The sequence below is a fragment of the Mustela lutreola genome, chromosome 9, assembly GCF_030435805.1.
Source record: "Mustela lutreola isolate mMusLut2 chromosome 9, mMusLut2.pri, whole genome shotgun sequence".
Taxonomy (NCBI): Eukaryota; Metazoa; Chordata; class Mammalia; order Carnivora; family Mustelidae; genus Mustela; species Mustela lutreola.
The window spans coordinates 91,387,329-91,531,507 of NC_081298.1; the positions used below are offsets into that span (position 1 = coordinate 91,387,329).

The following is a 144,179-nucleotide window of genomic DNA, read 5'->3' on the forward strand; positions in this document are numbered from 1 at the left end:
TATATTTCCCAACTGGACTGGAACAAAGCCTGTGGTTGCTTTGTGCCTTCTGCTCTGTGTCCACTCCCTGGGGGCCTGAGCCCGTCATCAGAGTAGGAGCAGAGGAAGAATGAGACTGCCAGGAGCAGGCCATGGATTCAATGGAATAACATAATAGATGCCCTGAAGCCTTGTACGTCTTCAGTGTTTGTGAGCTCCTAGTACCATTGCAGTATCATCATGAAGCAAGTCCTTGGCTCAAAGGTGTTGTTGAGTGCTCTGTATATATCATGCCAGCTCTTTCTGGCCTGCCAGGTCTCTGTGGATAAGTCTGCTGCCAATCTAATATTTTTACTATTTTATGTTACAGACTTCTTGTCCCAGGCTGCTTTCAGGATTTTCTCTTTGTCACTTAGATTGTAAGTTTTACTATTAGATGATGGGATGTGGATCTATTCCTATTGATTTTGAGGTGGTGGTTCAAAAATATTGTAATGCCTTATAACTATTAACCAAGTTATTGGTTACTGAGTTATTTTTTAGTCTGTACTTTTAAGATCTGAGTATGACATTTTAATTTCAGATATTTGATAATTTTTTAAAAGATTTTATTTATTTATTAGAGAGAGAGAGAAAGCACAAGCAGTGGCATTGGTAGGGAGGGGAGAAGCAGGCTCCCCACTGAACAGAGTGCCTGATTTGGGACTTGATCCCAGGACCCCAGGATCATGACCTGAACTGAAGGCAAACACTTACCCAACTGAGCCACCTAGACATCCCAATCATTTGTAGGAATGTTCTAGGGGTAGAACCTTCTGGAATTGACATTAAAATGATTAAAATGAAAAGGCCCTTGTGCTCACACATCCTAACACATAGTAATTACAAACTAAGGTCAGTCAGTAAGACATATTTCTCAACCTCTGATAGAATACAAGTAGGGGGCGCCTGGGTGGCTCAGTGGGTTAAACCTCTGCCTTTGGCTCAGGTCATGATCTCAGGGTCCTGGGATCGAGCCCTGCATCGGGCAGGCTCTCTGCTCGGCAGGGAGCCTGCCTCCCTCTCTCACTCTGCTTGTGATCTCATTCTCTCTCTGTCAAATAAATAAATAAAATCTTAAAAAATAATAATATATAAAAAACTATCTGGTATAGTATTAAAAAAAAAAAGAATACTAGTAGGTATTCACAGGGACCTATGTTGTTCCCAACACATCTGACCTGGACTGGGCTCTGCTATTCAGGTAAAGAAAGTTCCATTCACTGTACCGAGACCCCCCCCTGGGGTAGAATATTTGGGGAGAGAAGCCAGTTCTGCAATGTCGCTGAGTTTGGGGAAGGTCGCTAATTGATTCAGGTGCTTAGCTGAGAACAAAGTTTTCCAGAAAGTGATGTTCTCTCTGCCTAGCCTGTGAGCACTTAGCCAGGGTTTAACCAGCAGGAATGAACTAGTGAGCCAGATTCCCTGTCAACAGCTGGGGCAGAAGGGTCTCGTCCTCATTTATCCTGAGGAGCTGGCCTGGAAAATATTTCTCTAGGTGGAGATGGTAGCTCTGGACAATTGAATAAATATATTATTGAAATATGAGGGACAAAGAGCAAATAACAGAGGTGACCAGACATTTGCTGGGTCATTGGTTTGTGTGGCTTAGGCTGCTCAAGGTCTCTGGGACTCCTTGCTCAGTGATTTTACTTCAGTCCTTACAATTTCAAGAATTCTCATGCTCTAGGTTAAGGCTTTTGTTGCTGTGTCCCCTTCCGTTATTTTTCAACAAAATACCTTACCCAGATATAAAAGAAGCGGAGGGGTATTTCCTCCCTCCCATTTTCCTTGTACAATATAGATGAAATCAAATAACACACAGCACTCATGACCTCCGATCGCTTCTGTGATCCTCCTCTTGCCCATAAGGAACATTCTGGAAATTCTAGCATCGTTGACTTAATATTTTTTCCTTTGACCACACTCCTCCTACTCTCCTTCTCCTCCCTTTATTCTTGCTCCTTCCTCTCCTCTCCATGGTCATTTTTATTATTATGAGGATCTAGTTTCTTAGAGAACAGAAGAAGGCTTATAATGGAAATGAAAGAAAAAAAGCCAATATGTCTAAGAACAAGGTGAAGTCCTAGAGGAGCCCAGCAGGGTCGATATCCGACTTTTAAATTGGGAGCTGAGTATGGATAGCAAAACATTCTCAGGAAGTATCTCCCATGTACGTGGGAGATATTGAGGATGGAAGAGCTAAACAGAGAGGTTGCTTAAGATGTTTGAGTCTGGGGGCGCCTGGGTGGCTCAGTCAGTTAAACATCTGCTTTTAGCTCAGGTCATGATCCCAGTGTCCTGGGATCGAGCCCCACATCAGGCTCCCTGCTCAGTGGGAAGCTTGCTCCTCCTTCTCCCATTCCCCCTGCTTGTGTTCCCTCTCTCCCTGTGTCTCTCTCTGTCAAATAAATAAATAAAGTCTTTTAAAAAAAAAGATATTTGAGTCTGGATTAAGAAGGTGGCTCCCCGAGAGAGCCACATTGCTTTCAATGACTATTTAGTTGTCTTTCTTTGAATTAAATAGTATTTCTGGAGTTTGGTCCACAGCTTGGGAGAAAGTATATTAATGTTCTCCAAAAAAGAAAAACATAGCGAACTCATCTTTGCATCAAGTACAGAAACTCTGTCTGAAGAGAGAAAGGACACATCTTTCAGTGACCCATCAGAAGGCCAGGGTCCTTGTGTCCGGACCTCTCCTCATGTCCCTGGGCCCCTTGTCTTCGGGAGGTGGGAAAACTGCCTTTGTGCATTGCTCTCTCTGTGGCAGGGACACTGTCCTTCACAGCTGCTGATGACACTTTGCCGACCATGCAGAGGCACAGCCCCAGGCCAAGAACCAGCTCACACCATCGTCAGAATGTCCCTCCTCATCCAGCTCCACTCCTGATGGTGCCCCAGCGACTGTAGGAAATAAAGTCTTCACTGAACCCAAAGAGTCAATTAATCTGATAGAATGCAGGGAAAGAAAAATATCGAAGAACCTGAAATAAAAATTTCAAGATATGTTTTTAAAAACCCGGTTTAGCCGAAAAAGAGACATAAGGAAACGCATAGCTACCACTGAATATTTCAATACTTCATCCTTAGGAATCGATGGAACAAGTAAGTAAGGATAAAGAATATTTGAATGAAGGCATCGCCTAATTTTACCTAGTTAATAATTATAGAAAAATCCCTCACAAAAACAGAATTCGTGTTCAGGTGCACATTGATCATTCATCAGAATAAGCAGTATTCACAAGAAATTTAGAAGAATTTTAATTATATAAAGTGTACTCTCTAAACAAGTTGAACTTAAACTAGAAATTTAAAAAGTGGAAACATACCCGGAACATCCTCAGATAACCGAAAATTGAGCAATACAATTTAAATAACCCATGGATAAAAGAAGAAGTCACAGAGGAAACTGGAAAATATTTTTGCATTGAAAATAAAAACACAGCAGTAAAAGCGATGTTTAGAGGGAAACGTATAGCATTAAATGCTTATTTTGGAAAAAGGATGTAAAGTCTGTAATAGATCAGTTAAGCCTCCTTCTTCAGAGACTAGAAAAATAAGAGTAAATATGATAATAGGAAATAATAAAAAGTAGGAATTAATAAAAATAAGAGCAGAAGTTAATAAAACAGAAAACAAAAATACAACAGAGAAAAATCAATGAAAAGCAATATAACAGGGGCACCTGGGTGGCTCAGTGGGTTAAGCCTCTGCCTTCAGCTCGGGTCATGATCTCAGGGTCCTGGGATCGAGCCCCACATCGGGCTCTCTGCTCAGCAGGGAGCCTGCTTCCTCCTCTCTCTCTGCCTACCTCTCTGCCTGCTTGTGATCTCTGTCTGTCAAATAAATAAATAAATAAAATCTTAAAAAAAAAAAAAAGCAATACAACAGTATCTTGTTGTTCTGAAAAGGCATAAAAGTCACCCTGACATTCTCAACTGGACTCTGATTGCCACATATCCACCATAAGCAGACCCTGACAAATGTTTAATTTTGTTATTATTCCTCTTTCAGATTCTATTCCTAGGGGAAACACCACACCCAGGGCAGTTAATTTAGTTGTTGGAAGGTTATACCTTCCTTCTGTGTGCCAGTCAGTTCAGGATCAGTGACCCTGCACAATACTGGCCAAGAGGAAGCAGACACCGACAATCTTAACCCCTTTATTGACCTGAGAGATGGCCCTGGATGGTCGTATTTAGTGACCAGCTTTAGAAGTCACCAAATACCCAAAGTTAGTTTTCAAAGACTTCTTTTAAAGGGATGATGTATAAAACTTGCCTATTTTATGATCTATTAATAGCCTCGCAGACATTCCAAACTTCTAATGTCCAGAACAGACCTTTGCATCTCCTCTTCCCTCCTCCCCAATTCGTTTTGGCTCCCAGTCTTCACCACCTCAGTAAGGGACAATCAGTAAACACTTACTGCCCACTATAAGAAAGAGGACACAAGCTTGCTTTCTCCTTCTTCATCTCCTTCTTTGAATCCAGCAGCAAGACCTGTGTCTCCCATTTCCAGATCTGTCTCTCCATTTCCACTGCCCTCGCTGTGGTCCAAGCCACCGTGACCTCTCCCCTGAGCAAGGGCAATAGCCCGATGGCTTCCTCTGTGGACTTTTCACATCCCTCTTTGTCTTCTTCCAGTCTGTTTCCTTCACAGCATCCAGAGTGGTCTTTTAAACATACAAATCAGGTCAAGATACTCTGCTTAAATCCCCACATGCACTAAAAACACCTGAAACTCTGACTCAGGATCAACAAAGTCCAGAATGGTCTGATATTTACTCATATTTCCAAACTGATCTCAATCTGCTGTGCTCGAGCCAACTGTGTGCTACTATCATTGCCCTTTTCTTCTTGGAGTGTGTCAAGTGACCATCCAGGGACTTTGGCAATCCCCTCCTCAGCCAGGAACATGATTTTGGCCACCATACCAGCTGTCTAGATATTATCTTCTGACTGAGTGGCAGCACTTCTGAGGAACATTCCTGACCATTTTAAGTAAGTTAGTTTCCCTCCCATCCTCACCACCACCCTTCCATTTCACCCCGTGGGTCACCTCCTCACAGGGTTTTTAGGCACCATGACAGTGGAAGTTCACACCCATTTTGCCTGCCGTCATATTTGCAGCATCTAGCCAAGTATCTGGAAAACAGCAGTTGTTCAATAGATGTCAGGGCCTTTATGTCTGTTGTTTCCTGTTTTGAAGAGCTCTTCCCCCCTCTTCACAAGTCCTGCTCCTTCAGGGCTATCCCCTGGGCTCTGCTCACCAGTCTTCTCCTCAGAGAGGCTTGCCACGACCACCCTATAAGCCTTCTCACCATACCCACCAACCGCTCTCTCTTCCTTAGTTAAGCCTTCATTATCTTTATTCTTACCACCTGGTGTTCGGTTACTTCTGCTTTGATTGTCCATCATCTCCTAGGGAATCTGACAACACAAAGGCAGTGACTTTGTTAAGTGCTGTATCCCCAGCCCTGAAAATAGTGCCTAGAACATAATAGACTTTTCATAGATGTTTATTGAGCGAATGATGCAGAAAGCCAAGCAAGGTCATGTTAAATTCCATAATGAAATGGTTGTGAAGATTAGGAAATGAGTTGACATGGAGGCCCAATTAAACTTTAAGCATTTGGGGATTTAAATGCTTGCCTAATTCCCTTGCCTCCTGGTTCCATCCCTGTGCCGTAAGATGAGCAAAGGAAATGATCCGTAGTGTTGATCTCCTTAATTCTTTCTAACACCCAGTGTATTTTCACTTCATTTGGCAGCTTTGTGTGAGCTTTGCATTCATTTTTTTAGCGGTTAAGAAGAAACGATAAAGTGAATAAAATAAAGAACATTGCAGTGAGTGAATAGGCGCTTTTTCAGTGGATGCTTGAAGGTGTATGTCAGTCTTCCCCTTGGGGGGTCAAAAATGGCTTGCAAAGCATTGCCAACATGATAAACAAGAGCCTCCCAAATCTGGTGCATGGCAGAGACATAGTATATCTGTAAGAAAAACACATCTTTTTAAAAAGATATGTCTGAAAAACCCAGAGAGCTTTATCTATATTTATCTTAGGACTCCTTCTCCCATTCATAGAACCTAGATCATTTCAATGTACTGGTATTGGCATTTTTCAGAAGGGCACTCACTCAAGGGATTAAATTAGAGTGCTTGTGCATTGTGCCATTAAATGATATTAACAGCACAATGTTACAGATATTTATAGATATTACAGATATTTTGGGTTAATATTTGTTAAAACTGAAAGATTATCTTCAATAATCAAGGAGTGTATCTTAAAGAAGTTAACCTATTTTTTCAAAAAATTTTCTGATTTAAAAATTACAGGTTTAGGGGCACCTGGGTGGTTCAGTGGGTTAAAGCCTCTGCTTTCAGCTCAGGTCGTGATCCCAGGGTCCTGGGATCAAGCCCCGCATCAGGCTCTCTGTTCAGAAGGGAGCCTGCTTCCTCCTCTCTCTCTCTGTCTGCCTCTCTGCCTGCTTGTGATCTCTGTCTGTCAAATAAATAAATAAAATCTTTAAAAAAATTATAGGTTTATGTGGAAACATATAAAATATGTGTATAAGAATATATAGATACTTAAATATATATGCATATATATACATATGTACACATATACACACAGAGAGACACACACAAATCAATTGTGAAAGACTATTGTAATAAGGCAACACATTTGTGGTTATAAAACTTGATTGTAAAACACCCATTAACCTGCTTTGTAAAGAACGAAGGGTTATAGGAAAGTATTACATTGTGTTTGTATAATATTTTCTTAGAACAAACTTGTGTTTTGTTCTGTTGTCTTGCATGTACTTCGACTGACCCAGGATTATTTGGTACAAATTCCGAGTTATCTCCTTTGGTAGGAAATAGCCAAGACCACACATAAGGTGTCTGGCTAAGGTCATGGCTGTAGCCTAGAACCTGAAACCATTTTTCTTGGAGCAGCTCTTACTGGGGTATATAGAATTTGAGTGTTGCCCTGGCCAGTGAGAAGCAATCCCTTAGTCAACCAGCTGGTGTGCCATGACCTCTTCTCTTGCCAGGGGTAGGTTTGATGTGTAGACCCGAGGAATATGGGGTCATACGGGGTCAGTATGCTGTGTGTGTCATTCAGCACCCTGCCCCATCTTCCCTGTCCTCATGTGCAACAAATAGCATGAACATTGTGGGAGGTTTGACCCTCCTGTCAGTGAGTAGCTGTCACCAGCTTCATAAGGAATGCACTGACATTAGCCAAACACTTAAGAAGAAGAAATGAGGAAACCAAAGATGAGAAAGTAACAAGGCTTGGAAACATGAGTGCATGCAATGCTGAAGGCCTCTCTGAATTGCTATATCTGTTCCTGAGAATCTTCCAAGAGGATAAAAACTTAAAAAAAAAAAAAAAAAAAAAAAAAAAAAAAAGCAGACTTTAGTATTTATTTATTTATTTATTCATTCATTCACTCATTCATTTACCCTGAGGAAGCAAGGCTGTAGGTGCCATTTAAATAACCAAGCATATTGGGTGGGGTTAATATGCTGATTCTTCCCTACTCCTAAAGCCTGTACAACAGATACCAATTTGAACTGTAGGAGCCAGAATATACACATTAAATATAAAACAGAACTTTTAGGACTTGTGGTTCCTAACTAGGAGGTGCCACAGAATCACCTCTTTGAGAGATCTTTCAGGGATTCTCTTTCAGAATAAACAGAACTGGGCTCCCTCTGTGGCTTACTTCTTTGTAAGGCGGGCTGGAGAATCAGCATTTTTTAAATTAAATTAAATTAAATTAGATTTTATGATTTTATTTTATTATATATATATATTTTAAAGATTTTATTCATTTGACAGAGAGACACAGAGAGAGAGGGAACATAAACAGGGTGAGGGAGAGAGGGAGAAGCAGGCTTCCTGCGGGGATCCATCAGGACCAGACGCCCAGCAACTTGAGCCACCTAAGCGCCCCGAGAATCAGCATTTTAGTTTGGACTCGCCACTGGGTCGGTTCCTCTCCTGTCTTCATCGCTCGGAGCACCGGGTTCCTTGAAGAGATTTTCCCAGTCCACCCGGCCGGAACTTCCCTATCGCTGGAGACTCTGGTTGGCCGGAAGTCGGGCCATTAGGTCCACACCGCGCAGGATCTGGTAGTGAGGGGACGGATCGTTTTCTGAGAGGCCAGCAGAGGGAGCCGAGAAGCAAGCTTTCCTCACGCCTCGCATTCCCGTGGATATGGGATGTAGACAAACAGGTACTTTTCTCTCAGATGATAATCTGGAGCAAATTAAACCAGGATCCTAAAATCCTGCAATTTGGCAAGCGAGTGTGCCTGGCATTTCAGCCCCGCTTTGTCTGCCAGAGCCAGCCGCGCTGTCCTTGTCCTTGAGGGCTAAAAGCACACACGTAACCCCCTGTGGGCCAGTGTGGACGTCCTTATGATCTTTATGATCCTCTTCGGGAGGGAGACAAAGACAGCGGAATCACACTGGGCTCTGGGTTACAGGACAAAAAGACCAATACATTTCTCTTCAGATTTTTTTTTTCTAGTAAGTTAAAGAATCGCTTTCCTTAGGGTAATCGTGTTACTGTTTTTGAAAGAGGCCTTATGGAGACGACGAGCGCCTCCATTTGCACCATAAAGGAAACAGCTAATGACTGGAGACAGAGAGCTTGAGGTCGATTTTCTGCTAGTCTGCAGGTGAGTCAAAGAGATAATACGGAAATGAAAAGGAGACTCAGCCACAGAAAGGGAGGGAAAAACAATAATTCGACCTAGCTTTACAACTGCAAAGAGAAATGGAGATACTTAAGAAAAAAAAATTTTTCAAAACCCATGAAACCCCAATTGTAAAAGAAATGTGCTGACGAATGGAATCCTTTCCGTTCCTGAGCAAATGGAATAATAACAATACGTTTGCACTAGTGGCAGAACTTCGGATTGTTTCCTGGGTATTAGTGGGAAATGATGTCCAGAACGAAATGGAACATAAGTATTATTTGAATCACAGCCCCTATTCTTTGGAGAATGAGTGAAATAATGATTTTAGAGTGAATCAGGCTAAAAACAGCTATAGAGCTTTTATTTCTTCATTCATTCACTCAGAAAGATGTCTGCGATGGGTCAGATTTGGCTTTTCTGGTTTCTGTGTCAATTAATGGTGGCCTAGGAGCTCTGAGTTGTTCTGTCTGAAGGACACATTCAGTTTTTGGTCTATAGCCCTCTGCCCAGGTGACTCTGGACACTGCTAGACCGCCGCTTCTCCCAGGAAGATATCTCTGAGTGACAGCTCCTTCTCGGGAGCTCTGAGCCTCCCAGGTATCTGGAAGCTTCCCAAGGTTGAAATATTTGCTCCCTGACATGAGTTTAATGGTCTTTTCTAGTTCTTTCCCCTCCTCTTGCACCTGCTTCCCTGAGATAGCCACTTGTGACCATTTTTGCTTTTAGTTCTTCTGATGGTTATAATCATAACTTCCCTGAATAAGAGGGATGACTAAGCTTTGAGCATGAGGGCGGGCTGCATGCACCAGAAGGCTTAGCCTGAAACATGTGGGCAGGAAGTCACGTTAGAACCACTCAAAATGCCAAAACAGGATGGATCCTTTCACTGTTGGTTGTCTCCCCAAATCTAGTGATTCTTAAACCAACATCATCAGCATCACATGTAGGAGCTCGGCAAAAATGCAAAATCCCCAGTCTACCCTGAGACTCACTGAATCAGATCCTTTGGTGGCCAGAAATCTGTTCTTTCACCAGTTCCCCAGGCCACTCTGATGCCCACTCAAGTTTAAGAAACACAGAAATTCCATTCCTCTTGCTAGTGACTGGTTTAGGGTTGGGCATGTGACCCTGTTCTGGCTAGTAAGAAGTGGTAGGAGATTGGTTCAAAGGGCTTCTGGGAAAAGAGCTCTTGTTCTTAGAAAAGAGGTATGGAAGAGTGGGAGCCATCCCCAGTCCTTGCGTCAGATGTTGTTCCATCTTGGGGGGAGGATGGAAGGTGCTGCAGGCATCTTGTAGTCATGGGTGAGTTGACTCACTGAGCAGGGCACCTGAGAGCTGGAAAGAATCTGCAGGCCTCCTGAAGTCCCAGAGCTCCAAAATGAACCATCTTGGAATCATCCTACCCTGGACTTTTTGTGGGAACAGGAGGGGGCCGGGGGAGGTGGGGACAGGAAAATGTGCCTACGCCACCATTTCTTCCACAGGCATCTATTCATTTTCATACTTTCCATACTCAAGTCCCCTGTTCTTTGCAACTTTATCTTGGTCATGTTCTGAGCTGATGTCCCTTTTGCCCAGGGTTTATTCCTCAGTAGCCTTCTACCCAATGACTGCCTTCCAGAGATTCATGAAAACCCTTGGCCTGCTGATTGTCTTCTATGCTCTTCATTCTTCTTTGTCCAACCACATTGTCATGTGGATGGGATTTGGGGAGGACAGAGAGAAAGAGAGAAGAATATGCTGAGTTTGCCTACTTCCCTCAGAAGCCCCAGTTTGTTTTATTGAGATGTGGCACCCATTTCAGTAGAAGGAAAGATGAAGTATATAGAGAAAGAGAAGAGCTCTTCAGTGAGTTCTCCCCTAGAATGTCCGTGTGATCCTTGTGGTCCATATACCGATGCCATGGAAATGATTCTTAACTCTAATATGCCGTGGCTTCTCCCAAAATGTGGATCCTTGAGGATAGAAAGGAATAGTGCAGTGAGGCAGCATGGCCATGAAGAAGGCCAGCAGGGCTCCTGAGCTTGCCTGCTGCTGTTGCTTCCTTCTCCAGGAGCTTGGGCCAACATCCTTCCCTCCCAAAAAGTAACTCAGAAGCTATAGAATATAGGTCCTTTTCTCTTCATAATTCTATAAAACTGAAGTTTGGATTGTCCAGAACAGGACATTTAAGAATGTATATATAGTTTTATTCCAAACCTCAACCACGTGATGTAATCTTGAGGTAGCACTTACATTGGTGAGAAACCACCATGGGGTCTCCAGGGCCATCTCAGATAGGCACATGTATTCTATTATAGGCTTTTCTGACCTGAACTTCCTTCAGCCTAATGTGGTTTTGCCACAGTTGCTATTTCACTTTACTCTTTGACCCTAGTTTATCAAACGATATGTGCGATTCTCCCTCTTGAAATGTCAGAATGTGACATTCTGTTTGTTTACAAGCAGTTGCCTTATGTGTATTTCTGACCACTTATCTTACAGTTAAATATATGTTATGCTCTTTCTAACTCCACTCCCATGAAAGGGTACGGCTTGGCAGAGGCACCATGATCTGGCCTGAGTGAGGTTTCCCCTGGTTCCAGAACGAAGTCAATTCACTCTTTTCTTTTTGACCTTCAGTGTCTTCCTCTGCAAAAGTCAGAGATTAATCACAGCCTCTGACAGGTTTGTGGTGCTGAGGCTTGACAGGGCTGGTAGGTAACAACTGCGGCGTTGTGTAAATAAAACCAAAGGTCTGAAGCATAAGCACATACATCGTCACCACCTCCGAGAGTGGTAGCAGCTACTTGACCTTCAACTTTTCACCTAAAAACCAGATGCATATCCTTATAGTGTTTCTCATCTATGTGTTTGTTATGTATAATGCACTCACAGGACAAATTTTTTTTCTTTAAAATGGGAGTGAAGATTTGAAGGCATATTTTAAGGCGTTCTAAGTTCAGAGAGTTTCAGGATTCCCCCTTCCACTTACCCACATGTGATTTGACATATTTTATAGTGATATACATTTTCTCTTGCCAAATCCATTTACTGAATTTTCATAGAAAGGGATCTGTGTTTTTTCTCAGCACTCATGTTTCACTGGTTTAAGTAATCAGCTTCGTCATATAATTTAAGTAGTGAGTACAGCTTGTATTACCCTGGGATGCATTTGCTTGGGAAGAGATCCAACCGAGATAATATGTGCAGTTCACGTGGTGGGAGTGAAAGTAAATGATGTACCACCAGTCATACCACCAGTCAGCCCATGTAGACCCTGGGCACCCATCAAGGAATTTTACAAAGGACTGGTTAGACTTGGGAAATTGGTTAAAGTCAGGTCCATTAATGGAGGTTCTTGGTGCCATTCAAATGTATTTCCTTCAAAGTCATCCTCTAGAGCCTGGCTACTCAGACTTTTGAACATGCTATGAAATAGGTATGTCATAAATATGTGATACTCCTGTTCTGGAAAAAAGTGAGAAAAGTTGTTCTTTTGGAAATAGCCTCCGGAGCCAGCTTATGGGCTTGTCCAAGAAAATAAGTTTTATAACCTTTGTATGAGTTTCTACTTGCTATTGTAATAAATTACCACAATCTCAGTGGCTTAAAATAACATGGATTGAGTCTTAGTACTGGAGGTCAGAACTCCAGCATTGGTCTCACTGGGCTGGAGTCAAGGCGTCAACAGGATGAGTTCCCTCTGAAGACGCTGAGGGGAAATCTGTCACCTTACCTTTTCAAGTTTCTAGAGGTCATCTGCTTTCCTTGGCACATGGTCCCTTTCTTTCTTTCTTTTTTAAGATTTTATTTATTTATTTATGAGAGAGAGAGAGAGCAGGGGGAGGGGCAGAGGGAGAGAGACAAGCAAGCTCCTCGCTGAGCATGGAGACTGACATGGGTCTCCATCCCAGGACCCCGAGATCATGACCTGAGCCAACACCGAGAGTCAGCTGCTCCGTTAACTCTGTTAACTGAGCCACACAGACGTCCTTCGTGGCCCATTTCTTACCTTATTCCATACTTGCATTATTCTCCCCCTGCTTTCTTCTTAATAAGGCCCCTGTGGTTACACTGGACCCACCTGGACAATTTAAGATAGTGTCCACATCTTAAGATCTTTGACTTAAGCTGTGAACATCTTTAGGGGGTCATTATTCAGTCTTTTCCAATCTTGTTGTCAAATCTTGTTTAAAGGAAATTTATCATTATTGTCATTACTATTTAACAATGCCTGCTATGTGCCAGGAGCTTTCCATACAGGGAGCCTAATCTTCACACATATAGCTCACAGTAGATATCATCAACCTGTCCTTGTAGATGAGGAGCCTGGGATTCAGAAATCATAATGGGATGGAGCAAGGATGGCTCTCATGCATCCAGGTTTACTGAGCGCCTCTTGGCTCCTGGCTCATGTTGCCAACATAATCACCTGACTTATTTCCAAACTTAACATGCATGGTGTCAGACAGCCCATGGTTGTCCAGTTACCTGTTAATGTCCATTGATCTAAAGCCCATGGGTATTTGGAGAAGGAATCTTTAAATAGAACGCAGAGACCAAAATGATAGTTTTGGTGGAAAGCCTTCCACCAAAAGCCTTCCACCAAAAAGGTGGAAAGCAACTGCCTACAACTATCTGCTGACTGATCAGGGCTCATTTCTAGAAATCACACACCCAGACAGAGAGGGTCACCATCTTTAAAATCACAGGAGCCAGCAGAAATGCTGCCTCTTGGCAGGAGGTGGTTTGAGAGATGCCACCTTGATGAGCATCTATGATAAATTGTGGCTCAGACTTTTGGTGGAACAGAGGAATGAAACTGGGTCAGAAGAGAGATCACAGACATGGAAATACTTCTAATGGCTTTTAAAAAAATATTAATAACTCTTCTGCTTGCCTTGGAAGCTTGGATATGGACAGAGACCAAATTCCCCTCAATGATGTGGCCATAATTACTTTGTTGTTGGACTTACCCAAACAACATGTTGTTGGCACAGAAGGGCCACAGTGTTCTTTCAGTATTTTCCCACCTCCCAGATTCAAATGATCTTTAGCAAGGCGGGCAAAATCTATGTAGATTTAAAATGTGTAGGCTATTTTCTGATACACCAGTCCCCCAACCCCCACCAGATAATTTAGAATATTTGAAGGTGATCTTGATAGACACTTTTGCTTGACCAGTATTATCTTTCTGGAAGGAAATACACTTTTATAGAAATCCAGCAGTGGTCACAGATGTGATTGAATACAGAAATGTTTGAGACACCCTCAGATCCAAAGTCTTGTTCTTTTTCTCCTCAATCTTTTTTCCTTCTCCATGGTCATGAAACTTCTTGGTAACAACTTTAACTAATACCAACTTTACATTAACATTGCATATTCTCATGTTTCAAATGAAAATGTATGCAAGTCTTAATTATAGTGGCTTACTTAAAATTTCATAAACAAAGCTTTTTTTGAACAACAGGTTCAACACCACGTGGTGATTCCTTTTATGAAACTGACCAAAACCTATTTCCTCTTTTTGCCATAAGAACTAACAATCAGAATTTAATTCATTGCTTTATTTTGAGTCTTATACTTTATTCAAGGGTTATACTGTACACTCTATAACAACCATTAAGATTTGCAACAACGCAGTGCCCTTGGCTGGCTCACTCAGTTAGCCATCTGCCTTTGGCTCAGGTTGTAATCTCAGGGTCCTGGGATTGAGGCTGCCTCAGGCTCCTTGCTGAGCAAAGAGCCTGCTTCTCCCTCTCCTGCTCCCCCTATTTGTGCTCTCTCTCTCAATTTCTGTCAAATAAATAAATAAAATCTAAAAAAAAAATTTGTAACAACTCTTGGACAAAATACAGATTTCTGACTTGGTTCTTAAGCAAATTGCCTTGCCGGTTCATGCCTCGGTTTTCCTATCCATAAAATTGATAAACAATATTTGCCCCATTTACATGAAGGGCAAATGGATTTGCCATGGGTATGGAAGTCAAAGTGTTCTCTTTGCCAGTGCATGGAATTATTTTCAAGTGAAGTTACACGCTCGCACTGTCTCTTCTCTTGTCCCAGCGGGGTCTGGCTTTCATGAAGTCACATGAAATGCAGCTTCAAGGGCTCTGTGTGATTATTCAATGTGAACTGTGGGTTTCTTATCTTTGGTGAAATCAGCTGCCTTTGTCACTTCCTGTTCTGGCAGCACCCTGCTGAGCATCTCGTGATCTCAGGAGCATAGAAGCAGGGCTGGCAGAGCCTTCCAGGCGTGGCTTAAAAATAGTTTCCAGACTGTTGGCTCAGATTTCCTCCCAGTGAATCCCTAGGTGGACGGAAGATGGCACGTTTGCCTGTCTGCAGCTTAGATCCCATTCCCTGTTCTGGATGTGCAGATTGGAACTCTCGCTTCCTACCTACCTCTCTCCACAACACCACTTCCTTCCTCCCAGTTTGTCCAAGCTGATAAAACTGGGTGTGTCATTGTGTGCGCAGGTGCAGGTTTTTGGGCGGGCGGGAAGGACTCTTTAAACCAAACCACAAACCTGTGGTCCAGGATTGGTCTCCGTCCTCAGCATCTCAGCACCACAGAGCTCTGTGGACAGATGGCGGCCTCCCTCACGACTTTCTATGCCCCTCCCCAACTGGCCCAAGTTGGCTTTGCAGCCTAACGAGCCTTTGAAACAGGAAAGGGCAGGTCCCTCCTGTACTCCGGATTGAAGCAGATGTAGCATATTTTAAGTTGTTAGCTATCAGCTTACTTTCTTCTGAAGTCACATGAAATGCAGCTTCAAGGGACATGTAATCTCACCAGTGGAAAAGACTTTCTTTTCGAATATTTACTAAGAGCCTCACTACATGCTCGATACCATGTTGAGTGTTTTCCATGTGTTAGTCTTCTCTGATCCTCTCGTCAATTCTATGGGAGAGATATAATTCCCTTCATTTAGCCTATGAGAAGAGGAAAGCCCAAAGAGGTTAGTCAGCATACGTACTGTCACACAGGTGGAGTGGAGGAGGTAGGATTCAAACCCAGGAGGCTGGCTCTGGGATCCCTGCTCCCTGGAATGCTTGTCAGCCCAGTTCAGGCTCCTGAGCTCCCTGACGCTTCCATATTGCTGTGGGCACATGAGCCTTCGGGGACAGCTTTGTCAAGCACTGTGAAGGACTCAGGGCAAACACGAGCACGTTTCACTAGGTGCCGACGCCCTCAGGGAGGCGGTCAACAGGCACAGGTTTTCCCCGCTCCCCAGACTGAGGAGGTGAGCTTGGTCTGGGTTCCACTGGGTGCACGTGGGCTTGTACCCCAACAAAGGGGTTCTCCCTCCTCTTTGTTCTCTCTTCTTATGGGGCAACTGTGACAGTGGCTATGCTTTGCTCTCGGGCTGGCCATTCTGGGCTCATTTAGATGCTTTGGCTGTGGTTGATAAGGAGTGGGGAGCAGCCAGCAAATTCCACGATATTGGGCCCACTGATAGGCAGTGGTCATAAGTGGGGTTCCTGTAGTCAGAGATTCCCAGCAGATGACAAAGGAGGTCAAATATAATCTAACAGTCTGTGGCTACCCACTTGCGAGAGGTGGCAACTTCCTGCCCCAAGAACGTGTTCAAGAAAATGAAGCCCTCTCTTGGGGAGCAGGGAGCTTATAGAGTTAATCTGCTAGTTGTGGGCCAGGCTAGCGCATCAGAGAATTAATCCCCATTCACATAGCTGGCAAGCAGTGCTTCTCAGTGTCTGATAGAGTCCTTGTGGCTCTTTCCCTGGTGTCTGTCTCCTCACTGTGAGCAGGGGTCCTGTAGGACTCTGTGGCCTGGGGGGCTACACCGTGATGGCTGTGGCATCTGAAGCCTCTGCGGGGTTTTTCACTCCAGATGCTTTTTTCAGAAATGGTCTCTCCTGGAGCATAGCCCTACACTTGTAGCCGAGTGGAGGGGTCTGTGGGTACCAACTGACCCCCCAACCCGTGGTCTAGTCTGCACCAGTGATGACACCAGGGCCTTCTATGGTGGAGTGTGCTGATGTGGAATGAGTGTTCCCCAATTAGCCGTGTATCAGGGATCCTTCCCACTCCCACCTTCATGTTGGGCTGGACTCCCAGTGATCAAGTCTGCATATCTGTGTGGAGTAAATAACTTCCCAGAGACCCCGGATGTGAAGTTGAACATCCCTTTTAAGACCATAGGGACCATGAAGGCTCAGCCTTACATACTGTAAGATCCCAGACAGGATGGGTACAACTGCCAGGTCTCCACCTGGGAAAGAGTTAGGAGATGAAGTGTAGAGGAAGCTCCAGAAAGGGGAAGTGCGTGTCTGCCATGACACCCCTCACCAAAAGCAAGATGGCTACCAGCATTTTTGATAAATGAGAAATGGAGGAATATCTAATTCTTAAACCAGGGGACAATATGGAAAGTCTAAAAGGGAAAGCCAGGCTCAGCAGGAGCTGAGGAGACCTGAGGCAAATGCACATGAGTGCTGTCCCTCTGGGCACTAGGCTTGGTTGGACTGCACAGGGCAATGGGCTTATGTTCAAGGCTAGGAGGACAAATCTGGGCTTGAGAGCCTGTAGGCAGCCAGCTCAGGGTCTGCACTGTGGCTGCTGGTTAGTGGTAAAAGAGGCTCGGTGAAGCCAAGGTGAGGAAGGGGGATTTGGTCATTCAGGGTGACAGGTATTTGGTGGACTGACCACACTGGGCCTTTTGGGCAGCTGCTCAGGTCTGTCACTACTGCAGGACCAGCTTAAAACAGATAGCCAGTGGGCTATCTCAAATCTTGGAGGGGCCTTTGGAAAATTATAGGAATGAACTACATTTATTGGGAACCTGCTTGTGGCGGTTTGCAATCATTAGGAGGGAGTACAAAGGGGTAGATGGAAACCTAGAGCAATTATTATAAGGAGTATGACCATCCAGAACATGGTCAAGGAGGAAGATGGGCAACAAGGGCTTTCTTTCTTTCTTTCTTTCTTTTTTTTAAGATTTTATTTATTTATTTGACAGAGATCACAAGTAAGCAGAGGCAGACAGAGAGAGAGAGAGGAGGAGGTAGGCTCCCTGCTGAGCAGAGAGCATGATTCGGGGCTCCATCCCAGGACCCTGGGATCATGACCTGAGCCGAAGGCAGAGGCTTTAACCCATTGAGCCACCCAGGCACCCCAAGGGCTCCCTTCTTGTTCTGGGGTTCCCTCTAGACATCAGGGGGCAATCCCCCTTTCTCTCGTAGGTTCCAAGGGCTTGGAGGGAAAGAAAGGGGACCTGAATATTGGCATCTTGACCATGCCAATCTATTTTTGGGATCTGTTGTGAGCTGAGTGCTTCAGAAAGCAGGTACAGGGGCTTGCTGAGGGGGCAGTCAGAAGGCCTAGACTCTTCTGCCATAAGGAGACTCCTAGACCCGTGAGCATGGAGATCTGAGGGATGGCAGGTGGGAGAAGCTGTGCGTCCACGCCCCTGCTCACCTGGCCTTCTTGGCCCAGGTCATCGCACAGGTTGCTCTCACCTCCCCTGGTGGAGGTCGGTGTCCAATGTGCCTGAGCATGGGGGCGGGGGAGGAGAGAGACACCCTACTGACTACGGTCTGGGATGGACTGAACTGAACATACCGATGTGCTTTGGGTGATTTTTACTAACACACTCTCTGGTCCCTGGAGTCATCTGCAGTGGCAGGATGGGGACTCCCAGATCCCCACAGAGCTTATTGCTCCGAAGAGATTAAGAATCTGGCTCATTTTGGCAGAAGTGAAAGACCCCAGTTGGTTGGGGGGGGACACTTCCAGCACTGGCAAGTGGGTGGGGTGGGGTCAATAATCTCCCTCTTCTTAATCCAGATACAAAAGAGCTTTGCCTCTGATGGATGAGCTTCTGGGGTCAAAGAGCCAGATGGTGAGCGGGCAGGACTGTCCAATGAGTGACTGGGGAACCCTCTGCACAGACCGGGGGGGTGACTTCCTTCTTCCAGTGGGGAAGGTTGAGATTCTCCGGGCCTCAACTTCCCACCATATTGGGGCCTCCCATGTGCCAGCTGTTAGGTTGCTGACATTCCTCCCAAGTTTCCTAAACACCTGGCCTGCAATTCAGACGGCTTGACACCTGAGCCTATCATGTTGGTCTTTCCTGGGTAAAACCTCTCTCTTACTAGCCCCATGAAAAAGGAGAGTGTCATTAGGCAGCCACCCAGCTGTCTCTTGGTCATACTGGGCTTGCTCCCACCTCTGGCAAGGCCCTTACACTCACTCTTCCTTGTGCTGGAAGATTCTTCCACAGATATTTACCTGGATCAATCCTCACTCCCCTTAGATCTTTACTCAAATGTTGCCTACCTAATGAAGGCTTTACTTACTGGCTATTTCAATCTGCAGACACCCCTCCTGAAATCTATTTCTTCTCTCAATTCCCATGACATGTTTACTTTTCTCCACAGCACTCACCACCAACTAGCTTGTTATACTTACTTCATTTATTTGTTTATTGTGTGCATGGGTGTCTCTTCTCATATAAGCTTCACCAAACCAGATATTTTTGTCTCTCTTGCTTTTGGCTACATTCTCTGCACCCAGGACAGTGCCTGGTACATAACAGGTGTACAATTCATTTGCTATTTGTTGAGTGAATGCGTGGCAGGAAACAGAGTGGGCCTCTGAACCCTATGAAACTGTTGTGTTTTCAGGTCAAAAGTGGTCAAATATAGTGACTTCATGTGGTTCAACCAAATATGTAACCCTTAACTGGCCCGAAGGAGGTGTTATGTAGGGGGAGCATTTTCTCCTGATTTGTTTTGTGTGCTCTGGTTCAAAAAATTCTGGTTCCATTTATAATCTTGTGGTTAAAACTTTCCCGTTTAAATAGACATTTCTCTCTCTTATGCCATGACCCAGGGAACAGTCTTCCTCTAGTTAGAGCGTTGGCAGTAACAATGGCAGTCTCGGCCTTCAGAGTTAGAAAGATTTTTTTCTTTTCTTTTTTTTTTCCCCTTTCTTTCTTCAGCTATGATGGGACAAAGTAAAGGTTAATAGACTATCAAACTGTGACCAGACATCAGAACCAACACCAGGGACCTTGGCAGAGATGAGAACAGTAATAAGGCACGTCCACCTCATTGCTCAGGCCCCAGAGAAGCAAGGCTCTGAGCCAAGACTCCTGTACCTGGTCCCTGAACTCAAACAGAGTGCGCAGAGCACAGAAGTCTCTTCCTCTGCCAGAGTTTTTTGTTTTTGCCTTTGTTGTCTGTTTTCCCCCCATACAGCCAAGGGAATGGGAATCAAACTTTAAACTTGTGCCTTCTAAATTCAGCTTTCTTAGAGATATAGACTACTCAAATCTATATGAAAAACACATTTCTTTTTGGTGTCTGCAAATATCACCCTCCAGGACACATATGCTGGTGAATCAGCCACGAGTACAAGCGGGTAGGAGTGAGTTGCTAAGCGGGGCCCCAACTCCAGCCGCTGCGGGAGCCATGTGGGGGATAGAAGCAAGCGAAACTGGCTGGCTCACATCCACAGAGAAACATGTTTTCTCCCAACTTCTGTGACTTCAGAGTAGTATTTTTCCTCCCCCCTTTTGAATGAGACCCAGTTGGGTACCATGGCTTACATTTTTTTCTTCTTTAGTCTGTTCGAAGGAAAACAACAGTACACATGTGCCTCCCAATGATACCTGTCCCTGCCTCCGGGGAGTGGAAGTGTTCTGGCTAGCTGGACCATGGCCAGACAAAGCTCCGCCGAGGCTGAAGACAGTGAGCCTCGGCGGAGCTTCCGCTGGCCATGATCTTATGGGGGCACAAGTACCCTGTCACTGATTGTTTCAAGAAGCCAGAAACCTGCATTCTCTCCTATTTAAAACCAAACAATTAATTCTAATGAAGAAAAACAACCTGAGTAAACAGACAGGGAGAGGGGTATCTAAAAAGTAGGTGCTCCAAGCAGGGGAATTTCAGGGCAGTAAAACTCTTCTGTACAACACTTTCTGTTCAACACTTTCATGATGAGGGACACATGTCATTACATATTGCATCAAACCCATAAAGTATACACCACCACAAGTGAGTCCTAATGTGAACTCTGAACTTTAGTTAGGAATAATGCATTCATACTGGCTCATCGATTATAACAAATGTACTACACTAAAGCAAGATGTTGATAAGAGGGGAAGTGCAGAGCATGTAGCAGGCTGGGGGGAGGTGATATACGGAGACTCTGTTTTTCTTTAAATTTTTCTGTAAACCTAAATGTGCCTAAAAAATGAAGTCTATTAATTAAAAAAAATGGGTGCTCCACTTCAATAGTCAGGATAAGCTCATTAAGATGCAGTCTTAAGGCATTTATTCATTTATTTTTTAAAAAAGATTTTGTTTATTTATCTGATAGAAAGTAGTGAGCACAAGTAGGCAGAGCAGCAGGCAGAGGGAGAGGGAGAACCAGGCTCTCCACTGAGCTGGGAGCCCGATGCGGGGCTCGATCCCAGGACCCTGGAATCACAACCTGATCTGAAGGCAGGTGCTTAACTGATTGAGCTACCCAGGTGCCCCTAAGACATTTATTTTTATTTTCATTTTTAAAAAAATTTCTATTTAAGTTCCAGTTGGTTAGCATACAGTGTAATGTCAGTATCAGACGTACAATTCAGTTGTTCAACACTTTCATACGATACCTGGAATTATCACAAGTGCATTTCTTTTTAGCATAGCGTCCTGCAGACTTTCTGACCAAGCCATCTAATTCAGATTCAAGGCTCATGGGAAAGCTCACAGGAAGAGGGGATTTCTTAGACCACCAAAGGGGAAAGTGGGGTAGGGGCTGGGATAGGAGTTCAAATACTTAAGAAGCTGGGGTGGGAAGGAGTAGGCATGGTGTGCACGTTGCAGGTGGGTAATATAATCAATCAAAGTGCACAACACTAGCAGGTTCCATGACAAGGAGAGAATTCCCCATGGAGGAGGTAGGTTGTGGGGACCTACCGTGGGGGTAGGGATGGGAACTAGTCAACTAAGGGGAGGAGTGTTTAGTACAGACATTATTTAGAAGTACTGTGCACGGTGATGATTTTTTTAAGTAGGTGGCTTTTAGTTTTGTTATACTTTTAAAATTCTCTGCAGACAATGCACTCAGCGGCCTGATCAGGGCAGGCCCTTCCCATTGCTTTCCCTTCTTCCCCCACTGCACACTTGCCACTGACAAACAAAGACACTGGATTCAAGGAACTGCCGCCATGGTCAGGGACTTCAGATTTAACCAAGCGACCCTTCAAGGACTGTGGGAGAAAGATGTGATGGGACCCAAACTTCAGCTGCCTCTCTGTATTTCAAGAGTTTTCTTGGTTAAATAGTAAAACGGAAAGTCCTTTCTGTTTAAGCTCCAACACGGGTAAGCTCAAGATTCTTCTTTGCTTGTGCCCCTCCTCCAATATACAGTTAGTTCTATTAAAAACAGCACCAGCAACATCACTTGGGTGGCACCAGCAACAGTTGTCCTCTTTGTTCTTGGTAAGGACAAATTTACCGATTACAGGGAATCGTCCTACCGCACCAGGACATCAGCCCAGAGAAACCTCCCTGGCTTTGTCTCATGAACAGAGACCTCCTGACAAAGGTGGGTACTCAAGTTGTGACTCCCTTGGAGTCTACTCAGATGCTCAGATAATGGAGAATCCAGAAAACTGAACTCTGCTTCTCTGCCACCCAATTCTCTGATGCTGATCCTTGAGGCAGCTAGTGTGTTGTTCTTCTGTCCCCTCTGGGATCCTTACGAATCCTTGCAAAACAGCAGCTCAAACCAAAATGGTGATGAGGATGTTGGTAACAACTACAATGGGGAGACAAAGGGAGAGATGTGATGGCCAGTGGGTCTCTCCAACAAATCTAATCACTGCTGCCCGGAAGGTGTGACTGCTTTTTTTATGCAGAGCATCGCTTAAAAATTCTGGAGATCCAGGCAGGGGGTAGGGGAACATAACACTTCAGTTGGAACAGAAGCACAGAGGAAAATGACAGCTGGAAATTTGGGATGATATTTAGCACAGTGTGCGTGGGCTTTCCCTAAGGAAGTATTTAAAGGAAACAAAACAATGTAGAATGTAAGTAAAAATTGGAGGCTTGAGTGTTAGCCGAATTCAGTCCTTGTAGAAATGCAGATTTTCTGTGGCTACATCTTTGGATAGTCCAAGAAGCAGAATTTAGGTTCTGGAAAACCAAACCAGCCAATAAGAACACAAAAAGATGCTCAACACCATTAGATATCTGAGAAATGCAAATCAAATCCACAATGAGATGCCACTTGATACCCTCTAGAATGGCTAACATGAGAAGGACAGATGATAACAAGAGTTGGAGGATATGGAAGAAATGGAACCCTCATTGCTGAAGGGAATGTAAACTGGTGTAACCACTTTGGAAAATGTTCCAGCAGTTTCTCAAAGGTTTAAAAGGGAGTCACCATATGACCCAGCAATGTCGTTTCTAGGTACCTATCCAAGAGAAACAAAAGCATACACTCACCAAAAAAAAAAAAAAAAAAACCTTGTACACAAATGTTTAAAACAGAATTATTCATAACAGCCAAATAGTGGAAACAGTCTAAGTGTCCATCAACTAGTGAGTACAGTGTGCTATATGTATACAACGGAATATTATTTAACCATCAAAAGAAATAAATTTCTGACACCTGCTATAATATGGATGAACCTTGAAGACATTATGTGAAGAAAAAGAAGGCTAAGTGCCACATATTACAGGATTCCATTTACATGAAATGCCTAGAATAGGCAAATATATAGAAACAGAAAGTAGACCAGGATTTTCCCAGGACTGAGCTGTGGGGGAATGGGAAGGGGCTGCTCATGAGTATGGGGTTTCTTGGTTGGGGGGGATTAAGTGATAAAAAGTTTCTAAAACTGATTGTGGTCATGGTTGCACAACTCTGTGAATATGCTAAAAATCATTGAATTATACATTGTGGATGTGTGCACTGTATGTTATGTAAATCATATTTCAATAAAGCTATGAAAACACAAAACCAGTGAAGTGAGGTACAAACATGAGAAATTATCTCAAAACGCAGAGGGTTAGTAAGCCGGGTGACAAAATGAAAGACGAGGAGGCAACAAAGTGGATGGCTAGCATGCAGATACCTAGAGGTTCTGAAGGAGATGCCGAAGCCAGGAGCCTGAAGGTCACAAATAAAGGTTTAGGACTCCCCGGCCCCCCATCTGTTGATTCCTTGCAGAATCATTCAGACACACAGATACCTAGATGTATCTGACCCCTACAAATGGCCCATAAGCACGTTCAAAAATAACTTGAGTCGCACTTAGAGTTGTTTGCTTGAATAGTTGGCAATGGTTTGGTTTGGTTTGTGTACAAAATAAAAATGCCAGCTCTTAGTGAGGCCAGGCGGGAGTTCGCCTCTCGTGGATTCAAGTAGAACCTTCTGGAGAACAGTTTAGACATATCAAGTTTGAACATTTCTCATCCATTTTCCCAGCATTTCCACTTCCAAGAATCCACCTGGGGGTGGAGGGGTTCTGGAGAGGAAATGGCTTTCCCCAGACATTGAGCTGCAAGAATATTATGAAAATTTGTACACATCTCACACGCTCAGTGATACAGAGATTTGTTGAATAAATTTTGCTATCTCTATGTAATTGTAGACTATGAGGCCATGAATGATGTCTTGAGAAACACTTAATAAGATAACTATTTATGTGTTTTGCCTTATTTCATTTTTGTCACAGGAGCATAACAGCTTATAAAATAGCATATATACTAATTTTTAAATTTAAAATATATACACACATTACATATACACATAAATAGAAAAAGAGTGATGGAGATCAAGGTGGGAAAATTCCCCTTACACATTAACTGGTTAACAGTAATTTTTGAGTTCTTTTTAAAAAAAAAATTTTTTTTTTAATTTATTTGTCAGAGAGAGAGAGGAAGAGCGAGCACATGCAGGGGGAGAGGCAGGCAGAAGGAGAAGCAGGCTCCCCACTGAGTAGGGAGCCAGACAGGGCTCCATCTCAGGACCCTGGGACCATGACCTGAGCCGTAGGCAGATGCTTAACTGACTGAGCCACCCAGGGGTCCTGATGTTTATGTTCTTTATGCTTATTGAAATCTCTGAAGATTATGCATGGACGACTGTAATGGTAAAAGTAACAATAAAAAGGATGTTTAAAAAATCTCTCCAAAGATCGTCCCCTCAGAGTGAAGGCCAATCCCTCAGGCTGCACATCAGGCCTGGGTCCAGCAGGCCCGACCGGTCCGCCTGTCTTCCCCTCAGCCTTGTTCCGGTGCACCATTCCCAAACTTCCCTGAGAATGGCTCTGTGTTCTAGCAGCCATCTGCTGTTTCATCTGCCTGGACGTCCTCCTCCCGCTCCCCCGCCTTCCTTCGCATCTGGCTGCTCTCCCCTGAGTCACCTCTCCTGGGAAGCCATCCCTGGCTACCCAAGCTGAGCCCACCATTTCTTGCTGTCACCCTACCCTGTGCATGCACTCTTTTTAATAACTCAAGCAGCACTGCCGTTATGTTTACACTTCTCTCTTTCACTGAGTCATTTGGGAATTAGGCTAGGATCTTAATCATCCTTGTTTACTCAGAGTCCAGCCCAGTTCTGGATAAGTGTTTATGGAGTGGATGAGTGAATGAATGAATGAATTTCACTGCTGAGCTCTAGGTTCAGGACAGCTGTGCTCCAGGGTTTCACAGCTGCCTCCAACGGAGCCCACTGGCTTCTCCCTCTGGCAACTGACTCCTCGCTAGTCTTTCGTCCTTAGCAACCTCGTCAGCAACCCTCACTCTTTTGGTGCAGGCTCTGACCTTGTGATGGGAGCCCATCCACCTCCAGGGACTGGAGCCAGGACCATGCACATCTCTTTTCTTCCTACAGAAATTCCCTTGGGCAGTCAATCCCACCGCCAGAATGGCTCACCTCGTCTTCCCTTCTTTGCCTGCACACTGCCACTGACCTTTCCCTCTCCCTGGCTCTCACCTGGCCGTCTGCCATCGCCCCTCATCCGGACCCCAATAATAATGTCTACATGGCTTCTCTTTCCTCTAGGGTAAAGTCACTACTCTTACAGACGCTTACCAGGGGTCCATCCCCAATCCAACCATCTCTCCATCTCTCCTCCCTCCTACCCCTTACACCCTTTCCCAGAGCAACCTGATGAGTTCTTTCCTTCCTCTGTGCCTCTTGCATGCCCTTTGTTTGTCTGGAAGCATTTCCCAACCCTCCCGCCTCCCTAAGTCCTTCACCAAGCCTTAACGTAAAAGACATTTTCCCCAGGAACCTTCCTTTACTCCCCAGGTCCCTGGGAGGCACCTCAGATATAAACTTCCATAACTCCCAACATAACTCTTCTCTCTCAGCAAACCGTTGAGAGCAGAAACATGAAAGCAGAAACAAAATTCTTGGACATTCCTCCAAAGTCTAGCAAAAATGAAGTCCTTACTCAAGAAATGGTTAATACTCAGTCAGCAAATAGATGAATGGATTTTTGCTTTTGTTTTTGCTTCTGCAAATGCTGATTTAAACTTTGGGGCCAGACAAGACATCCAGTTCTTCCTTCCCTGAAGGTCAGGAAGAAGGGGAGAAGCCCCAGCACAGACAGCTGCTCTCTAACCCTGTCCAGCCGCTGGCTGACCCCAAGTGGGCTCCTCAGAGGGAAGGCTGCTGGGTTGGGCCTTTCCAGGGGTGCTTTTCATCTGATTGCCTTTCCAAGCATTCATACCCAACTTCCCCATCAGTCATGAGTTTTTCCAAGACTTACAGGAACCTACCCTAAAGAGCAAAGGAAGTTCTCTGTATGTTTCTAAGTGCTACCTTCAAAATATTTTCAGAGTTCCTGAGTTAAAGGTCCCAGTACTAGAACTTCGGATCATGTCAACTTCCCTATGGGGATGCTGCTGGGCTAGGGCTCAGGATGGTTAACCACTGCTCCTCCCCTCCAAGCCAAGACAGAAAAAAAGAGCAATGGTGTTTGGCCAAAATGCAGAGTTGGGGCTCCAAAATCTCTGGTAGGCTGAGTCAGCTGCAAAGCACCCCAGTATCCCTGGGGAAGTTGGAAAGTAGCTAGGTGCACTGGGTTAGTGTGATGGATTGGAGATTTGATCAGCAAATAATCACTCCATTCTCCCCTCCCCCACCACCTCAGGGCTGTGTGTACTTCCTATATCCCTGCCTTTGAACTTGGCCATGTGATATGTGTTGGCTCCTGGAATATGAGCAGACATGATGCAAGCAGAGGCTTGAAGAATGTGTATATGGTTCTTCCTTCTTACATTCCTTTCATTCACAATGAGAATATACCTCAGGTCACCATTGCTCCTTCAGCTTGGTCCCCTGAATATAAGTTTTAGACATGATTGGTTTGAGATGGTTATGTGATATCTAAGCAGAGATGTGTATGATTTGGAGTTTGGGGTGGTCTGGGCTAAAGATCTACACTGGCCCTATCAGCAGATGCATAGCAATCAAAGCCTTGAGATAGGTGAGTTCACCCAAGTGTGGGTACCGATGGAAAAGAAATCCACTGTGTGAGTCTTGGTTTCCTCCAATATTCGGTAGTCAGAGAGATGAGAAGGAACCAGCAATGAACCAGAGAAGGAGCAGCTGGAAAGGCAGGCAGACGACCAGAACAGTGAGACATTATGGGAGCCAAGCAGAGAGAGAGCTCAGAGTTGGAGAGAGTGATCAGCGTGTCCAAAGCTGCCAGTAGGTCACTGGGTTGACATGTAGCCCAGTCTATCACTGGTCCATCATTGGCAGTGATTTAGTGACAGGGATGCCGTCAATGTCCTGATAAAAACGTATTCCGTAAAGTCCTGAGGGCAGAAATATCAACAGAAAGGTTTTAGGAGGGAATAATAGGACAAGCATTTGCAAAGCATTGCTCCAAAATGAAGAAAAGAAATAGGGCTGTATGTAGCAGGAGGAGGAAGTAGAATGTAGAGTTTTTTGTTTTTGTTTTTAAAACAAGCTTGAATGCTGATCCTAGAGAAAGAGAGAGAGAGAGAGAAATAATTCAGATGGAGGAATGATAAGGGAGCCTGGGGGGTTAAGTTTGTCCGACTCTTGGTTTCGGCTGAGGTATGATCCCAGGGTGGTGAGATCGAGCCCTTATGTCAGGCTCTGTGCTCAGCGTAGTGTCTGCTTGGGATTATCTCTCTCTCCCTCTGGTCCTCTCCCTGCTCATGCTCTCTAAATAAACAAACAAACAAAGAAATAAATAAATATTTTTCAAAGATAAAAAAAAGATGGAGGAGTGATAATAGGTTCATCAGCTATGACTGGGAGTAGGCTGAGTGTACAGACTTACATGTAGGACTTAGACATAGTAGTAGGATACAGATATTCTCTTCTAGACATTCTCTGGTACTCTTCTAGTACCAACTTTTCTCAATAAAACAGGAAGTAAGGTCGTCAACAGAGAATGAGCATATGTGAGATGATGAAGATAGTATGACCAAGTCATCCAAGAGGGTTGAAGACTGAATGGACCAAGGATGTGTAGCTTGCATGCTGGCTAACAGTGACTCCTGTGAGCACTTTTACCTACTAATAAAGCCTCACAACACACATACGAAGTAGGGCCTATTTTTTGCCTCATTAACGGATAAAGAAATTGAAACACAGAGTGGTCAAGAAACTTGTCCAAAGTCACACAGCAAAAAAGTGATGGAACCAGGATTTGAACTCAAGCAGTCTGGCTCTGGACTCAAATATTTAATCACTAGATTAAGCTGAGCCAGTTAAATATATGAAAGCCTGTCACAGAGCTGATGTAAATGAGATAAAGTTTGAATTAGCGTCAGTGGTACAACCACCGCGTGCTAAGCTCTGTACAAGATGCCTCATGACTCTCTCCAGTCATGGTTTTTATCGACCTCATTTTACTGCCTGAGAACATTGAGGTCCAGAGAGATTTAGTTGTTTGTGAAAAGCTTCAGAGCTAAGAAGTTAAGGATCTGCATTCTGAACCCAGGTGAGTCTGATTCTTAAACCCACACCCTGTACATAATGCCAAAGAACCATAATATCACGCAAGTGAGTCTACCCAGCTAAAATCAGCTTAGTAGCTAAGTACCTCAGAGCCCTCCCCACATGAGGCTTTATCCCAAGCAGGAGGAGAACTTACTCTCTGGTCCTAACAGCAGGGAGAATTTAAAAGAAGAAAACTTTGTGGGGTGGGAGAATGCAGATTGTCTCACTGACATTTTTGGATGCTTGATCCACTCAGTTGGGAGGAAGCCTTAGAGGTACATGGTGGGACGCTTGAAATTTTGTATTTCTTTTTCTTTTGATTGAAGCTATAGCCTTAGATCACAAGAACACTCATTCTACTTATACGAGCATTTCCAAAAACCGTTTTCTCAAGAAAGAGTGCTCATAATGCATCATCTACACCGACCAGCCACCCACTTCCTCAAATGCAAGGAAGCAGACAGTTAAAAAAAAAAAGCCGAGAGGCAGCAGTTGTTGATCACGACCTCGCCTCCGTGAGGCCTGAGATTCTTTCGAACTGGAGCTCTGCTTCTCATGACGCAGAGTGAAGTATCAACTGGGATATTTCTGGTAAAACCGAAAGCAAGAAAAAGCAAGGTGCACACTTCAGGAAGCACCAGCCCCTGTGGGACTGTTGGAGGCTTTGGGGGGATTCGGGTGCCATCCCCAAAGTGACAAACAGATGTATGGACCTTTCTTCTGAAAGAAAGGAGGACTCATGCTGGCAAATCAACTCCAAACCCAGGATTGCTTGTGAAGAACTCACAAAGGGGAACACACACACAAAACCTAGAGGGAAACATCGAGAAAGCGAGAAGGGCGGGAATCGTGACAGACCTGTTGCTTCAGCAGCTACTCACCCAAAGAGGGAGCAAAATGTCCCTGAAGTTACCAAGAAACTGGGACTTCAACCTGAAAGTGGAGGCTGGGAAAATAGGTATGGTCAATGTCTTTTTGCTACCCTTGGGTTCTTATACTTGAACACCCGCATTTGCATGTTGGTCTACAGGGAGCTTAATCTACTTAAAAATGGATCTCTCAGAAAATCTGAGTTTGGGGGAAATTTGCATTCAAATTGATATGTTGGCTCAAAGTTCCCAAACCGGGAGAGGGGGGTTCTTTTCTGTTTGGAGCTGGTGTCGAAATAGAGTTTGTTTGCGTTGTGATGGGCTGAGGCCACAACGGGGCACTTCGGATGGGCTAAGTCTGCAGTTCACACACGAAACTGAGGGTTTTTCTCTTATTTTTCACGAAGGATAATATCCCTCCTGTTTGGACATTTGTCCGTATTTTGAGTGGTCTTTCCTAGGATCACAGAGAGTAGAGTCTTTCTGAAGTGCTTGATTGGTGAAGAAACTCAGAGGGTCCTGTTTGTGAGGCAAAAAGTAAACAAGACCAGATAGGAACCTAGAGACAGCTGAAGGTATAATACACTTAGTTGAAGGGACAGAATGGGAGGAAATTCCTAGCGAAGCTGAAAAAGAGAAATGCATTGTAGATTAATTAAAAGATGGTAGCATGTTGTCTGAGATATTCTGGCCTTTAATCTTTGCTTCTTATTAATGATCATCGTGACACATCGATTTTATTTATTTATTTATTTTTCTTAAGATTTTATTTATTTATTTGAGAGAGAGACAGTGAGAGAGAGCATGAGCGAGGAGAAGGTTAGAGGGAGAAGCCGACTCCCCGTGGAGCTGGGAGCCTGATGCGGGACTCGATCCAGGGACTCCGGGATCATGACCTGAGCCGAAGGCAGTTGTCCAATCAACTGAGCCACTCAGGCGTCCCGACACATCGATTTTAATCTGTTATATAACTGTTATCACAAGTTTCTTTATATGGGTTTCTTCTATTATGTAATCGATCACAGTAATTTGGGGGAGAGAAGTTGGGCTGAAAGTAGTTTCCCTGTGTTTTACAATCACACCTGCATAGTGACCTAACTTCCTTGACATTAGATAAGTTGGGGCGGGGGGAGGGTTTCTCATGGCTTGGAAAAGTTTTGCTTTGAATGAGGTTTAGATGAGGTCTTTTACTGGTGGTTAATATGTTCCTAAAATAAGTGGTCCACTGCAAAGCCACATAACAGAGGGTAAATGATGTAGATCTGAGAAGAGATTTGAAAAACAATCGAGAGTAATCAGAGAAGCCATTAATCTTGGTATCCAGGGAGGATTCATGGTCCCTAATCAAGCTAGGAATCATTGCATGCTGAGGCTGGTTCCAAGAATAGGTAGTGTGCACACCTCTTACATAAGCAAGAGATTTTTTCTCCTAATTACTGTTGATACCAGTGTAGTTGGTGAATGCTCATTTTATTATATGTCATAAAAATTAGTTTTTAAAAGTAAAACTTCTATGGTTTTGTTCCTTTTTAAGTGTTTGGCTTCTCTCTACCTGGGGTCATTCTAATCTCTCACCATCGGTGTTTGAACAGGTCTTACTCTCCTGCTTAAAAATAAGAAATGTGAGGGGCGCCTGGGTGGCTCAGTGGTTGGGCCGCTGCCTTCGGCTCAGGTCATGATCTCAGGGACCTGGGATTGAGCCCCACATCAGGCTCTCTGCTCAGCGGGGAGCCTGCTTCCTCCTCTCTCTCTGCCTGCCTCTCTGCCTGCTTGTGATCGCTCTCTGTCAAATAAATAAATAAAATCTTTAAAAAAAAAAAGAAACGTGAGATTAGTGATTAAATGATTAATAGATTAAATGGTTACATGATGTTTTCCCCCCCAGCTATATAGGAAATGACCACATTAGAGCTCAGTTCTGCATGTTCTCAGACCTGGGATTAGGTTGGGTAAATTTCATAATTTTACCAATGTTTATTAAATCACGGTCCCATGGATAGCCTCTATGAGAGTCACCTCAAGCACTTGCTAAAAATGCAGGTTTCTGGGCATGATCCTGACTTATGAAATCAGAATATCTGGAGGGGGGGCTCATGCACCTACAAATTCGCAAGCACCCCTTGCTCCAACCCATCTGATGAAGGAATTCTGCTGTAGGATGTATGCTCTACAGGAGTGGACTTGAAGAACTACCATTCAGCCAGCATACAACACAGTGTCTGGTCCTGGTGGGCACACAATAAACATTTGTTGACTAAATGAATGATGGACTATAAGCTGATGAATAATGAAGAAAATAATAACTACATCATGAAATATAAAGAAGCCCTTCTCACTATCCATGTCATTTACAAGTTTGTCACCCCCCAAGAGACTGGACCCAGCCAGAATATCTTTCATGAGTGTCACACTGATGATAATTCAGATCACAAGCTGAGTTCTCCTAGGAGAGAGAGTCACTGACTCAGCCACAGGATCCCTGGTCCCTTCTCCAGCATCTGGTGTCCAGGTCGACTATAATAACTGGCTTAATGGTCTATCAGAGAATCCCACAGCTGTTAAGAAGGTGTGTGGGATGGGGAGTCATGTCAGGGAAGTCAATGGCCATTCTGTATAGTGAGGAGGGGTAGGTCAGGGTTTCTCAACCTGCACACTATGGATATTTGGGGGCGGGATGAGTCTTAGTGATGGGGGCCTCTCCTGTGCTTTAGCGGATGTTAGCAGCATCCTTGGCCTCTACCCATTCGATGATGGCAGCACTCTCCTACTCCCACCAGCTATGACAACCAAAAATGTCTCCAGACATTGCCAGATGTCTGGGGAGAGACACCTGCCCTAGTTGAGAACCACTGGAGAAGAAGATCATCCCAAAGAGTGGAACCCAAGTATTACCTTACGATTCACTGCCTGGGTCAATTTTCAAGAGACCCTTCATAAGCTGTGACTTCAGGGGGCTGAGCGGTGGCCTAGGGCAGATACCAGAACCAGCACTTGCTTATGGAAACAGCAAGGCTCTGACACATGATGTGACACAGGGGGGGATCCCAGCTATTTCTCTTTGCCAGCTGTGCTTCCAGTTTCCCCTAAACCTTGTGAGTGCGGAGTCTGGGCTGGAGTGAAAGTGAAAGTCTGTGAGAGTGGGGGAAAGTATCCCTCTCAGAGGGCTGACAGTGGGGTGTGGGGGTGTATGGGGACTGACTGGCAGGGCTGACCCAGAGACCACCAGTATGGGCCCAACAGTGCTGGGAGGATGTGACCCAGGCCAGCCTACCTCTGCCTGGTGATCCTAGTGGACCACCCTGGAGGAAAGGGGAATGGAGAGCAAACATATTTGACTTCAGGTGGAGCCCAGAGCACACATTTCTCTGATCCTTTACCATCTTCTGTTTAGTTCAACAATGAAAACCACGGAACCATTCCACTGGTTTCTTGCTCTGTGAGTGAAATCTCCTTTTCCACCTGTTTGTCCTTCTCACTGAATCGTAAGCTTCAGAGGGCAGGTTCCAGGGCTCAGCATCTTCTCCTGCACACAGTCCAGGGGTCTGGCACCCCCAGCGCCCAGCATGCAGAGGGCATTGACCATCCAGGGAAAGCCCCCTTTTTGCCCCGTGGGTTGGGAGCACTCAGTGGGAAGATTACCTGTCAATTTCCATACTGCCTGTATTGCCTTTTGTCTCAGGTCCTTCTTATTTTGTGCTCGGTTCCCCCAAGTTAAAATGGGAAGCAGACCCTAGAGAGCATATGGGCTCTGAGATCCATAGTGAAAGGTACTGCGGACAAGGTGTTTCAATTTTTCTTCTCCCCTCTGAAATTTAATGTCGAAATCAGAAACAATTGAGAAACAAAATTTCATTATTCTAGTCTCCCAAGTAGTAAAAGGTATAATGACAACGGTGGGGCTTCTTTTCCCTAATTAATTTTTTCTTCTGTTTGATAAATCATTATTTGTCTGATATAGTTTGTCTAGTTTGGCCCTTTAGAAAATTTGAGTAGAGGGAATGAAAACGTTTTGTTCCTTCAGATTGTTGTAACTAAACCCAATTTATAAAACCCAAGGTTTTATGCAATGGAGGTCATTATTTCTGTTAAAAGAAATCTTATTTGAAAGTATAGTGTTTTATTTTAAAAGATTTTATTTATTTATTTGACAGACAGAGACACAGTGAGAGAGAGAACACAAGCAGGGGGAGTGGGAGAGGGAGAAGCAGGCTTCCCACTGAGGAGGGAGCCTAAAGAGGGGCTGGATCCCAGATCCCTGGGATGATGACGTGAGCTGATGGCAGACGCTTAAGGACTGAGCCATCCAGGCGCCCCTGAAAATATAGTTTTAGATAAATAGATGCATCAACAGATCCACAGATACACAGAGATAGAATTCATATATAAAGCAGTACTATGAATCAATAAAAAAGATAAAAGAAAATACACAACATGAAGAGGAATTTTACAGAAGAGGAATGATAACACCAGTAAACATATGGAAATAGGCTTAATCACGATAATCAGGAAACGTAAGATAAAAGCACAACAAACTTGTCACCCAGCAAATTGGCTAAAATGAAAGTCTGACAATACCAAGTGCTCTTGAGGACATGCAACAAAAGAAACTCTCCTATGCTGAAGACACAACCATTTTTGGAAAAGCAATTTAACATGGCTTAGTGAAACTGATGACGCACCAGCCCTCCGAAGTGGCCATTTCATTGCTCGGAGACAGTCCTTTGGAGAAGGTCCCATGAGTGGGAATCAGAATAGAGGCGGGGACGTTCCCGAGTAGCATTGCTCATAATAAGAGGGGGCAGGAAGTAAGCCACAGCGACAGGTGGAAAAGGAAACTGCAGTATTTTTATTAAATGGAATGCTGCTTAAGACCAGAAAGAAATTATAGTTACCTGTGCAAAAACGAAACTTCGGCAGAAAAGGAGAGGCGCAGTAGAGCAGTATATTCAGGTTAAAAACCATGTCTGTCCTTGGATTCACTGTAAGGAGCAGCAAGGAGCTAACTCATATAAAACTCAGGTGATGGTTACTTCCAGAGGGAAAACAAGGGAAAATGCATCTGAGAAGCTTCAAAGGTATAACCTCAGTGGAAGGTACCTGAGAGTTTATTTGATTATTGTAAGTAAAATGAACAAAGAAATGAACACCTGCTTAAACCCTCAAAAATCTGGAAGGATGTACAGTTTGTTAATAGTAGTTAACTAGTGAAGGATTTATAGGTGAGACATACACACACATATGTATTTTTATTATTAATTATTATTATTTACTCCTTAATCCCCATCACTATTCCCTCCACACTCTTCCCTTCTGGTAACCATTAGTTTGTTCTCTATAGTGAAGAGTCTGTTTTTTGATTTGTATCTCTTTCTCTCTCTTATTTTTTCCCTTCGCTCATTTGTTTTGTTTCTTAACTTCCACATATGAGTGAAATCATATGGTATTTGTCTTTCTCTGACTGACCTATTTCATTTAGCATTATACTCTTTAGCTCCATCCATGTTGTTACAAATGGTGAGGTTTCATTCTGTTTTATGGCTGAATAATATATTCCATTGAGTGTGTGTGTGTGTGTGTGTGTGTGTGTGTGTGTGTGTGTTCTTCTTTATCTGTTCATCAATTGACAGACATTTGGGCTACTTCCATATCTTGGCTATAAACATTAGGGTGCATGCATCCCTTTGAATGACTGTTCTTGTATTCTTGGGGTAAATACCCAGAAGTGTGATCACTGGATCGTAGAGTAGTTCTATTTTGAGCTTTCTGAGGCATCTCCATACTTTTTTCCATAGTGGCTATCCCAGTGTGCATTCCCACCAACAGTGCAAGAAGGCTCCTCTTTTTCCATATCCTCGCTAATACCTATTGTTTCTTCTGTCATTGATGTTAGCCGTTGTGACAGGTGTGAGGCGATATCTCATTGCAGATTTGATATGCATTTCCCTGATGATGAGGTACGGTGAGCATCATTCATGTGTCTGTTGGCCATTCTGTAGGTCTTCTCGGAGAAATGTCTGTTCATGTTTTCCCATTTTTAACTGGATTATATTTTTTGGATGTTGACTTTTATCAGTTCTTTATATATTTTGGGCACTAGACCTTGTTTATTTATTTATTTATTTAAGAATTTCTATATTTTATTTGTCAGAGAGAGAGCACAAGCAGGTAGAGCGGCAGGGTAGGCAGAGGGAGAAGCAAAGCAGGCTCCCTGCTGAGCAAGGAGCCCAATGTGGGACTCGATCCCAGGACCCTGTGATCATGACCTGAGCCGAAGGCCGCCGCTTAACCAACTGAGCCAGCCACCCAGGCACCCCTAGCCCTTTTTTAGATATATCATTTGTAAATATCTTCTCCCATTCCATGGGTTGCCTTTCAGTTTTGCTGATTGTTTCCTTCACTGGGCAGATTTTTATTTTGATGAAGTTCCAATAGTTAATTTTTGCTTTTGTTTCCTTGCCTCAGGAGACATATCTAGAAAGAGGTTGCTATGGCCGATGTCAAAGAGGTTACTGACTATGTTCTCCTCCAGGATTTTTATGGTTTCAGGTCCCACAATTAGGTCTTTAACCCATTTTGAACTTGTTTTTGTGTATGGTGTAAGAAAGTGGTCCAGTTTCATTTTTTTGCACATGGCTTCCTGTTTTCTAAAACCATCTGCTGAAGAGACTATTTCCCATTGGATATTCTTTCCTGCTTTGTCAAAGATTAATTGGCCATGTAATTGCGGGTTTATTTCTGGGTGTCCTAATCTGTTTCATTGATCTATGTGTCTATTTTTGTGCCAGTCCCATGCTGGTTTGATTACTACAGCTTTGTAATATAACATGAAGTCTGGAATTGCGATGCCTTTACTTTTCTTTTTCAAGAGTGCTTTGGCTATTCAGGGACTTTTGTGGTTCCAAATAAATTTTTACGATTTTTTGTTCTTGTTCTGTGAAAAATGCTGTTTGTATTTTTATAGGGATTGTATTATTATTTTATAAATGTTTTGTAAATGTTTTATAAATAAGTCGGGCTCCCTGCTCATCAAAGGAATCTGCTTCTCCCTCTCCCTCTGTCCCTGCTCATGCTCTCTTGTTCACTCACTCTCTCTTAGATAAATAAAAAAAAATCTTTAGAAAAATGATGAAAGCTAAAACAAATTCCAGAGTGCTTGGTCAAGCATGTTGGCAGAAGGTATTACAGGCAACAAGTGCTCTTTGGTGATCCGCTGGCAGCTGCAAAGCCTCCATCTGACTGCAGAGGTTGGAACAAGCCAGGACCCACAGCTGGTTGTCTGTAGACTTTCTGCACCTCTAGACGCAGGATAGAGGGTTTTCTTGGAAGAGCTACAAGGTCCCAAAGTCACCAGGCCTCCCTATTTGAGCATATTTCTCATTTTGAATGAACAGAGATATATCGGATCCCCAGGTTGGGAATGCTAAGACCATGAAGCCCATGGTGAGCTGGTCTGTTTTTTTCGCATTCAGCTTTGGTGGATGCTTGTTTTCTTTCTTTCTTTCTTTCTTTCTTTCTTTCTTTCTTTCTTTCTTTCTTTCTTTCTTTCGTTCTTTCTTCTTTCTTTATTTTTTATCATTTTATTTATTTGAGAGAGCGAGACAGAGAGAGCATGAGCAGGGGGAGGGGCAAATGGAGAGGGACAAGCAGGCTCCTTCCTGAGTGGGGAGCTTGACATGGGACTCAATCCCAGGACCCTGGGATCATGACCTGAGCCGAAGGCAGATGCTTAACTGATTTAGCCACCCAGGTGCCCAGGTTGATTCCTTGTTCAAGTAAAAAAGCCTGCCCTATGTTGTCATCGACTTACCTTTAGTCATCAAATTCTTTCCACAAGGTGCACATTTCCTGCTGCCCAGGCCGAGAGCCTCCTGGCCGTTTGGGGAAGAGAGACTGATGCTCTTCTAAACAGCAGTGGAGTGAGGCTCAACTTGAGTGGTGACGGGGAGTCAAAATCTTGTTTTCTGTTCACTCACTGACAAAGTCCTCCCTGCAGAGGCCAGACAAGGTCGATTTAGATTTTGGATGCTGTGTTAGATCAGGAACTAAAGTATGCTTGGATTGGCAGAGGTGAGCTCGAATCTCAGAAAATGGGACTTGAGTGAGATACCCCGTGGTCCTCGCATGGTATACACGGCCACAAGTGTCTTCCAGTCGTGGGACTACTGTTGTCTCTGGCTTGCAATTTACAAAGCCTCTGCACAGTGTCCAGTGGGGAACCATGTGGAGACTCGGCGTGTCCGCTTCAGAGCTGGAGTGTGGTACCTTGGGTAAGGAATGCACATTATGGGGTTTTGGAAAGATCCTGGGAATGGTTGAGAAGAAGAAGCTGGTGATGATGACCCTTCACGTACCAGATGTTTGGAAGGAAAATAGTAAAACCTCTCATGGAGCAGCCCCACGGCTGGCTAACTGGATACAAGAGAAGGGAGTGTGTGAAGAGCCGATGTGCAACCCTGGCTATGGCCACAGTGACTGGCAAGACCCGCTGACAACAGTGATGAACCGGGGGCAACACCAGGGGACATCCCTGGGGCAGCACAGACCAACTGAGGGATCCTTTCCAGGGGACGGCATGTAAATTTTGTAGAGTTCCCAGACAGGAACTGAGATATGGAAGTTACAAAAAGAGAAAATAATTTACATTTCTTGTTCTATCCTTTACTTTTCACCATGTTGCTCCTTGAAAATTTTTTCCCTTTGATCATTTTCTAAAAAACCAAGTATCACTTAAACAAAATTATACCCATAGATCTGGTAGCCAAATACAAAGACAGTCTTGCCCTCTGCTCCTGTGGGCTTATAGGCTAGTGGGGCACAGACAAGGAGACAATATTAAGACAAGTCCTGTGGTGAGAATAGCCATGGGAGCCAGAGGAGGGTGCCTATGGAGAGGAATTCTGGTCTAGCCCCCCCACCCCCACCCCACTGCCCCGCTGCCATTCTTTTCTCTAAGATACGGATGTGTGCTATCTATAGCAAGTTGCAGCCTTTGCCATCTTTCTCAGGCTGGTTTTTCTGTACTACTTTCTGTTTCTTTGGAGAAGAAAAAAGCTTTGTAATTTTGGGTAGCTTCTCCTGGCGAAGGGATTAAACTCAAAGTCCTTAGGATCTGGCCCGCCCTGCTCACCTGCCCGTGTGTCCCCTGCCTTCCTGCCTCCCAGGCACACACACAGACTCATACTCCAGACCTCAGCTGTATCTGACCTTTCTCATCTGCTTGGAGCCCCTCCCTACTCAGGGCTGCCTTTGTAGAACCCAATTCCTACCATGCTTTGGTCATAACATAGACATCTTGCCTTCTCAGAGACTCTAAGTTGGCAAATTACTGGAAGGAGAGTAAAAGAATCCTTTCTCAAGCTTTTCAAACAGAAAGGCTTGTAGCTTAGAGACTGTGGACTTCCTCTGAGGTGAATGTTCCTGAACTTGCCTACATGCGTCAACTCCACCCACCTAGGGTTTTTGAACCACAGAAATCTGTCCTACTCTGAAATACACAACGCCAGTGCTCTAGGCCCTCCCTGGAGAGAACAAACTCGAATTGCCTGTAAAAATTGTCTAAGGGACGAATTGCTCATTGGCTTTTCTTGATTAGAGTGTGTGATAGGAGGTGGGTAGGAGGGTGTATGGTAGAAAAAAGAATTCATGTGCTTAAGATCCTTCTGCTAATTTGCTGTGAATCCCAAGGCAAGTTACTTAATTATCAAATAGGATAATGATATGTACGTTGAGAGGAAAAAAATATGTCGTGCCCGTAGCACATGTTTAGGTGTTCAGCAAACACCTGTTTCCTTTCTTTATAGATAATCTCATTTCCAATTCAGATCAAACTAGGGGCTGAACTTGGACTACGTGGACTTGGTTCCCGCACAGAATGAGCTCACTGAGTTATGCTTCATTATTGCACGCTCAGTTTTTATCTTTACTGCAAGTAATGACTTCATGAAATTTGCCCCAGGTTTGTGTTGTAAAATGAGAACGAGGAATGGACAATGCCATTGACACCTATGTGAAACTCTGTGTCAGAAAATTCACTGAGAAGGGGTGCCTGGGTGGCTCAATGGGTTAAAGCCTCTGCCTTCGGCTCGGGTCATGATCCCAGGTCCTGGCATCAAGCCCCACATGGGCTCTCTGCTCAGCAGGGAGCCTGCTTCCTTCTCTCTCTCTCTGTCTGCTTGTGATCTCTGTTTGTCAAATAAATAAATAAAATCTTAAAAAAAAAAAAAAAGAAAACCCACTGAGAATTCAGTGCTCGGAAATACTTTGTCTCATTGGAGGGATTGGTGCTCTTTCTCCATTCTGCATAGTTGTGCAAATTATTGTTTCTCTTTTTGTCTTGGCTGCCAGGAAGCTCAGAGCTAAACTGAAGCTCAATCACAACTTTTACCTATTCACTTCACACACGTATATTTTCCTTTGTCTTTGATATAAATTTACGTGTTCATTGTAAATGAGCTTTCTGTTCGAACATGAGAAGACAATTAAGCCTTTGAGGAAAGGAGGGTGATCATAGGTGATGTATTAGCACACAATTCCTCAAATATGCTGTGGCTAGGTTTTCCACTTATCAGTAGCAACTGGGCATGACAATTTTTTAAAGAACGGTGTTCAAAGAGTATCAGTGCTGAGAATGAGGTTTGTTTGTTTGTTTTAGTTTATAAGTGAAAATGCAACTCTATGGCTGCTGATATTCTTCCCCTGGAGTTGTGGGAAATGGTGATGTCCTCAGTACGTTGGGTCCGGTCATGTCTCTCATTTATTCATAAAACATTTATTTGCTGACTTCAATATGATAGGTCCTTTGCAAAGAGCATTCTCAATGTTGTGCTCCTCACACTGATAACACACGCTCACCCACACCTTCATCTTTCTAAAAGAAGTGTTTTCAAACATTGGTGCCACCACATTTTCTCCATAAGCTGTGAGGTGTCAGTCACCAGGACTGTGACTGACTCAGGTGACAGCTGCTTCACTTCTTTGCTTCCTCCTTGTGCTACCCACCCCCACCCCCAAATGCGTACACACAGATCTTAGTTCCAGACGGGGCTGGTGATTCTCTACTGCTGGAACCCTGGCCTGTGGCTTCTTAACCAGTCGTGCGCTTCCTTGTTGGTTTGGGAATTTCAAAGTGAAAGAGGAAGTGCTTTAGTATAAAGATTTTAGGCTATGTAGAATTCTTTTAATATTTTAAAAGGAGCCAGCTGTAGATGTGGTGTGGTAATTCAAAAGCTAGCTTGGAGTCAGACTGCCTAAATTTGATCCCACCATTACTAATTGCTAGCTAGGGGATTTTGATCCTCAGTTTCTTCATCTGTAAAATGGGCACAATCATAGGGCTAACCAATATGGTTATTGTGAGGATTAAAGGACATGATCTTTGCAAAACCTGTAACATAATAGCAGGCATTGGTGTGTGTTGCATAAATATCACTTGTCACCATCACTGCACAGGCATTATGACACTGTAGGTACAATACCAACTCCTAACAAATCAGCACTGAGAGGTCCGGCCAGCACTGCTAGCGTTTTGTTTGTCTTGATCCAGTTTAATTCTTCTCTCTTTCGTTTCCTTTTCTTTTTAAAAGATTTTATTCATTTATTTGACAGAGAGAGAGACACAGCAAAAGAGGGACACAAGCAGGGGGAGGAGTGGGAGAGGAAGAAGCAGGCTCCCTTCTGAACAGGGAGTCCACAGTGGGGCTTGATCCCAGGATCCCGGGATCATGACCTAAGCCGAAGGCAGACGCTTAACCAGCTGAGCCACCCAGGCCCCCTTGTCTGTCTTTTCTTTAGATAAGCAGTCTTTGTAACCTCTGCTGATCTACTTTCCTGCTCAGTGTTGGTCCCAGTCCCAAGGCAACCAAGCTGGGCTATTGCTGACTAGCTGTCTTTCGTTTCTTAACTCCTTTTATCTCCAATCTTTGAAAATAGAGCCCTTCCTTATGTTTACATAGCTTCTTTTTTCTGTTTTCTTTCTTTCTTTTTTCAAGATTTTACTTATTTATTTTAGAGAGAGAGAGAGAGAGTGCAGGTGGGGAAAGGGGTAGAGGGAGAGAGAGAATCTCAAGCAGAATCCAAGCCGAGCAAGGAGGCTGACTTGGGTCACGTCCCAGGACCCTGAGATCAGGACGTGAGCCAAAATCAAGAGCTGGCTGCTTAATCAACTGAGCTACCCAGGTGCTTCTCTTCTTGCTTTTCTTTCCTTTTTATTTTTTTCATCTATTTCCTAAACCTGTAAAGTACCTGAGTGATAACTTTCCAGGAAGCCTAATGGGGAGTTTGTGCTAAGTCACTGTCCCAGGGCTGTTGTGAAGGGAGATGTTCCTCAGACTCCCTTTACTTTGGGAAGGAAAAGAGTGACTCTGAGCTGTGCCAGGCTTGGTAGACCCTCCCCCATTACTGAGGCACCACTTCCTCCAAAGCTGCTAACCTCTGCTGCTGTCATAAGTGCCCCTGGCCACAAAAGTGAGGTTGAAAGTTGTTTGTTTGGGCCTCTCTGGAGTCCGTGTTTAGTGCTGGTGATCACTTCCATGGGGTTTACAGCAGCAGCAGCAGGCAAGTTTTTCGTTTACTGTAAGAATCTTGCTATTGTGGCCTACCATTCATTTTCAGATTATTTTATTTAGGTGTGCTTATGAGGAAACAGCAGGACCTTCAAAATGAGGCTTCCATTTTCCTTTGGCCTCAATTCTACTGTTGCAACCCAAGGGTTTTTGTGTGTATTCCTCCCCTCTGATATCCTTCTGCATTGTATTCTGTGTGCTCGGTGAGTTAGGGCTCAGAAGCCTATTTTGCTGGTGGGTGAAAAATGTCACCATGCACACCACCCAGAGTTATGATGATAACAGGGACAGGGTAGAGTGGTCCCCTTCTCAGCCAAGGCCCTTTGCGCTATGTCCTGCCACCAACCTGCCTCCTCTTCACTCAGCACTGACCTCCTTGTGAACCATCCTGCTTTTTCACGCTCAGCTAGGATGACCAGCTGTCCTGATTTGTCTGGAACTCAGGGTTCCTCAGCTGTAAGACTCTCAGTATGAAAACCAGGAAAGGCACCCTGATCCTAGTGCTCAGTCTGAGAAAATAAGGTATTGGGGGACCATTGTGAAAGGAGCTCTGTATAGCTATCGAATTGAATTTTTGTGCTGTCACACAGTTTAGGGTAAAAATGAAATTATAGGAAAATTTTTTTAAACCTTGAATTGTTCTTTTTTTTTTTTTTTTAGTGCCCATAGTCAGAAATCCTTCCAAATTCTTTCTTTAGTCTACCTGCAACTGCTATACTAGCTTCTTTTACCTATTTTTATGAAACTTAAAATTCTTGCTCATACTTTCTCTGGAATGATTGGGAACCTCACCTGTCAGCCATATGGCAAGGTACTTCCTTTCAGAATCACACACACACAAAAATCTCTGTCCTGTGGGTCTCTGTATCTGGCCCCCTAGATTTGTCATTCTGCTTTCTGGATTTTCTTTTTGACTCTACTTCCCTCACCCCCATCACTATAGCCACCACCCGTCTCCTCCTGGAAGTCTTCCTGAATTGCCCAAGTGGAATAGTCCCTCACGTTCTGTGAAATTGCAACACTTTGTCCACTTTCCTCTGTTCTGGTTGATACATATTTATTGGATGCCTACAATGTGCTGGACACTTTACTAGGCTCATGATGTAAGAATATGAAAAAGACTAAGGTCTTGACCTCAAGTAGCTTGCAATCTCAATGGGGAGACACTCAGAGGGAAGCAGGGGTCTCCCACTAAAGAGAATCAGAAGTTCTTTTTTCCCCCCCATGCATAATTTTTAAAAATTATTTTTATTAACATATAATGTATTATTTGCCCCAGGGGTACAGGTCCTGTGAATCACCAGATTTACACACTTCACAGCACTCACCATAGCACATACCCTTCCCAGGGAGAATCAGAAGTTCTTAAGTGAAATAACAGCGATTGTGAAATTTTAAAGATTTCGTTTATTTATTTATTTATTTGAGAGCTAGAGAGAGAGCATGAGCAGGGGGAGGGGCAGTGGCAGGCAGAGGGAGAAGCAAACTTCCCGCTGAGCTGGGAGACTGATGCGGAACTCCATCCCAGGACCCTGGGATCATGACCTGAGCCTAAGGCAAAAGATGAACCGGCTGAGCCACCCGGGCGCCCTCGATTGTGAAATTTCAAAAGTTTCTGTAACTAAAGCTTCCTTGCCCCACTTGAACCACAGCCCCAAAATATCTACAAGGGGTAAGTTTTCACTTGGTAATTCAAGTCTACTGTCTTCCAAGAAGAGACAAATAAAGTTTCTAATCCCAGGCTGCTTTCTCATTGGCCGCCAGTAGAGGGCATTCGCAGACAGTGTAGTTGCATTTCTACCCCTAAACTTGGTTTCTACTGCTTCTCTCCAGAAAGCCTTGGAACATTTAACCAGTCTCTGGGCAGCACAGTGTTGTCTTTATATTTTATCCTTCAGTGACCTGAAATGCCCAGCATTAGAATGAAAGTAAATGGTAATTTAGCCCCGTTTGTGTCTTTACAGATAAAAAGTGAGGTTCCAGGTAAAAACTGTCTCTTGAAAGAAAAAAAAAGAAAAAACCCACAAACCAACTCAGTATAACTAAGAAGCCAGATCTGAGTGTAGTCAGAGGCTGGAGCAGGGGGCTGTAGGGGCTTTTTTTTTTTAAAAGAACACAGCCTTTGAAGTCAAATAAGCCTGGATTTGATGTCCAAGTCAGTCTTTGGGCAAGTAGCTTTAATCTCGCTGTGTCTCAGTTTTTTCATCTGAAAAATGGGGGTAGTCATCCTGCTCACTTTATAGACCCGTTTTAAGAATCAAATAATGTGTGTACATGTTACTTGGCAATGAACTGGTGTTTTTATTATTGGTAGTATCTCTCTTTTGATGGTCTCATCTCTAATAATACTTTCTCCACCCAGCTCAGCTGCTCCTAGTCATAAGTAAACCATCTCATCCCCTACAACTGTACCACCCCTGAAAGCCTACTTTCAGGCTTCCAGTGCTGTGGTGCCCAATTCACCCTTCAGTAATTCTCTGACCTCAATGAGCTACTGTTCCATTGGTTCTACCACTTTTTCACTGCTGAACAGATGTCCTTGAGCCCCCCGTCTCTCTCCCACTGTCATTGCCACAGGGAATATCCCCTAACCCTGTTTAAACCCAATGATCCCCTTTTTGGGTGCCTGTACCTAGGCAGCTGAACGTGGCTGAGGAGAAAGAGACCACTGAGCCAACTGTAGATGTGGTGTGGTAAATTCAAAAGCTAGCTTGGAGTCAGACTGCCTAAATTTGATCCCACCATTACTAATTGCTAGCTAGGGGATTTTGATCCTCAGCTTGAGGATCAAACTGTGCTGCGTAGATTTACTTCAGTTTGTGACCAGTCATATCTGGTGGATAGTCAATAGAGCCAGCCAGGCCTACCTACCATGCCTACCTAGTAGATTTACTTCCCTTTTCCCAAAATCTTTTTTCCCTCTCTTTAAGACTTTATCACCTCCTCCTGCCTTCACCCTCACTTCTGTAGTGAGAAAATAGTTTTTCTTATAGTTTTCTATAAAAATAGTTTTCTATAGTTTTTCTTCATAGAGAAAAAACATGGGCAGCAGTGTGAAAACCCCCTCCTTTTCCCACCACTCAGTGCTTTCACCTCTAGCAATAACCGCTAGGGTTGGGCCTCGGGGCTCCCATCTGGAGGCCCAATTCTTGGAGGGCCCTGCTCTGGCCCCGCTGCAGCTGTGTTCTTCCTGGGGCAAGGCGCCTGGCCAAGGGGACATGCCCTGTTTGCTTTGGGTCCACGTGGGACCATAAAATTCCCTACACCATTGGCCAGAGCTGTCTCCAGACACTCAGGAATGTTTTCCTGGGACCACCCCCACCCCGGGTGGTTGATTGTAGGGAGGCCCACAGCACAGCCAGCATGTCCGGCTGACATGTCCCCAGGCACGTGTATGAGGCCCCTCCCTGTGAGAAACAGAGTCTGGTGCAGAGAGAAGGGGCGTGGACTACACGACGAGGCCTCCATTTGTGTTCTCAGCGGTGGATCCGGTCACGTCTTGTTCTGCAGTAAGCCAGTTAAGCATCAGAGCACACCACTCCACCAAGAAGGTCGTCATTGAAATCACTCATCTCTGTACCTTGTCTCGACAAGGGTGAACTCTCTGTCCTTGTCTCACTTGGCTGCCCTGCAACATTTGACATGCTCAGCCGTTTTCCCCCAGAGATACCGGCACGGCTTCCTGGACAGCACATTCCCCGGCTTCCTTTTGCCTCGTTAGCCACTCTTTCTGGGTCTTTGTGATGGAGTCTTCCACTCCCCCGAACTCTTAACTCGGAAGTGTCCCGGGCAGATCCAGCCACATCCTTTGAGGAGCCCAGAGCAATATGAAGATGTGGACTCTCTTGTGTCAAATTAGTAAGACTTTCAAGAGGGTGACGGCGGAGCATTAAACCAAGCGCAGGGACGGGGTGAGCGTGGGGCCCAGGAGGGCTGCTGCACAGGCTGTGTGACCAAGAAGGTGGCCCTGCTCCCAGGGCTCAGTTCCCTTGCCCTGACTCTCCCCTCACTAGCTGCGTAACCCCATCCCTTCCATGGCTTTACCTTCCTTCTGCACTGTTTCACGAGAGCCCCACCTCTCCACTGGGCTCTAGACCGCTCACTACTCCCGTGGAGGTCACGTGGGCTTCTCTCTCCCAGTGAGTCTCTCTGTTCCTGCCCCTCCCCACCCGGTACACTGACCTCAATAAAGGCTCCAGGTGGCAGAGACTCCAGACCTACAGACCTCTTCAGTCCACCTTCCTCTCTCCTACCTTGCATCTAATCCACTACAGAAAACTTTTGGATTCATTCCCATGTAAGCCCCCCTATCTGATTATTTCTATCTCTTGGGTATTAGAAATACATGTCTCTCTGAGTCTACTGAGATCATTTTCTAGCCGGTCTTCCTGCTGCCACTCTTGTCCCATATCATCTATTCTCTGCACCGCGGCCAGACTCAATATCTTCAACAGAGAAATCAGGTTATGCTATGTCTTCTATGAAACCTTCCAAACATGTAGAATGAACTTTAATCTAAGGATCCCTGCCTATGGTATCTGAACCCCACCCCTCTCTCCCCACCCATCTGTCATTCCTTGGCTCTTCTCACACTTCCCATCAGCCAAGCCCACCTTCTAGTTCCTTCCACGCTGTTGCTCAAGGCTCTCGAGTGGCCTGTCTGCTGCTTTGTCTGAAACACGCGTCCCCAGATCTCACCATGGTCTTTCCTCTACCCCATTCAGTTTCAGTTCAAATATTGGCTCTCCGAAGAGCTCTTTCCTGACCACAGTATCTAACACGGCCCTCCTGCTCCAGTCTGTCATAATCCCAATATCTGATTTTATTTTCTTCTTAACACTTTTTATACCTGAAATGGTATTTACTTGTTTGTGCGTCTGTGGCCTCCAACCCCCTCTAGACTGTAAGCTTCCTGAAGGCAGAGCTTCGCCTGTTTTGTTCCCTTTGATGTTACCACTGCCAACAACAGTGCCTGACACACAGCTGCTGATCAAGGGATTTTTGTGGGCTAGCCAGGAACTGGTTTGTGGCCTGTTGGCTTTCTTCTATCCCAGTGAGATGAAGAAAGTCAAAATAAGACCAATGCATGTTTTTTTGCCTCCCTTTTGATTGCTGAGGAACAGTTTGAAGAGAGGCAGACCGGAGTTTCTTGTGGAGAAAGAGGTAGGACTCTTGGTTTCTGAAGCTCATTTGGACAGCATGTAGAGGACAGAGCATTCACCTATTCTCGAGAGAGATCACAGGGCTCAGCCTGCTGGGTGAGTTCACAAGGGATACTTCTTGCCCCTTTAATCAATCTTCTTGATGACTGAGTGTGGTCAACGAATTCTTTCATTTCAGACTCCAGGGTCTGACTTCACTGAAGAGCTCAGACTCCAGGGGCTGGGAGCCACGTTCATAGGCCTGCTTCCTTCCCTCTTCTCTTTAACTGGACACCAGTTCTCCTCTTTAGCATCCAAGGAGCTCCTAACTCACACGCAAGGTAGTTTACTCAGGAAATGCAAATATTAAAGTTGTATATTAAAGTTGTACAACTAGTTAGTACAATGGATGGCTGATCTAAGGGTTAAAATGAGCAAGGGAGAGGAAGAAAGGAAGGAAGATGGAGAGTAGGAGAAAGATTCTAGTCTCCTCTAATACCCCCAGCTAGCACTTCAGTGACTCTTTCCAAGGGACAAAATCATCAGTCCAGTGGTCTTCCATTCTGGTCTTTTCTCTCCATGTACCCCCCTCCTCCAGCCTCCCTGCTCTACAAGTGGCCAAGATTCCCTCTTCAGGGCTGGCTGTGTGGACACGTGAACTGTGTGTTTGCACGCGGCCCCATGCTCACAGAATCCTGAGTGTGTTTTAGGGCTCTGCTCTTGCCATCTTGAAGGTCAATAATTTTTTTAAAGATTTATTTATTTATTTGAGAGAGAGAGAGTGAGCGAGGGAGGAAAGGGACAGAGGGAGAGGGAGAGAATCCCCAAGCAGCTCTCTGCTGAGCACAGAGCCCGACACGGGGCTCAGTCTCATGACCCTGAGATCATGATCTGAACCAAAATTAAGAGTCAGATGCTTAACCGACTGGGCCGCCCACGCGCCCCGAATGTCAGTCATTTTCGGATGAGGAGCTGCACATTTTCATTCTGCACTGGACCCTGCAAATTATATAGTTGATGTTCTTTCACTTCATAATCTGAAAACTGGGTCATCTTTGAGCCCACCCCTGACCTTGACCTCTCCAGGTCATGCCCATCAGTCTATTGGGCTGTCTGTCTTTATCACAGATACAGACTGTCTGTATCACAGATCTACCCTCTTGTCTTCTCTCCATTTGAGGCCCAGATGACAAGGCAAACCTCCTAAGCCTGGTCCAGCCTCTGGTTTTCATGATCTTTAATTCATTCCCTTGAGCTCCCAGTGCCTGCCTGTGTCCCTAGTTTCAGTGATCACAGTAAGCACCACCATAGCTCACGGAAACCACGTGCAGGGGGCATCCAGCCTGGGGGGGCTCCCCTTCTCCTCCTCTAAGTCACTGCTCTGCAAACATGGCTGTCGGTTGGAATTGCCTGGGGAGATCTTAAAAAATTTGGCTGCCTAGGTTCCCCTTCAGAGGTACTGATTTAAGTGTCAGAGGTGTGGTCTGGGATTGGATTATTTATTATAAGCTCCTATGGGACTAGCTACACAGCAAAGATCTATTGTCACAAGTGCTTCCAAAGGGCAGGCCCAGGGACGTTGCACCTACTCAAAGAATGCATGGCCCGTAGAGTGTTCTGGGAGGACTTGCTTTTGTAAGACTATGGCAGACTCAGAAATTGCAGGCTGCTTCTCATTCCATGATTTCTACTTGTCCACAGTGTCTCTTTTATCCCCAAAGGCATTAAGGAATGCTTGTCCTCAGTCAGAGCCCAGAGAGGGTGGGGGACTCGCTCACACCCACTTGGGTGAGTTGGGGTGCTGGCCTCACCCAGCCAGGAACTCTGGACAGAAACCAGAGGGAATGGGGAAAGCCAGGAGAAACCCAGATAAGTAAACAGAGACCCATTGTTAAGGATGACGGGGGAAGGTGGAGGAGACACAGCATAGGTAAATATGGCTTGAGAGTCATATGGGCAGTTGACACATTCTACAAGACAGAAAGGGCCTTCAGATCCTTCCACGAGCATAAATTTACCCCTGATATCTTTTTCCTTTCTGTTTCAAATGACTTCAGAGTGGCTTGTGATTATACATTTAATAGTTAACTAACATCTTTCTCAGGCCCGTGTTTGGTGCCTTTCCCTTTGTGAAGAAGACACTTCTCTCTTTGAGAGAAGACAATGGATTGGCTTCAGTAAGCTCACAACATTCCCAAAGTTGTAAATGTATATATATGTACATGCAGATTTTCTTTGTTTCTTTCTTTCTTTCTTTCTTTCTTTCTTTCTTCCTTTCTTCCTTCCTTCCTTTCTTTCTTTCTTTCTTTTTTTTTAAGATTTTATTTATTTGACAGGGAGAGATCACAAGTAGGCAGAGAGGCAGGCAGAGAGAGGAGGAAGCAGGCTCCCTTCTGAACAGAGAGCCCGTGTGGGGCTCTATCCCAGGAACCTGAGATCATGATCTGAACCAAAGGCAGAGGCTTAACCAACTGAGCCACCTAGGCGCCCCTGTGCATGCAGATTTTCAAAGATATCTGCAATCTTAAAAGACTAAAGCCACTGCTTTCTGTTTTCCAAGCACAGGAAAGCATCTCAGAGAGGAACTCAGGGATCATGAGGTGTACTGTGATGGACACTTGACTCCTGTCCTCTGCCTGGCCCCTCCTGCCCAAAAGTATTTTCTGGGTGTTGCGTATAGAGAGATGTGGAGAAACAGAAAAGGTTGACTGGGGAAACAGCACACGGTTTTCCCGGTCCACGGTCTTTTCCTGACCCATTCTTCCTGGCCTGGCCCAACATGAGGGTGACTACAATCAGGGAAATTCCTAGAATTGCTTGCTTCTTGTTGCCGAACGGCAGGTCCTGGGCAGCCAAGGAGCCGCATCCCGCCTGTCGCCCTGTAAACTGAAGCTGACCGTGGCCACAAGGGGGCAACACGCACTGCCCCGACTGGGATGGCTCTGAGGGCGCCGCCAGACCCCGGCAGCTGTCGCCGGTAAAAGGAGCCGGTTCCTGGCGGCCATTTCATTAGCTTCAAAATAATGTGACCCTGTGGAGCCCATAACTGACTTTCGGACCCCACGTATTGTATTGAGCAGGGGTTTATCGTCCTCCTATCAAAAGGGGTAGGTAGCAAAATGACCCTCCACAATCTGGTAGCTCTAAGGTGGAACTTGGAACAGCCTGAAATATGCAGAACTTATTACAGCTCATGCAATCAGCCGTGCAAACTGGCAAACATCCGTTCTGTGGCGGCTTAAAAATTGCAAACTATTCTTCAAGACAGAACAGAAGGAGAGACCATTTGAAGGAGAGACCTACCATTTCCGCTTTCAAGTGACCTGAGGCCCCCAGTCATTTATTTAACTGAAGGCTTCTGGAGGCTAGGTGGCATTATTATCACTTTCCTGATAAATATAATAGGCCTCCTTGGGGCTGTTTCCCGGCTCCCCCCTCTCGGAGGGCTTCCAACAAGATCTCCATGGGTGGCACAGGCTTGGCCTTTGTAACCCTGCCCCCTTGAACAGAACTGACAGGAACAGGATGAATAGCTGAGTTAAGCTGCGTCTGTCTGGTTTTCTCTCTGTCTGAGGCTGATGGAGAATGGGCATATGGAACTGAACCCTGCAAGTCACAGGGCACTAAGAGGAAAGTCCTTGAGCTCTGCGAAGAGCTCAAAACTCACAAAATCTACCTTGATTTCTACCCTTCCTGAGGGATGAATTTTTTTCCTGAAATTTCCTTAAGTTTTTGTTTCAAAATAAAATTATCCTTTAAAAATTATATACACATCCATACACACGCTTTATTTAAGGATGCGCTTGTGTGTCTGTATTAATTTTTTTTTTAAGATTTTATTTATTTCTTTGGCAGAGACAGATCACAAGTAGGCAGAGAGGCAGGCAGAGAGAGAGGAAGAAGCAGGCTCCCTGCTGAGCAGAGAGCCCAATGTGGGGCTCAATTCCAGGACCCTGGGATCGCGACCTGAGCCGAAGGCAGAGGCGTAACCCACTGAGCCACCCAGGCGCCCCGTGTGTCTGTATTTATATCACCTTGGCCCTCTTGCCATTTTGGGCCAGACAGTTCCTTGTTGTGGGGCTGTCCTGCCCATCGTAGAGTATTTCGCAGCATCCCTGGCCAATATCCACTTGATGTTAGTAGTACCCTTCCCCATTGTGACAGCCAGAATATCTCTAGACATTGCCAAATATCCCCTCTAGACATTGCCAAAACCAAGAACCACTGATGGAATGATCTGTTCATCTATCTATGTATCTATCTAACTTAAACCTATTTGATTCAGAATCTGATTCTTATAGCCAAAACATTATTGACTAAGACAGTGAGGAAACATGTGGACTGCCCAAATCTGAACATAACAAGTTAGCAGCAAAACCAGGACTAAATATGAGGTCTCCTGAACATGACCTGAACATCACCCACCTACTGCTCTCCTCAAGAGGACTTCTTTGCAGGGTCTCTGATCCCACCAGCTTGCCTACCATTGTGCCCTCCCTTACACTAAACACCTAGTACCATCAGAATTAAGAGATTATATATATATGGAAGAAAACACGCTGGCTTATTTCTTATTTGTTTGGGACACCAAAATGAAGAATCTGAATGAGGGTCCTGTGCAAGCTTTCCTCAGAGGAGTGTGGGTTTGTTGCTAGAAATGGCATGTCATGATCTTCCTTAGCACCCACGACAGAGACAAGCTTAATGACGGGCATTGTCGCCAAACCGGGAACCTAATCCTATCTGGAGAGATTTAGCTTGACGTGTTGATCTTCCCCACATTCCCATGTTTTCTGAGGCCACTCACCTCACCCAAGCCACTGTGGATGGTAGAAATAACTGGTTTTTTCCATTCAGAGCTCACATTAGTATTGGAAACTTTTGAAGGTCAGAAGGAGGTGAGAATGCCAAATAGTACTGTGTAACAAGCATGCAACAAAGTTGAGCAGATGAAAAGGATTATTTTGAAATTGACATCTAGTAAAATTTATTCATTGTGGTCTGCAATTATATGAGTTTTGGCAAATGCTTGGAGTCCTGTGACAACCACCGTAATCAGGATAAAAAGAGCTCCATCATAAAAAAGAATGTCGTTCCACTGTCTCTTCTTGTCAACTCTTCTTCACCAACCCTAGGTCTGGGCAACCACTCATCTGTTCTGTGTCCCTATAGTTCTGCTTTCTCCAAAATGTCTTATAAATAGAATCATGATGTATGGAACCGTTGGAGTCTGATTTCTTTTACCAGCAGAATGCATTTGAGAGTCATTCATGCTATTGCTTGTCTCAGTAGTTTTGTTTTTATTGCCTAGAGGTATTCCATTGTATGGATGTGGCCATTTGTCAAGTGAAAGACATTAGGGTTGCTTCTAGTTTTTGGAGATAATAAATAAGCTGTTTTAAATATGTGCCTGTGGGTTTTGGCTTGAACATAAGATCTCATATCTCTTGGGTAAACTTCAAGTAGTGGGACTGCCGAGTTATATGACAAATGTATGTTTAATGTTGTAAGAAATTTCCAAATTGTTTTCTGAAGTAACTGAACAATTTTGTGTTCCCATCAGCCATGAATGAAGATTCTAGTTGCTTCTCATCCTTACCAGTTCTTGATATTGTTCATTTGTTTTAAAATTTTATTTTAGGCCTTCTTATATGTTTGTAGTGGCATCTCATTGTGGTTTTATTTTATGTTCATCTAATGACTAAGGATGTTTAGCCTCAAGTGTCTGCCCAAATATTTTGCTCACTTTAAAAATCAGTTTGTTTTTATATTGTTGAGATTTGAGTGTTCTTTGTATCTTCGAGATACAACTCCTTTGTCAGGTATGTGATTTGCAAATTTCTCCCAATCTGTGGCTTGCTTTTGATTCTTAGTGCCTTTCACAGAGAAAAAGGTTTTAATTTTGTTGAAGTCCAATGTCAAATTGTTCTTCTACAGATTGTGTTTTTGATGTCGAGTTGTTTTTGATAGTCTCAACCCAGGATATTCTGTGGACATCAAATATGTTTTATAAATGTTATGGACTCTCTGAGTCTCTCATTCAGCTCTTGTCTGCAAAAGGTTTTTTTCATTTTTCTTCTCCAGCACTGCCCACATGAACACACCCACACACTTAAGCATTACAAACAGATTTCCTGTGTCATGCGGAACCCTCAGCCCACCCTTTCCAGGCTTCCTCCCAAAGATCACAAAAGTCACATTTTCCAAAGTAATTTTTTTTTAATCAAGCAGGGGAAAGTGCTGGAAGGTTGGAATGGTCCATGCTATTTTTTGTGGCCAAACACTCCAGAATGTCATTCTGGATCCCCTTTCTCAAAATCATGCAAATAGAAATGGTATTCTGGAAACTCATTTCCCACCCCACTCCCCAAAAATACATCCAACCCTGGTGTAACAAAGTCATGCTACAGATCAATGGACTTTAATCTTCAATCAATAGATTAGCTATGCTTATCTATTTTTTTTTTTTTAAACTTCCCATATGTTCAAAGGAACAGATGCTTTCAGGGGCTGCTCTTAAGTCTGAGTACAGTGTCCTCCCACTTCCGTCCAATGCGAAGCCGGCCATTTCTCAGTTGCTCCAATAAGGGAATGCAGGAAGGTGGGGGGGGGGGGCAGGGTGGAGTTAAAGCACAGAAGAGGAAAAGGATGATTCATTCCTGAGCACATGAAGTAAGTCCTTTCTTCCATTTTTAAATTGTACATTAAAATCTTTACCACTTCTTTTCGAAATGCGCCCCATGCCAGTTTATTATAAGACAATTCGGTTATTTTATATTCAATGACTCTCCATGTAGTGCCTACCTTGAGTTTAGTGAAATTGTCTTAAACCCAACCCAAACATTTCAAGTTACTTTTCATCCTGAAAAGGTCTCTTAGGCTATAAGATGCGCCAGGCCAGGGGACCTCAGAATTGGGAGTGAGTTCTGCCTGTCATGGTGTCAGTCACCAAGTCACCCATTCATGGTTCCCCTTCCTCCACTTCCTGTTTGTCCATTGGTGCTTCCTGCTTTTTCGGCTTCTGCACCCAGAACCTTAAATCTTAGTTTTTCCTTCAGTGACCAAATTGGCTAAAAGCAAACAAATGGATAAAGGAGGAAGAATGATGTTCTTCTAGTTCTTCTGTGGGCAACAAGAGACGTGTTACAGAGGCTGTGAGAAGCATCAAGTGTGGCCAACCACAAAGGGATGTATTAGGGCAAAGGTCTGCGTCTGACCACCAAGAAAGCTCAGTTCAGACAGACGTACTATGGCTGCTCACAGATGCATACAAAATAAATCCTAGTATTTTTGTGAGGACCTTGAGCGATGAAAGAGAAACCCACGCAAAGCATTTTGTTTTCAGACAGCTGATAACATTTGACAGCTTTGAAGCGGAAACAGAACTGCAGGATGTCGGTGGCAGTATCACAGGGGAAATTCTGCCTTCTGCCTCACTTGACTACTGTGAAGCAGCCTGAAATGGATAGAAATGCTGGTAAAGGACATCATTTTAGGAAAAAGTGAAATCCCAATCATTCCTCACAAGTTGGCAGCTCCAAGCAAGACATTGACATCGATGTTTTTATGGAATTTTTTGTGTGTGTTTCATGAATTTTAGAATGATTTCTTCTGTCAAACCCTGAAATTTTTTTTTTTTGCCAGCATTGCACAATATCATGGCAATGGAAATTTTCATCCATTCGACAGCCCTCAATTATACGACACAGTAGAAGTGTGGAAATGTTCTGCTATGTCATTTTCTGTTTCTTTGATGTGCCTCACCTGCATGATATCGTTTGTCCTTAGACAGCCCAAACAGCAAACACTTGATCTGATTCCCAACAATGTATGCGTCTTCCAATCTTCAGTAGCTGACTTTTCAGCAACACAGAGTATTCTCTCAGTCCCCTGTATGTATACGCATTCTTTACCACCTAAGAAATAGTCTTCCATTCTTGACATATGACTCAGTATTGAACGTTACCAAGTGCAAGTTCACAGTCTTTTGAGAACATATGGCTTTTTAGGTCCTGGTCCTCTTGATGTTATGAACCATTGTGAAACTATTGGAGTAGTTTTTCTAATGTTGAAGTATTATTACATTCCTGGAGTACTCTAGATCCTTGGGATACACGAGTGACAAAACAGACAACCCTCTAACTTTGTGGAGCTTGTGGTTGATTTAAAATGATTTTTATAAAATGATTTAGGAATGATTCCTTATTTTTCTATGCAGAGACTTTTCTGCCATCAGTACTTCCGTGTGTGTGTGTATGTGTGTGTGTGTGTGTGTGGCAATTAAATATTTACGGTTCTTGATCTTTTCTTTCGTAGCTTTACTTTTCTTTCGTAGTTTTTATGGTACAATGCTGTAACATTTTTTTCATTGTAAGTTTAGAATTCAGTGATTTGGGAGAAATTTATAGAGCTGTGCAGCAATTAGCGCAACTGTTATAAAACACTTTCATCACTCCAGAAAGTTTCCTCCTGTCCATTTACAGCCGTTTCCTGCCCTCACCTCAGCCCCCAACAACCATGATCTGCATCTGTCTCCATGTCATTTCCATTTCTGGGTATTTCTCATATATGGAGTTGGAACATGCCATCTGGTGCATTCCATCTCCGTCACTGAGCACAATATTTCTGAGGTCTGCCACATTGGAACATGTGTCTTTGCTTCATTCATTTCTGTTTACTTTTGAGTAATGTTGCATTCCGTGGATGGCTGTTTTGTGTTCCTTGTGTTTATCCATCCCCCAGTTGGTGGACTCTGGATTGTTTCCAGCTCAACCGTGAAGAATAATGCTGCCGGGAACATTTGCATACAAGAATGTTGGCGCTTTCACTTCTCATGCTTTGATCCTTAGAAGTGGAATTGCTGGGCATTAGGGTAAGCTTAGGTGTACCTTTTTAAAAACCATCCAGTTTAGGACGAGTAGCTCTTCTTCTGAAGAGTTTCCTTTTTAAAAATTTTCCCCCCTCTTTATGGTAGCCCTGGAGGAGTTGGAAAAGTGTCCCATCCCCTCACTGGTCCCATGACCCTGTTTGAGGGCCAGTAGGACAGGGCCATCAATTTTCTCTGGCCAGACTTTGAGCAGCTGGGATAAGCTGAAGATGACATGGTCCAGCCAGGCTCCTGTTCTCTGAGCACTTGCAGAAGTGGCTCTTGGGGGGTCTCCATTTTTCCCCATCTCTGGCACTACTGCTCTGCCCTTCGGAGCTGGTGCAGATTCTTCCTGGGACCTTCCCCTCTGGGCGGGTGGCTCTCCCTCCACCAACACTGCATTGCAGCTTGGTCCGCCCTGCCTTCCTCCATTGTACAGAAATCCTCCTCCCCGCAAATAGCATGCTGGTAGCGTTTTTCTTTACTTTTACTTTCATTTCACATTTTCCCAGATTCTTACCAAAGTAATTTTTTGTCAATGCAGTGGAAATTTGGAAATGAGGTTAAATCATCTGAAATTCTAGGTGGTTCTTCTTTCCTGAGCTCCTTCAGAGCATCCCCTTGTGCTCTCTCCAGCATTCCCACTGCCCTTTCTCTCTTCCCAAGGACTGCCTCTGTTTAAGCCCCAGAGACCCTGTCCAGGTTCTATGGTTTTGATGACGTCTTGGCTGGCAGCTTCAAGTTATACTGATGCGCTTTCTCCTTTTTTAATTTCCCAAATAATGAAACCCTCATTCTTGCTGCCTTTCTTTCTAATCATGAATTCTGCATACATTATGGTCTTAGTAGAAACTGCCAGTGAACAGAGAATAGAAGAATTTGGGGGCCAAGGAGGACCTTAGCAAGCATCTTGTTAAACCACTTCATTTTATATATGGAGCAGCTAAACTCTGCAGAAGTTCTTCTTGTTAGTGATAATAATAATAAAGCAAATCTATACTCACTTTGCTTTTCAGAAGTGATCGTTTATATATTGTATCCTGCGGGCAAATAATCCCATGAGGCAGGGCAGGGTAAGGTACCTAAGATACATAGCTAGCTCCTGAAATGCTCTCTTTTAAAACTTTTGGAATTTTCAAGGGTTTAGTTTATGGAAATTCTTTCTACAAATGGGACAGATTCTCCTTACTGATATCTCTTTCTTGACTCACTTTAGTCTTAAAACTTATATTTTGGGAGACTCACTGAAGAGGGAGGTCCCTGAAGAGAAAGCTAAAACAGAGCTGTTAAAATAAACTTTGTTGTTATTGTTGTTTTTAATTTAAAAAAAAAATGACCACAAAGAGAAGACGTAAGGACTACCCACACACCCACCTCTCAGGAAAATAATCTTAAACCCCACATCAGTCTGGTGTGACTCTTGCTATCATGTTTTTCTGTGTTATACCACATTTGTATTTACGATTTTCCAGTGGAACACTGTGCCTAGATGGGTGTCAATGTGTATTTCTTTTTTTTAACAAAATGGAGTTGCTTTGCCTGTACTATTTTGGAATAAGTAATATTTGATTCGTCTACATAAATTCAACATTTTCCCACATCATTATCATCCAATAAAGCATCATCTTTAAGTCTACTTAGTATTTTATGTCATAGGCATCCCATACCTCATTCAACCAATTCCATGTTTTTGAACATTTAGTGGTCTACATTTTTTAAACAGTAGTACTGCAGTGAATATCCTTATAAATAAACCTAATAGACAAACGTTGTTATCTCCTTAACTAAATTACTAGACATTTTCATTGGTTGAAAGAGCATGGATGTGTTTGCAGTTTTTGATATATTAGGTCTGGTTTCGAGTTGGAGAGATACGTGAAGATGATGGGTCCATAATGTTTGGGAGCTAAGATAATACTCCAGAAGAGATCGACCACACAGCTTGTCGTGCTGTCAGCCCTTGAGCAATAGTCATGGGGGCTTTTGTCGTTGCACCTCCCACTGTGTATTGTCACTGGGACTCCTCAGGGGATCTTCTGTAGCCTAATGGTGAAATTCACGAACACTCTAACCAGAAGCATGCCAGACCATCTGTGTTTAATTAAAGCCGCCCAGAATATGTCTTTTGCCAAATCCATTTTTTTCAATCAGTTAAATAAGTGCATTGCTAGAGGCCCATGTTCTTGATATAGAGCTGGAGTCCTGCCTGAGTTGGCAAATTTAGACCTGTCGCACGTAAAATAGGATTACAACACAACTTAAGCAGTTGAAAGATGCTCTGTAGGTTAATCGGAAAAAAATTTAGAGCTGAAAAATGCATTCAAGATGGTTCGTTTCCATCCTTTGATTTTATAAATGAGGAAACAAAGACTCAGAAAGGCCCAGAGAATTACACCGCTGGTTTGTGTCTGAGCTAGAACTTGAACCCAGGTCTTGTGAAGCCAGTCAGATATACCTTCCGCTACACTGTGCTACCTGTCTCTCTGCCACAGGGCCAGGGGAGCTAAGATCGAGTCGGCCATCTACCATGCTGCAGGGAAAGCCCATGGGCTATCACCTTCCCTAACTTCTGTCGTTGTAAACACTGATAATCAGTCACTCCATTTTTCCCATTGAGCCTGTGGTACGTCTCAGATGTTGTGCACAGTCCCCATTAGAAGGAATCGTCACATAAGATGAAGTCACCTTGTCATCCTTGCCACAGCTGCTTTTCAAAGGGGGGCTGTCCATTCTTCCTTTCCCTACGCTGGGAAAGTTTGTGTGTGTGCGTGCGCGTGTGCGCTCACACACATATACTGTGTGAAGATGCACACACACACACCAACACCACCACTAACAGTTTGGGGAAAAGTTGACGTTACAGGAAATACTATCCATAACTTGGAGCATCAGGAGTCCCTCAGTTTTTCGCCTTCATTAAGTGATAAAATGACAGCGCAGGGGGACGGAGGGGCAGGATCTGTCCGGGAAGAATGTGTCCGTGTGTGGTAGGACATCTGTGTAGGATCATCCTGCTGTGCTCAGAGGAATAACTAACAGGTCTGGAAATGCATGCCTGGGAAAATGAGCAAGTTGAAGTTCAGGGCAATAGTTGATGCGTGAAAGAAAAAAATAAGCCTCATAGAATGTATTTATAAACACTTTATAGAATCCTGAAAAAGATTTTTTATTATATACACATTTCAAACACCAATATGGAGGGCGAGTGTAATGAGCCCCATGTATATCCGTTACTGAAATTACACAGTTTTGAGATTTTGTCACATTTGCTTTAGCCATCCCTTGTTTTTTCTTTTTTTCTTTGCTTTGCTGAGATCTTTTAAAGCAGCAAATCCCTGATGCTATGGACCTTTATTCCTCATCCTTCAGTATGCATCTCTAAAACACAGACATTTTGCTTCCTTCTTTTTTTTTTTTTTAAGATTTTATTTATTTATTTGTCAGAGAGAAAGACACAGCGAGAGGGAACACGAGCAGGGGGAGTGGGAGAGGGAGAAGCCGAATTTCTGTTGAGTTGGGAGCCCGGTGCAGTGCTCGATCCCAGGCCCTGAGCTGAAGGCAGCTGCTTAATGACTGAGCCACCCAGGTGCCCCAACATTTTGCTTCCTAACCGTGCTGACTGATCACACCTAGCAAAACTAGGTATTGGTATCATTTCTCCCCTGCCCATAATCTAATCACCTCAATTTTTTAAAAAGATTTTATTTAATTATTTGACAGAGATCACAGGTAGGCAGAGAAGCAGGCAGAGAGAGGGGAGGAAGCAGGCTCCCTGATGAGCAGAGAGCCCGATGCGGGGCTCCATCCCAGGACCCTGGGACCATGATCTGAGCCGAAGGCAGAGGCTTCAACCCACTGAGCCACCCAGGAGCCCCTCACTTCAACTTTGAATAGAGTCTTTTTATCAGGTTGTAGAATAAGGGAAATACATCGTGACTTGTATACCAGGTCCATCCTACTGCAAGAATTGTTTGTTGTTCACAGTAGGATTGTAAGGTTAAATATCACTACTCCTGAAGGCTGGGGGAAGAAGGCTGTGGGAACAGAATGGAACAGACTGTGGGGTGGGTAGCCTTGTGCTTGGTCCTGGGGGCCAGTCTTGAGCATTGCCCCTGCTGGATTGCTGCGTTGAAACACTGGGAGCCCCGGATTCATCTGGGTTCATAAAATGCAAATACATCAAGCATTTGAATGAGTTATTTATTTATGAATGCCAGTGACTAAGCAAAACCTCTTTACTAGAAAAAATGACTAGTAGTGAGAATGGAAGGGTCACTACTTCTCCCAAGGCCCTTCTTGCTTCAGCACACCATGTGAGCACCCAGCAGAGACTCCTTTGCTAGCTGTCCCACAGTCCTACATGATGCAAAGTCCTTCCTTGCGCTGATGTCTGGGAAGGCAATTAGCGTCCATCCACAAACAACCCAAGATACTTTTACCACCCAGTTGCCAAATCTCCACTTCGCCTTGTGCTGAGGAAGAGGCAGCCCGAGCAGTGCTGAGTAGGAAGCATTCACAATTCTGCAAGCTTCTTGTTATTACGCTTGGCTTCCTGTTATGCAAAGATAGAAGTGGGGGGGGGGGAGCTTGAAGTGTTGAAACAGATAGAGACATGCACCCCCAGGAGGCAACTGGGCTCTCAATTCCTAAGAAATGCCAAGCTCCAAAATGTGTACACCAGAGCAGTGGCCCTGAAAAGGTGGCCTTGGCCGAGAGAATCTGGAGGCGCAGAAGACCTTGCAAGCCCAAGAAACAGGAAGCTGATTCTCTCCCTCCCTTGCCCTGTCTCCACCCTCCTTCTCTCTCTCTCTCTCTTTCTCTCTCCCTCTCACTGACACCCCCACCTTGCTCTTGTCTAACTCTCTCTCTCCTTTATATTGCTAGTGAGACCACATTTTAAACCTCTTCCTGCAAAGGACAGTGATCTGGGCTAAGTGTCTTTCCAAAACAGAATTTGTTCTTCTAGGGCAAAATCTTTACTTGTCAACCAGTGAAGGGCATTTCTACAGGCTATGGGACATAGGAAGAGTCAACCTGTTCAGTTCCTGGGTTTGGAGACAGGTGTTCAGAAGATGACTTTAAGATCGCCCTTTGAATGAGGTTTTATAAATTTGTCTCATGAGTGAGTGTCCTGGGGAAGCCCGTGTGACTTACTTTCAAGTGCACAGAGCAATCCCCTTGGCTGCCCTCAGTCTTAGGTCTTGTTGGTTTTTGCAGGTGGCCCGGTTTTTCATACTAAAATTAGAAATGAAACTTAGAATTCAAAGAAAAATCCAGGAGAGTAATCACAGGATACATTTTTCCTAAAGTTTAAATGTCAGGTTTTGAAAGTGAAAAGATTTTAAAAGTTCCCCAGGTCCCTGAATAGTGAATGCTTTAAAATGGAGAGCAGTGGGGCACCTGGGTGGCTCAGTGGGTTAAGCCGCTGCCTTCGGCTCAAGTCATGATCTCAGGGTCCTGGGATCGAGTCCCGCATTGGGCTCTCTGCTCAGCAGGGAGTCTGCTTCCCTCTCTCTCTCTCTCTGCCTGCCTCTCCATCTACTTGTGATCTCTCTCTATCAAATAAATAAATAAAATCTTTAAAAAAAAATGGAGAGCAGTTTGCCTTGGAGAGGAAAAAGAGAAAAGGAATAAAGAAAGTGAGTCTGGAGGTTCTGTAGTTAGAAGACCTAACTATTTTCTAGTGGGGGCCATGTTCCCATGGTCTGGCAATGGGACAGGCAAGTCTGTGTTCGCATGTGTGCATGCATGTGCGCATGCATGTGCGCTGGGACTAAGGAAGGCTGTACAGATCCCTCTTCATCAGGGAGTTAGTGATGATGGGAGGCTGGTGTTTTGCCCAGCTCCCCAGCAGCTGCATCCTCAGCCTGGTTGGGCTGCCAGCCACAGGTTGTGGTGTGGGCCTGAGTGCTGGGCTGGCGTGGGTTAGCTCCTCCCTTCCACACCTTGGCCACATTGGCCTTTGGTCAAGAATCCTTAGGTCTCCTGTAGTGAGCATGGGTGGCGCACTGGTAAGACATGGCAGAACTACCTAATATGTTCATTTTCCTGTCAGAGTGTCAGCACAGCCTCAGTGATGGGCTGGAGGTTTCAGTACCATTTTTTGTCACTGTGTTTTTTTTTTCCCCCAAGACCTATTGAGGCTTGCAGAGCCTACCGTGTACAGGAAAAGTAGCACAACACTGTTTATGCATAATATGGAGGCAAAATGGGTAGAGACTAAAGCAGGTATCGCATGTGATGGGTTGGGAATAGTGGCCTTGGTCCCTTACCCAGAGGCAAAGGTCCTTTGCCCATTTCCCACTTACCCATCTGAACCTGGCAACTACTACATGTTGATTCCCAGTTTAGGTGCCTCGCTTTACCCCTAGAATACATGCTTCTCTGTGGGCGCTGTAGCCTAGGGAGTGGTATTGGGCTTTGAAATCAGACTTCTAGCAGTAAAACTGGGGCAAATCATTTCACTTTTGTGAACTTCAGTTCCTTGTCTGAAAGATGGAGATGACCTTGTCTGTAAGACAGATGGTGTTTCCCACACAAAGTTCACATGAGATTTTTTTTTTAAAGATTTTATTCATTTATTTGACAGACAGAGATCACAAGTCAGCTGGGAGAGAGGCAGGCAGGAGGAAGCAGGCTCCCCGTTGAGCAGAGAACCCGATGTGGGGCTCGATCCCAGGACCCTGAGATCATGACCCGAGCTGAAGTCAGTGGGTTACACTGAGCCACCCAGGCGCCCTCCCATGAGATTTAAATGAAGTTAGATTTATGAAGTGTTTGTACTGTGGCTGGCACATGATAAATATTTAATGAATCTATCACTATTGATGTGCATCATTATTAGATCAGGGTTTAAATCTTTTATTGGTCACTCTGCTTGAGTGGACACATGCGAACACATCTAGAAATCCCATGAATAGGTAGACTGGCCAATATTTGTTGCATATATGCCTGATAGAGGCTTGCAATTCATTCTAAAATGTTGATTTTATTCACTTAATAGATATTTATTAGGAAACTTCAATTGGCCAGATGCTCTTCTAGGAGGTGTGTTTAGGTTGGTGAAGAAGTTGGTTGAACTCCCTGCCCCTGGAACCCTACTTTTTGATAGCTGAGCTTCCATTCCAATTTGCTTATCAGTGTTACTCTTTTCTCATTCTGATCTTACCAGAAAGAAAGCCTCAACTAAATGCTCCTTTAATAATTTGTGATTCATGACTGATTAGGAATCCCCCTATTTTTATACATGGGGAGTATGACAGGGCTGAAATCATCAAGAAATGGGACTGGATTTGGGGAAACAGGGGGTGGTAGAATGCATTTTTGTATGCCGGGGTGCACAATAAATACTCGAAACCCCACAAATCTCAAGTTCATTAATCTAGAGAGTTTCTTCTATTTTTTTAAACCCTGCCCATTATCCAGCACTGTCCCCTGCACATAAGAAATGCCCAATTAATTTTTCTGATTGGTTAATAAATGAGATAAGAGAGAAAGAGTAGGTTTTTGGTTAAGAATCCATGTTATGAATATTTTATTTGAGCATTATACAATATTATTTTCTCTCCATAACACACACACACACACACACACACACACACACACACACACGCTCAGACACACATGCACACATACACCCCTCTCATTTCTTCATTCCTCGCAGTTAACTTTTCTGAGTCAGACACTGTTAGGGTGCTCAGGATACTCAAATGAATAAGACATGGTACTTCTTGCTCTCAAAAACCTCTTTGTAGCTCTAGCAACTTATCACCTGCCAACATGCAATAAAAGCTCAAAGATGTTTATCCTTGAGGCTATGGGGCTTTCAGCCCACCTTTGGAGTCAAGTATACCTTTCTGAGAGAGAAAACTGAGATCAGAGACTCAAACACTCCTTTAAAAGAACGTCTTGCTTTTGAATGGTACCTTATATATTTAAGTAACCTCTTGCCGTACGTGGAAGGTTGTATAAGAGCGCACTGTACAAGGGCCTTGGCAGAAAGCCTGAGTAGGACTGAAACCCACTGGTGCTTCTCTCATCAAACTCTTACCCTGCTGTGTGGCTGCATCTACCCATACCAGAGGCAGAGGAACCTATTTCTTCACTCAATGGTCCCATGTGTTCCCCAAGGACAGTTCCTGGCCCAGGGATGTGAAATGGGCCTGAACTGACCCTGGATCTTTGCTTACCACAGGATGACAACCTCTGTTCTCTGATTTTGCTCTTCCAGGTAGCAGCCCCTGGTCCATCCCCAAACTCTTGGTGATAATGGATTTTCTTGCTTCCTCTTCCCCATATTTAGATCTGCCGCAAGCTCTCTTTAAGGGCCCAAGGAAAATAGCAACGTCTTCCATCTCATATATAAGTTTATCTCCATAGCCTCAAGTTAAAAATGCTTCTCTCTGTGCTGGTGTCCTGTGTGCCCAGCCTTCTCTTTGGTTTCTGAACCTCTGTTGCGTTACTTTTCAGATCTGAGATTTTCACATAACTCCCATCTCCCAGTTTTCACTTGCACCTTTCCCTCTGATCTCTTTCTTAATCTCCAGGCCTCACCTGTCAACACCAGAACTCTGGTGAAGTCCACAGCTCTTGGTCCAGCTTTATATCTAATCAGGCCCAGAAGGGGATTCCCCTGCCTGCTCAAATCCATTTTGTCTTCTGATCGCCTTCTCTGCCTCTATGGACAGGTCTCCCAGACCCATGAGCTATTTGAGGACAGGATTACATCAGTTGATCTTATATTCCAGAACCTGACATGGTTCCTGGTACACATGTGTGCTCAGCCAATGTACGGCAAACAAACGGATGGAGAAGGCTGCCTTACCTGAGGTCACCCCAAGTCTCACATGAGTCTTTGCTTCCCACTCCTCCTTGTCTGAGGGTTCCTTCACAATTGTCTACCCTAGTCTGTCCTTCTGCCCTGTCACCGTCCAAACTAGACATCTGGACTTGCACGTGGAACGTTGTATAATGTCCAGCTCGTCTTCTCTTTTTCCTTTTCTTTCTCTCTCTCTCCATCCTTTGATCCCTTCTCTTTTTCATCTCTTCTGTCTTTTCTCTCATTTATGTCCATTTTATGGCCTCGATATAGCCTCCCTTTAATGCTCATGTTCTAAGAAGCAGACAGTAGCTTAGGCCTCTCCACCTACCATTATTCATAGTGATTCTTATAGACTAGCCACCCACAAGGTACATATCATTATCACAGCTTCACGGAGGAGGAAACCAACCCCCAGAGATAGAACATGACTCACCTAACGCTACACACATAGAAGCCTGTGCCCTCTGCCACTTCAGCCTACCTTCTCTTCCAGGCACTGTGTTAGCTGCTGGGGGTACAAGAATGAGCAAGGCCAAAGGCAGAGCCCCTTTATCTCCTTAGAGCATATGTGGGGAGGGGAGGCAGAGAAAGGACCAAGCAGGATGAGAAGAGCTTTGATAGACATGTCCTCAGTCAGGAGGGAACAGAGCCCAGGGAGCGAGACTGGCTAGGCTAGGAAAGCCTCTCATGGGAGATGTGGCCTGCAGAAAGTCTTGAAGGATGAGAAAAGGCTTTCCAAGAGATCAAACTGGGGAGAGAGAATATTCCAACAGAGAGAAAAGTGTGTTGTCATGAAGGAAGGGCAGTATGTGTGTGGAGAAGGAGCAGGAAATGCAGGAGGAAAACTGAAGGACTAGCTTGTATCTTTTAGCGATGAGGGAGCTGGAGGATTATCAGAGTCTTTAGGCAAGAGAATAACATGATCAGATTTGTGTTTTAGAGGGACCATGTCATAGACAATGTCACCAATGGACTGGAAGTGAGACTGGTAGAAGAGACATATAAGGGAACTCTTGTGGAAATCTAGGGGGAGAATAGAAGGGCCCACAAAAGCAGGGAGGTGGGTGGGTAGAGAGGAAGGCTGGATCTGAGAGTTGTTGACTGTGGTGACTGTGAAATGGGGCAACTTTCCACTTTGTTTGGCTGGCTGGGAAGACATCCCTCACAGCACATCATGGAGATCTGTGGAGGTAAAGCAGGTTAGGTTTGGGTGTGTTTGTGGGTGTAAGGTGAAGGGAACGGTGGAGGGAACAGGGGAAGGTAGTACTTTTCACTAGAAACATGGTGACCTTGAGATTCCCATTGAAGTATATGTAGGCAGTTGGACAGATCTGCAGCTCAGGTTTCTGGGGGGTAAAGCATGTATTATCTACTCCCTTTTCAAAGCCATGTAACATGGTTCCCAGACTAATGCTTTGCTCGTATGAACATTGAGAAAATACCCACCTTTGGATGAACTATCAGCATCTCACCCATACATTTGGACCCATCTAAATGGAATCTAAACTGCAGTGGAGCTGAGAGCAGATAGAAGAAATATCTCAAAAGTAGACCATGGAAGATTTTGTGATTGATTACTTTGGGGATTAGGGGTCAGAAGATGGAAGATGAAGAAAGGAAGCGACAATGCTTCCCAAGCTGACTTCTCTGTTTATACTTCTCTCTTGAATTTTCTCTTGTTCTAATTTGGGGCAGAGAGTAGCTAACTTCTACTACAGAAACAGAATCCTCTGGGCATGTGGTACTTCTCCCATTTCTCTTTTCTTTCTGGTGCCCTCCCAGACTACAGACTAAAATTCAGTATACACAGAACTATTCTAGAACTCGTCTATATTTTCTTCTGGGCCTCCCTTGCCAAGGTACGTCAAGTGGCTTCATATTACCTCTCAGATCAAGGCTGGCTGCTCGTTCTGCCACCCGAAACCGTGTTTTCTCGGGGATCTCTAGCTTGATTTTCTATTTGATGAAATGCTGCCCCACCATTTATAACCATTTTTGTCTCATGCTAAGTAACGATAACACTCCGATTTCAGGAAGTGCTGACCAATAGAACTTTCTGTGATGATGGAAATCTTCTCTATCTGTGGTGTCCAGTCCTGTGGCCATGAGCCACATGGGGTTATTGAGCACTTGAAATGTAGCTGATGTGACTGAGGAAGTAAATGGAACATATTTTAATTCTACATGTATATAGCCACTCATAGCAAGTGGCTACTGTTTTGGATAGCACAGTCTGAGGAGCTTCTTTTTTCTCTCTCTCCTTAAGTCAGGGTGGGTTTCTGACTTTATTGAGGCCCTCACTTCCCACTTCCCCAGAGTGTTCTGTAAATGCTTAGCAACTGCCTTCTGACTTCCTGCCTTCTCTGGTCAGCCTGCAGCCTCCTCTCCAGCCCCCTCTCCAGCCCACAGCCTGGCTCAGATCTCCTTCCCACGGGGCTGGGATCGTGCACTCGTGCAGTGACTGGCTCACAAGTGAAGCTTATCTCAGTTATTATTTTCATTATGAGAAACAGCTCCATTAATAGTAACAGATTTCTTTGTTTACTTTATCTGGGAACAAGTCACACCCACAAAGAGGAGACTGTTCAAAGGCACTAACAAGGAAACTTAGCCAAAAACAAGTCAAACACAAAGCCCACCAGGCTTCTTTCCCTGATACTTGAATCATCTCAGGGTAGGTCTGACTGATGAGCAATGCTGAAGGCTAAGGTGGGAGACGGGTCTGATGTGGGACAGAAAGCTTCCCTGCTTAGTCACTGGCTCACTGGAGGCCCAAATGTCACCTTACCAGTGACATTGGGGCTACTTCTGGCAGTGTGGAGGCTTATACGAGGCCATCCACACTCCAACTTGTAAGCATGACCCAGTGAGTATAGTCAAACTACCCACAATGAGGATGATAATAGGTACTCAAGAAACTGGGTGGATGTAGGGGTGAATGGAATAATTTCTGGAGCATGAACGATGTTAGATAAAGCCTTGACCATATGTAGGCAGAAAAGGTGGTTGCCTACCAGTCCAGTCCCCTAACAGGGACATCCAAGCCCCTGTTGGCCAGGTCCAAGAATAAAAGACCCTCAGGCCTCCTCTTGCCTTTGCCAGGCCATTCTACAATGCACAGATGTTTCTAGAGGAGGTTTTGATTTTGTGTATTTGTTTTTGTCATCATTTTTGCCACAACAAAGCATAAAAACTTCGCAGAATTGACCACAGAAAAATATCCCAGCAACCAAGTTCCATGCTTGAGTTAATTCTACAGTGTCTTTTTGGCTTCTGTCTCCCCCATCCCCCTTTAGTTTCTCCCACCATGGTTCCCCCACCAACAATTTCTTTGGGTCTCTGGGGGTGGCTCAGGAGGCCCGAGTCCTCATAATCATCATGTGGCATCCGCCTGTTTCTTGTTCCTTGTTTCTCTCCTTTCCTCGGCTGGCTTCGTTTGGTGGCATCAGCCTGGAAGCCAAGGGATGCTTCTTCATTATGGCCCTGTTAGAATGGTAAGTCTCCCTCTCAAGTGTGGTGCAACTTCAGGCGAATGGCCTGGCTATGCTGAGTCTACTGAGGTGAAGGAGAGAACCCCCGAATTTGCCAGAATGCCTCCCTCCTCCACTTTCTTTAAAGATTGTGGGTGTGAACCATTCTTTGTCATCTACTATCTGCCCTCTTTCTAGGACAGACAGGAGTCTTCACAACTTACAGTCTCGACCCAGAGAGACACAGAGCTGTACCTGGTTCTTCAAATGCTTTTTTCCCAGTGTATTCCGGCCGAGAAACTCCTATTATCCCCTTAGATCATGTACACTGCCTTAGAGTACGTGACTAGCCTCAGTGTGGCTGTTGTTTGAGCTATAGGTGGAAGATCATGAAGATGGTGGTTAACTGAGGAACAAGATCTAAGATAAAATTCTTAACTGGGGTGCCAGAAGACAGTGATATAAAGCAAACCCTTTGCAAGCATTCTGCCAAATTGCCATCAAAATGTCAAACTACCTCTTACTACAATCGAGTTTATGCACTGTTACAATGATGTCTGCCCAAGAGGAGGTTGAACCAACTGCCTTGTCCCAGTGTCCAACCTAGTATGACCTCTCCAGTCCTTGGTGGGAGGTGACGGTGACTACAAGCTACAGGGATGTGACAGGAACGTAAGTTCCTTGTGAGGATCAAAGGAGCATAGTTGTCTTCAGACAGCCATGTAGAACTCAAGGGTAAAACACATAAATAGAGTGATCACTCTGAATACGATTAGTCTGAGATGCCATATAAAATTCTGGTACTTAAAAGTATGGCATGAACAGAAATAAAGTTTGAAAATCAAAAGCAAAGGGAAAAGTTATCAATTCAATACAGTAAAGATAGAAGTGAAGGACTAGAGGAAGCTTGAGGAAGGAGTGACCTTTTGAAATGCACAGGGAAGTTTTAGGAAGCTCTCAGAGATGATCTCCAGCTTTGTAGTGGAAGCAAAGTCACCTGTTGATAAAATGAACAAGTAATTGGCTTATCTTGGACCACTTACATATGTCCAAGTTCTATGTGTTTATATATGTTAGCTTGTTTAATCTCCACTGTGATTCCACAGAGCAGGTAGGGACTGTTACTGCCCTAGTTTAACAAGTGAAGAAACTGAGAGGCTCAGAGAAGTAGTATACTGGCCCACGAACCAGGAAAGGAATGACTGGTCTCCAGCCAGCCTGGGAGAAACTGGTCAGAGTGAGGTTGGCTGCGTTCTGCGGCATCATGAATGGGGACCCACAAAGGCTGAAGAAAGGGGCTGTAAGACAGAGACTTCTTCCAGCAAGAACGCAGTGTGGGTGCTAGGGGTGGGGGGTGTCCCATCATCAGGGTCTGGTGTTCGATGTGGTGGACCTCTGTAGAAGGGCGTTGTAGACTTGGCAGGGAAAGAAAGCAGGTGAGGATCAGAGGATATATCCAGCCGCACCACAGGCCTGCAGACCTGTTGCTGTGGAGGGAAGGAGAGGGGACAGTTATCCTGGTTGGGAGTTGCCCTGGAGACGAGCTGTGGACACCTGGACCTCATCCAGACACGGCAGTGCTCTGGTGTGAAAACATGGGGGTCTGGATTCAAATTCCCGTTCTGTGTTCTGCTGGCGGGTATGGTTTCCTTTGGTACCTGTGTGTCGTCAGCGCAGGGAACAGCCCACCCGACTGATCCCGTGGTCGGAAGGCAGCTATGGCATGGCGCCTGGTATATAGCAAAAGGGCTGTAAACACTCTCAGAGGGCCGGGGACAGAGTGGCAATGGGTGACACTGGGCAGGAGCCTTCCGGAGGTGCCCGCCTCCTGCACGGTGGGGGCGTGGAGCGGGCGCGGGGCTCGGGTTCCGCGGGAGAGGGACGTCAGGCGGCCCCAGCTCCTGCTCTAGGGCCAGTGCCCGGTCAGCTTCCGGCTGCCTCTGCAGCCGCATAGGACTCCCCGAGCCCTCCGAGCGCGCACTGTTTTCTCTTTCTCTTGTCAGATACCGACTCCCACGCAGGAAAAAGGAAGCACCTTTTGTCAGATGCTGCGGCCACTTCCTCTTCAGAAGGCTCCAGCCAGCCTTTCTCTTTGCAGAATGACGGGGCCGGCGCCGGGCGCCGGACTGCGTGTGCATCGGGCCTCTGGCTGTCACCGGCTTCCCGGTCTCTGGCCGACCCGTGCCCGGAGCAGGCTGCTCGGCTGCCTCTCGGCCGCTCGGGGCTTCGTCCCTCCTGCAGGCCTGGCCCCCTGAGCCCGGCTCGCCTGGGGTGCATGCAGCGAGCCTCTTGGCCCCCTGGGGCTTCCTCCGTGGCCCCGGCGCCACCCCCCCCCCCATTCCTCCCACGCACACAGCTTCATGTCCCTGAGCCAGCCTGCCTGTCTGTTCCTCTCCATAGCTCGGTCCAGGAGTGTGATGACCGGCGAGCAGATGGCTGCCCTCCACCAGCTGTCTGCCCCCAACCCGCTGGAGAGGCCCATCAAGATGGGCTGGCTGAAGAAGCAGAGGTCCATCGTGAAGAACTGGCAGCAGAGGTACTTCGTGCTGAGGGCGCAGCAACTCTTCTTCTACAAGGATGAAGAGGACACGAAGCCGCAGGTACCAGCCAGGCTGTTGGTCCCCACCGGCAGGGCTGTCAGCCTGCGCTCAGGTGAAGGAAACACCTGCAGGCCTTCTCCTTAGGCTAGATGTGCACCCATCCCAGAGGCATCCCCTCTCTCCTTCCCACCGGGTTTTAGATCCATAAACTGAGTGGCAGAGAGGACAGAGGGCTCCTCCTCTGGGAAGCCCTGAGGGGAGCTCTGAGGAGCTTCCTAAACTCAGCCTTGAGGTGAAGGCTGGTGATCATGTCTTGATGGTGACGCTGAGCACGAAGGCTCCGAGACAGCGGGTTTGCCTTCAGGCAAATTGGTTTGTTTGTTTGGCCAACATTTATTGGGCATCTAATATGTACTAGACATTGTTTGGGGTACTTGAAATCAACCAGAAGGTAAAACAGATAAAAGTCTCTGTGTGTGGAACTTAGAAAATAAGGGGGCAGACAGAAAATAATAAATAAGGAGAGTATGTGGTTTGTTAAAAAAAAATAACTAGTTCCATGAGATTTAAAAACAAACAAACAAACAAAAAGAATGGTTTAAGGGGAGATCCAGCATCTGGGAGTTGATATGATTTTACAAAGGGTGGGCAGTATGATTAAGGAGAGGCAGTTAGCCAGGAAGGATCTCTGGTGAAGGAGCACTTCAGGCAGAGAGGAAAGCCAGTGCAAAGGCCCGATGGGGGAGCATGTCTGGGGAGCGCTGAGAATACCAAGGAGGCCAGTGTGGGAGCACCAGAGCTAGAGAAGGAGGGGATCAGAGGGGATGGGGTCAGTAAGGGGAAAGCAGGGTCTAGGATCACAGTGAAGATAGCAAAGAAGAAGACCACTGAAGGACTTGAGGGTTTATGCCGAGGACTATGGGGAAGCATTGCAGGGTTCTTAGCAGAAAGGGGACATTTCTTTGGCTTATGCTTAAAAAGATGGCTCTGGCTACAATGTTCAAAATAGATTTAGGGCCAGAGGAAGAAGGCACGAGGGTAACCTAGGGGAGAGGTTATATTGTTTAGAATGTCAGTGGGGGGTTGTGGGCTAGAGGAAAGTGATCAGGTTCCTGGTATACTTTGAAAGTACAGCAAACAGGATTTCCAAATGGAGTGGATGGGGCCTGAGAAGACTTTGGTCTTTAATCTTGGAACTGGTGAATCCTCCCGGCCATCATGGTACATGAAGGTGAAAAGGCGTGCTATTAACAATTACCCTGGGACCCCAGGTGTAAACTCCATGTCTTGGAGCATCCAAGACGGCTGGCCACCCATCCAGATTCACGTCTGTGATGGTGGAAGAACAGGCTTTGCCAGAAGGAACTTATTAGGGAAGATAGACCCTAAAACCTTCTGGATCTAGAAAAAAAAGCCTCAAGGAGAGTAAGAATATTGAGGGTGGATGGCTGGGAATGTAAAGAAACAAGACAGTAATTTTGGAAGAGGACAGATCTCTTTAAGAATAAGCTTGGGGATCTGTGACACATTAGCAGCACCTGGTTAACCAGGCCCTTCCCTCAAGTTGTCTGTCACTGCAAAGGCTAAAGATGGGCCAGAGACCCCACCACAGACTGTGTTCTTGCTCAGTGACCCATGCATGGTAACCAGAATTCTTTTTACTTTATGAACAACCCAGACCCTATCAGAGCCAAGCAGTTATAGGCCAAGATGGTGGCGACTGGTGCGTGAGGAGCAGACGCAACAAGTCTTCCCATCCACGAATGAGGGAGGTGGCACCAAGGCATTAGCCTTCCCCCATCAGCAGGAAGGACAGCTCAGTGGGGTTTACTTCCCCAAGGTATAGACGGTGAGAGGTACAACATGTCCAAGCTTGTATTCTTTCCCTGGCTCTTCTCCCAGGAGACTGGCCAGGTAACTATTTAATTATTCTGGGCTCCTCTTTCTTCTTTTGTAGAATAAGACAATCATATCTGGCCTGCACTTATCACAGGCTCCAACGATATGAAGCATATGTAAAAAAAAAAAACGTTTTGTGAAGGCATAAACTTGATGCCAATGATTAAATAAATTATTAGAGGTCCTAGCTTCTCTCCTTTGCTTCTGAAGGAGGTAACTCAAAATCCTTCCAGGGATAAAGTAGCCTGAGATAATTAGGCAAAGCTTCTAGGATGAAAGTACTTTGTGTTTTTTTTTTTTTTTTAAAAGGAAATCTATTAATATAATACATCAGATCAGTAGGTTGAGATCAATAAGTCAAGTAAGGAAAAACTGCACAACCCCTAAATTGTGGTTTCAACCACAATTATCAGCATTTGATAAAATCCAATACTCATTTCAGATATAAAAAGGCTTTTGAAAAGCTTTTAGGGATGAAATGATAATGTATTAGAAAGAAGATTTTAATGTATATAGATATGGATACTTTGATTACAAAAGATGCATGGTAGGAAATTTGGAAGATGTGGAAGAGAACAAAGCAGAAAATGAAAATGTTCCCATTAGCAAGAAATAGGCACCTAAATTCTCACTTTTTCCAGTTCTTTCTATACATATACCTTTAGGAACTCAGCTAGTCTAAATGCAAATTAATATAATAATATTCTTTAATTTAAAAATTAACAATTTATGAATTGTTATTATGATGATCAAATATTCTTTTACAATGTTATTCTTTTTTTTTTTTAAAAAGATTTTATTTATTTATTTGACAGAAATCACAAGTAGACAGAGAGGCAGGCAGAGAGAGAGAGGGAAGCAGGCTCCCTGCTGAGCAGAGAGCCCGATGTGGGACTCGATCCCAGGACCCTGAGATCATGACCTGAGCCGAAGGCAGCGGCTTAACCCACTGAGCCACCCAGGCGCCCTACAATGTTATTCTTAATGGTGGCAGAATAGTCTACCGTATGGACATTCTGTAATTTATTTAACTAATTTTCTAATGAAAATAAGTTGAGAATTTGGGCTGATATTTTTATACTATTATTACAAATAAGAGTTAAGTGGACATCTTTGTAGACTTTTTATATATCTGTAATTATTTCATTAAGATAAAGGAAATTGTTAAAAATAAAGCACTTTCTTATGCTATCATTAAACATTGTTTTGGGATTCGTAGATATTGCAAACATCTAGACATGACATGAGGGTGTCTGGGTGGCTCAGTTGATTAAGTATCTGCCTTTGGCTTGGGTCATGATCCTGGAGCCCAGGGATCAAGTCCCGCATGGGGTTCCCTGCTCAGTGGGGAGTCTGCTTCTCCCTCTGACCCTACCCCCTCTTGTGCTCTCTCACTCTCACTCTCTCAAATAAATAAATACAATTTTTAAAAAAGAAAGGAAAATATGATTATTAAAAAAAAAAGAAATGGGGGCGCCTGGGTGGCTCAGTGGGTTAAAGCCTCTGCCTTTGGCTCAGGTCATGATCCCAGTGTCCTGGGATCGAGCCCCACATCGGGCTCTCTGCTCAGCAGGGAGCCTGCTTCCTCCTCTCTCTGCCTGCCTCTCTGTCTTATTTATTTATTTGATCTCAGTCAAATAAATAAATAAAATCTTAAAAAAAAAAAAGAAATGACATGAAAGTTACCGACATGAGCTAAATTCTTGGGAAAAAATAAAGGCATATTTCTATGCTATGCTTCACACCATTCATGGTTCTGGATGGACTAAAGACTTAAATGTAAAAAAAAAAAAAAAAAAAAACAAAAACAAAAAACTGAGTTCATAAAAGTCCGAGAAGAAAATGTAGCTATCTGCATAATCTTTGGAAGGCACGTGTTTTTCAAGCATAGTATAAGCAACAAAGACAGTACGAGGGAAAGGCTAATTTAATTACATAAATAAAACTACTTGTACCTTAAAAGCCAACATCATAAAGTGAAAAAGCAAACAACAAGAAGAAAATTATTGTATATGTGTAAATGGTAAACAGATATTCTTAATATTCAAGGTATTTTTTCAAACCTATTAAAAAAATCCAAATAGCTCAATAGAAAAGTGAGCAAGTGATGCAAACCAACAACTTACCAAAGAAATGTAATCCCCAGTATGTGTATAAATATTTCAGTCTCAGTAACAATTAAGGCGGTGCGATGTAATATAATGAGACATCACCATCCCTAGCAGTGCTTTTCTAGAAATTTTGATGTTGGTAAGGACAGGGAATAGGAATTATTATAATGCAGAGCTGATGGAAATGAAAATCTGTGCCACCTTTCTGGAGGGTAATACATGCTTTTTTTTTAAAATACAAACTCTTTGACCCTGTATTTCTAATTCTAGGAATTTAACCAAAGTGACTGCTTAAGACTGGTGTAGATAAAATTTTTTAAATATTTTGTTTATTTATTTGAGAGAGAGAGAGAAAGAGAGCATAAATGGGGTGGGAGATTGGGGAGATAAAGGGCGAAGCAGACTCCCCGCTGAGCAGAGCCCACGATGCAGGCTGGACCCCAGGACCCTGAGATCATGCCAGAGCCAAAGACAACTGCTTAATTGACTGAGCCACCAAGGTGGCCCAAGACCGATGTAGATAATTAAATTTACCTGTATATGTTTTCACTACAGTATTGTTTATAATAGCGATGTTGAAAATAATGCCCAGTGGTGAGGCTAAGTTATATCAAGGAACTTTTGTACATTAAACAACAGAATACAAGTCTGCTGTAATGCCCTAAATTAATACTTTTGGAAATGGAAAACTATCCATAATATTGCTTTGAAAAACAAAAGCAAAAAAGGGCCTGTTTACAATGGAGGGTGATGTATCTAACTAACCCCATTGTTGAAGGAAAAACGAATGAATGTGAATTTATGGGAAAACAGCTGGGGGACCTGTTAATAGTGGTTATCTCCTCTGAGCACGAGTTTCACACAATTTTTAATTTTCCTCTTTTTTGTTCATTTTCCAGTCTTTCTATAAGGTATAATTTAGTTATAACTTTAAAAAGAACACACACATTTCTATCCCTTAAAAAAAATCTCAGAGAGAAACCCCAGTAATTTTGGAGCAATCAGGTGAAAAGGACCCTCAGGTACACAGATGATATGTATAGAAGCTGGTACGATCTTTCTAGAAAGCCATTTGGCCGGATTTCTAAGAGCCAAAAAAATATCATACACTTATGGAGTTATTTTATTTTTAGGAAATAGTTCAAAAGAAATAAGATACATGCAGTGCTGTTTATAATGAGAAAGTTTGAACTTAATGTCCAACAAAGGAGAATGATTAAATAAATGATGGAACTCTTTCTGATGGACTCCCGTGTTTGCTTCCCAGGAAGCCTGGGGCTCGACAGAAGGCAGTCTGTGCATTTTTCCCTCCGAGGTCTCAGTAAGGTCTGTCCAGCTTTAACAGGCTAATGCTTTGTAAATCTTTGACTTAGCTTGATATAACTCATTCCAAAAGGTTCTTTGTCAGGGAAATTGTTTAAACCAGAACCTCAGGAAACTGCCCTCGAGTTCCTGCTAGAATGATCACTCTGGACAATCCTCCTTCATTGTCCCCTTGGCTCATCTCCCTGCTTTTCTGGGACCTTAGCGCAGGTGGCTGACTGTCGGTGGCTGGGAAGTGTTTCACAAATTGCTCTCTGGTGGCGGAGCTGATCATGATGTAGCATTGGCCAATATCCGTAGTGTAAATACCCCAGCGTGGCTGATTCGGGCCTCTAGCATGACATCACTGAACAGAGTTGAGAAGAAGGACACAAAGCACAGTGTTTTATAGTATTATAACCGTACAGATAGAACAGGTGTAAATAAACACATGAACAGAAATAATAGTAAAATACAGTAAGTGACTGGGAAGTGATGAACTCTGAGTATCATTACCTTTATTTTTAATATAAAATATTTCGTCACAAGCTTCTATCATTAAACTTTTGATAACGGCTGTGTTTAACAACGGGCTCACATTGTTCCTGCAAGCGTGACAGTTCATTCTTACGAGCCTCTGTTTGGGGCACCCCACCGCCCTGGCTATCCGCCGTGCTTCAGTGTTGGAGGACACGTGACCTCCTCCTTCCATCTTTGTACAGAGTCCACCCCTGTTGACTTGCAATGTAGGGGAGAACAGCCGCGGGCGCCCTTCCCTGTCCGGGGCCATTCCTCCCTTCCCATCAGTGTCCCCGCCTCCACTACTGTCTCTCTTACGGCTTTTCTCTCTCCTCTCTTCATTTATGATGTCCGAGCCTCTTGTGCTCATTTCAGGAAGGTCTTGCAGTTTGCCACTTATGACTCGGTGTGAATACGTTTAACTCTAATGGTTACTTCTTCCCCCAGAGTAAGTGGGACTTTTAAGTAAAGCCTTCCTTGTCATTCTGAAATCCCACTGACCAGGGTTTGATTCATAGCATTCTGATTAACTAGTGCTGTGATCTCAGATCATCCAGTTAACCTTTCTGACCCTTACTTCTTCACGTCTCTAGTGGGGAAAATAACAGTCTGTCCTTCTGAGAGTTCTTAGGAAGATTTATTGTGATAAAATATTCAGGGCATTTAGCACAGAGCCTGGCGCCTAGTAACTGTTTGATGAATGGTACTAACATATTTTGCATTTTATTTTTACTGTTTTGGGATGAAAGTGATATGCTAGCTTTCCAGGTTGCTCTCCACCTACCTGTCTTCCTCTCCCATCCCATCATTAATCCTGTCTGCCCTTCAGCTGAATTTTAGGTGACAAAATTGCTGCTTCCCTTAAAGGGCCAACTTTTGATCTTTCAGGGTTGCATGTATCTACCAGGAAGTACAGTCAAGGAGATCGCCACGAACCCAGAAGAGGCGGGGAAGTTTGTCTTTGAAGTCATTCCAGGTAGGCAACCAAAGTGGGGAAAGAGCTACATTATATTCCCATCTTACTTCTGGATCCTAGAAGTCAAGGCTGAATCTGTCAGCCAACTAACCGACTGACCGAGTAAGAATGCATCATCATTCTGGATGTAGTTAATGAACCTATACTAGCTGATTATCTAGCAGCCAACTAAGTGGGTGCATACTTGGTTCGACCCTGAAAGCATCTCATGAGGGCGCTCTTGGAGTCAACGTTTTCCATTAGACGCTGGCTCACTACTCTGGAAAGTACATCAGCCCTGCTCACTAAAAGGAGCCCGGTTTCAAAGCTGAGTGGGACCTTAAAATGAACAGTTACAGTGTAAATCGAGTGTTGTGAAATTGCCATTTTGGTAGGTCAAAAATGGTCTCTGTTAGCTACAGAGAGGTCAACAGTCACATGTGGTTCAACACAACCTAATAAGAAATGATAGCCGGGAATTACTGAGCGCTTAACACATGACAGGTGCTGAAAGTCCTGTATCGTGCATGTTAGCAGTGTACTGGAGGCGGCTTCTGCCCAGGGTAGAGTTCCCTTCTTCAAGTGCATCTGGGCTAAGGGGAGTTGGTCCACTCTGTCTCAAGGGGAATTGGTGTTTGTGTGAGCCTGGCACGCTGAGGCTGCTTCTCCTTGTCTCGGGCTCCTTTGCCAGCCCCAGCCTAGCCAGAAACTCCACACAGCAGGGGAGGCCACCAGTCCCCTGACTGGTAAGCATGCACTCCTCCCTTAACCTCCTCCTTACCACAGGGCAGCGTGTGCATAAGACATCATGAAGAAGGCAACGTGGCCATGAGGTTAGTTAGAGTGCCTGGTCTGGAGCTGGCCTGCCCTGCTCTGAATTCTGGCCCTGCCACTTTCTATTTGGGGAGCTGTGATCAAGTTATTTCATTTCTTCCTGCCTCTGTTTCTTTATCTGTGACGTGGAGACAATGAAGAGGATAGTGAGAATGAAAGAAAGAACTCGATTTGGCACAATGAAATCGACTTGGCCCAGTTGGTATAGTGACTGGTGTATAGTTAGTGCCAAGTCAGTGTTTGACATTTGGGGATAACTAGAGGAAATTATAAGGTAGAAATCTATCCTGAAACTTGCTACTGCTATAGGAAACAAAGAAAAACAATTTTTAAAGTTCACCTTTTCTGGGTGGCCTCCTCCCTAGTGGGCACTCCTTTTTTTTTTTTTTAAAATCTGAAGTTCTATCCATCTCTCTTCCTCCTCAGAAGAATAGTTTGTTTTTTAGTCTCTCTTCCCTGAGAAAGCCCCACTTCTTCCTACAAGATTCCTCTAGTCCAAGGACCCCTTTCCCAACACAGTTCATGGGATGCAACCATCCATGGTAATGTGTGTCCCAAGCCTAAATTTTCCATTATGGGTAACCCTACTGAGAGGTCTTCCTTCGGATTCACTGTGGGCTTTGCACCCAAAGCTTAGTGCCCTTGAAGATTGCTAGGCTATGGTATCTCATTATCATGTACACTTGTAGGCCCCTGGGTGTGCTTGTGCAAGTGCTTGCACCCACACGTGTCTCATAAGAACAAACAACAATTCTAAAGCAGTAATAAGGTAGGGAACCATTTTCCTAAAGGTTTCCTAAAGGAGCCATCATTCTCAAGTCTTCAGTCAACTTAAGGCTTGCCTCACTTTAGAGACTTTTTAGTTCCTCTTTTTGTCATGATCTTAGGCAAGACAATTCTCAGGGACCGACGCTGGCCCTGAGAAATGTCCTTCCTATTCAGGGCCCTCTCTCTGTGATCACCTGTGTCACTGCCACAAAACCCAGAGAGAAGCCTTTCCTTGTAGCTCTGCTATGTGTTTCTTTCTTTAGAGCAGGCAAAAATTCAGGGCAAGCCTTGCTCTCCCTACTTACCTCTAGCAGAATAACTATCTGTTTTTGTTTTTTTTTTAAGGTTTTATTTATTTGTCAGAGAGAGCGAGCGAGAGCCAGCACAGGCAGACAGAGTGGAAGGCAGAGTCAGACGGAGAAGCAGGCTCCCTGCGGAGCAAGGAGCCCGATGTGGGACTCGATCCCAGGACGCTGGGATCATGACCTGAGCCGAAGGCAGCTGCTCAACCAACTGAGCCACCCAGGCGTCCCATAACTATCTGTTTTCCTTCCACCCAAAGGAAGTCATCAAGGATACAGAGAGTTATTTTTCTTGTTGCATTTCATTCTCATACTGCCTGGTGAGATGTAACAACAGATTTATTGAGTACCTGCTGTGAGCCAGGCACTACTGTAGGAACCGGGAATCCAGAAAAGAACAAGCCTACATGATAGTCTCATGGGGGAGACTGACAGTGGGCTGCTTATGATGGAATAAGTGTAGTGGAAAAAATGAAAGCAAAGAAAGAGAGAAAAAATTCTGGTTGAGGTGGGGATAGTGGCTGGTCACTTACCATTTTATTTTTTACTTTTTAAAGAAGATTTTATTTATTTATTTATTTGAGAGAGAGACAGAGATATTAAGAGAGAGCATGAGCAGAGGAGGGGGACTGGAGAGGGAGAAGCAGACTCTCCACTGAACAGGAAACCCAAATTGGGGCTCCATCCCAGGACTCTGGGATCATGACCTGAGCTGAAGGCAAACACTTAACCAACTGAGCCACCCAGGTGCCCCTCACTTACCATTTTAAATAGAGCGGACACTCCAATGTGCCCCACATTAATTGTTTTGTAGGGCAGCAAAAGATTTTTGAATTCCCTTTGCTTTTGATCTCTTGAACCTATCTAATATCGTGGAGCTTCACCTTCTTTACCCTTTGGGATGACCTGATTTAGAATCCTTCTTGTCATCAGGTCTTTGGCTTTTGATCAGAAGGATCAGTCCATCAAAGCCCTGGCCAGTCAGGAGTATCCTGAGAGCTGGGTGTGTCTCAGTGGAGTTGAGAGACACAACTAATGGCAAAACTAAAAGACCTCCCAGAAGTCAGGGTAAACTGAAAAGGCATGCTTTTGATACACAAGAGACTGGAGAAGAAGCATGGGGGAGAAGGGTGCCAGATAAATTTCGGCCAAGGTCAAATTGGAAGCCATAGGGGCTAGTAGCAATTATTGGCAGAAGGATCAGAGGCCGAACCTTGAGTGTGGTGGTAACTGCCTGGGTGCCAATGGGCAGGTCTCTTTGCATCTCTGGACTTGAGTTCCATGAGCTACAGAGAGGAAATGATACTAGAGCCCCTTCTATTTCAAAATGATATTGTGATTCCTACAGGATTCTTTAGTTCTACCCTGACCACGTTTTACTTCCCATTTTACTTCTGGAAACACCTAGATCTCAGGAGTGGTCAGATCTCCATGGACTGACCCTTCTGGTCAGAAGAGCTAAGGACTCAGGGATAGGATGGATTCCGAATCGGGCTGTCGCAAAGCATAAAAGAATGTAGTGATAGTAATTTAAGTTCAAGAGATCAGAACCAAAGGGATTTTGAAGGTCTTTTGTTGCTCTGAGAGAAAAGACAGGTTTGGGCACAACTAGGGTGCTAGAACAAACTCTTTTTGAGAGAAATGCCTTGACGTTGTGAAAAGAATGAGTTGGTGCTTACACAGACACTTCGAAATTTAATAGCCACTTGTAATCGAAAGGGAATGCTATTATGTTCTTGTCCTTCCTGTGCTTGATGCTTTCCTTCTCCCTCTCTTTTCCTTTTCTGACCCGCTTTTTCTTTTTGTCGCTTTCTTTCATTCTTTCTCTTGGCATCCTCTCCCTGCTCCACCCCCTTGTCATTTCTGCCACCCTTTTGTCTGACAACACAAACCCAGGAAACGTTACATATGTCTGTCCATAATCATGGGCTTAAAGTCTAAATGGTAAAGAAAGTCCTAACAAACTTCATTTGTCCGTCAACTATGGATTAAGAACCTACTGTTTATAATGTCTTGTGCAGGTAGGAGAGTAGAAATTCTGAATGGGAAGCACTGATTTTGTGAGAAAGGCCCACACGTGCTCCTTGAGTTGCTGTTATCCTCTGCACCCCAATAGCTGAGCTCATGAGTAGCTTAGGAAAATATCGAAGCTGATGGTGATGGTGTGATGGACTGAAGTCTTCAGAATTGTATGGGCTGAGCCTCTCTTCTCTAACACTGACACTGCCCCCTGAACTTCTCTTCTTTTCTGGTAGGAAATGGCTTCTCTCCACCACAGGAACAGATCTCAGCCCAAAGCATCCTCCTTGCAAACCACGGGTGTTCAGTGGTTTATGTATGGAATTAGGGTTTCGGGTGCATCGATGTTTGGTTCCCTTGAGGATAAGCAGATAATGCTTTTGTGTTGTTTGAACCAAGGAAGCCACCGAGGTTCAGCTTCCCTTCGCTTCCCTTCGTCCTGGCCGCTCACCACTCGAAGACTTTCATTACTATTACTTTTTCCTCCAGCCTCATGGGACCAGAGTCGCACAGGACAGGACTCCTATGTCCTCATGGCCAGCTCTCAGGCCGAGATGGAGGAGTGGGTTAAATTCCTTAAGAGAGTCGCTGGCACACCCTCTGGAGGTAAGGACTCTGCAGGCTTTCCTGGGCAGGTATCTGTGACAGCTCAAAGACGGGGAGTTAGTAGCTCCACACACGATTCCTCCCTGAACGGTGTTCAACAGAGACCATGAGAGGACAACTCTGAGGTTATGCTCATTGCCAAGTATCTAGCTTCGCTCCCTGCATGAGCTCAAGAGGCAACTCTAGATTAGCTGGGCGGACTGCAGCCCTTCACACCGCAGCGGCAGATGTGTACAACATTCTGTGGCACAAGGATTCTGCCCGGTTATGGGGTCGTGGGGCCGGAGGGTGATGGCAAGATCTATATCGAAAGCTGGGGGAGGCTGATCAGCACAAGAAAGTGAAACGGCTGGCCGAAACTGGGGTGGTCAGACTGGGGGGGGAGGTTCAGGAACTGTGTCCCCACTCCCACATGCTCTGTGAATTCAGGGTGAGCACTTTTCTGGGCTCCAGGACTCATGTGTTTGAGTTTTCTGGCAACCCGGGTGTTGGGTCCACACTAGAGGAGAAACTGTGAAAAAAATATCTGCAATTAACCCAGCGTCCCCAAAAGCCAAAATAGGCAGAGAGCCCAGATGTCCATTGACAGATGAATGGATAAAGATGTGATATATATACATATATATGTAGATATGTATTAGGTGTGTGTGTGTGTGTACACACACACACCTAAATATAATGAAATATTACCCAGCCATCAGAAAGAATGAAATTTTGCCTTTTGCAACGACACAGATGGAACTAGAAGGTATTATGCTAAAAGAAAAAAGTCAGAGAAAGAGAAATACCTTATGGTTTCACTCATATGTGGAATTTAAGAAACAAAAAAGATGAACATAGGGGAAGGGAAGGAAAACCATAAAAGACCCTTAACTCTAGGAAACAAACTGAAGGTTGCTGGGTGGGAGTTTGGTGGGGCAATGAGGTAACTGGGTGACGGGCAGGCAGGAGGGCACGTCATGGGATGAACACTGGGTGTTCTACGTAAGTGATGAAGCACTAAATTCTACCCCTGCAACTCATAATACCTTGTATGTTAACTTGTGCAATTTCTATTTAAATTCAATTTAACAAGAGGCAACTCTAGGTTAAATTGAATTTAAATAGAAATTTGTAAAAAACTAAAACAAAACAAAAACATCTGCAATTGACAAAACAGGTGAATCCAGCATGTGTTTTTCCTTTCATAAAAATCTGAGGAACTGATGTGGGCCATCTCGAGTGAGCACTTTCTGTCAGCTTTTTAGGAGCACACTTTCTGTCAACTCCAGGATACCCGTATATAATTATTTATCAACTGTGCCGCCTATTATTTTGGAAGTGGGGAGCTTTTTACAGTTCCAATATTAAATATTTATTGGCTTGCCCAATGGTTTCTTTAGAAATTATGAGCGCCTTTAGAAATTAGGAGCACCATAACAACTTTGTGGAAATTTGAAAAAATATAGGAAAATAATTACCCCTACAACCAGCAGAGGAATTTTTATGCTTTCCTTCTAGGTAATATTCATATCTACGTTCCTTTTTTTTTTCCCCCAGAAGCATGGAATATATACAATACCTTTTATTTTATAGCTAAAGGCCTTTTCCCATGTTGTTATATCGATTCATTTCAGGGATTATTTGGTTGCAAAAAGTAGAAATCGCATGCAACGATGTTAAACAAAGAGGGATTTACTGGGTTGGGATAGTAGCTACCCAGAGACTACGGGAGAATTGCCAAGAGGACTCAAGAGGGTGGGGCCAAGAACTGGACTATGGGCCCAGACCTTATCCTTTTGGATTCTCTGGGGCAGTGCAGCGTCGCATTCTGCTTTTCTCCGCGTGCCTGCCTGGGTTTGCGTAAGTTCGCAGTGCTCCGGGACTTCCTCCTGCCCGTGGCCCCAGACAGCTGTGCCAGCTTTCCTGGACTTCTCTCTCAAGCAGAGCAGAGGCTGAGCTCAACCTCCACCACCCCATTCCAAACTCCTGAGAAAGAAGACCCACCTGGCTCAGCTGGGGTCAGGAGACCCCCTGCAGACTCAGGAGCTGGGCCAAGGAGGCAGTCCTGCAGCCTGCGACCTGCCTAGCAGGGGGCTGGGAGAAAAAAAGTTACTGATGGGTCACCCAAACTCCAGAGTGCCTGCCACCATTGTCCGAACAGCTGCATTCCGTTACAGAAAGGGGAGCGTGCTTCCATTACCCATTTCCCAGTTCCTAGACACTTCATTTTTGCTATGCTAATCAGTCCAGGATGAGATTTTTGATTAAAGCTCTCTTCTCTGCTGTTCAGCTTGGGGAGGTTTAGCGGTGACTCTCCTTGTTGGCCCCGAGTCCTGTGGACCGTTTCCTGCTTTCCCCAGCCCGGCGCTTTAGACAGCCTGCAAGCTGACAAGAGTAGTGGATGTTGCTTAATTTTGCACATATTCCGAGTCAACATTCAGTGCTTGCCTTATGAATAGCCCCCATGCCTTATATGGTGCTCAGCTTAGCCTTGTCACGGGGAGCTGCTCTACTGGGTCCTACTCCAGGTGGGGATTTCTTCTTTCCCCTACCACATGAGAAGCCAGTCGAGCGTAAATCCTGCAGGCCAGGGAAAGTCCAAGGGGCGAGAAAGAAAGAGTACAGCATATTTATTTATTCAAAGAACAGAATTTGTCCCTGGCATGGCATTTCAGAGGTTCCCAAAGCCTCCAGTTGCATCTGAATGCTAGATCTTGGGAGGAGAAGGCATTTTAAGGCAACAGAGGGTCCAGTCTGAGGCCATGAAGCAAGCCTGACATTTGTTCTTCCTGTTTGTAAGTCAGGAAACTTCCGTCCTCAGGAAGTAGATGATTAGTCCGAGGGGCCCAGCTGCCGAGGAGTGGGGCCGGGGCTCCTGCCTCCGTAGGCAGCTTTGTCACAGTAGACACTCGGAAAGTGCCTCTGAGCCGGACCCACTCCATCTGCAGGGCATACCCCTCAACCACTGGAAAGTCACTGAGAGATGCTGCTGCTGCTGCCTCTCTCCAGCTCTTTCTGATACTTTCTATGGGCCTTTCCCACCCAGAAAAGCTCTCTTCTTAGCATCTCCAATACCAGCATCCTCCTTGAGTTGCCCTACCATCTTATCTGAATTACAACAGTGGTCCCAAAACCAGCTGCCTTGCTTTTCCCCAAATACCCAAGGTATGTTCCTGCCTCAGGTACATCGCTATTTGCTCTGTCTGGAATCCTCTTTCCAGTGTGGCTGTGTGGCTTGGTACTCTGCTTTTTTGTAGGTCTTTGCTCAGACATCAGTGATCATCATCCCGTCTGACACTGAAGGCCTCCCTTGGCCCACCCTTGACCCTTCCTCTCCCTCTTTCCTTCTTCATTTTTTCTCGTCAGTACTATCCTCCAGGAGCTCGCTAAATATTTCACTCGTCTGTCCGTAGTTGGTCTCTCCTGGTTAGAAGGAAACCTTCAATCTACTTGGCAGGAATCTCTTTCTCCGTTTTGCTCAGTGTTGTATCCCAGAATCGAAACAGTGCCTGACGCACTGGATGTGAAGAAATGGCCTTCTCTTCCCGTGGTGGTCCGGGGTTCTATTCCCGTAGGCTCTCCTCCTTGCTTGGTGACCATCAGCTTACCTGGGAAACTATTTGGAAAATGGGTTGCTGCCTCTAGAATGATCTCGCTCGAAGTGTGTTAATGGTGAGCTTTGGTGAAACTCTTCATGGTTTGTAGATCCCTTAGAGAATCTGATAAAAGCTGTGGAAGCTCTTCCCCAAAAAGGGTCCCTTTGTACTACCCAGGTACGGAGTCCAAACTATGTTTTAGAAGTTATTCTCATGATGGTTTTGCAGAGCCAAGGCCTTTCTTGCCCCAGTCTCTTTTCTGGCTGCCGTGCTGCCTTGACAAAAAAGAAGGCCCACGTGGTTCCCATGACAGGCCCAGCTTTTTCCCCTTGGCTCCTCCTGCCTCCTAGCAGCTCTGAACATTCCTCTCACCTTGTCCCATTCTGGGACCATTTCCAATACGTCTCCACACATCCCAGAAATTCTTGGACACCAGCTAGATGTCCAGCAATTTAACTCACTTCTGACACTATCTGCCTAGAGATAGAATCGGATTGCACGGGCAAAGGGCTCAGTCCTGCAAGACATCTCCCCTTTCATGCATTTCAGGTCCCAGTTTCAAGTCCAGATTGTCACCTGTGCTTTTGACCCAATGGCTGTGGACTGGAGGTTCCAATGACCCCTTCCCTGGGTTCAATTAATTTGCCAAAGGGGGTCCCAGAACTGAGGAAACCAGTTTACTTAATAGACCGCCCCTTTATTATAAAAGGATCTAACTTAGGAACAGCCAGATGGAGGAGATGCATGGGTCAAGGTGTGGCAAAGACCATCTCAAGGAATACCAGTCTCCCGGAAATCTTCAGGTATCCATCAACCCAGAAATTCTCCAAACCCCATAGCCTTTTAGGTTTTATGGAGACTATTGCATCTATATGATTGATTAAATCATTGACTGTTTGTTCTGAACTTAATCTCCAGCTCCTCTCCCTTCTTTGGAGGTCAGTGGATGGGACAGAAAGCTCTAATCCTGTAATCACTACGTTGGTTCCATTGTTAATCCCCCCCCACATCCAAGGTGCTTTTCAAAACTCGCCTCCCTAACATAACAAAAGATACCTTTATCTTTCTCCTCGAAGCAAATGCCACGAGTTTTAGGAGCTCTGTTGCAAGAAATGGCTGAAAGACCAAAAACATATTTCTTATAGTAAATCACCACGTCACTCCTTGGAAAGCAGCACCATGATGTGCCTTGGTGTTCTAGGCTTTTCATTCCTAGCCAGCCAATTTATCTCTTTTTTTCTGAACCAATCTTTCCTAAGGGCCTGGCTGAAAATGTTAGATTCACTTTTTTTCCCAAAAGCTCTGGATGCAATTCCAAGTTTTCCTAAATTAAGTAGAAGAAAAGGAAGGGAGGTGATCCCATCTGGGCTTTGAGTGACTAGTCCCTTTTTCTCTAAACCACCTCTCCCTCCGTTGGAGGGCTCTGTGTTGCCTGCATCCTCACCCTGAAGCCAGGTGTCTGCCCCACCCCCCAGGGAGCAGGCAGGCCACATTGCAAAATGCTGATTGGTTGGAAATCGTGCCTAGTTCTGCTCTGACCAACCTGGTTGTAAGGCCCGGGCCAGGTCCCGTGTTTTAAGCATATTTGTGTGTTTGCCAACACTAGGCATAGAGTAAATGAACAGTGGGTTGTTACATGCCTTGGGTTCCTTTTCTTCCTCTTCTTTCCTAAATTGTCCATATGGTTCAGAACATGATTTCACAATCTACAGCAGGGTTAGCCCGTGGGCGTGTCCTATCTCTGTGATTCATTGTTACTCCGTGTGTTCTGATTCTTTTTCTTTAGATAAACTGGATATTAAGAAGGATGGCTTTTTTCTTTCTTTTTCTCTTTTACCGTCTCCCCCAAAAGGTTGATTTTTCCTTATTTTCAGTAGTCCCCCTATCCCTGGAGACAGATACCATTTTCTTTTCTTTTTTTAAAGATTTATTTATTCTATTTGAGAGAGAGAGAGAGAGAGAGCATGAGCTGGGGGAGAGACAGAGGGAGAGAGAAAGAATCTCCAGCAGACTCCCTTTTTAGTGTGTAGCCTGACACGGGCCTTGTTCCCACGACCCTGAGACCATGACCTGAGCCGAAATTTAGAGTTGAACGTTCAACCCACTGAGCCACACAGGCACCCGAAGACAGATACTTATTCATTCATTTACTCAACAAATATTTCTTGAGCATGAGCCAAGCACTGTGCTATCCCTGGGGATACCCCAGTGAGAAAAGACTAAGTCTCTAAGTCTAATAGAAAACAGAAATGAATCGACCCCCAAACCATAACATTACAGCTGGGAAAAGTACCATGAAGGAAGAACCCATAATGCACAATGGGGAGAAATGTCTTTGTCAAGAAGTTTAGGGAAAGCTTCCCTGAACTAGTGATGATTAAGCTTAAATTTGAAGGGTTAGTAGAGGCTAAGTAGGCAGAGGAGGGAGAAGAGAACAGTATCTCAGTCAGAGGAATAGCACATATCAAGGTCCTGTGACAGAAAGGAGAACAGGCTCTGGAGTGAGAGGAAGGTGAGAACAGTGGACATAGCCTTGCTAAAGCTGTTGGTCCTCCTCCTAAGGCAGCTTGCATGAGGGTGGTGGTGGTGAAGATGGAGAAAAGTAAGCAGGTGTGCAGAATGTTTCCAAGGCAACATTGCCACGACATGGGCATGAATGTGGCATGGAAGGAGAATGTGGTGTCGATGGAGTCTTTGATTCCCAGCCTATGAGCCAATGGAGGGATGAACACTGATGGGGGAGGGGGGCAGTCATCGCATTACTCCTCCTGGCAATCCCTCCTGCTCTCACCTGTCCCCTCATGATGCTGAGAGTCCATTCCCAGTCTCCTGGGCATGTCTGGCAGGGTTGCTGCAGTATTTGCTCAAATCTTCTCAACAGGAGGGGGGAATCGTCTCGGCTTACCCCACAACCCACCTCCAAGATCATTCTCTCTGAAGGCTTGACTGAGCCACATGCAACTCTGAGAGCATTTTCAGACAAGGGTGGGCTGGCTTCATCAACACTAAGTGAAATCCTGTGTTCCTGCCAGATACTTTGATATATGGGGCAATGCTGGTAAGGGCTTGTGCGGGGAATTCTTTTTTTTTTTTTTAACCCACCTCCATTCTATCCCTTGAATGGCAGTTGACAATTAGCTGCTAAGTAAAAGGAGGCACTTATTTTTATTGCGGGCCTGACAGCTTTATGTTCACTCTTTAAAAGCCAAGACTCATGTGTGTAAAGGTGAGTGGGGAGGGGAAGTAGTGTGGGAAGGAGTGGGGGAGGGCCTGGGGCAGGTGCCGACAGATCCCACGATTTCCGCGCTGGAGTCAGAACCTGAGCAGTATTTACAAGCATGTGCTGATCTGGAAGCGAGAGAGGATGGTTCTTCCAGGTTGGAGAGGAGGGAAGGCTTTAGGCTGGCCCCGGCAGAGGCTGTGATTCCTCGAACCCCATCATGCCTCATGTTCTTAGGATGCCGCAGTGGGACCTGGGCTGTGGCTTTTCTGCCCTGGCACTGCTCTCTTGCTGGAATTTCAGGAGGAAAACCCCCAAGCTCCGAAAGAAAGGTATTTCTTCCCTATTTTGTGATTCAACTCTTCCACTAAAAGGCACTCTGCCCAGCTCCCCTTCCCTCTCCTATGGAGATGGGACTGTTCCTGGAACTGACCCCTTGGAAAGCAGGTACCAGGGCTGGGTCAAAAGGCGAGTGGGTGGGGGGCACCTGGGTGGCTCAGTGGGTTAAAGCCTCTGCCTTTGGCTTGGGTCATGATCTCAGGGTCCTAGGATCAAGCCCTGCATCGGGCTCTCTGCTCAGCAGAGGGCCTGCTTCCCCCTCCCTCTCTGCCTGCCTGTCTGCCTACTTGTGATCCCTCTCTCTCTGTCAAATAAATAAAATCTTAGAAACAAAACAAAAACCACAAAAGGCCAGTGGAAAAAGGGGACGGGGCGGGGCAGTCCCTCTGGGCTGGACCAGAGGCAGCATGGGGAGGGGCTCTTGTCTTGAACCCAGGAATGTATGTGTGATATGAAAGGGAGAGATGAGGTTAGAAAGGAGTTGACAGATAATCCTTCCGCTTTCGCTTCCCCAGAGCAACTCAGTATCCTGGGGCTGCCTAGCAAGTCTGAGGAGGAAGCTTAGAAGTAAAGGGTGAAAGAGGATGGCCACAGACAGAGACTAGGAAGCCGCCTACCCCTTTCTTCTTCCCCTTGAGACTTAATGATGTTTAAAATTTCACCTAGACAATTGTATTCCACTGGCTTTAAACAAGAAAGATTAAAGTATTAAATTTAGAATCATGAGGTAAATACAACAGTGGACAAGTTCCTAATCTAAGTCTCAGTTTATCCATCTGTAAAATGGAACAATAATGTCTTTTTTTTGGTAAAGTTCTTTTTTTTTTCCTTTTCAGCGTAACAATATTCATTGTTTTTGCACCACATTTTGTAAGGTTCTTATGAGGACTAAGTGAGAGCGCACACGACACCTTCTAGGGCATGTCTTCATAAAATTAGCCTAATTAATCAAATGCATTAATAATTACAATTATTACATTGTATTAGAATTAATCAATTAAGATTTGTACCCATTAATATGGCAATGTCTCTATTAATAGTGGCTGGACCGGAGTGAGGAACAATTTTGAGTGACTGGCTGGCCAAGGGCAGGAAGAGCAGGGGCACTAGTTCTTTGAAGGAGTGGGGGCAGCCTGAGAGGCAGGGGAGCCCGAGGTGGAGAATGGTCTTCAAGTGCCTCCCACCCCACTGTCTGCTGTCTTCTTCCTTCCCTCGTTTCCTTGGGGTCTAGGCTCTTTCATGTCCACCCAGAATCAAAGGGTAGTGATCAGGACTGAGAAGTCAGAGGTAGGTGTGACTCAGGATTGGGTCTTTGGAGTCCAAGGAAGGTTTTCTATTCCAGACTCCTCGTATGTGATTGGAGATGGAGAGTGACAAAGCTTGATTGAAACAAACTAAAGAAAACCAGGATGCTCTTCCTCTTCTGTTGGTCCTGTGGTATCTACAGTCTGCTGTGGCCATTTCTTGTTGGAGGGAAGAGCTCTGACTGATTTCTAGGCTGGAGGCATGTAGTTCAGTGTCTTTGTTATATGGGTAATATGAAAACAGTGGGAGTGCTAGGAAGCACATGAGGTTGAGGGAAGGAAGGCCCGGGACACTCCTACATTTAGAGGACAGGGAGAATAGGAGGAATTATCTGAGAAGGCTGAGGAAGTGTGGCCCGTGAGATAAATTGAGAACCAAGTGGGAGTGCCAAAAACCATGTGATAAGTGTCTCCAGAAGGAGTGATTTGCTCTGTCACATGGTGCTGATAGAGCAGTTAAGAGGAAGACTGAGAATTTGACTTCTTGGTTTCAAAAATGTAAAGGCCATTGATCTCTTTGACAAGAGCAAGTTTGGAGAAGTGCTGATCAGAGTACTTTCAGAAGAGAAGGGGTGGGGGACGAGAGCAATGGGAGACCGCCGGTGAAAGCTCTTCAAGGACTGGTCCATCATGTGCCAGGCTCTGCTCCAGGAAATAAAAATAGAAGGTAAACCAGACAGGCTGTCTGCCTTTGAGGAGTCCACAGTCCAGAAGAAGAGAGACATGTTTAAAACTAAACTACCTGAGAAATGGTAGGATAGAGCTATCTATGGGCGCTCTGGGAGGACAGAGAAGGGAGGGACCAGTTCCCTCTGAGGAGAAGACAGTTGGAACTCCTGCTGCTGGAAAATCAGGTTCCCAGGTGGAAAGAAGGAGGAAGGGTGTTAGTTCCAGAGTTTTCAAAAGCAAAGACATTTTTTTTTCATTCTTTTTATCCTAATCTCCAGCTACCAGAGAGGCTCGTCCTCAGCAGATACTCAGTTTGTATTTGTTGAATGATTTTGTGAATTCTAGTGGGAGGAGTTTACAAGAAACAGGGTTGCAAAAGAAACCATCACAATAATTTTGACAATAGCAGCAAGGACAGAGAAGAGAGATGGCTTAATTTAGAAAGTGCTGATCAGTTTCGAGGGAAAGAGAGGGTGTTGCAGACAGTCCTAACACTCACATTTCAGCTAATGAGGTTTGTTGAGTGCAAGTACCTTGTGTTGATGGCTTTGTACTCTCTGTGCCTAGGAAAGTGCCTGATGCTTTACTGCTTGAGTGACTGAATGCTATTTATTGGGAAGAAGGCTACAGGATAAGTAATGATTTGGGAATGTTGGGGGTGGGATGAGAGTGAGATTGGAGAAGACACTGGGGGGACTGCCATTAGACTTTTGACGGGAAAGGATGGATGGATGGATGGATGGATAGATAGACAGATAGCTCTGAACCAGACATGTGGATTTACAAGTCATCAGTCTATAGGCGATATCCAAATGTACAGAATCATGGGACCTTGCCAAAGAGAATATCTAGAGGGAGGAGACGGCTGAGTTGGAATGCCAGGAAGTGACATACTAAATAAAGGAGCAGGTGGAGGAAGGAGCACAGTAAAGGAGATTGCAGAGAAGCCGGCAAGGACATAGGAATAGAATGAGAACAGATGGCTTTGTCATCACATAGGGATAAAGTCTTGATGAGGAAGGAGAATCAACAGCATCAAGGGTCTTCAGGGAAGACCAGCAGGGTGTGGAATGGACATAGGCCATGCCTGGCCATTTCTGAACTGGAAATTTTATTGAGTGGATTGGATGGAAAGACTCGGGCTAATGGAACCAGACTGGGATGGGCTGAGAGGCTGAGAGGTTGATTAGTGAAGAAGTAGAGCCGGTGAGGCTGGAAGTAGACATGTTCTCTTATGAGTATACTGATGAAGACAGGAAGACAAGTAGTGGTGGTTTGAGAGCTGGGACAGGAAGTTATTGTTTAATAAATTGGCAGACTTGGACTCACGTGGGCTCTTTCAATTGAAAAAAGAAAAATTTAAAATACAAAAGAAGTGAAGTCCTAGAAGAGGTAAGAAAAGATGGAACCCACAGGCTGAGAAAGCAATATTTTAGAGGAAAGCACAGGGTTGTTTTCTTCCTCTGAGAACAGACAGATAGACCGGCAGAGGAGGAGGGACCAGAAAGTCAGGGCCCGGAGATGAGGACATCATCATCATGTCCTCACTTAGGAAGAGAAGTTAAAGAGGAGCCAAGGTCATCTGCTGAGACAGAGAAGGGAAGGAAGGGGTGGTGAGTGCAAGGCAAGTGGGGAAGATTTGGAACCAAGTTTTTACCGAGATTGCGAATATGACCTTCCATGATATGGAATGCTGTGTGCCCTGGGAGCTCTGGGAGCACTGGGTGACCAGATGGAGGAGTGGAGAGGGTACTGGGAATCAGTAGAGCTGAGATGATGGAGGAGAGATGAGGGTTGGGATGTGGGTTTGCTGGCGAGAGTGACATCACAATGATTGAGAGCAGGGCCTGGAAGGGATAGAGGATGAGCACATCTCCCCTGGGGAGAAAAATTACAGGACTTATTACCCAAAGGGTTGTAAGAAGGAGCTGGATTCCAGGTCATCTGCAAACAGAGCTCTTGCCTCTGGACCTCGGGAATAGAGCTCCCATTTGACAGCACTGACGTCTCCACGTACATCCCCACATCGTGTTTGGGATATGGTTCCTTGTCAGGGTCCAGGGGGCCCCTTCAGCCTGAGTTTCAGCTGCTCTGAAACCCATCTGCCTCCCTCTTTGAGGTGCCCCTCAAGGGATTTTTACAAATGCCATGTGGTCTGTTTTAAGTCAGATTATTTCAATCATTTACAGACATATAGGAACCAAATTCTATACTGCTGTTGATATTCTCTAATTGTTTCTTATTATATTGCATGTTGTCCTTTCATTTCCATGACTCAAGTGCAATCTTACTGAAAGCAAGAACCATATCCTACATTCTCTTGTCTGTATTACTCATTCCACATGGCCTGCTGCTGACACTCAATAAATGTTAGTGTGAAGCTGAATTCTTCACCAAGGAGATCTCTACCAGTGCCTAAACTAAAGAAACACCACAGTTGTCATTAATCAGGGAAAGCACTTGCTTAAGAAATAATTCTTTAAGTAATTCAGCAAATCTTACTTTCTATCTACCTTATGCCTGGCTGAACACTGGGGATGAAAAGAGAGCATCTCCATATTTCCAGAAGTGGGGAACCTAGTCATACAGAGGGTATGGGCACATACAAATAATTACCATACAATGTCAAAAGGGATTGTGACATTTGAGAAGGAATACAGGTACACAAAGTAGCGACAAAGTCTCTCAGGCTAGGGTCAAGGAAAGCTTGGCAGATGTGATGATATTTGAGTCAGGCCAAGGAAGACAAATAGAATTCCAGCAAACAAGGAAGGAGAGATGAACAGACTGGAAATTGAGAAGACCATCCAAGGGCATGATGACTGGAGAGTGCTGTGGCTTTGGGGAACATCAGGGAGAGGCGTCTTAGGGGGCGTGATCTGAAGTCAGACTGGGGTGTGTGTGGGGGGGGTCAGGTCAAATGCCAACCCAAGCAATGCTAGCCCCAACTATCAGACTCTAGCTACAAAAATAGTTCATCAAACGGTCTCACTGAAATGCAGTAAGTAAAACAGACAACAGTCCAGTGGATTTGGTTGGGAGTAGGGCGTACAAGGACCACCGCCCCCCCCCCCCACAACCCCATGCTCAGTTCCTCCCAGATTCACCTCCTTCACTTCCCAACACCTGATGTGATGAGGGGCTGCAGAGGAAGCCCCTAGGACTTTGAGGGGGTAATTTGGAAAATGCCACTGTGACAATTGGGGAAGAAGTAGATGACTATTAAGAGCAGGGTTGGGGGGCGAGGGAATGTGCTTAGGTAAATTGGAGGTGGTTTAGAAAGGTAAGCAGCAAGAGAGTTTTGAAGACGTCAGAAGGGAAGAGACCACAGCTGTCATAGGTGAGAGAGTAGTCTAGTCTGCCTTAGGGCAGTGGCTAGGAGTGCAGAGGACACAGTAGATTCAAGAGCTCAGGACAGCTTTTCCCAGGTGGAATCCACATTAGTTAGAGACTGGATACAGCGGACCTGAAAGAGAGAGTCCCATGGGGAAAACCAAAGGACTTTGGGAAGCAGTGTCCTGGTAGTTGAAATGGTCATTGTAGCAGGGGCCTAATTATGACAGAGGGAAAATCAGGCGGAGGTGAAGCCATGACCTGTCTTCTGAGCTTCCAGGAACCAAAGGGCCTGGGTACCTGGTAGGAGAATGGGTAGCCAACGATTATCCCGACTTAAAAACTAACCTTGTTATACCACTGGAATGGGGAAATTATAGAGCCAAGTACTGACAGGGCTGGGTTAGAGCTGGTCCACACATGCTTTGCTGGAGGCAGTGTAATCTGGAAAAATATTTTTGGACAACAATTTGCATACCATTGAGTCATAAAAATGTTCAAACCACTTGACCTAGTAATTCAACGTGTGGGAATCTGCCCTAAGGAAATAGTTCAAAAGAGTAAAAAGCCTATGTTCACCCATCCAAATGTTAATTTATCAATTAAGCAATTAATTAGAAATTATATGTTGCACCAAATATATTCCAGGAACTCTGCTTGGTGGATAAGCATGTTCACTGTGGCAATTTTAAAAATAGTAAAACATATGGGGTGTCTGGGTGGCTCGGTCAGTTGGGCAACCAACTTTGATTTAGGCTCAGGTCATGATCCAGGGTCCCGGGATCAGGCCTTGGGTCAGGCTTCTAATCTGCTTAAGGCTTTTCTCCCTCTCCCGCTGCTCCTCCTTGCAAATCTTAAAAAAATAAATAAATAAAAGTAGTAAAACATAGTAAACAATCTAAATTATTAAAAATGCTGCAATGGTTTCATACAATATGAGACAGCCATGTGATAGACTGTTATATTTTGAAGCTATATGACACAAGCAGAATTCAAAATGGCCTGTTTTCTGCTTCGGTTAAGAGCACATTTCCTTGAGTTTACTGCCTGGGCTTGAATTCTGACTACCATGCCTTGGCACCTGACCTTGGCAAGTTCACTAGTGCCTCTGAGGCTCAGTGTCTTTCATAGTAAGGTGAGTAAAACGACTCTACTACCTCGTGGGGTTACTGTAGAGATTAAATGAGAACAGGTATGCACAGTGCTTAGCACAGTTTCTAGCCCACAACATGTACTCAGTAAAAGTGAGTTGTTATTTTAAATTTGTAAGAACGTGGGTCAAGAGAGAAAGACTGACAGAGACTGCCCCAAATGTATAGCCCCAGGAAATATTATGGGTGACTTGTCTCCTGCCTTTCATCTAGTATCATTGCACTACAGCTTTTGAGGTTACAGGCAACACAAAGAAATCCAGATCTGGGCAAAGCACTATGACCTACCAGTTCATTCAATGGAAGTCAGAGTGATGAGCAGGTCCTGTCTTTCTCTTCCCAGCTGTGTTTGGCCAGCGTTTGGATGAGACCGTAGCCTATGAGCAGAAATTCGGCCCCCACCTGGTGCCCATCCTGGTGGAGAAGTGTGCAGAGTTCATCCTCCAGCATGGTCTGAATGAAGAGGGCATCTTCCGACTGCCTGGGCAGGACAACCTGGTGAAGCAGCTCAGAGATGCTTTTGATGCTGGGGAGCGGCCCTCCTTTGACAGGTACCCTGTCCTCAGCGTACCCTCCCCCTGCCTCACTCAGGCAGGGACACTTCTCTCTACCAGCTGAGCTATAGGACTTGCACAGCTGCTTCCACAGCCCTGGCTGGTGGTAAAGAGAGCCTTCTGTTTTGCTGATCACTTACAGGAGGAATGACGTGAACTAGAACTAGGGCCTCGATGATGTAGCAGGAGGGGGAGTGCCATGGTGGGAGGGGACCTAGCTTGAGGCCCACAATGCCGGGCCGATGAGGACTGTGGAAGAGCTGAGCTGGCTCTACGGTTCGATTCAGCGTGGTGGAGAACGTACTGTCTCTATACCCAAGGGCTCTGATGTTCTTCCACAGCTTTCCGGAAATGGCCAGAACCAGGACTTCTTGTTAGTTTGGAAGACTGCAGTAGCGTCCACCTCTCAACTTAGTTCTGAGCCTTTTTGGAGAGAGTACATAATGATGACTTAGCAGACTGGCATGCCCCCATGTCTCCCTTGTGGAGGTTGCCCGGGTTTGGTTGGGGCCTACCAGCTGTAGTGACATTTCTTCTCACCATCGCCTGCCTGCCCAACCTCCTGCTGCTCCCTAGCCAAGGTTTCCTGCTCTGCCGCAGCCAGCTGGTACACCCTCCACCCCGACATTGGACGCTCTCCGCTTGTTGTGCAATATTCACCCTGGTTGCCTGTGTGTTCTTGTCCTGCTGGCAAGAAAGAGCTATTGTTCTTTCCAAATCAGCAGCCCATAAATCAAGATTTGGGGAGACAGGCCTCAACTCTATCCAGTTTCCAAAGGTTGAAATTCCCCAAGAGGTTATTTATGACCTAGGAACAGGGTTGATCCTGGGAGAACCATGAACAGCTACATGCCATTAGGTCCCTCTCCCTGATATCCTCTCCCGTCTCCAGCAATGCCCGTTGTTCCCTGAAGCATCTCTCATACCACCTGTTCTCTCCAGTCTCACGGCCACTATCTGAGTTTGACCCACCACATGTCCGTCTCTGCTGCCCTCAGTGTGCAGTAGGTTAACTTATCAAGAGCGCTGTATTTTTACAGGAAAGCAATGGGTGGAGTTGTTACAGTAACTGTAGTGGGTTATGGGCATCAAATTTACGGACCTCTCAGCAGCACTATAAATTGCATTTCATTATCAGACAGCTGTTCAATTAAGCTCACCAACTTTGTATTCCGTTTTCTTCTTATGTTTTTAATTAGCTTTGAGTTGATCAAAAGATAAAGGTGAGTTGTTGCTAAGGGATGTGAACACTCAGCCAGGAGGGATAGAGGTGATTGTAGGGTTTTGTCAGATAACCTGCCTTGGGCTTGATTTTATGGACCTATAAAGTCAGCCTGGGTGGTGGAGTCATAGTCTTTGATTCCTGGGAAATATTTGGGGCTGAAAGAAGGAAAGTTTCACAGCTTGTCATGACCCTTCCATCCCCAGAACTAAGAAGTAGAGTTTACACATGAGAACTAGGAGGGGTCGCCTGGGGGCTCTTAAGAGTCCTCCTAGGGCCGAGACTTAGGTCTACGTAAACCTTGTAGGTACTCATCCAGACCTACATTGGTCATACGTGTGGTTCTAGATCCCCCAAATTGTCTCACTGGAATGAAGAGAAACAAAGGAGTTTTTATTTGGTAGATTCTAGAGCACCTAGATCAGATTCTCATTAAACATATACATGTACATTTAAAAATCTCTTTGTTGAGCTTCTGCCATCCACAAAATTAATGGGCTTCTGATAGCTGTAGTTCTCTGAGACACATACAGATGTGCCACATTTTAAGGTCCGTGCTACCACGGAAGGATTGGCAGAGCCATCCGTGGTGCCTGGGCTAATCTCTGGGGGATCAGGGGTTGAACTCAGAAGTCACCTGGCTCCTGATTTGCCCTTGTCCTTGACTTAAAAAAAAATAATTTAAAGATGTTTCATTGGGTTGAAGGAAGAGCAGAATCAGGAAAAATCATGCTGGAAATTTAGACTATAACTGTGACAACTGATTTGACCCTGTTACAATGGGGGCACAGATATTAAACCAAAAATTTCCTGAAATAATTGCATAATTTCCATTGTGTTAAGTGCTAAAATTGAAAACTGGATGGTACTCTGAGAACATAGAGCAGGAGCCTCCCCCCCTTTTAAAAAGATTTATTTATTAGAGAGAAAGTGGGGGAGAAGGGCAGAAAGAGAGAGTCTTTTAAAAAAATTTTTTTATTATGTTAGTCACCATACAGTACATCATTAGTTTTTGATGTAGTGTTTTATGATTCACTACTTGCATATGACACCCAGTGCTCCATGCAATACGTGCCCTCCTTAATACCCATCACTGGGTTAACCCATCCCCCCATCCTGCCCCTCCCCTCCGAAACCCTCAGTTTTTTTCCGGAGTCCACAGTCTCTCATGGATCATCACTCCCTCTAATTTCCCCCACTACAGTTTTCCCTTCCTTCTCTTAATGTCCTCTATATTATTCCTTATGTTGCACATATGAGTGAAACATATGAAAATTATTTTTCTCTGCTTGACTTATTTCACTCAGCATAATCCCCTCCAGTTCCATACATGTTGACACAAATGCTGGATATTCATCCTTTCTGATGGCTGAGAAATATTCCATTGTCTAAATGGACCACATCTTCTTTATTGATTTGTCTGTTGAAGGGCATCTCAGCTTAAATGGACTTGTAGTTGGCCCAACCCAGGACTCACTTTCACAACCCTGAAACCAAGAGTGGGATGCTTAATGGACTGCATCACCCAGGTGCCCCAGAATAGGAGCCTTTGGCATATTCTGGTGGATTTACAGAGACCCTCCAAAGAGAAACGACATTTACACTCAGACACACTAAGGAGGCACGAGGGGTTAGTCAGGACAAACAGAATTATCTTCCCCCAGTAAAATGAATCAGGAAGCTTCCTCTGGTTTTAAATATTCCCAGATGATTTATATAGATAATTGTGCTCTTTGGTTATAACTTTGAAGCATCTACACTATATCAATGGTTATAACCCTTTCTTTTTTCTAATGTTAGATATTTTTGCTATCATAGTTTCTTCTGATTGAACTATCTAGTAGTTTGTGGTTTTTGTTATTGTCATTTATCTTCGAAAGATTCTGTTTTTTTAATGTATCATTGATGCTGTCTTTCTTATTTCAAATTGTTGTTGGCAACATTCATTGCTTGGGTGTAATTTGTGTGTTGGGGACTGTGCCAGGTAGTGGACAGAATGTCAGAGAATGGAACCGTGGAGGCAGGAGGCCAGAGAGGAAGCTGGGGCAAGATCCTGGCAGGAGGCCATTACCTTCTGAAATAGAGCAGTGAAGGGTGGGGGGCAGGACTTAGAGCAACTCAAATGACATTCGGGTAGGATTGAGGGGCTTGGGAAGCTAACTGGATGTGGAGTGAGGGAGAGGCCCTGGATCTTACTAAGACCATAGAGATGGTTGTGGTGCTGGGGCATGAGGAGGACCCACTCTTGGACTTTCGGATAATGTGTGTCAGCAGGTTGTCTTTCTGCTGTTTTCTTGGGAACTTCTCATGTATTTTGACAAGAGGGCTTTGCCCAGGAATATTTTTAGGCAGTGAGTCAGCAGGGAAGGCTTTTCCAGAAGCCCCACCTTAAGTGAATGGTTCCCACCCTCAATTTCCTGAGGCAACAGTGGACCACAGTCTGGGCTCTATGCCAGTTTACAGTCTCATTTTGAGGCTGCAAAAGGGGGGCCTTTTCAGGAGACAGCTCTGAACACTGGCTATTAAAACAAACAAAAAATACTTACTCGGGAGGTCAAGACAGAATGTCAAGTCCTGACATTCTCATTTCTGCCCCCTCCAATGCCTCCCTTCTCCTCCTTCTGCCCACACTGACCCATTCTGCCCCTTCTCCAGGAAGCTCTTCTCCCAGCCAATTCTATATTCCCCATCCCTAAAACTAAGGAGACACTCACATGGTGTGAACCTCTTACCACATTGTAGCTTTTCAAAATACTACCTGGACAGTTGCTTAAGAATACTGATTTTTTTTATATGAAGCAAATAATTTCTTCACTAATGAACTTCAAGCATATGGTAGACTCAGACTTATTTTCTCTTACGGAACTGCAGAATAAATGCAGAAGGTCAGTGGACTTCGATGAAGGGCCACATATGAAATATCGAGACTTTGTAGGCCAGTCGGTTTCTGCTGCAGCTTCTCAGCTCAGCTCTTAGCAGAATCTTTGTACAAAATGAGCCAAAGACAATGCAAAAATGAATGAACATGACTGTATTCCTGTAACATTGTAGGGAGGCTGAAATTCAAATTTCATATTTTCACAGGCCATGGAATAAGCTTTCTTTGAGTTTTGTTCCCAACCATTTAGAAACATAAAATCCATTCTTAGCTCAAAGGCTGTACAAATACAGGCAGTGGGCCAGATTTGACTCCTGGGCCAAGGGTTACCCACTCCTGCTGTAAGCTGGAGAAGCTGTACTGGAAAAACCCGAGCCTCCCTCGTTAACAGGCAGCCATCAGAATACCATCTATGTGTCTGCAGCAGGACCTCTGCTCCCCACCCTCCCTTACCCATGTTCTCCCTTCCCCCTGCTGTAACTTCTTGTCACTCTTCAGATTGTCCCCATGGCTCCCCAACTCTCCACTGGGTGTCCCTGTTTTTCATACTTTCATACAGTCCTAGGTGCTGGGTTTCCTGGTCATGGTACTAACCTCACAATATTGTAATGACTTGGTAATGTGTGAGTCTGCACAGCTCTGTGGTTCAATGAGGCTGGGTGTCCTGTGTATCCCTCAGGGTCCCCGCTGAAATTGCAGTGCTTGACATAGTATCTTGCACCTAGTAGGTTCTGTCAATGCTTACTGACTGAAAGCGTGACTGTGCAAATATGTAAATGAATCCCAGAAACGTTTTAAGCTCTCCGAGGCTTAAACGAGATCATGGACCACAGATATAAATGAGTTACTGCATGAAAAATTAGAGACTAAGTAGAGAATGCAAAATTGTGAGGCACTAAGGAACTTGGAGAACAAAGAAAGAGATGAAGACAAAGATAATTTAATAGGATCAATGAAAAGATAGACCTTGAACTTACCTTTGAGGTAGTTGGGTAGAAGAGATAAAGGAAGAAGTATTGGGGGTCATTATTCCAGAAGATTAGTAAAGATGTTGTGTTCAGATACATCTGTATCAGACTCTACTCCTTGGCAAAACTCCCTTTTGGAACCTGAGGTTCTATTCAGTGGATCACTAAGGGGAGGTGAGGAATGTTCCGGAGTTTCACTTTCAAAGAACATTGCGTATTTTTTTGCAGAGAGACAGACGTGCACACAGTGGCCTCCCTGTTGAAGCTCTACCTCCGTGACCTCCCAGAGCCCGTGGTTCCCTGGAATCAATATGAGGGGTTCCTGCTCTGTGGGCAGCTCATGAATGCAGATGAGGCAAAGGTCTGTATCTCATTGAAGTTAGTTGTCCTGCTTTGGAAGAAGGTGTCGTTTATTGAACTATTCTGGTGGGCAAGCAACGGTGGGTCAGGGAACCCATAACTTTGAGTGAGATACTTTTTCAAACTGGAACTTTGTCAGCACAAAAGGCAATTTAAACCAATCATCGTGACAGCCTTGCTGAGATGTAACAATCCAGTGCAGAATTGAATATCATTGAATACACCCAAGTCACTGTAAAATTAATAAGAGACAGAGGAAGCTTCTGAGAAGGGTTTCAAGCAATATGGCCTTGCTGAGACCCCGTGGGACGCAAGGACAGAGCTGACACACTGGAAGTCAGGGGAGAGGTGAGAATGTTCTAGTTCCATGGTGAATGAGTGTCAGGCATAGACATACAAGGGATGCATTTGACAGAGAAAGGAAGGACAAGGAGCTTTTCTTTGTTCTTTTCCATTGCAGCTGCTTACAGGGCTGTGGTCAGTGTCTGTGGATGCCTTCTTGTTAGAAGGCATCGTGTTTGCCTGCAGGATTTGTGATCTTATGTAAATCGTTTCCAGAAAGGTCTTATAGTCAATAGTCACTACCCTGGACTCATGTTAATTAAACACACCAACCAACAAAAGAAACCAGGAAAACCCATCTAACAATAAAAAGATCTTCATGGTTTTTAACCAGGATTTGCAAAATCAAATGCCTAAGAAATACTTTTATTAATACTGCTAATAATTAGGGTCTAAGTCTCTGCTTGGGGGCGTGGGTAGTTCTTAGCACTACTGTGTTAAAGCTCTCTTTGGCAAAATGGTGCACAGAAATGCCTACAGTGAAGACCTGGATTTAACTTTGATTTTGTCTTTAGGCAAATTAAGCATTTTCTACTAGAGTTCATTTACAGCAAAACATTCTATAATGGCAGAACTGGTATATAGTTGCATTGATCAATATGATAACCTCTAACCACACGTGGTTATTGGGCACTTGAAATGTGGCTAGTTCAGCTACAGAACCAAATTCCTAATTTTATTTTGTTTTCTTATTTAAATAGTCACCTATGTCAAGTAGCTGTTGTACTGGACAGCACAAACTGAGACAAATTTCATAATAACATCTGCTATACTTAGGATTGTTTTGAGGACAAGAGATATGAGGTAGGTGAATGATATTTTTAAATGATTGTTTTAAGGAGAGGTTTATTCTCTATTTTAGAATTTATTAAATAGTATACCCCAAGAAAACTATATATATATATATATATATATACACACACACACACACATATATATAATGGTATATATCATTATATATTATATCATTATATTATATATAATATATTATATAAGGTATCATATGATAATATATTATATCATTATCATCATATCATTATATCACATATATCATGATATATATTTTATATATATACACACATACACACATTTTTAAACCACAGAACAATAGTACCCTAGACTGGGTAGAAAGAGTAAACTATGAGAACTTCTCTCCTAACTCAGGGCAAAGAGCTTCACCATTTAAGAGGATCCTGGTACAAGATAAAAGGTGATTTTGTATTTCAACATAAGGAAATGAAAGAGATGATACAGGTGAAGCAAATACGCTGGAGCTGTTGTAGCTATTTTCCGACCCAAAAGTTAGGTTGCGTGATCTCATACAGATCTTCCTCAGCAACATAACGCAAATAAAGCCAATCGTGGTGTCAACCTTCCTGGGATGTAACAATCCAATGCACAATGGGACTATAATCAAATACCTCAAACCACTTTAAATTTAGTAGCTGAGTGCATGATTTGGGGCAGGATTTATGAATTTTTTTGTGGGGGGTGAAACGAGGACATGACAAATCTTAATTAATATAGGCATATCAGCTCCTCTTTGTGGTGATGCAACATGGGGGCTTAAGTGGGTAGGAGAAGAATAAATGCAACAACGCTTTTTGGAATGAGGTTTAAAAGTTGGCTAGAAAGGCCAGGCAACCTCTCAGCCCCTGGCTGCAGGGAAAACAAAGGAGGTACACAGATGCAGATCTGACAGTAAGACTCCCTCCCCCACCACGCCCACCGAACTTCCCCACTTAGGACCTGCTTCTCCCAACTTTCCTCCATCTCAACATTTCTAAGTTTCTAATCTAGGGTAATGTTCATCTGGATAGGGCAGAGGACATCAGCCTTGTGAAGAATTGGCTTGTTAAACTGAAGAGGATGGAATCCCAGTATGAAGCAAGCATCCTGGATACAGAGAGTCTGCACCAAGTCACTGCGCGCAGGCTGACAGGGCTTAGGGTGCAAAGGAGAGTTGCTCAGGGTTGAGGGAGCCTGTGTGTCCCATGTTAACTGACGCACTTTTATAATCATGACGTGTGTCTCATGTTAACTGACACGCTTTTATAATCACGACGTTATCGGCAATGACTACAGACACTACAGGCAGCTGCGGATGAAAAGAACTAAGAAAATCTCTCTGTCCTTCCCCTCCCTGGCACATGCATTCCTTGTATGATGGTCTCATGGAGCTAGAACATTCTGACCTTTACCTGTCCCCCAGCCCCCAGATTAGTCAGCCTATCCTGTGTCCCAGCAGGTCTCAGCAAGGCCATATTGCTTAAAACCCTTCTTAGAAACTTCCTTATTCTCTCACTACTGATTTTTTTTTTTCACTTCTCTTCTCTTGGGGTATTTGGTTTTAAATACCAAATAGCTTGGGGTATTTGGTTATGATCCAGTTCTTTACTGGAGTGTTAGATCTCAAGCATTCACTAAGCAAACAATTCTTAAGAGTATGAGTTGTTGGGCGCCTGGGTGGCTCAGTGGGTTAAGCCGCTGCCTTCGGCTCAGGTCATGATCTCAGGGTCCTGGGATCGAGTCCCGCATCGGGCTCTCTGCTCAGCGGGGAGCCTGCTTCCTCCTCTCTCTCTCTCTCTGCCTGCCTCTCTGCCTACTTGTGATCTCTCTCTGTCGAATAAATAAAAAAAAATCTTTAAAAAAAAAAAAAAAGAGTATGAGTTGTCAAATCATGCTTGCCTTAGAGTAGCTCTGAGTTGGGGAAGAGGATATGACAAATTTTTAAAAATGGGCTGTAAAAATATCCGTAGCCTCTCCATACTATTTTTTTTTTTGCAGCTTCCTGTGAATTTATAATTATTTCAAAGTGAAAAGTTCTTAAAAAAAAAAAAACAACAACAACACACAAAAACTATGGAACAGGAGTGACTGCCCATGCTGCTTCTGTACCGATACATCAGTTATGTTCCCCATCTTCTAGAGTCTCATTGCTGGAAAGGGAGCAGGCTGGTTTACAGTGTAAAATCTCTTCCCAGGCTCAGCAGGAGTTGGTGAAGCAGCTGTCCATCCTTCCTCGAGACAACTATAGCCTCCTGAGCTACATATGCAGGTAAAAGTCCCCTGGCATCACTTTCTAGGTGTATCAGAAAAAAAAAAAGAAAAAAAAAGGCCCAGTTAGAGGAGGAAAGGGGGTCTCTTTGAACTCACAGCTTCTGGTCCAGACCTTGGGAAGGTCAGCCATATTCATGCAGCACTGAAGTAGTTCCCTTTATCCACAAGATAATTTCAAGGATCCATTCCAAGTCTGATTGGCAAGCAAAGTGAACATGCTTCCTCCTTTAGGCCTGCCCCAGGGCTGCCTGGAGTCCTGGGACATGCAGGAACACCCAAAATCCTTATAATGTTTCTAGCAGTATCTCCCATCTTCCCGACTCTGGGACCATAATTTAGTGTCCTGGAGACATTCATGGCAACACGTAACATGTTGTAGTATCCAGGTTATAAAAGTAATACATGCTTGATTTGGAAACCAGAAAAATACAACATACTATAAATAAGAAATAAAAATAATACACAGTGTCCTCACTCAGCAAAAGTCACTATTACTGCTTGGGCATATTTCCTTCTGGATATTTTTCTTTCTATGAAAGATCTTTACATATATCAATATAAATTATTGGGGAACAATTTTTTGTATGTATTTGTATCCTACTGGTTTTGGTTTAATATTATATTTTGAGCATTTCCCTATGTCATAAAATAGAATTATAAATGACTATGGTATTCCATAATATTTCCTCGTTTGAAAACACCACCATTTATTTGGTAGTTTCTATGTATTTGGAATTTTAAGTTGTTTCAGCCTATCCATTTAAAAATAGTTTTGGAGAAGGTATTTAGAAATTCCTTTGCCAATATTGTCAGGTGTTTTTTTTTGGTGGTTGTTGCTTTTTTTTTTAATAAGGAAGGTGAGAGCTTCATGCCTTCATTAGGTGGAATTATAGTAAAAATTCTTTCTAGTTGTTGATTACCCACTGAGAATTGAGATGCTTGGCACTGTAATCATAGTCCCATTCCTGAGACTAGAAAGAAGGAGATGGGATCCATCTCTGAGATCTCTGTGGTATCTGGAAGTGCTTCCTTCTGGCAGCTTTCTATTTCCTACTACGGGACTTCCTGGCTGCCCACAGGTTCCTACATGAAATCCAGCTCAACTGTGGTGTTAACAAGATGAGTGTCGATAACCTGGCTACCGTGATTGGTGTGAATCTCATCAGGTCGAAGGTCGAAGACCCTGCTGTGATCATGAGAGGTATAGCTGGTCCCGTGGGGAAGGCAGGTACAGAGGAAGTGACAACAATTATCTAGTTATCAAAGGGCACTGCAATTTTCCAAGCATTTTCAGTTGATTCCCTTGTCCCTACTGTGAAATAGCCCCGTGAAAGGAGCAGGGCAGAAGTTATGTCCATTTTCCAGATCTCAGCTGAGCAGAATGGTGAAAAATTGAGCCAGTGGTCACACAGTACAAAAGGCTAGCACAAAAACAGTATTTTTTAGTCTTGTATAACTTTTAAATACCCTTAGCCAGAGAAAGCAAGTTTGCCAGTGAATAGAGAAAGCAAGCTTGATTGTATAAGATAACTCACAAAAGATTACTTGTGAAGTTGTGTTGAAAAAGCTTCTGTGGCTGTGTCTTGATTTGGTGAACAGAAGTGCTGGCATAGAGTACTGATGTCTGCCATGCATTTGGGAAGGCAGTACACCTGGCACGTATTTACTGTGTGTGCAATAAGAAATGAGATGACATGTTGAGGACCACATCAGGGGAGAAAGATGTCTTCATTTTCTCTACTGTATTGCTTAGTTTCTGATCAAAGACTGACCTTTTGGGCCCTGTGGTTTTAGAGCCAAATTTAGAGACATCCCTTGGGTGGAGACTGTGAGGACTGCCCACCTCTTGCCATGGTCCAGGTCTACAAATCTCTTTCTTCTTTCAGGGACTCCTCAGATCCAAAGAGTGATGACCATGATGATCAGAGACCACGAAGTCCTCTTCCCCAAGTCCAAGGATGCACCCCTGTCATCCCCTGCTCAGAAAAATGACCCTAAGAAACCTCCAGTAGCTCGAAGCTCTGTGGGTTGGGATGCCACTGAAGACCCTCCAATTTCTAGGACAGAGAGCTTCAGTAATGTGGTAAGGTGCAGAGAAATTTCTTCCTTCCCTCTAACTCTTCCTTTAGTCCAAGTCATTCCATGTAAGTGCTAGTCTGGGGTGGAGGTTTGAGCAGTTTTAGAGGATGCCATGACAGTGGACACAGAGCCATTTGAATGCATCTTGAAAGCTGACCTCTTTCAAAATCTAGTCTCTGTTGGCATCCTAGAGGTGGGGTTAGTGATACGTGTGCCAGTTTCCCAGTGACTAAGCAGTGAGAATACTCACTAAAGCCCACTCTAAAAGGGAAGCCTTTCCAAACACAGTCCAGGAAAGTTCAATAGGGGAAATTATATGTCACATTGTAAGGGTTTTAGCAAGAGTTATTGAAAATTCCAGGTCAAAGTCCAGAGAGAACTGGTTTCCCGCTAATCCATGAAACGTGATTTCTGTGATGTGTTCATGTAATATTTCTCATTCCCTGATAAGCTGTCTCAGCAATGTCACTCCCCTCATTTGTACTAAAAGGTCGTGGCTCACATTCCCAAAGTCAAAAAACTCTGCAACCTCTGAAATGTAGAGTAGTTGAGGCCAATAATTTACAAAGTTCAAATATTTTTATGTATTTTTAGAGACAAATACTTAAAAAAAAAACCAGCCATGAACTTTTTGTAGCAGCTTGATTCTTTTTATGTGACCAAGAGATAAATTTAAAGTTTCTGGTTGACCTGGTAATGAAGTTGTCTATAGTACTGTTAATCCTGAGGATAATTAAAAAAGTATGAAAAAAGGATAGGTAGTGGTAGTAGTTATGATTTTTCTTAGGTGATGTCTGTACATGATGCATTTTACCAACACCCTCAAATTAATATTTAGAAATGCTCATACTTCATACAATGAAATCCAATTAGCGGTCCTTGGGAGTAGACATTGTTATGCTTATTTGATAGGTTTCTGTTTATTGTAACAGTATGGGCAGCTATGGGCAGACACTGTGATGGGAAACATAAGTAGGTCACCTCTGGGGTCCTCACCATAACTCTGTAGGGCAGAATTTGTCATCCACGTCTTGTTTTTCAGGACTGGAGGCTCAGGGAGGTTGACCAGTGGGCGGAAAATGGCAGCACTAGGGTGTTACAGAGTGGGTTTTAGTTCTAGCGCTCACTTTGAGGCCCCAGGGCTTCTGTCTCCAGGTAGGGTCGAGGAAGCAGGTGATAGATTAGAAGGAGAGCTTAGGCCTTGATTTTCTGATTTTAGGGCTCATTGTTTTTCTTCTTTTTTTCTTTTTAATTTATATATCTATGGTTCAAAAAAATTAAAATGAGAAAAACTATGTATTAAGAAATCTTGCTTCCTTTGCTATCTCCATCCATTCCATCCTTCCTCACCTTTATTTGCTTCGTATTTATCCTTCCAGTGTTTCTTTATGCAAACAGATATGAATGTAAATTATTTACATTTTTATGCAAATATATTCTCTTGCTCTCTCTTTCTCCACACACACACACACACACACACACAAGCGTGCACACGCACACACACATACATCTACTCTTTATCTTTATCTTGCATTTTTCCACGTAAGAGTATATCCTGAAGATATTTTTATGTCAATACATGGATAGACCTCTCATCTGACCAGGTTGCAATTAATAACCTTGACCATGCTTCATCTTATACTTGAGTAGATGTAGTTCTGGGATAAATTCTCAGAATAAGGATTGCTGAGTCAGAGGTTAAGTAGATTTATGTGTAATTTTTATTAAAATTGTCAAATAGAGGTTGTGCCATTTTATATTTCTACCGTCAATGCACAAAAGAGCCTGTTTCCTTATAGTTTCACTAACAAAATGTATTTTCAGATTTGGGGAGGTGTATTATTGATAGATGAGAACTTATATTTCACTTTTTTTTTTTTTTGAGAGAGAGAGAGAGTGAATGCATAAGTATATATGTAAGAGGGTGTGGGGGGGACAGAGGGAGGAAGAAATCTTCAGCTGGGCCTAGAGCTCAAGGTGGGGCTTGATCTCATGACCCTGAGATCATGACCTGAGCTGAAATCCAGAGTCCAAAACTGAGCCACCCAGGCACCCTGATATTTCAGTAATTTTAATTTTGATTTGGGTTTTTTTTTTTTTTAAACAATGAGAGAAGTTGAACATCTTTTCTTATGTGTAAGGATTCGTTGCATTTTTCTTTCCGTCTGTGGATGGTCTGATCTTATCCTTTGTCCATCTTTATGTTGGTTGTTGGTCTTTTTCTTGTCAATTTTTATGAGCTTTTTATACGAGAGAGTAGCTCGTTGTCCATGATATGTATTATAAATATTTTTGCTGGCGTGTCATTTCTTTTTTTATTTTATTTATGGTGATTTCTTTGTTTTATTTTTGTTCTTTTTAATTTGGGGAGTCATGGAAACTTACGTAGGTTAAATTTATCACAGTTGTATTTCATGGTTTTTGGATTTTGAGTTCTAGTTAGAAAGGCCTCCTCATCCTAAAGCTATGAAAAAATCCTACTTTAAGACTCTCTTACCACTAATAGACAATTGATTTTTAGAGCATGAGTTAGTTCCTTTCAGTGCAATATCCTTTCGGAAAAAAAAAAAAAAAAAAACACCATGCAGATAATCAATAATGTGATGAATTAAGAGATGGTCTTCTCATTAAGAGTTTCACGGGTGTGCAGCCTGGAGATTCTTTCTTTCAGGTTGCTAATCCTTATCTTGGGAACCTGACACATGGTAAAAACCCATGTGACATCCATGGCCATTTCTTTCTAGACCAGCGACTCGGACACAACCAGCCCCACCGGACAACGGCCGAATGATGGGTTTCTGGAAGAGAGCAGTAAAGCCCCCAGGGAAAAGCTAGGTGATTGGAAGCTGCAGTCACGGAAAAGGACTCAGACACTCCCTAATCGGAAATGCTTCTTGACATCAGCGTTTCAAGGTGCCAACAGCAGCAAAGTGGAGATCTTTAAAAATGAGTTCTGGTCACCTTCCTCAGAGGTAAAGGCCGGGGAAGGGCACAGGAGAACGATGTCTCAAGGCGTGCCCCCCTGCCCAGACTCCCAGCGGACTTCCACCTACGATAATGTCCCTGCCCCGCCCCGTACCCCTGGGGATGAGGCAGCTGCTAGCTCTTACCAAGCTTGTGATTCCAAGAGAGAAACTCTTGCCAGCTCCACCTCTGAAACTGGGGCTGGAAAAAAGAACTCTGGGGAAGAGGAACTTGAATCCTTGCAGAGGGTGGTCCAGGAGCTGCAAAAGGAAATAGAAACACAGAAGCAAACGTATGAGGAACAGATTAAAAAGTAAGTCACCTTGGGCAATCACTCAGCTTCCATTTTCAGAAGCAACAGAAATTGTTCTCCTCTGCTGAAGAAGTGATGTTAGAAACCTTGAGTTTAGAGAATGCAGTAATCTATAGCAGTTGGGTGTAATTGAGGAAAGAGGTAGAGGGAATGATGAGATGACTGCGGTAGTAAAAACTCTTTTAAGTTTTAGGTTAAATTCATGAAAAAGTGAAGTGTGTAGCTTATGCAGCTTAAACAGTTTCCAAATCATGATTCTTTAAGGGTCAACATGCTCTAAAAATTAAGAGGAACTTTAAATTTTTTCATAGAAATGGGAGTCATCCCTTCTGAAAATGTTTACTGAGCACCTACTGTGTGCCACACACCATCTCAGCTATTGGGGAATAGCACTGAACAAAACAGACAAAAGTCTCCGTGCTTATAGAGTTTTCCTTCTATCAGAAACAGAGAATATATATATAAGTAATTAAAATATATGCTATGTTAGATGCTGGAACATGCTATGGGGAAGATAAAGCAGGGCAGAAGTTTGGGAGGTCCAAAAAGGGGGTTCCTATGTTAAACAGGATGGTCAAGAAGGCTTCACTGAGAAGGTGGCACTAGGGCAAAGGCCTGAAGAGATGAGGGCATAAGTCAGGCCCATTTGTGGGGGAAGAACAAGCCAGGTAGGGAGAAGTAGAGATGCAGAGGGTGTGGAAGGGAGCAGGTCAGTCTGTTCGGGCATTGGAAGAGTGGCAGTGGGCTGGAACAGTGGGGAGTAGCTGATAGGAGAGAGGGCAGATGAGGGCAGAAGGCCTTGCCAGCCACCTTAAAGCCTGTGTGAGGCAGAGCTTCCAGCCAGATCTGCTTAACTAAACCTTCACCAAATCACTGGCTTCTCACTGAGCTCACCTTCCCCCACCCCCAAGGTGAATGGAAGGCCAACACGGAGGCTATTGCCACAACTGTCATGCACATCCCTAAGGTGCTTGGACAAAATGTGGCCTCCGGGGTAGATAAACTATTTTCTTGAAATCTTTTTCACACCATTGACTTTTCATGAACGTAAGCTCAATCCAGCTTAGCCCATATGAACACAAATCATGACGTAGTAAAATGCGAACTAGTGGGGCTTTCAAATTATGGGTACTTTTTAAGTCCATTAAGGCTCAGACACATGAAAGGAAGACTTTGTGAGCCCTGATTCCTTGTTTCCTACATAGAAGGCTGCCCGTCTAAAAGCAAAATGGAGAATCTTTGTCTAAGGACGTGAAATCAGTCATTTGTAGGACGACAACCCTCAAGTGCCATCTTGTCTGTGGTGTAAGCGTCCCAGAGGAGTTTCCTACTGCGCTGTCACGTGATGTCACTGGCAGGGTAGGGCGAGCCCAGCTGCCATGGAGGGGCCTTTCCTCCTGCATGGGGAACCAAGTCCTCTGAATTCACCCATCAGAGGGGTCCCCCATCCTCAACAGAGAGAGGAGACTTAACAGTCTATAACGCCTGCTGTGAGCTTCGTGTTTCAGACACACCTTCTCATGTAATCCCCACAGCAATGCTGTGAGACAGATAATATCCCCATTTTACGGAAGAAATGGGGGCTCAGGTAGTATAATCATCAGTAGGGCTGGGATTTGAACCGGGTCAGCCAGGCTCTTGAGCCCACCCAGATTCCACCTCTCCACCAGCAGCAGTGGTCAAAATCTAGCAGCAGTTCTCTCAGTTGAGATTTCTCCCAAAGCAAGATGGAAGCATGTGTAAACTTGGAGAAGAAAACTGGATTTGTTAGAGAGGGCCAGAAGGAATGAGACTAATTTAGCTGTAGGAAGAGATAAGCAGGGGAAGGCAAGGTTCCAAAGAAGGGCCATTACCTGGAGAATCAGCCGAAGCCCCTGAAGACAGGAGCCAGGCTGGGGTCAAATGGGAACTCAGGTTTCTACTAAAAAAAAAAAAAAAAAAAAATAGGCCATTTGGGGTGGGGAGTGGGTGCTGGACAAGGAGGTAACGCTTCACAGAGTGAAATTCTGAAGCAAATTTCCAATCACACAATCTCCCCACAGTCCTGAAATTTCCTCTCTGAGCTTAAAAATGGCATTGTACTCTCATTCGTAGGAGTTAATTCAGCAAGGCTTGGAAGAGCAGGGAGCACCTGTGACTAGACTAAGGTTTGGGCTAATAACAGGGAAACTTCCAGGAATTCAGATACCTAACAGATTCTTCACCTGGAGCAGATTCAGAAATGAGGGTGGGGCTGCCATGGCCCCTGCTCCCAAAGGGCAGCTCCTGAAGTTCTCCAAATCTCCTCCCCGAGGAGGTCTTAAGAGGAGAAGGCAGCACTGCTGCACTACTCTCCCTGGGAGCAGGATGGGCAGGCAGTCATGTGTGCACAGGTGTTGGGAATCTGGAATATGGAGCTTCAACCCCCAATCAGCATTTCTGTTGCAGGACATGTGCAAGGCACTGTGGAGGTGGAAAAAAAAATTTAGATATAGATATAGATATAGATTATATAAATAGTGGTTCCTTCTTTCAAATACTTAATTATCCAATAGAAGATACAAAACATAGAACAACATGAAAAACAACAACACAGAAGATGTTATAAGATCGTGTTAAATGACAAGGGGGAGCGCCTGGGTGGCTCAGTGGGTTAAAGCCTCTGCCTTTGGCTCAGATCGTGATCCCAGGGTCCTGGGATCGAGCCCCACATGGGGAATCTCTGCTCAGCAGGGAGCCTGCTTTCTCCTCTCTCTCTCTCTGCCTGCCTCTCAGCCTACTTGTGATCTCTGTCTGTCAAATAAAAAAAAAAAAAATGACAAGAGGGGGCTCAGACATGCCCCGGGTATTCAGGTTTACTGGGAAGTCCGCATGTGGGGGGTGGAAGTTGGATATAGGACTTGGGAGGTACAAAGGAAAATGGATAGTATGTGAGCAAGGGTGAAGGGAGAGTCTAGAGCTCATGCCCTGTTCTTTCATTCTGTTATTTCCTTCCTTGTAGCCTTGAGAAGGAAAATTATGATGTCTGGGCCAAGGTGGTGAGGCTCAATGAAGAACTGGAGAAGGAGAAGAAGAAATCTGCAGCCTTGGAAATCAGCCTCCGCAATGTGGAGCGCTCCCGGGAAGATGTTGAGAGGAGGAACAAGGCCCTGGAAGAAGAAGTCAAAGAATTTGTCAAATCGATGAAAGAGCCCAAAGCTGATGCTTGAGGGTTCCAACCATACCATGAAGGCAGCCTACAGAGGCTCACCCAACACACTCCCTTTCTCGGTGCTACCTGATGACTGAGAGGCAAAATTACTCCCTAGGAGGGAGAAGACATTTGAGGAGAAATATCACTTTTCCTGGTGAAATAAACCAATAGAATTGGCAGGAAGATGAGAGTGAGCAGGGACATGTGAGGACATCCATGACCTCTGTGGCTGTATTCAAAAGGATTGCATTATTCCACTGTGGTCTCAGGCCGAGTGAAATGGAACTTTCCATGCTGGGTGACTATGTCCAATGGAGACATTTGAAGCAGGCCACATCCCAGGACCTGGCAATAGACTGGCCCCAACCAAGGCTGGACTGAGGCATTAGTTCTTTTTTTTTCCCCCTCTGGGGAACAATTCATCTAATCAGATGGTCTCATGATGGCCTTGAGACACAGGGACAAAAAATGACATTTAGCTTTCTTGTACTCACCTGTGGTGAGCTGGTGAGCTGTGCTTTGGGGGGCTTCACCTGCTGACCAAGGCCCCATTTTGTACCCCCTTCCATGATGCCCACTCTCTAGGGCTGGAAAGTCAAAATTATTATTAGACTAAGACAAAGCGAGCAATAAACTTTGTATTTATGAAGGCAAAATTGATGAGAAATCATATTCAAATAAAGAGAAAGGAAGAAAGAAGAGAGAGTGAAGGAGGAAAGAAAGAAAGGGCTGTTGGTAAACCTTACAGACACGTTTGAGAGCCTTAGTAAAAGGTGCCCCTTCCTTGAGGCAGATGCACTCCTCTCCCGGCACATGGCTGGGTGAGCAGGGCCTGGGCTGGATTCCGGTCCTGCCTTTCCATGGCCACAGTTGTATACTGTGGGCCTGTGAACAGAGGCCTTCTCCCCATGGTGGCACTTCCTTGGAGGCTGGTTTGGGGGTTTTAGATAGCAATAATCACGATAATATTCTGTTTCACCAAAATGCAAATGATTTCACTCCTGAAAGGGACCAGAGGCCCTAGAGAACAGCTGGGAGAGGGGTCTTTGAGCAGACAGCTGATTTCTCCTCCTACATTAAGGAGCCTAGCTGAGGGCCCTGGTGAGGCCCCACGCCTCACTAAGTAGGAAAGAGGACTCTTTATGGCGCTTGTCATTGTTCTAATCAGGTGATCGCCAAGCTCTTTTGACCATGTACTCCATCGGAAGAAAATACTTGAGCAGACACCCTCTAATAGATTGCTTTACTTAGAAATCACATACAGGTACTACTACACGACTCTATCATACATATCCGAAAACACACACAGGACAGACTTTGAATAAGGATGAGACAGAAACACATATAAATAGATGTTCTCCAAGGTGCCTTGTGCTCTGGAGGCCACCAGTCCGATTTCCCAGCAGACGTTTCCCTGTGCTCGGTGTCCAGGTGTCATCCCATTGTTGCCACACGTTTACCTGAACTCCTGAAGCCACCTGGCTTCCTCAGAGGTTTGAGATCAAAGGTTACTGCGATGAGAGTAACCCGGCGCACGTTTCCTCCCTTATTCCTTTTTCTCCTTCTGTTTTCTCTTCTTCTCTTTGTTTCCTCTGCTCTCCTTATTTCTGTCCCTCTCCCTGTGGCCATGACACATGACCCACAGAGCAAAGGTGCAGACAGGAGGGTCAGTGTGGTTTAGTCCTGCCACACCCACCACCAGCCGCCAGACTGCTGGAGGGCAGGGGCAAGACCCAGCACATTCTCTGGGAGATGAGTTTATAGAAGACTGGGGGGAAAAGGAAAGGGGGTGATTTGGCACCTCATTAAGTAAAGCAATAAAATATTTGATTTCCTGGGGCTTGTTTCCTAATTACAGAGAGGCAAACGTGGAGACACTCGTTGAACACCTAATTTACACCGAGGAGAGTCTGTAGTTCTGCCGGGCGTGGGTTCCTCACACTGACCCTCTAGGGGCTGAAACCAAGCGGAGGACGGAAGTAACCTCAGAATTCTAAAGGGAACGTTTGCTCGAAGGTGCAAAGAAGAGGACCTGAAGTCTGTGTTTGGAGGTCAGTGTGGCAGGACCTTGCTGGGGCTCGGAGCAGGCACTCAGGCTGAGCAGAAGGGCTGCATTCGAATTCCAAGCTCCTCCTGGCCAGATGACACCTCTTGTTCTATTCCTTCCACCAGGGCCATGAGAGAACACAGCAGCCACTCCAGCCTTGGAAGCTGGAGTGTCTGTTCCTCCTCATGATCGAGGGGGCAACCGGCTGGCTGGAGGGGCCCTGCTTCCTCCTCTGCCGCTGTCCATAAAAGGGGAATACAAGAAGCAGGAGTTTCTCTATAACGTAGACCCTGTGAGGGCATAGAAGGGCTTGCAAAGATCTGGGGTCTGATGCCACTGGCCTCTGTGCCCCAAAGGCTCCGTGTGAGGCAGAGCATGGGAAAGCTCTCGGCTTGGTCTGGATTCGGAAGCCAGTCTTTGGAAAGCAGCTCACAGAGACAGACCTGCGTCATCTGTGTTCTGTTGGCTCCCACCTCCCCACATGGTGGAGGGGCTCGCCATCTCGGTGGTGTTTCTTTTCCATCACTCATCCCGTTCAGGAGGATGCCACCCACCTGATGCCTTCATCTCTGGGGATTAGAATGTCTACACAGGAATTGGGGATCGGGGCGCAAACCTTGAGACCACAGCAATTCCCTTCTGGTGAATCTGGGTCAGAGTCTGAGGCCTGGAGTGGAACCCTCCTCACGCAGAGCCTGGGCAAAGGATATAAGCACCAAACATTGTTGTTGTTGTTCTGTTCAATTCCTTAAGCCCTGCTCAACAGCCTAGTCATTCCATTTTAAAAAGCTCAAAGCTTGGAGACTCTGAGGGAGCTCCAGGCTGTGGAGATGGGCAGACGAGGAGCCCCAAGGAACTGCGGCTGTTGGCCGGGCTCCCAGGGCTCAAGACAGGGGATGTGCGCACACGGACGTCATGTAAACTTCCACATTCCACCACTTCCTCTGCAGATACCGTCCGTGGTCAGGCCGCGGCTTGCCGGGGACCAGAGAGATCACTTAGAGGCCGCCCCTGCAATTCAAACACGCTGCCTTTACAAGAACTGCACCTGGGCTTTCCTCCCGCTGGACGAGGCCCCAAGGGTGGAGGTCTCGCTACTGCTGGAGGAAGCCAGGCCGGCCTTTGGACGGCGGCAGAAGAACTGGAGTTGGAGGGCCGGTGGATCTGTAAGCTTTCCAGGGTGGCTTCAGACGAGGGGTGCGTGGAGAACGCCCACGCCTAGATGCATCTTGCCTTGGAGGCGCAGAAACTAACTTAGAAACCCCCCTGGGCTTATCTTATCTAATCTGTTCATTTAAGGGCTAGGGAAACTGCGGCCTGAAGGCAAGCTGAATTGCCGGTGCTCACATATCAGTGCAGAAGAGGATTAAAGTTAGGGGACTCAGGGATTCCTCTAGCCCACTATCTAGTGATTCTCCACTTCTGTCAGGGAGTTCTTCCCCCCAGGCCATGACCACAAGGTGAAACCCACTGAATGTCACCTGCGGAGTCTGTCCGGGATAGAGACCCAGCCTCACCTTTCGGTCACAACCAACGCTTGGCTCCCAGGATGCCATTTCCACCTACTTTATATGACTGATGCTGTTTTAAGACAGTGGTTCTCAGTCTTGGCTGCACTATAGAATTACCTTAAGGAGATTTACACAAAAAATTGTGATGCTCAAACCCTACCCCATGTCAACATGTCAACTGAATCAGAATTTTTGGGGGGGGGGGGTGGAGTCTAAGAATTTTTTCCTTAAAAAAACTTCCGGTTAATTCTAATATGCAGACAGAATTGTTAAATATGGTTCTAAAACTGCTAAGTTTGACACAAGTCCTGATGAATGATAATATTAAATCTACCTACTCCTTTTTTAAATAAGATTTTTTTTATTAGAGAGAGAGAGTGTGTGCAGGAGAAGGGGGATGGGGGTCGAGGAAGGGGCAGAGGGAGAGGGAGAAGCAGACTCCCCGCTGAGCAAGGAGCTGGCACAGAGGTCAACCCTAGGACACTGAAATCCTGACTTGTGCTGAAGGCAGACCCTTAACCAACTAAGCGATCTGCTCCCCCAGCCTTTTTTTAAAGATTTTTTTTTTTACCTACTCCTTTTTTCTTTTTTCTTTCTTTTTCTTAAAAAAGATTTTATTTATTTATTTGACAGACAGAGATCACAAGTAGGCAGAGAGGCAGGCAGAGAAAGAGAGGGAAGCAGGCTTCCCTGATGACCAGAGAGGCCGATTCGGGCTCAATCCCAGGATCCTGGGATCATGACCTGAGCTGAAGGCAGAGACCTTAGCCCACTGAGCCACCCAGATACCCCTAGCTACTCCTTTTTTCTATCCCCAGTCAACACTACACATTCTCTGTCCTCCCTACTTGCTGGTTTATCTTGTGTTCACTCATTTAGAATAAGAAATGCTTAAGAGAAAGTAAAATGGATCTTCATTACATACCCATTTTTCAGAAGAGTAAAACTGAGCCCAAAGTTGTTACTAAAAAAATCTCAATATAACAGTAGTTTAGACATGAACAAATTCAAGGAGCCTGAGATTTCTTTTATATATGGGAATGCTCTGAACTTGCTTTAAGAAGGTCAGCAGTTGACAGCTTCATTAAAAGAGTCCCAAGCACGGCTCTGATTAAAACCATCTTCCTTTCAAACTCAGATTGAGAAAGCTCTATCAGGAACCTTTGGGAAATTAACCACGAATGTATTATATCTGGGAGACTGTCATGAAGCCTCCATTAATCATTAATACCATCTTTATATTAGTTACCTGGTTCCAAGCAAAGAGCTGTGTCATGGGAGAATGAGAGCCTGGGTGGGTAAGATGGTTGTGGGTGGAGGGAATAGTTTGGTGGGGGGGAGCACAGAGCACACAGTCTGAGGTGGGGTGTGGGGACAGGGCCCTAAAAGGGGAAAGGGGGATTTAAGTAGCAGCCTGCAAAGCTGGTTTGCCCTCAAGCAAACCTGAAGACTGGTCAAAGTTGGCCCTCAGACCTCCTTTTCCGGTCTCTGTTCTTAATTAGTACCACCATCAACATCATAACCGCTAACTATCACTCATAAGCAACAAACACCATTTGCTTTCTGTCAGACGCTGTGCCAAGCACTCTGTACGTGACATGATAGGCTCTTTGGATTACGCGCTACTCTACTTATTTCACAGGTACGGAAATTGAGGTTTCAATGTAGCAGAGCTAGGGCCCGAGTCTATCCAGTTCGTTCGATGCTATGTCGGCTTTGATCCCATGTGGGGAAGGACTGTAGAATAGAAAGCTATCTCTAAGTGGTGATGAACTAAAATAAAATTTCCAAGGACTTTTTTTTTTTTTTTTTTAAATATAAAGAATACTGGTACAAATCCAGGAAAGGGCCCCTCATTCTGTTCTGATTCAGCATCAACGTGGAGAAATCTCAGCAGGCAGATGCCTTCCCCACTGCCCCGAGTCACACCTGCCTGCTCGTCCTGAGGGTGGCCACAAACCACGCTAGGCCTTTACCCCATTTAGGGTCCCACGTTGTGAGCTCTACACTGGAAAGTTCTCGTGGGAGTAACTCCAGGATCGGGGTCCCCCAAGAGTGTCTGGCTCCATAGTGCTGCGGAGGGAGTGTCTCAGACCCCTTTGCTGGCTCTCTTCTCACATCCTTCACTCTCTTTTCCATTTAGAGACAACTTATCTCTTTGCATGAGCTGAAAGGGAGCCCTCAAGTGGGCTTATTGGATAACTTTGAAGGACGTACTGCCCATGAGTCCTTTTAGAGAGAGTAAAAACCCTCTTAGTAAAAATCCACGTAGAAACCTTAGGGAGTCTGCATGAGTGGGGTGGTGTTGGTGGGAGGAAATACGGACACAATTCCCATCCTTTCCTCAACTTAAGACATGTCGTAAGTTAAATACAGGCTCTGCCCTGTGGATGTTTACAGGCGGAAAGAGCTCATTCTGCCCAGAGGCTTGCAGCTTCTGAGTGTAAGGCACAGAATATCTTCAGCTTGCTTTGTGCGGTCTGATTGCTTCCATAGCACTCCCAGGGGACCGGTGAGTGGAGCAAGGATCAATACGTGACTCCTTGGGAAGCAGGGCCCGTGTAATGATGCACTTACTTAGACTTGCCCGCTGCCTCTTGCATTTCACCATTCCTGATTCTCAGCTAAGATACAAAGCCCTCATTTCCCTTCGAAGTCACTTGTTCCTGACTGTGAGAGAGGGCAGCGGTTTGCCTGTCAGTGTCCTTTTAGGGAAAAAGCTGGGGGAACACGCGGTCTAGCTCAGCTGGCTGGGTAGACATCAGACACATTCTGTTATTTATTAATTAATGTGAAACTCATACCCTCAAAATTCCAGCCATAATGTTCATTAAGATTTCTTATGTTGGGTTTCACAGACTCCGCTGAAGTCAAGTAGGTACACATCAGTGGTGTGTCTTGCCATTCATGCTACTTATGTAGTCACTGACAGTCACCCTAGTATGTCTTTCTTGCTCTTCCGAGAGTGTTGGAATCTATCTCCCAAAGAATCTGAGGGTTACTGGACAAGCATAAACTTGTAAATCACACAGCATCTGGCAGCGCACACAGCATCTGGCAGCGGTCATGCCAGTCTTGAGAAAGCTGATCTCTGTGCAGTGATAATATAGACAGTTGTGTTGCCAATGGTAGCTTTACTGTGTTTACATTGTGTCTACAATGATATCTGCAGCACATGTAAGCTGAACCCAAGATTTAGCAAAATGTTGCAACACTTTAGTCTTCCTCTTGCCCTTGAGTGTTTTAGAAGAACTACATTTGAATAAGGACATTAAAAAAAATGCACTTGTTGAGGGCTTCCTGTTCCCTAAGCATGAAATACTCTGCTTTACTTGCAATATCTCTATTAATTCTCACAGCCAGCTATGAGGAAGTTTCTAGTATTACCTCTGTTCTACAGATGAGGGAATGGAGGCTTTAAGAGGTTAAGCCATTTGCTTAGACTCATAGTTAATATCTTCTTTCTGAGAGATCATTTTTTTTTCATTTGAACACTTTTGAAATTAGTATGTCCAATTTGTGTTTTTCCCAACGCAACCAAGTGATTAACTCCATTATGACACTATCAACCTGGAGACAGCATCAGACCCCACAGTTTAAGGGCTCAGTCCTACAACAAACGCCTCCTGCCCCAACCTTTCAGATGCCAATCGGGGTCTATGCTGCTGGCCAGCTGGATACAGATCAGAAGTTCACTGCACCCCTCCTTGGGTTTGGTTAATTTGCTAGAGTGGCTCACAGAATTCAGGAAACATTTTACTTATTAGAATACTGGTTTGTTGTAAAAGGATATAACTCAGAAACAGCCAGATGGAAAGGTGCCTGGGGCAAAATATGGGGAGAGGGCTTGGAGCTTCTCGGGCCACATGTTCATGTATTTGCCAACCTGGAAGCTTTTCAAACTTCATTCCTTGGTGTTTTATGGAGGTGGCATTACGTGGACACGGTTGATCAAAGCGTCAAGCACTGGTGATTAAACTCAGTCTCCAGCCCTTTTCCCCCTCCACAGGTAAATGACGAGACCAAATGAATGGACCGCTGAGTCGGTCCTAGTGCTTGCTATCCATCTTCTTTCCCAGCATTCCCATTTAAGTCGTTATTTTTATTTTTCATCTAGCATATGGTTTAGTTCCTATAATTTAAATGCATGTGTAAAATTTGAAGTTAACAATGATCATGACAGCAATAATGGCTAACATTTATGGGGCGCTGAATATTTTCTGCCAGACTGTTCTAAGTGCTTTATTTGTATTAACAGAGTTAATCCTAACAAATCTCTCACAGCTAGATAGCAGCATCCCCTTTTCACAGCAAAGCAATTTGCTTCTGCTTTTGCTCCTGCCTTTGACTGTGGCTCTGCTCATTGTCTCCTGTTTAGAGGAAAACATTTTTCTGACAGTTTCTAGGGTTAAAGATGGAGCTGGGGCAGGTTTAGGGCAACGCTAACACTTCAGAAAATCTCCAGTAATTGGGTGAAATGCTCCTGTGACAAATTGGCTTTTGACAAATTAGTCTGCTTTCACGTATGAATAACCACGCCGATGGGGCCAACGGGAAACAGATTTACTAGAAACCAGGGTGGAGTGCGGAGGGAGGCGAGGGCGTAAGAAAGTTCACACCTGGTGGGAAGAGCATCAGGGCAAGGCAGAGGCATGGTCCTGAGTCACTGAACTAAAGGCCTGGCTTGGGGCGGAGGGGGTTGGATGGGGCAATGGTCCCCAAAGACCCCAAAGACAGGGTCAAAAGGGAGAGGGAGTTCACCATGAGGAATGGGGGGTGAGCACCGCTTGCCTCTGCCATGTGCAGCTGTACAGCCAAGGGGGTGAGCACAGCCCCTCTGTACTCCCCTGAGCCATGTGCTCTGACTTCTCACTCGAAGGAAGGGGGACCTTTCCTCCACACGAAGGTACAGTCAGCTCACTAAACCCAGAACCTCAGGGCCTTGACAGCCCAAAGTGAACAGGACTCAGCTCACTCCAAGGAGCCAGAGGTGGCCAGGGGACTCTCCAACAGACAGTCACAGTGGGGCAGAAATGGCAGCAGAGCACCCTGAGGAGGAGGAGGAAGGTCAGGCACGCCACCCTTGTTCCAAGGAACTCAGAGACAGAGGAGATAAGAGGGTTCTTAGATCTCAAGAGATTTCCCAAGAAGTCCATCTTAAAATAGCTCTTTATTAGTAGATGAAGCTGTCATTATTATTAATATTACTTATGGCAGATGAGAAGCTCTTTTTATAGATAAAAGAGTTGATATTGGGGCACCTGGCAGTCGTTTAAGCATCTGCCTTTGGCTCAGGTCATGATCCCGGCATCCTGGGATTGAGCCCCTAGTTGGGTTACCTGCTCAGCGGGGAGTCTGCGTCTCTGTCTGCCCCTCCCCCTCCGCTTATGCTCTGTCTCTCGCTCTTTCTCTCTTGAATAAATAAATAAATAACTTTTTTAAAAGAGTTGATATAAAAAAGATTCAGTAACGGAGAGAACAAGTAGGCTGAAACTTCCCATTCTAAAATGATTTCCTTTCGCTAGTCTGGGTGGTGGACGGTACCAGTCAAGTTTAAACAGGAGTATTATCTCAGAGGAGTCGTTCCAAAGTTGTAATTATTTACCTCAAGGGGTCCTAAACGTCTTACAGTGCTGCCACACCGCTCTGCCTTATAAACCTTTGCTGGCAGCAGCACCAGCTCAAATACCTTCGCTCGATGTTGGGGGCACTTAGAGAACATGGGACGCTTGTGCATGCATACACCCTTGGTCTTCATGTTCCTCCATGGTCACCCTGTGAGGCATCACCTTCCTCACCTGTGACCTGGGATAATGTGGGAGACGTGTGCTGCCCACCACATAAGACGACCATTAGGACCGAGTGGGGTGATGTGTGCACACACATGAGCCAGTAGCCTGAGTATTAGAATAGTATTACTACTACTCAGTAGTAGTAACATATACCACTGCACTTCATGACCCCCCCCAGAACAAGGAATTCTCCTTCAAGCAGGCTTTGTGCCCCATGTGGTTGTTGATATGCTGGCTCTCACAGCAAGACTCGCTACCCGGCCATGGTCTCCCAGCAAGGCAGACTTTCTCCCCAGCTCCTCTGAGTACCTGGGGCTTGAGGATGAAGGTCCAGGCCCCCAGTGAAGGCATTTGGGCCTCCCGATGCAGCCTGAGAAAGCAAGCTGTTGACGCATGTAAAAATCACAAGAGGAAGTTTCCAGTCCTTGACCCAGTGTGCCCATGAGGAACTTCTGATGCAGGCATGTGCTCACACAGCCCGGGGATGGCGCTTTTGCTTTCCAGGAACCATGTTCACACCAGAGCACTTGGCATGGAGTAAACATCTGGATGAAATGCCGAAACCAGACTGATGTTTCCAACCAGAAGCCTCATGTGCTGGGGCAGATGTTCGAAGAGTCCAAGATGCACACAGAAGTTTCCTCCTCCCTCCTCCACACCACCTAGAAAGCAGTTTTTTAAACAAAACAAAACAAAAAACCATTTCCCCTAAATTTTCTTTAATAACCTTTTAAATTATGATTTTGAAAGTCATCATTTCAAAGCAGCCCCACATGGTGGACAATGACTAACATTCACCATAGATGTAAAGTCCCCAGAGAGAGAATTACCTGAATTTCAAACCCAGTTCTACTCTATTTAGTGCTACTGCTTTGACTTTGGCATCACCATTGGTGATGAAAAACTCCCAACCTTGATGTGTCAGTTTTCTAGGGCCGCCATAACAAAGTACCCTTGACTGGATGGCTTAAGCAACAGAAAACTATCTCCCCACCATTCTGGAAGTCTGAGACCAAGGTGTTGGCAGAGTTGGTTTCTTCTGAGGTCTTTCTCCTTGGCTTGCAGATGGCGGCCTTCTCCCTGGGTCTTCACATGGTCTTTCCTCTGTGTCTGTGTTCTAATCTACTCTACTTATAAGGACACGGTGTCATATTGGATTATGATCAATGACCCCTATGACCTCATTTTACCTTAATCACCTCTTAAAGGCCCTATCTCTGTAAATAATTAATGTTTTGAGATACTGGGGGTTGGGACTCCAGAAGAAGGCACAATTAAGCTCAAAATACTCATCATCAAAATAAGCTCATCACTTAGATCTCTAATGAAGAGAGATCATTGTATTCAGAATCTCTTCTGCAAATCTGTATATATCTTAATATCTTCAAACTTGAAACCAGGGTTATTGCTGCATTTTGTTTTACATTTTCTTTTTTTTTTTTTAAGATTTTATTTATTTATTTGACAGACAGAGATCACAAGTAGGCAGAGACGCAGGCAGAGAGGAGGAAGCGTGCTCCCTGTCGAGCAGAGAGCCAGATGAGGGGCTCAATCCCAGAACCCTGAGATCATGACCTGAGCCAAAGGCAGAGGCTTTAACCCACTGAGCCACCCAGGTGCCCCTGTTTTAAATGTTCTATCACAGAAGGTGAATAACATCAGTACTCTAAAATCTTGCTGACCCATGGGTACTATGAGAAGGACACTGGATAGGGGCGAGGAAACGTGACTTTAGATGAGGAGAAATTTGATTATGTATTAAACTATAATTATTATTAATGTTTTTATTAGTTAGCTGTAATGAGGCAGTATCTCACTTGACCCAGGAACCCTGAATGCTGAACCTATGCTCTCTCAGGTTTTACGATGGTGGGTTTGTGAAGACGAGTCAGACAATAGCGCATTCTTTATTATTGCAAAGGTTTGGGTCCAAACTACTGTTTAATCCCCCAGTGACCTGGGCTGGACCTTGTGGCAGCACCAGGCCCCTTGTAACTGGGTTAGAGGTGGATTTGCACCCTGTACTCTGGCAAGGCTGAGCAGTCTCCTTGACCCTGCCTGCTGCCTGCTCCCTACCCCTGCCAATCTCACCACTCTGACCCTGAGAAAAAGCAAATCTAGGAAGAAGAGGTGATTTATTACACTTCCCTCCTAGTAGCTGAGGCTTTTGGGGTCAACAATGAAGCATTCATGAAAGCCTGGAAGCATCCATTGTTCCATGAAGGTCCATAGAAAACTGACAGTGTTTGGGAAAATGTCCCCATAAAAGTGAAGATGGTGTTTTTTAATGTTTCTTGTAGACCATCAACCTAGCAATTAAACTCAGTGTGAACAAGGGAAGAAATGAAAGGCAAGTGGAACAATGTTGGTTTCTCTCTCCTGCCACTAGTGGGAGCTCTAGATTCATGTCTCTCCATCAACCCAAAAATGGGCCAGATACTTTGGTGGGCCTGGCACTAGGGACTAAGAGGCTCAGGTGAAAACTACCCCCTGCAGTGTTATCTTCTGGGAGTCATTATTTCACACAATTATTTTGGTAAGAAAGACTTGGGGCCTTCCCCCACTTACACTTTGTGAGTTTAAAAACTAGAGTTCAGGGGCACCTGGGTGGTTCAGTTGGTTAAGCATCTGCCTTTGGTTCAGGTCATGGTCCCAGAGTCCTGGGATCAAGACCTGCATCAGGCTCCCTGCTCAGCGGAGAGCCTGCTTCTTCCTCTTCCTCTGTTGCTCCCCCTACTGTGCTCTCTCTGTCTCTCTTAAATAAATAAATAAATTCTTTAAAAAATAAAAACTACAGTTCTAGAGTTGAGGGCCAGGGTCCAGTGTACAGAGGTCCAAGATGTCCAATAACCTGCTTCCAGCCTGTCCAGGACCGGGACAAAAGGCATCCATCCTAAGAGGCCCAGACATGCACCCTGTCCCGACCTGTAGGATCTCTAGCAAAAGCCTTGTTGAAATAAAGTGATTTTTCTTGGAGAGTCCCCTCTGAATATCTTTCCCGAGAACCAGGGATAAGGAGATGTTGCTGAGGTAAGTATGGGCATCCTTGAGCACACCAGATTCATCTCATTAAGGCCGACATTGTTATTTTTAATTCCCCAGCTCTAGCCATACTAGTTTTCTTCTCTGTCCAAGTCATTGTTTAGGAAGGACAGCACTTGAGTACAACTCTAGGTTTGCAGCTGCCAAAGGAAACACCTGCTGAGAACCAGATGAGGACAGATTCTTCTCTCGGGCCTGAGAACAAGGTCCAGCCAGGAACAGGCTTGTTTCATTTCACTGCCCTTAGTGCATAATAATGCATTTTGGGGTAAGATTCTTTGATTAATGTTGGTCTCATCCACTCACCTGTAAGAATCATGGGGCGCAGACTGTGTCCATCTGATTCATGCATCAGATCCCGTGATTGGCGGACTTCTTGGCCCACAGCAACCGATTCTCTCGAATGGCAGTTCCCAAACTGTGTGCTGAGGCACCCTGCCCCAGGGGCTGCAGCAAATGCACAGGGCACCACAATGTTTTACCTTTCTGAGGGGAACACGGGGATCTTCAACAACCATGACACCCAGAGCAGACTGCCGGCTGGAGAGTGTGCAGTTTCAACATGAAATCATCTGCATTCCTTTTGATGACATCAGATCTTTTGAAGTTTGGCCTTTGGTTGTTGCTATGACAAAAGACATGAGTTGCACAAAATCAGTGTGGAACCGGAAACCAGAGTGGCGGGTCCAAGGTTATGCCAAGGTTTGGGAAAGCACGCCATGGCCAACAAGAGCACAGCCTGCTCCTAACTGTGGAGATTGAAAAGTAAATTTAAAAATAGTACTGTTTTTGTTTCAATGTAGGTGCATTTTTTTTTTCTGAATGGTGCTAAATTATTAAATAAATAAATACTTACTAGATTGTTTGGACTTAACTACTCAATAAATGGTGCCATTCGATAGTTCTTTTGGCACAGGAATGAGAGAAGCCCTTATTGAGAAAGCAAGAGCCCCATGAACTGACGTGTGGGAGCCTCTGGCTCCGTCAGCATTGGTTAACTGACTGATGGCCTCAGGATCACAGTTCTGTGCCCGGTCACTCTACCTACAAGATAGATCAAAATGAACTGAAAGTCCCTGTCAGAGAAATAGAGTCACTGAACTTCGTCCTTGTCGAGCAACCCACAGTTTACTGAACACTTTCCTATCAGCCAGGCCGTAAGCTATCATATCTTTATTTTTTAACTTGACCTTACCGAATCCCCTTGGCAGTCTTTTGAGGGCAATCATTGCTCATATTTGTACAGGAGGAAAAGAGCGCGAAGATGGCAAGCAGTAGACACAAGGCTTGAGAGCGGGTGTGCTTGATATTAACACCCATTCTTTTAGTCATTGTCATGACAATAATGATAAAAGGTAATGCTGATAAAAGGTAATTTGTCGTGATTAACTATCATTTTAACTATTATTTAAAGATTTTATTTTTATTTATTTATTTGACAGACAGATCACAAGTAGGCAGAGAGGTAGGCAGAGAGAGAGGAGGGAGCAGGCTCCCTGCTGAGCAGAGAGCCTGATGCGGGGCTCTATCCCAGGACCCTGAGATCATGACCCGAGCTGAAGGCAGAGGCTTTAACCCACTGAGCCACCGAGGCGCCCCATTTTAACTATTATTTAACTAATAAATATTTAACTAATATTTTTATTACTATTGCTAAAATGTAAGCTGTAACAGTACATTAGATGTATGAACAATTTACACAGATCATTCCATTTAATAAGAAAATCTTAAGAAGGAGACATTGTTGGGACAGTCACTCCTATTTCACTAAATCACAATGCATAAGCAAACAATCGGTGTGAAGGAGGTTGGGCGAGGCCACATCCTTAGCCCAGCATCTCCCTGCCTTTGCAGGTACAACCAAGTTTTGAATTCAGGCTGAGTGTGCTCTGTGCTAACACTCTGGGCCAAAAGGGGGAACTTCTAGAAAAAACTTGGTTACTAGACAGGAAAATTACTTAGAAGCAAGTAATAGCTACCAATGCCAAAAGCAGGAGGCAGGCAGGTGAGACCCATTAAATCCCAGCATTTTGATGTCATTCTCCATGGGGCAGTCCCGAATGAGCTGGAAGTTTCTAGAAACGTAAAGGCAAAGGAAGCAAAAATTCTCTTCTTAAGAGTCAGTGGCTCTTTTCAGAGAAGTTGTAAAGTCATCTGGGAGCACATAGGCCTCTCAGCGCCAAGGTACTTTACCTACATAGAGACTTAATTGCTCGAATTCACTGTAGGGTGATCTGTATGGAAGTAACCAGATGAGAGCTGCGGTCTGGACATCCTCGGGGCCCCTCATCCTCTTGCCTTCTACAACCATCTGTGCAGGACCTGAATGGCAGATACACCAAAAAAAAAAAAAAAAAAAAAATTCTTAGAAAAGGAAAATATCATGTCCTGTCTACTCCATGATGGCAGACAATATTTCTCTTTGCTAGAGGGAATATTGAGGAAATAATATTTTCCAAGTTCATCATCCCTACCTGGATAGGTAAATGGAGGTGGGGACATTAATCAGTGGGTCTGGAGCATTGGGCTGGAGTGAGCCTCACATACATCCCAACATGGGTTACAGGGCAGGTAGTTCCCTTGGGTCCGGCCCCTGCTCTAAAACCTAGAATGGAATGCCAAAGGGTGCTTCCAGCAGTTACAAAAGGAAGGGCTTTTAAAGAAAATGTGCTTTGTCTCAAAGCCCTGAAGAACCAGTAGTCTCCAAGAAGCATGCAGTCCTTGTCACCAGCAGGCACCATCTCACCGAAAAAAGCCTTTTGCATTATTGCCACCTAAACGTGTGTGTGCGCGCGCGCGTGTGTGTGTGTGTGTGTGTGTGTGTGATATTAATCATACTGGTAAGCATGAAGTAAGAGTTTTCTACAACAACAAAAAAATATAGAGAATTAGATTTTGGAAAGATATGCAATAACACAGCTCTGGATTGAATTTTAAGTATTTTTTGACTATCATGTATGTGCCAGGCATGTCTGTATCTATAAAAATTGTTCACAAGAGTCCATTTTTCTGTCAAGATTGACAAATGCCCATGTATTTCTGTTACATTTTCACTGATGTGTTCCACCTCCTAACACACCACCAGCAGAGCTAACCCTGATAGTGCTGGAACCCCTGTCTTCTCTGGGTCATGTTCAGGGATGAATCTTTAACTGGGGCTGGGCCAAGTCCAGTGGCTTGACCTGTCTGTCCCACTGAGGCTGCCACGGTCACTGCCCTACTTGATCCAAAGTTCATTTATCAAGAGAGAAAATGTAGAGGTCTCTACTTTGAGATCTTGGGTAGAGAGCCAGGTAGTAGACTATGAACAGAACAGCCAGCTGGTGGGAGCTGGCAGTTTTCCAGTAGAAGTCTCCAGCTCTGCCCAACCCTGGACACACCCACTGTAGCAGTGGGGGTCTCACACTCAATATTTTAAGACCATAGCTCTTGGTTTTCCATTCAGACATTCTCCTCTCCTTCATCATTCTTTGTCAGCAGTGTCTCCAACCAGTCATCCAAGCTACAAAATACTGAACTGTTTGGGGTTTTCCACACCGCAATCTCTGTTCCAATCACATCCATTTCCTCACAAAATTATCTCTTGAATTCATCTTCTCCTTTCCTCAAATCCTTCCTGGACTCCCTCCCTACCTCCAATAATTCTCAACTAGGAAATAGGACAATCTTGGGCATCAATGACATTGATGAAAGAGATAACCAAAATAGCCTGGGTCACAGTGAGTGGTCACTGGGTCAGAAGAGTCAGTGACCTGCATCTGTTTTTGGCTTCTGCAGCTGGGGCAGCGGGACACAGTCTAGTATCCGGTATGAAGTGAGCCACTGGTGTTCTGACAAGCCGAGCACCATTGTTTCTGGATCGGAGCAGGATAATCCAGGCATCTTCAATCACTATATGCGTAGCTTAGAAAATTCAATTCTGTTTCTATTAATCACTATTTATTGAGTCCTTACCGTGTTTTAGGTTCTGGTCAAGGCCTCAGAGATACCAGGCGTTGAGTAAGAGCAACACGAGTCATGCCTCATGTAGGAAACTGACAGTGTAGCCAGGAAGACAGACACACATCAAGTGTGCTGAATGCTACGAAGGAGGAGGGGAGGTTTCAATAAAACATAAAACTGGAGGATTTCACCCAGTCTAGGGGGTCATGGAAGGCTTCCCTGGGGATGTGGTAAGAAAAGGTAAATAAAAATCTTTTAAAATATTATGCAGTTAGGTGGGAAGGGCAGGAATTATGACCGAGAGAAACAAAGGAAGTGATTTTCGTATTCATCTGATTTCAAAATACATTGGATTTCAGTAACATGTAGAAAGATTTTTCAAAGGTGGCACACAGCCACAATCTAGCTGCTTCTTTGAGACACCTGGTTTTAGTGTTACTGTGGTTTCTCAGGTATTTCCACTGACATGTCTCTAAGGCTGTGTAAGCTACATTTTTAAATAAAGTATCATATTGTATTTATAACAGTCATTCACTCAGTGAATATTGATTGATGACCCACTAGGTTGGGTGCTATTCTGGGAGCTGCGGAGCAGATGATACCTGGAATAGGAATAGTGGCACGTGTGGTATGAAGATTGCTTATGTATTAGCTCAAGGGTCAAACTGAATCTCCAGGAGGATACCCCAAGTTGTGGCCTGTTCCTTTTGTGTGCACCGTGCACATGGCTCATAGCTCCAGGGGAGCACGTGGACCCCAATCTCAAGAACCCTGGAGTAAGTAGTAGAAAGGGTTGTGGTTGTCCTGTCCTGCAATTTCTGATCCAGGAAGTTTCCAGGCCAAACAGAGTCCAACTGGATGAGTTCTGAAGCCATTTCTAGCTCTACAAACACATAAATCTATACATCTGCAGAGTTGGAAAAGACCCCAAATGCACCTTTCCCACCAAGTACTTAAATTGGTCTTTAGTAGAATCCTGAGAAAAGAGTAGCTAAGTGTTCGGGCCACTTAGGAACAGACCTGAGAACCACAGACCGAGAAGCTCTATCAGAGAATGTTTATTCAGAGACAAACATACACAAACACACAGAAGCTTTGCTGTGAGATCACCTTCCCCTTATCTCTGCAATGCTGACGGAGTGTGCATGTCTGTCAGAACTCTGCTCTCAGAGCTCCATGCGTCAGCCGGAAGTCAGGTCACAAATAGGGCCACAATTTACCCTAGAGGTAGGTGCCTATGCTTTCTTATCCCTCCACTACCCTCATTTCTCTGTTTGTGTGAAAATACAATTCTCTGGAGCCCAGGGGGGAGGTTCTGCAAAGAGCAGAGTGCTAAAGGTAAATCAATCTCTGTCTTTCTGAAGGAGGAAGAGGAAGACGATCCGACCCCCAGGCTTCCTCTCACAACCTTGTCCAAATGCTTACTGTGGTAAAGTCCTGACTAGGCAGCGTCCCTTTTAAACCTGGAATTTTCTTCTGACTGCTCATTTGCAAAGCTAAAAGTCTCAGGAGTTTCCATGTTGGCCTGTTTATGTGGGATTTTCGTTGCCAACAGTGACGATTGCAGATCAACCCCATTTAAAAGTGTGTGTTCCAGTCCCCCCAAATTCTGGTGTGCCCGCTTTATTGGGCTTCTGGAAATTGCTTTGCCTTTACTTAGAATGAATTTCAGGAAAGCAGCCTGAGAGCTTTTCACGGAAACCCTCCAGGGTTATCAACATGGTGTTTCCCCCTCTGAAAACCAACTGCACATGTGCTCACAGAAAAGTAGGATAAAGGCAGTTTTGTATTCAGCCTTATGAGAGAAGAACAGAAAAATGTAACAGGGTAAGGGGAACAAAACTTCAAAGGCAACCCAAAATTTTCAGCAGAGGGGAGTTGGGCTTCCTTCTTTTACTTAGTAACACCATTAGCTGACATTTATTGCTTCTTTATCCATTGCGACACACTGTTCCAAGTAATTTGTGTGTGTTCACACAGTTAATTCTCACAGTAAGTCTGTAAGGTATGTGCCTTGATTCTTCTCACTGGGCACATGAGGAAACAGGCATTGAGGGCTTAAGTAAGAGGCAGGCAGGCTGGCCTTTCAGCCTCTAGGAGTTACTGCTCCTTCAGGAGCAGAAAGAGGGCAGAGCTGGCCAAGGGATGTGTTCATGGCTTTCTATAGGTTCTCTGGAGTTTGGTAGTCTAGGGAAAACTTAGCTCTCTCTTCCCACACTGCAGGTCAGCTGCTCAAGTGGGAGCATTACCCACTATCAGAGACTACGAATTCTTGAAGTTCCTTTAGTTCAAGTGGAGGCAATAACGCCCCCTAGAGGGTTCTCATCAAGGTTCTGGGTGTTACAAGGATTGAAGATGGGGTACAGCTTGTGTATAGTGAGGGAGGCAGAGATGTTAACTATCCCATAACACGAGGGACAGTCCTTCACAACAACACATTTTTCTGCCTTGAATGCCAATGGTGCCTCACTAATAAACACCAACTCGAGTTCTGAAATTCCATTTTAAAACTGAGAAACTGTCATAGAAAACTGAGGAAATTTTAAGGTCACTTAGCTGGCTTGTAGCGCTATCTATAGTAGATCTGGAAAGTTCTAGAAAAGGTCTCTTCCTGATTCACCAGAGTATCTGTAGAGGTCAAAGCCATCTTTCCCAACAATCCAAGATACTTGCTTTTCTCGTTTTCATTCTCTCAGGGAGGGTACAATGCAGTTTTCCAGAAGCTATATGATATGTGATGATGTATATGTATAATGAAGTGTGTCGACATTTAGTACATCTGTGAACAAATATTTTCCAAATGACAAATATTATAGAATTATTCTTAGGTGAGATAGCCATTAAAAGTGCAAGAAGATCTCTAGTCATGGAATGAAGAAGTCACAGAAATAAAAGTTACAGCATAGGGAATATGGTCAGTGATATTGTAATAGCATTGTGTGGGAACAGGTGGCAGAGTTCACTGTGGTGAGCACAGCATCACACAGACAGATGCTGACTCACTATGTTGCACACCTGAAACTAATGTAACATTGTGTATCAATTATACTTAAAAAAAATGCTTTTAAAAGTAGAAGAAAACAACCCTTCCGATTCTGCTTGATTCTGAACTTCTGGCATCCAGAATGGTGAGGCCAAAAAAATTTGCAGAAAGGTCAATAGATTTCAATTAAGTACAGAGTTCATGAATACAATTTCAGATTTCACTTTGCCACTAACATGTAAGAAACTATCGTTCACTGAGTTTTAGTATAGTATCAAAGAATATCCACAATTATCTGAACTGGCTAATAAAATATGTCTCCCTTTTTTTAACTCCAAATTTGTAGGAGGTCAAATTTTCTTCATCTCTTCAGCCGAAACAACCTATTGCAATGGATTGAATGCAGAAGCAGATAGAACAACCCAGTTGTCTTTTATTAAGTCAGACATTGAAGGGATTTGTAAAATTGTAAAGCAGTGCCAATCTTCTCATCAATTTTGTTTTGGAAAATATATTTGTTATTCACAAAATATGTTATTTTATATTAACATGGAATGGGCTCATTAATTTTAAAATCAATTAATAAAAACATATCTAAATATTCTTACTTAAAATTATAATAACTGTAAGTAGTAAATATAGTAAATATAAATAGATAGAACCCACATATAGTTTGTTGGGATCTTCAGTAATTTTTAAGGATGCAAAGGGGATTTGAGGACAAAACATTTGAGAACTGCTGCCCTACACCACACCTGTTTCACTACATCTGATTCTACTGGGTTAAGACCAGACACTTTTTCAAAAATTATTCCTCAGATGATTCTGATGTAGACCAAGAACTAATGGAATAGAATGCCTCTTTGTTGGAGAAAGTCCCATTGTAATGTTGAGCTGTAGGAACAATGCCAGGATCAAGTGCAGACCTTAGCTCCTCTCCTGGGGACTCTAAAGATGCTGTTGACTTTGCATCACCAAAGAGCAGATGTAAACTCTCCAGGTCTGAGGGGGCAAGGAAGCACCCAACCCAATTCCTCATTCTTCTTAACTAAGAGAAGAAGGTGACAGTCAAATAGAGAGAATGAACCTCATGAGGAACATTTCCAGTTCTAGACACAATTGCTGTAATTCTGGGCTCGGTAGGGGAATGTCAGAGACCCAGTTGGGGGGTTGTGATTCTCTGTGTTTCAACTAACTTCAAGGTCAGAAAAGTAAGTTGTGGACCCAATCTGGCACACAGAGATACATTATTTGTACTTTGCAGAATGTAGAATCAGACGGAAGCATTAAAACAAATTGCAATTCCAGATTTCTAGCTCATCTTAAAAATTGGAAGATCTGGCACCCCATGGGCCTAAACTCTACCATGGCAACCATTGTCTGGCCCTGCACCAGTGCCACTGTGAACAGGTCCAGTTGAGAGCTGGTGTGCTTGATACTAACACCTATTCTTTTAGTCATTGTCGTAACAATAATGTCAATAATTTCCACAGTCTCCAGGCCGCCTCACTGTTTATGTGACTTGCCTGGACCTGGGGGCTGCCATCCTCATTCTAGACCACTTCTAGAGAAGGGTGGGATCATTTGGTGGTATAAGATGAAGACAAGGGTGAGTGATGTCCCAGTGCCTCTACCATTATTGTCCAGAATGACAAGATGGCCACACAAACTCAGGGTGGCCTAACAGAGTCTGAAATATGGCTCTGGGACTCAAGGTTGTTCTAATTTGCCTGGGTGCAAGGATTAGAGGCCAACAATTTGATCTTTCTATTACCAATTTTAAGTTCTTATGCTAGCAATAGCACTAGTCATAGCTCTAAAGGGCTCACATTAGCTGAATGTGATTGATTCACTGCATCTTCCTTGTGAATACAAGAGCTCAGAGAAACCAGTATTCTCTACTTGTGTCTTTTTTACATCACTTGTGTGATCTCAGAAAGAAGAGTTGTATTGTATCCTTTCATATCCTCAATACAGAAATCTCTGGCTCTGTTGCTTTATCTTCATACTTGGTCTTCATTTGTTAATCCAGTTAAGAAAAGCCGCCTCCTTCAGCGGTGGATCCAAAAACATCTACCAAAGATAAGCAGTTGTCATGGCAAAAAGCAACAAACCGAAAGGTGATGGATCACGGGACTTGGTTACTGTACTTGCCCTGGGAATCTGCCCTGCCTCCAACCTTTCCTGCACTCCATATGTAGCTTTTCAACACCATGTTCCTGGGTTGCTTCAAAAGCACTTTGCTTCTCACTTTGCAATTCCTCAAACCAATGACATTATGTAGATCTGTGCTTAATGAATAATATTGCTTGGCAGTCTTTATTTGTTAAAATCTGGCTTTTGCTCAAATATGTTAATAAATTTTGGAAAATATAGAAGATAGTCTATTAGGATCTGGAATTTTTTGTTTGTTTTCTGCTCATTAAAAACAACAATGACAACAACCCCAAGTATTGAAGCAAACCTTAGGGTAAAAGTTCACTAAAAACATCTTGGTTGCCTGTTAGGTTGAATCCCAACATAAGAAGTTGCAGTACCTAGGTCTTAATGATTAATTCTGCCACTGACTAATTAGTTGACTTTAATTAAGTTGCTTAATTTTTCTGTTATTCCTTTGTCCAAACAGTAAAAATTCCAAATTAGAATTCATTTAAAATCTAATAAACAGAACAGAAAGAAGGTTACAGCTCTAGCTTAAGCATGATGTTTAGCCATGTTGAGTCACCAAGTTTTTAAAACCTATCACAATTTGACTTAATTTAAGAAACAAATGTTCCTATTAAGGAAATATTTTCTATGCCTACGTGTATTCAAAATGTGATTTTGTGGTGATGAATTCATTTAGATAGTATCTGCATTTTGGAATTAAAGGGAGGGGAAGAATGCCCGTCCTACCCTTGAAATGGAGTAAAAAGTAGCTTCAAACTGCCCCACAGAGAGCTTGACATGCATTTCCTATGTTTGTGGGGAGGAAGAACAAAGACTCAATCTGAGTCTCACGAAGGAAATCCAAGTTCAGGGTACAACAAACAGGAAAACTATTGACAGCATATAACAAAGGATTAATTGCACACAGTACATACAGTGTAATATATGCCAACAAATCAGTTAGGAGGATATAAACAATGGGTAAAAGAGGGGAAGTCTATTGAAAGAATAAAGGGAATTAGTCAAAAAATATAAGCAAATATATTCAAATTCACCAATCATTACAGAAGTAAATTTCAATGTATTCATATTTATTGTACTTAGAATCTGTATTGGTTTCCTACAGCTGCTGTAACAAGTTGAAATGGATTATCTCATGGTTATGGCAGCTAGAAGTCTGAGATCAAGGTGTCGGCAAAGTTGGTTCCTTCTGTGGGCTGTGATACAAGATCGTGTCCACGCCTCTCTCTGCTGGTAGTCTGCTGATAATCACTGGAATTCTTATCTTGAAGATGCACCATGCTGACCTCTGCCTTTGTCTTCACATGGTGTTCACCTCATGTTTATGTCTATCTCTTTGTCTCAATCTATCTTTTTTATAAGGACAACAATCATGTTGGGTTAGGAACTGCCCTAATGACCTCATTTTAACTGACTAACTCTTTAAAGAGCCCATTTCTAAATAAGGTCACACTCTGAGGTATTGAGGGTTAGGGCTTCAACCTATGAACTTGGGGGCACAGTTCAACAAGAGCAGCATCCATTAAGAAAAACAGTAGTGGGATGCTGGGGTGGCTCAGTGGGTAAGCGTCAGCCTTAGGCTCAGGTCATGATCCCAGGGTCCTGGGATCGAGTGCCACATCAGGCTGCCTGCCCAGCGGGAAGCCTACTTCTCCCTCTCTTACTCCCCCTGCTTGTATTCCCTTTCTTGCTATGTCTCTCTGTCAAATAAATCAAATCTTTAAAAAAAAAAAAAAAGCAGTAGTGTTGAATACTGGAAACTGTAGAGAAAAAGTATCTTGTATACAGCTAATAAAGCAGAATTTGTATAACATTTTGGTGATGAACTTGCTGGTTTCTCTCAGAGTGATATATTCTGAATGTGCATGTCCTTTTCTCCAGCAATTTTGTTTTTATGAATATAACAAAATTTAAAACAGGCAAAGTCAATATGAAAAAGAGAACCTTTGAAGGTAAGACTTTCGGGGCACCTGGGTGGCTCCGTTACTTAAGCGTTGGACTCTTGATTTTGGCTCAGGTTGTGATCTCAAGATTGTGAGGTTGGGCTTCATGCTCAGTGGGGAGTCTGCTTAAGATTCTCTCTCTCCTTCTCCCTCAGCCCTTCCCCCTGCCTCTCTCTCAAACAAATAAAGAAATCTTTAAAAGATTTAAAGGTAAGATTTTCAGGGGATGGGGAGGTTGACATGTTAGGTACTATTACTGTTTTCAATATAGTAAGTATCACGGTCAAGTAGATTTCAACCTCTAGTCTCAGAGCAGCTCTTCAAAAATGAACCCTCTTTGGGGCGCCTGGGTGGCTCAGTGGCTTGGGCTGCTGCCTTCAGCTTGGGTCATGATCTCAGGGTCCTGGGATCGAGCCCCGCATCAGGCTCCCTGCTCCACAGGAAGCCTGCTTCCCTCTCTCTCTCTCTCTCTCTCTCTCTCTCTGCCTGCCTCTCTGCCTACTTGTGGTTTCTGTCTGTCAAATAAATAAATAAAATCTTTAAAAAAAAAAAAATGAAACCTCTTAGGCTTGATTCATGATCCTCTGAACAGCCCACGTGAGAACGGAAGGACGGCTACTTTATTTTCCTCTGGCTCTTTCCACTCCTGTAGCCTGCCGGGCACGAGCCCACTTAGGTTACCACATTTACCAAATAAATGCACAAGACACCCAACTAAATCTGAATTTCAGAAAAACAATGAACATATTGTTAGTATAAATTTGTCTTGTGCACTATTTGAGATATACTTACTCCAAGCAAGTTATTGATTGCTTATCTTAGATTCAGATTTAATTGGACATCTATGCTTTCTCTGGCAATCTGACACTTGGCTCCCAACTCCACACAGCAGGTGCACCTGGCCTGGGGGGAGAGTTAGGATGCTGTGACAGGATTCCACTGCATATCTCCCTTATTCAGGCAAGGTCTCAGTTATGCTTTGGCAGGACCTTCATAAAAACAAAGAACAAACCACAGCACCAACCACCGCAGCAAATGCTGTACCAGGAGCTGCTCTCATGTAAATATTATGTTAATTAAAACAGATGGGTCTACAGTATAAACAAAACAACCACAGAGGGCTGGTTTTTGTTCTGTCTGGGTTCCTTAATATAGTAACTCAGTTCCCATCTTGTTAGCACTCTTGTCTTATCAAGCATTGAACTGGGGTATAAGGAAGTTTAAATTACCAGTGATTGGAGATCCGTTTTCTAAACACTGGGAACAGATGGTTTATTGCCTGAAAAGCATGCTTCTTTTCAGGGAGTGGAGTGTTGAGCTTGGTTATTTCAGGAAAACGTGTTGTTGTAGGGCTCGTACTGACGTCAGGTTTGCCACACTGATGAAGTGTGTCCCCACCCCCAACACACACACCCCCAACACCCCTGGCTCTGTTCCTGCCATTGAGTTTGCGTACTGGGCAAAGGTCTCATTTTCATGCCATCTGCTTGCTTCTTCAACATCGCATTGGGCAAAAACCTACTTACTCCTCCTTTGCAAACCTCTCGCAGCTTCCGAAAGAAAAAGAGCAATAACCATGCAGAAGCTTTTTGAAAGCAAGTGTCATTTGAGAGTCTACAATTGATACAGTTGGACATTCTCCCAACTGAGCTTGAGGGAGTCTAACAAAAAGATAATTTCCTTTTTTGGCCATTTTTTAGGGATCTCGGATCCAGCCCAGGATCACACGTTCCATTTAGGTGTCACATCTTATTCTTCTCTTTTAATCTAGAACAGTTTCTCCACTGGTCTTTGCCTTTCATGGACGTTTTTGAAGAGTACAGTCTAGTCACTCTGTAGCATGTCCTTCTAATGGGTTCATGTGATGTTTCCGCGTTCGGGGTCAGGTTAGGTTATACGTGTTAGGCAGGAACACTTGTCAGGTGTTAGCACCGAATTTTCTAACACCATTCCCATCTGGTGTGAGAAAGTTGGCCCTGTGTCCTATGAGTGAAAATTTTCCCGATTTGACCATGGTGCTTCCTGCCTCCCACCAAAGAGTCTCAATTTGAACTGAATGGCCTGAATTTTTTGTAAGTCTCAGAATCGCATTTAAGAGTAAGCATGGATCGAGGTGTCCATGTGTTTGGGGGCTTCCTCCTCAGAACGAGATGAGCACTTTGGATCTGTGCTGATGGTCTGAGGAAGGCTGAGAGAGGGCAGGTGCTGGTTCCTGTAAACTGACAGCTCGGGCGAGTGAGTTGGAGATAATCGCATAATCCATTTATAACCACCCAAGTTAACAAGCTCTCACCTTCTCCAAATAGGCCCCTTATTTACAAATAGTCACTTCTGGTGCAAAAGTGGGCTCCCATCCATATGACTGGAGTCACATGCATCCCGTCTCATGGCATTATTTTCCTGCAACACCATCCAGACCAATTCACATTAGGAACTCTATCAGAAACTGTATTCATTGCATAACCCGAGTTTTGAAAATGATATTTTCTCTCACTGTGTAAGCACATTAACCCTCAAAATGATGTGCAGCCATGTCTCCCCCAAATCAATCCCAGGCTGTCTCAGTTAATAAACTCCTGGAATAACAGTGGCTGGTCCCGTGCCGCCATGTTCAGGTCAGACCACATGTGGAGAATGGGTCCAGGCATCACCCTGTGAGAGACAACCACAGAGGGAATTATTTACAGAACAGAATGAATAGGTTGCTAAAGAATTCAAAATCAAGTCGGAAGAACGGCTCTCCAGGCCTTCTTAGTCCATCCCTGGCCCGAGCTCCACCTTGGGTTCTCAGTTCTCTTTCCTCCATGACTCAAACTCTTGTGTAGGCCTCATCTGTTCTCCTGACCCTGAGGGACAAGGGCTGTGCTCTCTGCTGACACTCTTGTCAGATAAAGCCTGCCAGCCAGGACATCAGAGAATCTCCCCAAAAGAGGTACACACTGATTGTCCAATAGAAGGAACTTTAGCTCACTTGGCTCTGTCTCTATGGCCTTCAAATCCTACATCCTGCCATAGAAATGAACTTCCTTCCAGTACAGGCAGCAGGGGCCATCTGTCCACCATGCCTGCTACCCACTCAGGGGGCAGGTCTAGTCCAGGTGCAGACCTTCTCTCTGTTTCCATCTGGCTGAGGGAGTTCGCTGTGTCTGGCTGTGTGCTCAGAGGCACACCATTGCAGGAAATGGGAACAGTGGACCCAGATGGCCAGGAGAGCTATTTGCCTGCCGAGAGGCTGTCATAAAGATGGATTCCATGTGTATGTGTCACTCTAAGAGTTGTGACCTGGACTGTTACAAGGGACAGAGCAAACATTTCAATTCCATAGAAGGAAGAGCTCCCCGTAACTTTCTGCTTACCTTTGTCTCTCCTGCATTGACTTGAGCACATCGTGACCTATGCCACCAGATAGAGTATCATGGAGGCAGAGTCCTCTAAAACTATAACAGGTGCCTTTAAGAAGGTAAGGCATTCCCTTCTCTTTAATAATATTTGCAGAAAAGATTGAAAGTACTTTGGTGGGTTGCTGGGGGGCAATTAATAATGTTTACAAGTCCGGGGACACCTGGGTGGCTCATTGGGTTAAAGGCTCTGCCTTCAGCTCAGGTCATGATCACAGGGTCCTGGGATCAAGCCCCACATTGGGCTCTCTGCTCGGCAGGGAGCCTGCTTCCCTTCCTCACTCTCTGCCTGCCTCTCTGCCTACTTGTGATCTCTGTCTGTCAAATAAATAAATAAAATCTTTTTAAAAAAATATGTTTACAAGTCTGTTCTAGCTTGAGATTCTATGAGGTTCAATGATCAAATTTCAATGAAACTTAGCTTAAATGGGCTTCCCAAAGTAATCTCTCTTTCATTTGCATCATTCTAAATTCGAAGAAATATCTCTCGGTTGTGGACCAAGAAGAGCTCATTTCGTCTCTGCATTCATGAGATTTATAGAAAGTTGTGTGAAATGGGAGAACCACATAACAGAAGCTCACTCTCTGTTTTCTTGGCTAAAGCCAAGACACTGTTTCTTCAGACCATGTTCTCCTAATATAGAAGAAATTTTAGTCCACCTGGATTTAAGGTGAGACAAAAACGTGGAAAAAAAAATGGTAGGGGTAGGGGGTAGTGCAAAAGACATTTCATCTTAAGGGAAAATAAGCTGCAAATAATTATTGTCAAAATAACGTTTCCATTTTTATTTAACACAATGACTCAATGTACACATTTGGTTTATGAATACAGTGTAAAATATCTCCATCTTCCTTTGAGTCTAGTCATTATTACAGAAATTTGGACATAAATGATGAACACAGTTTACGCAAGAGAAATGTGCATGCTTTAGCTGGCTGTGGGGAACTGTGGTTTCAGCGGTTCCTGCATCTGTGGAGGCTGGTCGGGTAGGCAGGACCATGTGCACCTCCTCAATGCGATCAAGCCACACACACACACACACACACACACACACACACACACACAAGACAAGCGCTCATGTGTGAGACAAGCATGCCCAGCACAACAGTCATTCCTAGTTGAGGCTGTTGCCTTACTGAGGCGTTTCCATGCTCTGAAACACCCTTTTATGCAGCTGATGTACAGCATTCCCTACTTTCCTTCCACCAAACGTGTGAAGCCAAATGTCCTCATCGGGAGTGAGAAAATGCAGACTCAGCCATGTTCTTTTTTCACCAGAACTGCAAAGGGTGAGGCATGGCCCACAGTGACTCTGGAAAGGTCCACCTCCCTTAGAAAAGGGGACATTCTTTCTGTGTGACAGACAACTCATAAATGGCTTTGCTGCCAAGCATCTGGGCTTTATAGGCTGTTGATGGGTCCAGTAAGAAGTAATATGTAAAACTCCTGTTTGTAGAAATCTGATTTACTTGAAGAATACAGATTCCAAACAAAGCCAAAACATGTACTAACAGTTCTGGGGGAAAGTATTTGCCATTAATTTCTTGGACCAAAAATTATACACAGGGAAAGAATCAAGCATTCTGAGGCTAAGTCCCTTGGGAATCCCTAAATTAACAATTTTTAAAAATATTTATAGAGTCATTGGTTTAATGACAAATGGATTGTCTAACTGGGTCTCTGACTGGTGGCAATGGGTACAGTCAGGAGGAAGAACCTAGTTTGGGGAATGAAAAGCCCTAGTTAAACTCCGCCTCCACTCACTGACCCGCAATCACAGCCCCTCACAGCCTGACAATATTTGCCTCTCACGGAATAATGACAACCTATTGATTATTTTCTGGGAGGCCTACACTTCGGTTAAAACTACCTATCCAGTTAAAACTCTGCTATCCACTTAAAACTCTACTGTTTACAAAGGAGTAAATACGCCAGGGGGTTCATAGCATGCCTACAAGACACAAATATACAAAGTGATGGCAAGCTTGTTGCAAGTCCTCTTAAAGTAACAGGGAATTCTGGTGCAAAAAGACAGATGAAAATACAGGCCATAAATTGTAAAGGAGCCATACTCTAAGGAAGGCATTATTTGAAAAGCACTATTGTATTCAAGAGAGAATCACAAACATTAAAAATAAAATATTTGATATTCTACACTATATTACAAAAATAAATATATCCATCAATAAATAGTAAGAAGCCTAGAAATTTTACATGAATATTTTAGTTGTTGGCTGTCGAAGTCCCCCTGCTACAGTCCTCCTCGAGAGTCATTTAGGTGTGTCAACTTCAGTGATGATAATTCTTCCATAAAAGAGTAAAAAAGACAGGTGTGGCATGCAGCCAAGGTCTATGACCAGAGAGGACTTCCAGTGACTCCTACTTCCTAAGGATCTGACAATTTCATGGCTTCACGTTAACACAGTGATGGAGAAGAGGTGCGGACACACTGCAAGGAGCCTGATGGGAGCAGGGGTCCCCTATTTATGGTTAATGCCTTTGCATTTCTGATGAAAAACAATGCAACTAGCAACATTTGAAGAACCAGTATGTGGCTTTAGATTTTCACATGCCTTTAACAGAAGAATGATTTTAAGTGCTTGCCATGAGGTTTTTCCCAAAACCTGGCCATGTCGGCAGAGAGCGTTCAGAAAGCAGGGCCTGGCACATTCTAGTATTCTAACATCAGCTTGCTAAGAGCAGCGGGGGGCCTGCACACATGTCTCCTGAGAGCACCCTGCTTGGTTTTCAGGAATTTTGCAAACCACTTGATATCACATGGATTGTTTGAAAGAGGCTCTGGTGAAATCTAACATTGCAATCTATAAATCTACTATTGAAATCTATAAATCTACCATTGAAATCTACAAATCAAGATGGCTAGCCATAAAGCATTTACCAGCACATCACTGTCGTACGTATTTTACACAGAAAGATTTTGCTTGATTTTTATCTAACCAGAACGACCGTGCTCAGCTGAGGTTTTACTTTATGTCTATTATAGACAGCGTCCTTTAGAGAGGAGAAGCAGTACCATAGAGTAACTGAGCACCCACTGTGTACCGTGGATAGAAATGATGTACCACACCCCACTGAGGGCTCCAAGGGTGGCTATCCAAAGCCAGTCTCTCTCTCTCTCACACATACATACACACATACACACTCATGCATATGCCATTTTATCTGGAGGCTTTTTCATAAGTGAATGATTCCGAGCTGCGTGGCCATCTCAGGTTGTCAATGACTGTATACTCACTGATGGTCGAAACTGCACTTTTGTGGAGCACTGAATTCCTAGGATCTGCCCTCTGGACATCAGTGGACAGTGGATGTACAGAGCAGAGGTCCAAATTGGGCAAAATGTCCTTCAAAATAGCTTCCCTTACCTCTGTTTTCCAGTGGAGTTTATAACCCCAAGAGGTTTCATGAAAGGGAGGCTGATGGTTTCCCAGGGTAAAAAAAAAAAAAAAAAAAAATGCAAGACTTCTTAAGGAAGCATTCAATGGGGTGAGTGGGGGACAATGTTCTGGAAACTGCATCCCTAGAACTGTGAACATCAGTGTCAGATGCCTGGAAG

General features: G+C 44.4%; 2 protein-coding genes across 3 annotated transcripts in view; one reads left to right on the forward strand and one right to left on the reverse strand.

Moving 5' to 3' along the window:
• Positions 1–29,184: 29,184 nt before the first annotated feature.
• ARHGAP25 (Rho GTPase activating protein 25) lies at positions 29,185–114,430 on the forward strand. Of its 2 annotated transcripts, XM_059187863.1 has the most exons (11): positions 29,186–29,644; positions 70,814–71,013; positions 77,673–77,760; positions 82,152–82,268; positions 96,206–96,413; positions 101,713–101,845; positions 105,171–105,244; positions 106,326–106,447; positions 107,133–107,329; positions 110,070–110,602; positions 113,583–114,430. In XM_059187863.1, the coding sequence occupies exons 1-11, from the start codon at positions 29,584–29,586 to the stop codon at positions 113,788–113,790; spliced, it is 1,941 nt and encodes a 646-aa protein (XP_059043846.1). In that variant the 5' UTR covers positions 29,186–29,583; the 3' UTR covers positions 113,791–114,430. The 2 variants fall into 2 exon arrangements, with proteins under 2 accessions (XP_059043847.1, XP_059043846.1); XM_059187864.1 differs by lacking the exon at positions 82,152–82,268 and having other exon boundaries at positions 29,185–29,644.
• Positions 114,431–144,114: 29,684 nt separating this feature from the next.
• Positions 144,115–144,179, reverse strand: part of BMP10 (bone morphogenetic protein 10) — a 7,588-nt gene continuing 7,523 nt past the window's right edge. The window contains exon 2 of the mRNA XM_059133919.1: positions 144,115–144,179. This exon is cut by the window's right edge and continues 2,578 nt beyond it. The gene's annotated coding sequence lies outside the window, so the exon portion shown is untranslated.

Bases quoted from the DNA above. Each gene is read 5' to 3' on its own strand.
- ARHGAP25 (XM_059187863.1), top strand. From the start codon at position 29,584: ATGTCCCTGAAGTTACCAAGAAACTGGGACTTCAACCTGAAAGTGGAG. The intron at 77,761-82,151 runs GTAGGCAACCAA...TTTTTCCTCCAG, and splicing joins TGTCTTTGAAGTCATTCCAG to CCTCATGGGACCAGAGTCGC. The intron at 101,846-105,170 runs GTCTGTATCTCA...ATCTCTTCCCAG, and splicing joins TGAATGCAGATGAGGCAAAG to GCTCAGCAGGAGTTGGTGAA.